The sequence below is a fragment of the Vipera berus genome, assembly GCF_964194415.1.
Source record: "Vipera berus genome assembly, chromosome: Z".
NCBI classification, from domain to species: domain Eukaryota; kingdom Metazoa; phylum Chordata; class Lepidosauria; order Squamata; family Viperidae; genus Vipera; species Vipera berus.
This window is the reverse complement of record NC_138205.1, coordinates 96,563,138-96,707,316: the sequence shown is the minus strand read 5'-3', so window position 1 is coordinate 96,707,316 and position 144,179 is coordinate 96,563,138. Positions and strand designations below refer to the sequence as shown.

General features: G+C 38.5%; 3 protein-coding genes across 5 annotated transcripts; 2 read left to right on the top strand and 1 right to left on the bottom strand.

The window, feature by feature from the left end:
* Nucleotides 1-42,713: 42,713 nt before the first annotated feature.
* LRRC72 (leucine rich repeat containing 72) lies at nucleotides 42,714-61,079 on the top strand (the record flags this gene model as incomplete). Its single annotated transcript, XM_081343601.1, has 9 exons — nucleotides 42,714-42,827; nucleotides 43,912-43,985; nucleotides 49,187-49,256; nucleotides 49,875-49,956; nucleotides 51,513-51,626; nucleotides 57,124-57,213; nucleotides 58,780-58,938; nucleotides 60,081-60,108; nucleotides 60,914-61,079. The coding sequence occupies 9 exons, from the start codon at nucleotides 42,714-42,716 to the stop codon at nucleotides 61,077-61,079; spliced, it is 897 nt and encodes a 298-aa protein (XP_081199727.1).
* Nucleotides 61,080-68,359: 7,280 nt separating this feature from the next.
* ANKMY2 (ankyrin repeat and MYND domain containing 2) lies at nucleotides 68,360-94,108 on the bottom strand. 3 transcript variants are annotated; one of them, XM_081346513.1, is made up of 10 exons: nucleotides 93,881-94,108; nucleotides 85,096-85,160; nucleotides 82,495-82,633; nucleotides 81,636-81,734; nucleotides 80,946-81,106; nucleotides 75,157-75,368; nucleotides 74,619-74,754; nucleotides 72,826-72,954; nucleotides 71,556-71,673; nucleotides 68,360-69,483 (listed from the first exon to the last, which is right to left on the bottom strand). In XM_081346513.1, exons 1-10 carry the CDS (start codon nucleotides 93,945-93,947, stop codon nucleotides 69,266-69,268), a joined length of 1,344 nt encoding a protein of 447 aa, XP_081202639.1. In that variant the 5' UTR covers nucleotides 93,948-94,108; the 3' UTR covers nucleotides 68,360-69,265. The 3 variants fall into 3 exon arrangements, with proteins under 3 accessions (XP_081202639.1, XP_081202641.1, XP_081202640.1); XM_081346515.1 differs by having other exon boundaries at nucleotides 69,273-70,634; XM_081346514.1 differs by having other exon boundaries at nucleotides 69,273-70,629.
* Nucleotides 94,109-94,415: 307 nt separating this feature from the next.
* On the top strand, nucleotides 94,416-132,577 carry BZW2 (basic leucine zipper and W2 domains 2). Its single transcript, XM_081345675.1, has 12 exons — nucleotides 94,416-94,467; nucleotides 105,970-106,034; nucleotides 107,265-107,441; nucleotides 107,884-107,987; nucleotides 108,605-108,670; nucleotides 111,042-111,177; nucleotides 113,581-113,690; nucleotides 115,130-115,300; nucleotides 119,665-119,811; nucleotides 121,107-121,245; nucleotides 128,797-128,919; nucleotides 131,568-132,577. The coding sequence occupies exons 2-12, from the start codon at nucleotides 105,977-105,979 to the stop codon at nucleotides 131,603-131,605; spliced, it is 1,269 nt and encodes a 422-aa protein (XP_081201801.1). The 5' UTR covers nucleotides 94,416-94,467; nucleotides 105,970-105,976; the 3' UTR covers nucleotides 131,606-132,577.
* Nucleotides 132,578-144,179: the final 11,602 nt, after the last annotated feature.

The window sequence follows — 144,179 nt, the reverse complement described above, 5'->3', positions numbered from 1 at the left end:
TCACATGACATTGCAAGTTTGACACCCCTGATCTACAATAATAAAATTCCCCAGATCTTTTTCTTATATATACTGTCATTTTAGCAATAAAGGATAAAGTTTCATATCTGAATATTAACAACAGAAGACCAGTAAACCAACCTGGATTTGTAGCTAGTTTTCAACAGGAATTCATATTTTAAAAAAGTGGACAAGTAACAACAACAAGAACACTGACATTGCTATTCACAATGTAACAATGGAATATGGGCTTCTCCCCCTCCTTCCACCAACTGTAAGATGTATAGTAATGTACTTCAAAACAGAATAAAATACAATCTGGACCATGATAAAAGAAATAGTCCAAACATAAAATCATTAATTTCTCCAGTACAAACAATTGTTACCAACAGGACAACCTAATTTAAAAACTTCATAAAAAATATACTAAAGCTGCAGAATAAAAAAATGGGAAATTTAGAAAACCATTTATCAGTGTAGGTTCAAGTTATTTGATGAATAAAATGATAAAAAGCAAGATAAAAAAGGGAGAAATATCTCTATCTAACTCACATTTGAAACTGAATGTATTTAAAAATTTGCTCTCTTGCAATGTTTGTTTTCTAAAAAATGTACATTAGAATCACAAAGTCTATGCTTTTTGAAAAATGCAAACCAAAATCATTAATGATTATATACTTAAATCATTATTGCAACATCATACGTAGATTTTTTTCTCCATGAAAATCTCTGTCCCTAACCTGTCCTTCAACTCTTCTAATGGTGCACTGATTGCCACCGTAACTAAGTCCATCCATTTTGCTTCTGGTCATCTTCTTCTGCTCTTTTCTTCTACTTTTGCCAGCACTAAAGTATTCTCTGGAAACTCTGTCTTCTAGTAGTGTGCCCAAAGTAGGATAATTTGAGACTGGTCATTTATGCCTAGAGTGAGAATTCTAGGCTGATTTGTTTGATGATCCACTGGTTTGTTTTCTTGGTTGTCCAGGTAATTCTCAAGAGTTTTCTGCAATACCAAAATCTAAGAGCATGAACACATCTCCTATCTTGTTTCTTCAGTGTCCAACTTTTGTTTCTATATATATCCTGGGCTTCAAAAAATGTTCCTGAGTTTTGCTTTTGAAAACGCTCACTAAGATACATTTATCCTTAAGTTCAAACTTTTAAAAATCTTAGTTTCAATGAACTAAGCAGATTTGTAAAACAAGAAATTGAAGCAGGAAAAAAAGGTTAGCATTTTTATCCACCACAAATAGGTTTGTTTTTTTAAAAAAAAAACCTTGAATGGCTTTGTGCCTAAGCTTTCCCTCTTTCTATCTTCCCCAGAAAATGCTTTTCCTTAATTACTTTACCTACCTCAAAGGACCATTAAAAGTAGCACTAGACAATTTTCCAGCTTTCATGTGGAAAAGGGTTTTGAGGGTAAGAGATTAATTTCCCCTTTCCACCTATGGTGTTCTTTCATTTATTCCCACATTTGGTGCTATCATAAATTGTTATGACATGAATCTGAATTTATCTTTATTTATTAAATTTATATGTTGTCCATTTTACAGTGTAACATAAAATATAAACAATTATAGTGTTAGAAACATTAAAAAATTGAGCATTAAAAGGTTAAAACTTTAAAATTAACAACAAACTGGATAAAAAGAACTAATACATTAAATGGGGAGGGACTTCATTATGACTTCACAATGATCAGACCTCAGAATAGTTTCAATATCCTGTTCAACAGAGATGGGTAATTCACTGCCCAAGATTAGGTTACCAAAATTCAGAAAGCAAATCTCTAAATAAAATTGCATGGTTTTCAGCCATTTTCGCTTTGTTTATTGAGTTCTTTAAGTCTCCAGTAGATTTAATTCATCCTTGTATTTTCTACAGTACCTGTAGAAAAAAGTAGATCCCTCATGCTATTCTACCTACTGTTGTTCTCCTCTGATCCCAAGTATCAATAAACAAGTTTGAAATTTGCATTAATATGATGGTATATTTTCAGCCGATAACAACAGCAAAAGTTGTTAAGTTGCGGCCATCAGGAATGATGGCTGAAGTGGGAATTTAAAAATGTTTACGAAAAAGATAGTGGCAAGGAGATTGATTAGCCCCATCTTAGGGCTTAGGGCTTCATTAGACTGTTATTCAGAAATACAATACAGAATGCTTAGTTCACTTTTCCATTTGGTAAAGAACTGAATGGACAGCTATCCATTCTATATCATCTAGTAGAGTTTTTGCAAAAATAGGAGAAAAGAGATAATAGGCTATCTTGACTCCGAGTAAGAAAGTAGTATACTAATGTAATTGCATCATACTTAAAAGCAGATTTCCAGTACTACAAAATATACAACATATTTCAAGAAAAAACATTTTCAATGAGCTTCACAAAATGTGTGAGTCTGTCCCAGATTGCAGTTTTATTTGTGGGAAACCTAATACACACTGAAACTTTTAAAACTTTCTCCTGTCTCTGCAATCACTCATTAAAGTCTGGTAAATCAAGTCCAAAGGGTACATCTTAACAAGTTAATTAACACTGAAGTAAACTGTGGATTAACTTTTTATATAGTATTGTGCTAATTGTGTTTAAATTTGCTACTTTGTTTCTAATTATTTAACTGCTCTGAAATGACTACAAAAGAGCCTTAGAAAAATATGTATTCCCCAGCAAATTCACCTATAAATCTGGCAGAGTTGCAGAATTGTCTAAATAAGTGCTTGCCAAACCTGTCCTTTGATCCAGCAAAACAGACATAATTTAAACAAGGCCTACAGGCTTTTAAAGGAACCAGGGAGGGATTTCATTCCTTTTTCCTTCTTTTACCCAAGGGGACCATTTCACTTTGCTCAAAATATATCTACACAATGCAGATCCTGCACAATCTGCATTAAAATGCAAAGTATCTTTCCCTCTCTATCTCACAAAAATAAAAACAACAGCAACAACAATAACAAATCAAAACCCATTGTTCCACAGCATTGAATAGAATGCAATACAGTCTTAAAGGCAGCAGCTTCATTTTTTTAAAAGAAAAACACATTCACAGTTTCTATGGATTCAAAGACTAGAGGGCATTAAACTTTTAAAACTTCTGAAAATTAAACACTGCTGAATAAAAATAGCCTAAAATAAAAATAAATGGTGGCTATTTCACTTTTGATTCTAAGGAACACGTTTTGTATTGGCTGTTTTGCTGTTTTGTGAGTGTGTGTCTACAAACACAAGTTCAACATGGATTTCAGTTAGATTGAAAGCCATGACTCTCATAGCAGAGATTATTGCCATTCAACATATTGCAAAATTCATGCAAGTTACTATATTTGAGATGAGTGAATTTAAAAATGAGAGACAGTTTGGTGTAATGTTTAAAGTAGCAGGCTAGAAACTGGGAGACTGTGAGCTCTAGTACCACTTTGGGCACAAAGCCAGCTGGGTTACTTTGGCCTAATCATTTTCTCTCAGCCTAGAATGGAAGGAATGTCCAACCACTTCTGAAAAATTTGTCAAGAAACTTCAGGGACTTTTCCAGGCAGTCTCCAAGAACCGGACATGATTGAATGCATGGAGAAAAAATGCAAAAACACTTTTATTTCATCAGGAATATATGAAAAGTAATGTACGTTAAAGCAGCTAGTTTTTATAAAAATCTACTGTATATACCAACTTGCACAGAAAAATACAAAAAGAAGGAATATTTGTACAGACAAAAGTAATGTGGAGCTAGTAGTTTAATTTATGTCTGCCCATCTCTGTACACACACACACACACACACACACACACAGAGAGAGAGAGAGAGAGAGAGAGAGAGAGAGAGAGAGAGAGAGAGAGAGAGAGAGAGAGAGAGAGAGATTGGTTTTAGGAAGATACTTTTCATAAGCATAGAACAATGGCTGTGAATTTATTACTGTTTAAAAATATTTAGTGTAATTTGATAAATGGAATGACATGAGTACACTTGACCCTCATCTAAAAATATTTGGACTGATCCAAATATATGTGTAGTACAAATTTTCTGAATTTTTTTTTTAAAAATATATCTCCAGTATTAACATTAACCAGGTTAGACTGAAATACAAATTAAAAGTGTATGTGTAAAATGACAGCTTTGTTTTTTTGAATATGTTTTCCACACTGTTCAGTTAGACTTATCAATGCCTTGTATGTGAAACAGTTTAGAAAATTCAATTAATTCATACTAGAACTATTAAACTACCAATTGCAAATGGGTGATAATTTTCTACACTAATGCTAATAATCTATTCCAGGGGACAGTTCAAAAATTTGGTGCCGAAACATGAAGTCTAGAATAGATTCATGACATCAGATCTAAATTAAAGAAACACCACTTTCAGTTCAGCCTCTTTGATTACCGGTATTTGGAGGGAGGGGTTGTTGTTTTTTCAGATGCTCACATAAAATTAAGTTAAAAGAGATGGTTATAATTGATAGAACCTTGTTAGAGGTGAAGCTCTGCTTATGAACTGCCTTCTCCGGAGGCACATCTACACGGCTCTTTTCAGAATAAAGCAATTTTCTTTTTTTGAGTTTCTACTTCAGTTTTAATTTTTAACTACCTATGCACTTGGAGATTATGATGTGTATGCATGCACACAATCATAATTTCACATTTACTCATTATTGGTATTTAAATAGCTTTATAATTCACCTTGAAAATTCAACTTTGAATAAATTAGAAATATTTAAGATAAAAGTTGAGCTGTATAAAAAGTTGGGCTGTATATTTTTTTATTAAGGTATGTTAAAAGGAAATTCTGGTTCATTCTGAGCTGGGATAAGAAAAAGAATGTATAACATAGGTAATTGCTTGAAGCAGAGAAGTTTTATTTCCAGGAGCACAATACAGACAAAGTATCAGCAAGTATCAGATCAGCAAGTTCCTTATATAGGAAAGTCTTGCTTTTGTTCTGTGAAAGTAGGTCAAAGGAGTCTGCCCTTTAGGAATCCTTAGCATGTGTAATTGACTGGTTCTCCAAAAGTGGGTACTCCAGGATCAGATACCCCACTGAGCTGTAGTTTTCCATTTACTTCCTGCTCAGTTAGCATTAGCAGTCTCATGGAGGAAAGGATCTTTTGTTTATTAGCGTGTGGAATCTGTGGCATCCTGAAAGGAATGTTTACCTGAATGGGCTACCACCTTCGGCCAATTCCAACTTCTTTGCCAAGTTTGTTACCTTTTGTTTTAGTGTAATTTCTCACCTTTTGCCTTGGAAATGGCTATGAGATTGAGACAGAAGAACAAGGAAAGATCGAATGGTAGGAAAGGTTTGATTTCCTTCCCACAGATATAATACTTACTTTCAAGAAAATATCAGCACAACAACACTGCCTTCATTATGTGATTTCTCATCTGCTTTTGTTCCTTTCATAGTCAGGTTTAAATGAAATGAGACTTTTGTTTTTGGCTCATTTATAAAGCTGAACATTATCACTAGCAATTGTATGTTGCTAATCACAAATCTTGCTCATGATGCACAACCTTTAATTATAGCATAACATCTAGTATCCATAAATAAATATTGCTTTTTCAAATGTTTTGGCTTTTCAATTTTTTTGCCTTCAATTTTAGCTTTGTCTAGTCTAGAGTCTAGACCATAAAAATAATGGATCTTTAGGGGGCTGATATAAGTATCTAACAATTTAAAAATTTGACTTTACACAATTATTTGAGTAAATAAAATGTAACAATCTTTATATATTTTTCTAGAAGGCATCCAAATACAATATCTAACATATATCTTTTTTTTCACCCCCAAAAAAACACCTCAAAGCAAACTCATTTATATGGAAACTATACAGCTATTAGTTCCTGTTTGTTGAAATTTAAATTCAAAACTATACAAAAGATTTATTTGTGTTTGTGGATTGATTTGGTCTTAGGTCACAAAGCAATATAGTAACAGGGATAAATACAAATGTAGGAATTATTATCACCTGAATAAAGATATTTATCTCATCAGCTAGTAGACTAGAGGTGACCAGGTAGGATGGCAGCACCTGAAGGAATTCCTCTCAGATCAGCATATACAAATACTGCTTAGTAGTTGGATAGAAGAACATAAATGAATAACATAAGTTGGAAAGGAAGATTAGAAAAATAATCTAGAAAGTGGTGTTTCTCAACTTCAGCAAATTTAATTTAGGTGGATTTCAATTCCTAGAATTCCTCAGCCATCCATGCCTGCCTTAGTTATAAAAGCCAGCTGGGTGACTTTGGACCAGCCACTCTCTTTCAGCCCAACCTACCTCACTGGGTAGTTGTTGTTAGGAAAAATAAGAGAAGGAAGGAGTGGTAAAATATGCTAGTTGCTTGAGTGACTTATAAAAAGATAATACAGATGGGATAAAATAAATAAATAAAATGAAATAAAATTCTGAAGGACAGTGAAGAAAATGCATTAAAACTGGTATAGGCTTATTGAATACTAAAGAGACCAAACTGGATAATAAGAAAGACCAAATTGATAGAAAAAAGACATGGGAAGGCAAAGTATTACATAGCCAGTACATTTTAAAAAAACAGCAGAGAAAGCAGGTAAGAACCCTAGTAATGGCTAAGAGCAGGAAAGTTGAAAAAAGAGACTGAGGGTCTAATTTTGACTGCAGAAGAACAAGATTTCAGAAGAAATGCATACACAGCCAAAATTAAGAAGACAGAAACAGACAGCTCTGCAGAGAAGTTGAAGAAATGGTGGATCACATAGTTCAGCTATCATGCTGCTTCCTTGGTCCTCTTCAGGTGAGTCTTTAAAGAGTATCATGATCTTTGCTGCCTTTCCCTGGTTAATGATTATGCCATGATTGTGGACCAGCCAACTGTTAAACAGGATTCTGATGAGAATGGGGTCTTGGGAAGATTCCAAGGATGTTGTTGGCTATAAGTTATATATGTTAAAAAAATTGAATTGTTGTTAGTGGTGAAGCATCAACATAAATCTATGAGCAGACTACACTTCTCCTGGACGCTTAGATATATAGAGTGCTTATTCTACCCTTTAAGAAGTAAGTGAGGGAAGTAGGTTGAGGAGTTCCACCTTGGTGACCATATTGTCACTATTTGTGAGAGAGGAAGATAGAGCAGGGGACACAGAGATGGCTACTGCAGGACTGGGAGGTACATATTGCTGCAGATTTTCACTTTTGGCATGGTGATACCTTCCCTGGGCCCTAATAAGCATATCATTGAATGACTTGGCTTCAGGCTTCTACTGGAAAATATCAGATCCTCATTCATTTATAGCCTGATGAACAACACAGATCTAGTACATATTACTAAAACATGACTGGTTGGCATTGGGGATATAATCCTATTGATACATCAACATTGTGGAAATTGGGATGAAGCAATAATCCTTTCTGAAAATTTAGCAAGAATCAGATATGCTGGTTCAATCAAGAGTGCCTCTCTTTGAAACTGACCTATAGGCACAAATTATGATTTATGCTAATGATATCCTTGTATTATTTGGCCTGCTATCCCTCAAGTGCTCTTTATAAGTCCTTGGACCTCATAGAAGGCTAGTGCTACACTATATGTTTATCCTGGGAAATTCCAATTTCATTCCCTTAGAATAGGAAAAGTATAACTTCCATGAGCATGTTCCGGGTGGTTTGAGTCCTAACTAAAGAGCTCAGCAAAGGCTAGACATGTTAAACCTGTTTTTCCTTGAAAGAAGATGGCATGTAAGCTGTAGATAGTAAGGTAAATGACATCGACAGATATAAGCAAGATTCATTCACAGAGTGCAACTCAAGTCCAAAACAATCTGAGGTAGGAAGGAAATAATTCAGACACCTCCTTAGTCTCTCAGGAGTGTGCATGTAAATGGTGGTGGTAAATAAAATACAATTAGCTTTGCAATATCCTGTTACAATAGTCCAACACACTAAAAGTAATTTTAGTCTTCTCTGGAGCGTATTTCATCATTTAATCTATATTGTAGGTTTAACATAATCTAAAGAGGGGAAAAATAATCATTGGTCTTTTACCATGGTCAATCACTTTCTGCTCAATTTGTGGATTATAAGCTCTTTAGACCACTGTGAGAACTGAGGACCTATTAAAATGTTTGTCCAAGTGCCTCATGGAAGTGGAAACTTAGGGAACTCCTGGTGAAATGATTCTCTTGCACTTAGTAGGCATATAGTAACAGGAAATAACAGAGTTTTGGATATTGTTGATGATGAAGAAGTAAAGAGACACTTGGACTGACACTGATGACCAGGAATGGATATGATTAAAACTTCAGTGTATGCATATGTAGGTCCAATCAGTAGCAAAAAGACCAAGGAAGCATATCTACTTCTCCACTCTTATTGCCTCTGTTGATTCTTTGTCCAGCTACCATGTTTAGGGTTACCCATATCCTATTGTGGAAAAAAGGACAGGACAATATCCCTGCTGGCAACTGCAATGTGCTTAAAAGCTTCTGTTTGAAGATAATTTTGCTGACATTTACTCAAGCCTTGATAACAGTTGAACAGACTGAAGTGAAGTATGGTAAAATGTGTTTGTAATGTGATGCAGTATTCTTTTGACCTTCTGGAACCTAAAGAAGTGGGTCAGATTCAAAAAGTAAATGTTGAAGAAGCATGAGTTGTCATCATCTTTGAAAGATGTACTCAACCCAATTGTATACAGTCATTGCAAAGCAACATTTATGACACAGTGTATGTCCTAAATAAGTCAGTTTGGGGTATACTCAGGAAACTATGGCCTAATAATATGATGTATGAACATATAAAATATCCTACCCTTCTGCTTGCAAGGAAACCCTTTTTTGTCTTGCTTTCTGATGTCTGATGAACCTGCTGATGCAGCTGGGCTGAGCGTCACTGGCAGAGTCGCCCGGGGCCAGAGCGGCTGGTGCTGTGGGAGCCGCAGGCCCTGCTCTACACGGGTCTACACAGGTCTACACAGGTCTGCACGAGGTGGGCCACGTCACTGGCGAGGCAGCTGTGGGTGGGGGTGTGAGGGGTGTTAGCAGTGGGCTGCCCTCCAGGGCCAGAGCTGGCGCTGGAGCGGCTGGTGCTGTGGGAGCCACAGGCCCCGCTCTACACAGCAGGGCTGCGTGGGGTGGGCGGCAGAGGCACCGGCAGGCATCGCGGGGCAGGCGCTCCAGGGTGGCCATGTAGGCATGCAAGGTGAGGCGGCAGTGGCGCAGGTCCAGCACAGGATAGACCACCAGCTGGCTGGCCCGTGAAAGGTCAGCTGCCCACTGCGCCCCATGTGCATCACCTCTGCACCCAGCACCCGTAGCCACCCCGCCATTCCTGCTGTGCAGTGGGCCCCGCAGATCCCACAGCAACAGCTGCTCCGGTGCTGACTCCAGCCTCAGGGGGCAGCCCACCACTGTCACCCCCTGTGCCCCCACCTGCAGCCGCCACACTAGCGCCACCCACCCTGCCATGTAGAGCAGGCCCTGCAGCTCCCACAGCACCAGATTCTCCTGCGCTGACTCCAGCCTTGGGGGCAGCCCACCGTCGCCACCCTGCACCCCCTCCCTCAGCTGCTCTGCCAGCGCTGCCTCCACCCTGCCACCCACCCTACACAGCCCCATGGTGTAGAGTGGGCCCAGGGGCTCCCACAGCACCAGCTGCTCTGGTGCTGACTCCAGCCTCAGGGGGCAGCCCACCGCCTCCACCCCACATGCGCCCTCCCAAAGCTACCCCGCCAGCACTACCTCCGCCCTACTGCCCGCCCCATACAGCCCCACCATGTAGAGCGGGCCCCGCGGCTCCCATAGTACCATGGCGTTGCTGCTCCCGTCTTCCAGGTATCTTCAGGAGTTAAAAAGAGGTAGAAATCATGTTGCTGCAGTGGTGCAGGTCCAGCACCAGGTAGACCACCAGCTGGCCTGGCCCATGGAAGGTCAGCCACCCACTGTGCCCCATGCATGCCACCTCCATGCCCAGTGCCCACAGCTGCCCTGCCAGCACTGCCTCTGCCCCACCACCCGCTCCACACAGCCCCATGTAGAGCGGGCCCCGCGGCTCCCACAGCACTGTGGCGTCACCGCTCCAGTCTCTTCCAGGTATCTTCAGGAGTGAAAAAGAGGTGGAGAGGGAAATCGTGTTCACCAGGCCTCACCTCCCCATTGGCCCACAGCTCTCGCAGAGGGTAGAGTGGACTTGACAAATGCAAGTTATTTGAGGAGGGGGTTTCTTTGCCACTGCATTTTCTCCTTCTGACTTGTGGTCAGCCTGGCTGACACGAGGTGAGCACAAGGCAGGCGCACACGTTTTCCGTGCTTTGATGCCAGGCTCTCCATGCTGCACTGCAGCATGGAGAGCCTGGCTGACATGGGTGAGCACAAGGCAAGAGTGCACATGGACTCTGCTTTTTTGGCAGAGCAGAATTAAGTGCTGTTCCCCACCTCCCACTCCTGGTCCTCTCTTACTTACAACTAGGAGATGGTGTAGTTGGGCAACAGGGAGGGGTGCAATGTTCCTGCCAACTCGCCTTCTCTGCAGACAACTTGCATGTGCAACGTTTGCTGGCCGGGTCTTTTGGTGTGCTCAGCAGCAATTTTTATTGGCTTTTGAAAGTGGCCAATAGAGGGAGTAGCACAACTTGTGCAAAAGTTGGAAAAAAATCCATCAAAAAAAGGTACTGGAACGCCGTTCTGAGAGTTCTATGAGAAAAAAAGCCCTGGTACTGAGCTATTGGAATGATACTCCTCCAGTTATAAAGGTAAGATTCTAGCTGAAAGAAACAGAATCAACAGAAAGGGTTTCTCCATTGTAGCTTCACTGTTCTGAAATACTTTGAGTCCAGAGATGCTGGTTATTCCCTTGTTGTTAGCTCTTTGCAAGGCCATCAAAATTATTTTGTGGTGGTGACTCGTGCTGATGTTTTCGGGAATTGTTTAGTTTGTGGTTGGATGTTTTATATTATCTTGATTTATGCTATACGCCACCCAGAGCTCAGTGATTGGGGAAATATGCAAACAGCTGAAATAAACATACAAGCAAACAAATATTTGGCATGTATCAAAGAAACAAAAAGCAGGATGTGAACATGTCACTAAGCTAGTAAACCAGAGGAAAAGGTGTGTGCAAATAAAAAAGTACATCAGTATTTCCTCACATCAACAGATCCTTGTAGGGAAATTCTTCTGAACATTTTTGACAATTTGGTGTTGAAATATTTAAAACAGACAATTGTTTCATAATGATAATGACAAGAGTCATCAGTGATTTCATTAAAATACTTATTGCATTGATACCTGAGGGCTTGAACCAAAGCCTGCTGACGTCAATGGAGATATTTTCACTGACTTCAAGGGTCTTGTATCCGGACATTAACTCTGCAAAATAAAAAGAAAAGAAACAATAATACAGTCTGCCCCAGGTAGAAACATTCTTGCTTCCTTCCCTATTCTTAACATGCATGTTTTAATGTTAATTGTACAGGAGACAGAAGAAATCTTGAAGGTAGGCTACTAGATGAAAAAGATTAAAAACATAAGTGAAGGAGTGGCTTTTAACCATTAACCGGAACTATTTTTTGCCAGTTGCAGCAAGAAAGATGACATTCATTGTCAATGTGAATGTATTTACAATGTGGCTTTGTTAACTTTTCAATTAGTGTTACTGGATTAAATGAATGTTCCATTTGGTAGATGCTATTCTTCTTGCATATTTCTTTTCAACAAAGACGTGTTTTGTGTGTGGTAGGCTCCCCTTTTAAAAATTTATTCATGTCATCCAAAATCTTACATATTTATTGGACTGGATGCAGGATTAATCATAATTAGAACAGATCTATAATAATCAGTAGAACTTGAGTTGAAGCAGTATTTCAACCAATGTTCTCAATCTTAGCAACTTTATGGTCCATAAAGACCAATATGTGGTCTTTAACTCCCAGAGTTGGATAAGGGATTATGACAGTTGAAGTCTATATATCCTAAAGTTGCCAAAGTTGCCTTTATTCATGAAGAAGTACAAATCAATACATCTCTGGAGAGATAGCTACCCTGCTCCACTTGAATACATCCAAGGAAAGGACAAGTTCATCACCACAGTGATTTATTCAGTTCTGTAATTAATTTGCTCTGATTGCTTGGCTCTTTCTCCTACTTTCCAAATGAAATCTATCTTCCTGTAATTGAAATCTGGTATTCCATGTTCTGCAATCTGGAGTGGCACACAAAACAGCTTGACCTTCTTTTGGGTGACATCCTTTCTCATATTTAAACAACCATCACTTAATCCCTCAGCATTTTATTGTTATTGTAAAATATCCATGTTGCATCATTCCCTGTTTACAAGTTTTTGGTTCTAGTCCATTAAAATATGGTGCCCATACTTCACAATTGCCTGGTGGAACACTTTCAGGTTTCTCAAAAAAAAATCCAATAAGTTTTTACAAGTACATTCCCTCGATTTCAATGGACTTACTCCAAATAAAGCTCCTTTTAGATGTAACTTCTAATATGACTTGATAGCATTTAGTCACAGTAGAGGTCAAACTTTGGTTGATTAAAAAAAAAGCTAATCAAGGTTAGAATTGGTTAATATAATGCAACTAATTTTACTTATTTATTTATTCAACTTAAATGCTGCCCATCTGACCTGGAGGTGATTCTAGGCAGCATACAATCATTAAAAACCAGTAAAAACATTAAAATATTAAAACAATAAATAGTGATATTAAATTAATTAAAACTGACAAACATGGGAAAGAAAGGAACAAGATGCACATGGGGGGATATGGAGTCCTATCTCAGCCCATTAACTAGTTCCAGAAAGATGCACCCCCACTGATTGTTGGATAAAGGTGGTCATAATACTATGTCTGGTATATGTGCTCATTTATTGAGACTCAATTTGGACAAACATTATTTTATATATAAATGTGTTCATTGCTTTTTGTCTCATTGCTTTTTAAAAATGTATGAATTTATTTGTACCTGCCAAACTTATACATTCTGGCAAGACCCCTAATGCGAGGTATAGCAATAAATGTCATCAAACAAGTGCAAGTTATATCAGTCAAAAAGTTAATAAAATGAAATTATATATAACAATTAAATTTCAATAAATCCAGATCAACGATCATAAAAAATCATGCAACTATAGAAGCAGGAAAGGAATGATTGATTGTTATACAAATACATCTTAGCTTCTTAAAAAATAATTGAACAGAAATACACACACATACAAAATGACATCAAACATGATGCTCAACAATATGTTAAAATGGGCAAAACCAATGACACACCATAAAATGGGGAAAAGGTTTAATATAATTAATGGATAACAGTAACAAAAGCAAGGCATCAAGGAACAGCCAGACCCATTCCTAAATTGCCTTATAAACTATAACTATATTCCTGTCAGGCATGAAAGATCAGGTGCACAAATGAAGATTGAATTAAACCTATACATAGGAATCTTCTCAACTAATGATTAACACCTGGTTATAATTAGAGAAGGATCAATGGCACTCAAGGGGAATTGGATTTAGTTTGCTAGTGGCTACATAGGGATTCTAGACTGATCATTCTTTTAATTCTGTCCCCAGGTTCTGCCAATCTTTCTTTTATAGTTCCAATACATGGTTGATGAAAATTTAATGGTCAAAGTCCAACACTTTTAGGTTCTAACATGAGACAAAAGTTAAGAAAATAAGTCATATACATGTGCATATAATGGAAAGATGTGTCATTTGCTACTTTCTGTTTTGCACTGGGGAGGCAAGACGTTACAAGGCAACTTGTGATAACTATCTGATTATTAGATAGTTTTACTTACATTAGTTGTGCTGAAAGATAAATGTAGTACTGTAAAGGAACAACTCAGTTCTAGCTGTGATTCAGTAAACCTATGCAATCATTGTAATATATACTTTTGCCATTTGTGGTGATTCCTCTTACTGACGCAAAAATCCAAAGGAGGGGAAAAAAAGTATTCTCTCTGGCTCTCCTCTGCCACCTCCCCACAAAATAATGGTGGAGAACGCAGGGAAATCATCAGCAAAGGATGCTATGGATAAAGAAACATTGCATAGACTGGGAAGTGGATTTTTTGCTTTTGGAACTAAACCATTCCAAATACATTGTGATATTTTGAATATATTTTGATGTTTGAAGATACTGAAGTGTACTTTGCTTTGGTACTATTTTAAGAATCTTCTGGAATTTTAAATATTTTTAATATATGATTCAGAGATTGTATATTTGTTATTATATTTGTTATTTAGTTGGGGAAAATATATAGATGCATCCATCTAGCATTTCAGAACAAATTATTTTTTTCCACACAAATCAGACTATCAACAGTAACCTGGACCATAACTTATAAGAGGAAGGTCTTATTCATTATCAGCTGACATTTAGCAAGAGAAGGAAGAAATGTGGGGCCTTTATAGTAATGGTTTGGAAACTAATAGGATGATAGTACAAATGGATATTGCATGCTTTTTTGTCACATATAAAAAATATTGTTAAAGATACAAAGATAAGAATATTTTCCTCTATATTTAAACATCCATTTTACTACCAAGAACTATTAAGAAATGTATATTAAATACTCTAATTTATATGCTTAATTTATTATTAAACTTTATAATGTATAAATAATTGAATTGTATAGGTATACACTGTGTGTGTTTGCACATGATAAATTCTGAAAGAGATGCTGCTTTTAACCACTCCCCCTTTTATGTATAATTGCAACAGGAAATAATTATGCAAATTATACATTGTGATTGCAAACAGCAGAAAACGAATATTCATATCTGTATGCAATTGAAAATACATTCAAGAGCCAACCTATTATTTTACCTAATTTCTGCTGACTCTCCACAATCATTCATTTAACAAACAGAAATATGAATACAGCTCTCCAATGCTTACTGCCTGCCCTCTTTATGTTAATGGAAGGATAGTAACATATATGTAAGTACTGTACAATATATATGTCATGGTTTCGATAGATGAAACCCTTCAAAAGAACTTTGAGGCATTGTTTTCCTTAAAGAATCTTTTACTCGGGAAATAAAGTATGGGCACTGCATAGTTCAGGGGTAGGCAACCTCGGCTCTTTTATGACTCATGGACTTCAACTCCCAGAATTCCTGAGTCAGCTAATTCTGGGAGCTGAAGTCCATGAGTCATAAAAGAGCCGAGGTTGCCTACCCCTGACATAGTTGAACCCAAAAACTAAATTCCCTTCCCCCTGATACAATTTAACAAAGTGCAATTCCCACCCCCAATAAACTGTCATAAATCATATTCCCCAATTAGCTTAAAGCATGGGCTTTCTCCTTAGCTCCACAGCCCGCCAAAACGTTATCAGCTTGTCCTTGGGTTCCCACCACAGCATTATGTTATGGCTAGCTAAGCTTACATTCCAACCTTCCCCTTCTCTGCTGCACCTAATTTCTAAAGCAAGAAAAAGCATTATAAAGGAATAGAGAAAATGGCTGCATTTTCATCAGTTGTCAAAGCAGGAACATCCAATGTTAGCAGCATTGAAATTCGCCCCCCCCCTTACAAAAAGGAGGTTGCCCCTTGGTTTATTAGGATATTTCTCATAGAATCTATTAATGAGTCTGTTGGCTTTTATGTCACTAGATTTTACCCATGTGGCTTCAGACAATGGATATCCTTTCCACTGCACTAGGTACTGTAACTTTCCCTGAAGAATTCTAGAATCAAGAATACGCTTCACTTCCTAATGAGTCTGTCCAGCTACTATGAGAGGCCCAGGTGCCTTCTTCGGGGAAGGTCGTAAGGTGGAACCCCGAAAAGGTTTCAACAGACTACAATGGAACACAGGGTGGACTTTCCCCAGGAGTCTGGGAAGTTTTAATTCTAGCATGACTGGGTTAATGATTCTCACTATGGGGAAGGGACTCAGGTACTTTGATCCTAACTTCTTATTAGGCAACTTAAGTCGTAACTATTTTGTGGATAAAAAGACTTTTTCCCCAACTTGGAATGATCTTTGGGGAGCTCTTTATTGGCTTGCTTTTTATACGTCTCAGAAGCCTTTTTCAGAGTGATTTTAGTGTTTTTTCCATACCTTCTCCTACCCCCTCACCCATTGGTCAAGCATTTGGGAAGTAGAGGGCCCCTGAATATATTCGGGTATTGGGTTGAACTCTTTTCCTGTGGCAACTTTAAAAGGTCTAAAACCAGTTCTGCTGTGAACAGTTATTGTAAGCCACCTCTGCAAAAGGGAGGAGGTCAATCCAGTTGGTTTGCTGATAGTCCACATAGCATCTGATATACTGCTCCACCAGTATATCAGATGCTATGCTGATTCAGCCACCCCATTTGTAGATAGGTGGAAAGCCAATGATAGACCTTGCGATGAGCCAATTAGCTTGAGGAAATCCCTCCAGAGGTTGGCTGTAAATTGCACCCCTCGGTCTGAGATTATTTGCTTTGGCGTGCCGTGTAGCCTGTAGATGTGTTTTTAAAACATCTTGGTTAATCTTTGGGATGACAGGAGTCCTTTGCAGGCGATGAACTGAACTTGTTTTGAAAATAGGTCTATCACAGTCCAAATCACCATATTCCCCCTAGTTTCAGGTAGTTCTACTTTAAAATCCCTAGCAATTTCTTCCCATGGTTGGGAAGGGTCCACAACTGGTTGTAATAGTCCAGGAGGCTTTCCAGGAAGTCTTTTCATGGTGGCACATACAGCACAGCTCTTGACATAGTTCTTTACGTCCCATTTTAAACCTTGCCACCAAAATTGCCAACAAACCATATGCAATTTCCAAAGTGTCCAGCTTGTTTCACATCATGACCGTGCTGAAGAGGAGAGTTTCAAGCAGATAGAACTTCCCCCCTTTGTAAGCCAAACCATCCCTGCACATCAAGGAGGTTTGATTTTCCTTGAACCATTGATCGTTGAGGAGTTCCTGTTTTATTTTCCTCACACCAGGGACATCAGGGTTTGGGACTTTTGAAGATGGGGCTCTTTGTGGCATTAGTTAAGAAGCAGCTTGCAGTGTAGATATAATAAACGCTGGCTCTTGTACTGAGGTAATCTACATAAAGCGTTACCTAAAAGCCTTGGTGGAGCAGTGGGCTAATGCCTCCTTAAGTAACACCAGCTGCCTGCAATTAGTGCAGGTTCGCATCCCACCAGGCTCAAGGTTGACTCAGCCTTCCATCCTTCCGAGGTAGGTAAAATGAGGACCCAGATTGTTGGGGGCAATAAGCTGACTTTGTAATAATGCCGCTTGGGGTGTGTGTGAAAGCCCTAATAATATAAGCAGGCATATACACAGAATGAAGCCTATTGCTAAGCACATTGGTTTGTGCTTAAATTGTAAGCCGCCCTGAGTCTTTGGAGAAGGGCGGGATATAAATGGGATTAAAATTAAAAATTAAATTAAATTAAAAAGTTTTTTACTTCAGGCTGAAGTTAAATCCGTTAAAGTATTGCACCCACCGTACTTGTTTCAGGAACAGTTTGTGGGGAGTTTTCAGTGGCTCTAGATTTTTGTGATCAGTCCATACTTCGAAAGGCACCTTGCTCCCCTCTAGGTAGTGTTGCCAGTTTAATAGAGTCCAGTGGATTGCAAAGGCTTCCTTCTCCCACAATGCCCACCTCTCGCAATCAGTGAACCTTTTTGAGATGTAGGCACAGGTCTGTAGGACTCTGTCATGGTTCTTTTGCAATAGTATAGCCACACTGCTGGCATCAGCTTGAATCACAAGGGGTTTCCCCAGACAATGATGCTTTAGGACTGGTTCAATCGCAAATAGTCTTTTTAAATTCTCAAAAGCAGTTTGACAGTTCATAGTCCATGCTAGCCTAAAGGAGATCAACCCTGTCTGCTCTTTAGAAGGCCAGATCCTGAAGTTGAAACTAAAATACTTTGGCCACCTAATGAGAAGGAAAGATCACTGGAGAAGAGCCTAATGCTTGGAAAGATTGAGGGCAATAGAAGAAGGGGACGACAGAGAATGAGGTGGCTAGATGGAGTCACTGAAGCAGTAGGCGTAAGCTTAAATGGACTCCAGAAGATGGTAGAGGACAGGAAGGCCTGGAGGAACGTTGTCCATAGGGCCGTGATGGGTCAGACACAACTTTGCAACTAACAACAACAAAAGTCCATGCTAGCGGCTGGCCAGTTGTGGCTTCCCCCTCTCTTTGCCTGTTTTCAGGAAGTCTGTGAGGGGTAAAGCAATTTCAGCAAAGGAGGGGATGAACTGTCAGTAAAGTTGGCAAATCCCAGAAAACTCTGAAGCTGCTTGCGAGTCTTTGGGGGTTGCCATTCGATTATGGCTTTCACTTTAGCCAGGTCCATTTCAATGCCCTCACTGGAAATTCTGTAGCTAAGATAATCTAGTCAGGTCTGATTATGTATTATGTATCTTATGTATTTGTGTCTCTGCTTTAAGAGCTATGGATGGGTCCTCGAACCTGGTTCTTAGTCCAAGAAGGAAGAGGTAGAGGTTTCCCCAACTCAGGCGCCTGCTCATTGTACAAATTTTTTAGCCACTCAGACGCGACTACCAAATTGGCTGCGACTACATTGACCATAGCAGCTGGATTTGGGTAGAGATTGGCATTGCTATTCATGTGGGAATGCACTTGATTTAGGAAGAAAATAAGCTTCTCTGGGACACCGTTAAACATCACTCTGAGGGGTGGCGCCATCATGGGTCGCTGTCCCCCCCATTGTGGCTTCATCCCCAGTGGAAGCTGACCTCCCATGGTGGCTGTGGCATCCCCAGTTGCTGCAGGCCTCCCAGCAGTTGCTGCACATTCAGGGGCTGTTGCCAACCCCATTGCTGCTGCATTCCCAACAGCTGCTGACTTCCTAGCAGTGGCGGCTGTTGCATCCCCAGCTGCTGCAGGGCTCCCATCAGTCCTGGTGGCAGTTGCTGTGGCATCCCCAGTTGCTGCAGGCCCCCCAGTGGTTGCTGTAGATTAAGTTGTTGGTTGCCAGTGGTTGCCAGCCCCACTGTTGCTGCGCTCTCGTCAGTGGCTGCGGCATCCCAGTTGATGCAGGCTTCCCAATGGTTGCTGCACATTTAGGGGCTGGTACCAGCCCCACTGCTGTGGTGCCCCCACCTGCTGCTGACCTCCCAGTGGTGGTGGCTGCGGCATCCCCAATGGTTGCAGGGCCCCCAACTGCTGCGGAACTCACCTGTTGCTGCCTGGCCAACAGATCGTGCAGCTGGTGCATTATGTCATGTTGAACGTTCACATCTGAGTCTTCCCCCTGCATAGGCTTCAGGCTTGGGTGGTGCTGACGGAGAAGCTCTGAGCTGTGTGACTGATAGTAGTGATGGTCAGTGCTTCTAGAGGAATGATGACATCTCAGTCTGCCGTGTTCAGAGTGGTGTCTGGGACTGTCCCTCCTTGCAGGGCTGGAGGTTAATGTAGATGGCTTCAAAGATGGGGAAGCTGTTTGTGCTCCATGGGCGAGGCTGGGGCTTCTTTTATGCAAGGATTTATGTCTGCTCCACCAATCGTCATCACTTGCATGGGAAGAGTGAAAGGGCTGCTTCCATTCTTCATCGCTAGCCCCTTGAATCTTTCCACCAACTTCTCCACCAATTGGCTATGGGCTGCAGACCAGTACTTCCATTCTCCAGAGTCCCCAGTAATCATTGATTTCCTGATTCTCCAGCGGCTCGGGGAACGCGATTCTCAAGAGGTTCCTTCTTGCAAAGCAACTTTGAATGCTTTCAAAGAACTTGCTTTTGGCAGGGTCGCCTCAAGGGGTTTGGAGTCTTCACTGGGCAGCATCCACTCCGAAGACCAGATCAGCTCCCACATTTTGGGTCTCGCTCCCAGCTGTAAGGCCTGGGAAGATTCCTTCTCCACCGGTACGCTGGCTTGCGCTCGCTCCACTGAGGTGGCAGCCACGGCCAGGGTGCTGGATCCAGGCACTACTTCCTTCTCCATGTTGAGATCTTCCCTTTGTCAGCTGGCCCCTCAACTTAGAAACGGTGACTGGAGCTCAGGACCCCAATGTGGTTAAGGTAGAAAATGTTAGTTTTGGGGTTAATGTCATGGTTCCAAAAGATGAAACCCTTCAAAAGAACTTCGAAGCATTGTTTTCCTTAAATAATATTTTATTCAGGAAACAAAGTATTGGCACTACATAGTTGAACCCAAAAACTAAATTCCCTTCCCCCTGATACAATTTAACAAAGTGCAATTCCCACCCCCAATAAACTGTCATAAATCACATTCCCCAATTAGCTTAAAACACGGGCTTTCTCCTTAGCTCCACAGCCCGCCAAAACATTATCAGCTTGTCCTTGGGTTCCCACCACAGAGTTATGTTATGGCTAGCTAAGCTTACATTCCAACCCCCCCACTGCTGCACCTAATTTCTAAACCAAGAAAAAGCATGTTAAAGGAAAAGAGAAAATGGCTGCATTTTCATTAGTTGTCAAAGTGGGAACATCCAACGTTAGCAATGTTATTCTTTTATTTGGTCAATCAATTATGAATATGTATGTATATATATATATATGTCAGCTGGCCCCGGAGCGGGGTGTGGGACTACCTATTACCACGACATTAGGGAATGGCAGCAGGTGTTCGAACAGAGGGCCGTATCAACCTTCAGGAGTGCGTCCCCGCTGTCTTCAAGCGGTGATGCGCTCCGACTCTCTGGTTTCATCCCGTGGGCCTGGGAACGGGGATGAGCAGCCACCAGAGCTCAGGCTTGTGTATTTTAACGCCAGGTCCGTAGTTAATAAGTCCCCTCTCATCCATGATTTGGTTGAGGAGGAGCGTGCGGACCTGGCTTGCATTATGGAGACCTGGTTGGGCCCAGAGGGAGGTGTCCCTCTGGTTGACATTTGCCCACCGGGTTTCCGGGTGCTTCACCGGCCTCGGGCTCAGGGTAGGGGCGGGGGTGTGGTGGTAGTTGTGAGGGAGACCTTATGTCCGCGGGAGGCCACCGTTGTCCAAATAGCCGGGTGTGAGTCTCTCCTCATGAGATGTGGCCCTAGGGCTCAGTTGGGCTTGCTGCTGGTGTACCTTTTGCCTAGTCGCATAGCAGCAGCCCTGCCTGAGCTTCTCGATATCCTCTCAGGGTTGGTGATTGAGTTCCCCAGATTTATGATTTTGGGTGACTTCAATCTACCGTCCCTGGGGGGATCATCTGAGTTAGCTCGGGAGTTCATGGCTTCCATGACAGCCATGGACCTGACGCAAGTAATTCAGGGCCCAACTCATGGGGGGGGGTCACACGCTCGATTTGATTTTCCTATCTGGCCGGTGGTTAGATGATCTGGGTGGGGGTTCCCCAACTGTTACGCCCCTGTCATGGACTGATCATCATCTCCTGTGGCTGGTCTTCCGTTTTGCCAATCCCCGTCGTGGGGTTGTTGAACCAATTAGATGGTTCTGCCCCAGGCGCTTAATGGACCCTGAGCGGTTCCAGGCGGCGCTTGGGTCCCCACCTGCCGCCCTACTTCACAGCTCGGCCGAGGCCTTAGTGGAGGCCTGGGAAAAGGCTTCCACGGAGGCACTCAACCAAGTTGTACCCATGCGGCCCCTGACCCGGTGCAGATCCCAGTGGGCTCCGTGGTTTTCCGCGGAGCTCCGGGAGATGAAGCGTCGGAGACGGGGCCTAGAGAGCTGTTGGAGGTCCAGCTGGTCTGAATCCAACCGATTGCGACTAAGGTCCTTTACAAGGTCTTATCTCGCGGCAATGAGGACGGGAAGGTCAAATTACTTTGCTACCCTCATCGCGTCCGCAGATAATCGCCCGGCCGCCCTGTTTAGGGTGACTCGCTCCCTCCTGAATCAGGAGGTGAGGGAGGAGCCCTTTCAGGGTCGTGCCGAGGAGTTTAGCCAGCATCTGTCAGACAAAATCACTCGGATCCGGACCAGTTTGGACTCCAACTGGGCAGAGTCTGACGGTGAGAACATGGGTGGTCTTGTCGATGTCATCTGGAAGGAGTTCGATCCTATGACTCCAGAAGATGTGGACAGGATTATGGGGAGGCTGAGCTCCACCACGTGTTTATTGGACCTGTGCCCCTCCTGGCTGATATATTCGGCTCGGGAGGGGACACGAGGCTGGCTCCAGGCAGTGATAATGGCTTCTTTGAGTGAGGGTAGTTTTCCCGCCACCTTGAAGGAGGCGGTGGTGAGACCCCTCCTCAAGAAGCCTGCCCTGGACCCAGCTGTGTTAAACAACTATCGTCCGGTCTCCAACCTTCGCTTTCTTGCGAAGGTTGTTGAGTGTGGTGGCGCAGCAGCTTCCTTTGTTCCTGGAGGAAGCTGATTATCTAGACCCATACCAATCGGGCTTCAGGCCCGGGTACAGCACGGAGACAGCATTGGTCGCGCTGGTGAATGATCTCTGGCAGGCTCGGGACTGGGGCTGCTCCTCTGTCCTAGTCCTATTAGACCTCTCAGCGGCTTTTGATACCATTGACCATGGTATCTTACTGCAGCGTCTTCGGGGGTTGGGAGTGGGAGGCACCTTCTTACGGTGGTTCTCCTCCTACCTCCTGGGACGTTCGCAGTCGGTGTTGGCAGGAGGGCAGAGGTCGGCCTCGAGGCCTCTCATTTGTGGAGTTCCTCAGGGGTCGGTCCTCTCGCCTCTCCTGTTCAACATCTATATGAAGTCACTGGGTGAGATCATTTGTGGTTTTGGGGTTGGGTATCATTAATATGCTGATGATACCCAGATTTTTATTTCTACCCCAAACCACCCCAGTGATGCCCTCGATGTGATGTCCCGTTGCCTGGAGGCGGTTCGGGTCTGGATGGGGAGCAACAGGCTTCGGCTCAACCCTGACAAGACTGAGTGGCTGTGTGTGCCAGCCTCTCGGGAAATTCAGATTATTCCATTGTTAACTATGGGGGATGAGATATTACCCCCCCCCGTAGATAGGGCTCGCAACTTGGGTGTCCTCCTAGACTCACAGCTCTCTTTGGAAGATCATATAGGAGCTGTGACTAGGGGGGCCTTCGCCCAGGTTTGCCTTGTGCACCAGTTGCGGCCCTATCTGGACTGGGATGCCTTGCGCACAGTCACTCATGCGCTCGTGACCTCCCGTTTGGACTACTGCAATGCTCTCTACATGGGGCTGCCCTTGAGGACTACTCGGACGCTCAAGCTGGTGCAGAATGCGGCCGCGCGAGTGGTGGTGGGGGTTTCCCGATACTCCCATGTAACACCTCTACTCCGCGAGCTGCATTTGCTTCCGGTTGTCCTCCGGGTAAGACTCAAGGTGCTGGTTATGGCCTATAAAGCCCTAAATGGCATGGGTCCGGGTTACTTACGGGAGCACCTGCGGCCGGCATCAACTTCCCTTCGTCCAGTGCACTCCCACAGAGAGGGCCTCCTTAGGGTGCCGTCGGTCAAAAAGTGTCGACTGGCGACCCCCAGGGGGAGGGTGTTCTCTGTGGGCGCGCCAGACCTTTGGAACCGTTTACCGGTTGAGCTCCGGATGGCTCCCGACCTTTGCTCCTTCTGACGTGACCTAAAAACATATTTATTTGAACAAGCCGGCCTGGTCTGATGGGTTTAGGGGTATTTTAATATTATTGTATTAACTTATTGAATTGGGCTGTAGTATTTAATATTTTGTTTAACTTTTGTATATTGTATTTTATTGTATTGCCCTGTACACCGCCCTGAGTCCTTCGGGAGAAGGGTGGTATAGAAATTAAATAATAATAATAATAATAATAATAATAATAATAATAATAATAATAATAATAATAATAATAATTATTATTATTATTATTATTATTATTATTATTATTATATGCATCTCTGCTACCAACTGAAAAGCCTATGGCCTTCCTTCCTTCCTCCTTCTCTTCCTTTCATTCTTCCTTTTTCTTTCCTTTCTTTCTAATATATATAACTGCCTACTGCACAAGAAATATTATTAGATACCTTATGCTGCCCACTACAGAAGAAATATTATTAAATACCTTATGCATAAGAGTAAATTATAAGTACTTTAGAAGAAAAAGATTATACCAGATTTTGATTAGATAAGATGAGATTTTAAAAAATGTCACTGTGAGCAGTTAGTAAATTATGTGCAAAGAATCTGAACTCCTGTTGAATGAAAGTTGTTCTTAGCCTGTTGAAATATCATTATATGCTATAAAGACCATAGCTTGCAAGATTGTTGAGCCACTCAAAAAGTCAAGGTGTTGGCTGTGACTGTGAGTTAACCTATTTTTTTAGGACTGTCATTTTAAAGTATTTAATCACATTTTGCAGCCACTAGACACTGGCTAGCTAGAATAGCTTCCAGAAAGAAAAATTTAGTTGTTTAGATCAGAGGTTATTTTTTCTGAGACTTGGTAGACTTAAGTAATCCCACTGAATGTTTTAGAAAGGGTATGTTTGTTTGCGTTGTTTTGAAGATTAACTTAGAAGGAAACAAATGGAAAGCTCATCTACTTTCTTCTTTTGATTTCTTTGCCTGCTAATTCTCTCCCTCTCCTCACTGTTGGTTTTCCAGTATTTTCTAATACTTTGTCATTCTTCCCAATCACTGAGAATGTGTTTTGTTTGTTCCACGCATTCATGTTTGGTGTTGATTTGCAGCAATATAATTTAATACAATCCTGATCCTCTTCTCCAAATATCTACGTTGGCACAGCATCAATCACATAATCTCCACAATTATAAGTTGGAACTAAAGTTACAACTTTACCTAAATTTACCTAGATTTTCTCTAAACAGGTTCTATTAGTAAAAGCCTTCTAATGAAGGCAGATGTTTTATGAATAAAGTTTATTTTGAAGTATCTGAGATACAACTATTATGAAGAAAGTGGCAGGAATACTGCAGTTAGATACATTGTAAACTAGAACAATCCTGTTTGTAGATCATATGTGGTTGTTCCTTTCTTTAGATCTAATTCAAGTCACAGGGTGAACATGTATATTATAAATTTACTAAAATGTGGTTTCAAGTTAGTACTTTCAGCATCTTCTCTGAATTTTATACATATAAACTTTTCTGTAATTAGAATACAAGGAATGTCATTAAGTTAGTAGAAAATATATTTTAAAATATTTTACAAACAAAATGATTCTAATCCATGAATTTTATTTCAAATGCATTTAACTATACAGCACTCAGAGTTCCTCTTTAAGGGAGATGGGATATAGAATTGTGAAAAATTAATAAAATAAAAAAATAAAAAAACAGTGAAAATAAAGGGATAAATTAGAATCTTCCTCTTTGCCAACAGTTTAAAGCAGATATTCTATCATTAGTTGCTTTCTACCATATAAGAAAACTTGAAGAAAGAAGCTACAAAGTCTTGCTTATAAGTCAATACTTTCCATCAAAATACTACTTATTTAGTTAAACATAGTGAATCTTTTGTTTGGGGTTCTTAAATTCAAAAGGATACATTAGACATAGTTTGGTCCTGCATAACTGCCTTTAAGACAATATTTCATCTGATTGCCAAGAAACAAGCCACACATGCTGAATAATTCGAAAGACACATATTTTGTAAATAGGAAATTCTGACTGTTATAAAATATTGCATGGGATGATCAAATTATTATGACCACAATTTGGCAAGTTATATAAGGACAATCCCCTTCATGGATTACTGCCTTGTCGTGGCGAAGGGGCTTGCGTAATTCAATGAAGCTATGAGCTATGCCATGCAGGGCCACCCAAGACGGACAGGTCATAGCAGAGAGTTCTGACAAAACATGATCCACTGGAGAAGGAAATGGCAACCCACTCCAGTATCTTTGCCATGAAAACCCTATGGACAGTACCAAAAGGCAAAACGATATGACGCTGGAAGATGAGCCCCTCAGGTCGGAAGGCGTCCAATATGCTACTGAGGAAGAGCAGAGGGCTAGTACTAGTAGCGCCAGAAAGAATGAAGCGACTGGGCCAAAGCCAAAAGGATGCTCAGCTGTGGATATGTCTGGCGGTGAAAGGAAAGTCCGATGCTGTAAAGATTTTTTCTCCATAGGAACCTGGAATGTAAGATCCATGAATCAAGGCAAGCTGGACGTGGTCAAACAAGAGATGACAAGACTGAACATCGACATCTTAGGTATCAGCGAACTAAAATGGACAGGAATGGGTGAATTTAATTCAGATGACCATCAGGTATACTACTGCGGGCAAGAATCCCTCAGAAGAAATGGAGTAGCCTTCATAGTCAATAAAAGAATAGGAAAAGCAATACTGGGATACAATCCTCAAAATGACAGAATGATCTCAGTTCGAATCCAAGGCAAACCATTCAATATCACAGTAGTCCAAGTCTATGCCCCAACCACCGGTGCTGAAGAGGATGAAATTGACTGGTTCTATGAAGCCCTACAGCACCTTATAGAACTAACACCAAAAAATGATGTCCTTATCATCATGGGGGATTGGAATGCTAAAGTAGGAAGCCAAAAGATAACCGGAATAACAGGCAAGTTTAGCCTTGGAGTACAAAATGAAGCAGGGCACAGGCTGATAGAATTTTGTCAAGAGAATACGATGGTCATAGCAAATACTCTTTTCCAGCAACCCAAGAGACGGCTCTACACATGGACATCACCAGACGGTCAACACAGAAATCAGATTCACTATGTGCTCTGCAGCCAAAGATGGAGAAGCTCTATACAGTCAGTAAAAACAAGACCAGGAGCTGACTGTGGCTCTGACCATGAGCTTCTTGTTGCAACGTTTAGGCTTAAACTGAAGAAAGTAGGGAAAAGCACTAGGCCAGTCAGGTATGAATTAAATCATATCCCTGTTGAATATACAGTAGAGGTGACAAATAGATTTAAGGAATTAGATCTGATAGACAGAGTGCCTGAAGAACTATGGACAGAGGTTCGCAACATTGTACAAGAGGTAGCAACCAAAACCATCCCAAAAAAAAAAAGAAATGCAAGAAAGCAAAATGGCTGTCTGAGGAAGCTTTGCAAATAGCTGAGGAAAGGAGGGAAGCGAAAGGCAAGGGAGAAAAAGAAAGATACGCCCAATTGAATGCAGAATTCCAGAGAATAGCTAGAAGAGATAAGAATGCCTTCTTAAATGAACAGTGCAAAGAAATAGAAGAAAACAATAGAATAGGGAGGACCAGAGATCTTTTCAAGAAAATTGGAGAGATGAAGGGAACGTTCAATGCAAAAATGGGCATGATAAAGGACCAAAATGGCAGGGACCTAACAGAGGCAGAAGAGATTAAGAAGAGATGGCAAAATTACACAGAAGAACTATACAAGAATGAGCTTAACGTCCCTGATAATCACAATGAGTTGGTCACTGACCTCGAGCCAGACATCCTAGAATGTGAAGTGAAGTGGGCCTTAGAAAAGCTGAGCAACAACAAAGCTAGTGGAGGTGACAGTATTCCAGCTGAGCTATTCAAAATCTTAAAAGACGATGCAGTAAAAGTGCTACACTCAATTTGCCAGCAAATTTGGAAAACTCAAGAGTGGCCACAGGATTGGAAAAGATCAGTTTACATTCCAATTCCAAAGAAAGGCAGTGCCAAAGAATGTTCAAACTATCGCACCATTGCACTCATTTCTCATGCTAGTAAAGTTATGCTTAAAATCCTACAAGCTAGACTCCTGCAGTATGTGGATCGAGAACTACCAGAAGTACAGGCAGGATTTCGAAGAGGCAGAGGAACTAGAGATCAAATTGCCAACATACGCTGGATCATGGAGAAAGCTAGAGAGTTCCAGAAAAACATCTACTTCTGCTTCATTGACTATGCTAAAGCCTTTGATTGTGTGGATCATAACAAACTGTGGCAAGTCCTTAAAGAGATGGGAGTACCAGACCATCTTATTTGTCTCTTGAGAAACCTATATGCGGGCCAAGAAGCAACAGTGAGAACTGGACACGGAACCACTGATTGGTTCAAAATTGGGAAAGGAGTCCGGCAAGGCTGTATACTGTCGCCTTGCCTATTTAACTTATATGCAGAGCACATCATGAGAAAGGCAGAGCTAGATGAATCAAAAGTTGGAATTAAGATTGCCGGAAGAAATATCAACAACCTAAGATATGCAGATGATACCACTCTAATGGCAGAAAGTGAAGAAGAACTAAAGAGCCTCTTGTTGCGGGTGAAGAAGGAGAGTGCAAAAGTTGGGTTGAAACTAAACATTAAGAAAACCAAGATCATGGCATCAGGCCCTCTCAATTCCTGGCAAATAGATGGAGAAGAAATGGAGGTAGTGACAGATTTTATTTTCCTGGGCTCCAAGATCACTGCAGATGGGGACTGTAGTCAAGAAATTAAAAGACGCTTGCTCCTCGGGAGGAAAGCCATGGCAAATCTAGACAGCACACTAAAAAGCAGAGACATCACCCTGTCAACAAAAGTGCGTATAGTCAAGGCTATGGTCTTCCCAGTTGCAATGTATGGCAGTGAAAGTTGGACCATAAGAAAGGCTGAGCGCCAAAGAATTGAGGCCTTTGAAATCTGGTGCTGGAGAAGACTCCTGCGAGTCCCTTGGACTGCAAGGCGATCAAACCGGTCAGTCCTAGAGGAGATCAACCCTGACTGCTCTTTAGAAGGCCAGATCCTGAAGCTAAAACTCAAATACTTTGGCCACCTAATGAGAAGGAAGGACTCACTGGAGAAGAGCCTAATGCTGGGAAAGATTGAGGGCAAGAGAAGAAGGGGACGACAGAGAATGAGGTGGCTGTATGGAGTTACTGAAGCAGTAGGCGTGAGCTTAAATGGACTCCAGAAGATGGTAGAGGACAGGAAAGCCTGGAGGAACGTTGTCCATAGGGTCGCGATGGGTCGGACACGACTTCGCAACTAACAACAACAACATAAGGACAATGATCGAAGGTGAGTGAAATAATGGAAATGGCTAAGTCATTCATACAAATTTTAATGGATTATCTAATAGTAAAAGAAAAGTCATAACCATTAGTCAAATGGATCTAGATGTCATCCTTCAGTATTAATAATGGTCCTTTATGTATCTACAGATTTTGGTATACATTATTTATCCTTAAATAATGCTACTTAAATTTACTACTTTCCTTAAATTTATTACTATTAAATTTAAGGTACTACTTTGTTCCTTAAATAAAGCAAAAGTGGTATCATTTCTTTTGAAAACAGTTAATAATATCTTAGACTTTGAGTTTCATCTCAAGCATTATCTTCCTAGAATTGTTTGAAGACTGCCATCTAATGGTTAAGACTGGAGACAAAAGTATTTTATTAGCTACAAACTATATCCTGGATAAATTTGCTCAATATTTTCAGCCTATTTTTTTGTTCATCAAAAATTATTAATTCCAGTGATTATAATAGATTTGAATGTCCAATCATGATGCTGTCATTTTTCTGAAAATTCAGGATATTTCATTATCTTTCCTGTAGAATTTGTTTCCAAAAATATTTCATCAGAATATCATTAATAACAAAATGATAAAGGTGGATGTGTTTAACCAAGCTTTTTGTCTTTCCCAGAAAATTATTCAGAGAAAATATCAATTCTATTCGGTTCAGATGAATGGAATTTGTAAACTTGAAACTGAGCTTCTGATAGAGAATCAATGCTCCATGCCCTTTTGCAATCTTTAAGAAACTGGGTGACATTTTTATTATTTTGGTTGGAAGAAACAAAATTACTACGTAGCCTTGGGGTACTGAGATTCATGTAAATAATGTGAAAATATCAATAACATCTCGCTTTCTAAACCTACAGTGCTACCCATTTATTAGAGCCCAAATCTCATTGTGTCCGAGTTCACACATACTGTCAGAATCAAACAAACCATATTGTTCCCATATGTATTCAAATTAAATTATACAAATCCTTGTGTGTATAACAGAATCTAAACAATGTTTGAACATTATTTAATAAAAAGCACAGGAAGATAATTTTCACTCAGATTAGAGTATACTAAAAAGATATATTTAATTCCTTCCACTCATGTAAACTTGATGAAAATTGAATTTCCTCAAATGCCTTGATTATCTTTAACCTAATAAATAAATTTTCTCCAAAACAATCTGTTCCCAACCTGGTTCTTCCAAGTTTTTTTTTCCAAGATAGAGCCTATGGAGTTTTAAGGACCTTCAATGGAAATGAATGCTTTCAAACATTGTGACCCATTCATTTTATTCATTTTTGTTTATTTTCATTTCACCTATATTGTTGATACAGAAATTCATTTATAATCCACTGTGTTTTACAACTTCCCCATTATTACATCCATCAATTTCTCAATGATCTCCTAAAAAACAAAATCTCATTTGCACATCCAGACTGGAATAAACCTGACTGCACTTTCCAAATTCTGTTCATGTTACCTCTTGAATTTTCCAATCAGAGGTTTGCCAAAAACATTCTCAGGCACACCTAATATCCAAATCATCCCCAGTATTGACTTTACAAATTTTTTTAATCAAGGAACAATAATGACATTCTTCTAATTCTATATAACAGGGATGCAATTTACAACTGTACATAGGCATTAAACAAGCGCAAAGCTTTTCCATAAGGAAACCACACCTATATTTTTATATTTCTTCACTTATTTTTTTCAATATTCTCACAGCATTCATTACTTTTCATCAGTTTTTTTCTTCTGGGACACTGAATTTATAGTTGCAATTCCACTCTTTATATATCGTTATCATTTCCAAGCAAAATTTCCAGAATTGTCCGTACATTTTCTCACTTCAGTTTCACCCCAATTATCTCTTTACTTTCATTTTGAAAACCATTTCTGCTACTGGAGGTCCATTTAGCTCTTTTCACATCCTTCCAAAACACTTTTTTTAAAAAACTTCAATCAGTATTGCTTTGCATTTTTTTCTCTGTCTTTTAATCTGAATTGTTGCCTGTTCTCTTTTATTTTTTTCAACAATCTCTTTTTCTTTGTAAATAGTATAACATATCTTTCTGTCATTCTCATTTCATATTGTAATCATTCTCTTATGTACATTTTTTTTCTCATTTCAGGCTCTTTCACTATTATTCTACCAGACATCTTATTTAAATAAATAAATAAATAAACCTTTATTGTCAAAGTACAACATGTGTACATTGAGATTAGCTGAGCCTCCCCCTGTGCTCTCTCCCCCCAACACACAGTGACAACAAACCCTCCATCCCACCACACTATGTGAACCAACTACACCACACACCAGCCTCCCAAGTCAATTATGCATAAGATTATGTCCCATTTAAAAGCCTAACAGCCCACGGATAAAAGCTATTTTTCAGCCTGTTGGTACGGCTGGCTATATTCCTATATCTCCTACCGGATGGTAGGAAAGTAAAGAGATACCGTCCAGGGTGTGAGTCATCCCTGAGAATCTTCCTCACTCTTCCAAGGCAACGAGCCCTGGCGATGTCATCCAGTGGTGTCAGGGAACAGCCCACAATGTCTTGTGCTGTGCTCACTACCCTCTGTAATACTTTCCTATCCGTGGCTGTCGGATAGTAAATAGTAAATTTAATATTTACTATTAATGATACATCACACTTTTGTATGCGGTCTGCAAACAATTATCACCTGGTGAAAAAAAGGGAATGAAAATGCATTTATTTATGACAACTGATGGAAATTGTAGCCATTTTTACTTTGCTTTTAACATGCTTTTTCTTCTGTTTAGAGAGCAGTGTTGAAGGGGAGATGGGGTGAATGCTTGAGCTCAGCTATCCATAATAATAATGCAGCTCCGTGGGAACTCAAGGACACAAACCGATAACATTTTGGCAGGCTGAGGAGCTGGGGAGAGAGCCCTTGCTCCGGGCTAATTGGAGGATGTGAATTATGACTGCTTAATGGGGGTAGGACTTGCAACTTGTTACTTTGTATATGGGGGAAGGGAATCTAGTTTTGGGTTCAACTATGTAGTGCCGATACTTTGTTTTCTGAATAAAATATTCTCTAAGGAAGAATTCTTGCCTTAAAGTTCTTTAAGGGGTTTCATCTATTGGAACCATGACAGTAGAACTTTTTGGCCAGTATCCCAAAAGGGAAACTAAGCTGCTTATCATATTCTATGCAAGCTAGGATCTGTAATCTAGAGATTATATAACTATAAAGCTTTAGCCAATATCCCATCAACTTGGAGATACATGAATGTATTGACAACAATCAGCCAAATCCAGGTAGCAAAAGTTTTGATTAATAATTTGAGATACTTGAGTCCAATGGTGATAGGATAAGTAACTTTCCCTTTGGTAGGAATTCTTACCCCCTCTGTCATCCCTTTAGGTCAGAAAAAACCTCCATCTATTTCTTTAGATTGGCTAAGTAACATAATATTTAAAATTTAATTAATGCTTCCCTCTTGCCTCTAACATAAATATGAATTAGGGGACTGTCTATTTGACACATCACTCTTTGGATTCTAGCAGTGTTTTCCTTTTGCTTGCATTAGTACTCAAACTTCCCTTTGTCCACCAAGATCATCCTATGTACTCTTTACAATTTCTATGGATTTTTTTCTCTCATTCTCTCATGTGCCTTTGTACTATTCCATGATTTATTGTAGTTTTTTTTCCTTTCCTAATAGAGTTTTCTTCTCTCATGTCTTGCAACAAACATCTCCTGGCAACATTTATTTCCAAGATACAGATTTCATTTTGTCTCCAAGAAATGAGTTCCTTAGCTATTCCAGTGTTGTAGCATGTACCCCTTATTCTAACTCCCATCTAAGATCAACTTTAAAAGTTGTAGAATATATTAGGCTTTTCCATCCTTAACCTTGAAGGAAAATCAGCTCTACATTAGAACCACTTTAGTAATTAATACTGCAGTTGCAAATATTATTGATGACATAGGGAAAATGCCAAGATGTAAAATATACTTCCTCTAGAGTTGCACTGCCACAGCCTTACGCAAACTACAGCCTGTAACATATTAAAGGTAATGCTCATATTACTGAATTAGTATATGTTTTAGATTATAAATAGCCAGACAGCCCAAAGGTCAACAAATAAGTTGACAATAATGTAATATATTAAAATTAAGCAATGATAGCAAAAGCAGTATAACAATATAAATGGCACTACTCCCTGTTCAAGATAATAAATTATATATGAATTATACATTAATGACATTATTGCAATGTAAAGAGGGAAAAAAGCATACATCTGGCCTCTCTCACAACTAAAGTCACAAGGATCATGGAAACACAAAGCCCAGTAATTTAATGTGAGAGGAGTGTTTCAAAAGCAAACTTGCCAGGCCATTTGCAGCTAAGCAAATTGTTGTTCCCAATCATATCATCCTCAAGACTGCCCTTGTTAGATACTGGGTTCGTTGCGTAATCGACAAGACGAGGCGAGTGAGTTGAGCAAAGAACATTGTTTATTGTTTTCAGGAACTGAACTGAGAAACAGGGCTGCAAATACAGCAATTTATACCCTAGCCTCTAGGCGGCGGCCAATATGTTTAAAGCAACCTATTGCCGCCCTAGCGGCGCTGGAGACGGGTTGTCTGAGGAGCTGGGAGCTGTTAGCCAGCTTCCCCACTTGAGCAACCTTCCAGCAATTAATCCACGTGATATTCCCTGAGCAAGACAAAGCCCAATACATTACACCCCTCTCCCCTAGAATGTACATATATTATGACAACAAAAGGAAAATGATCACAGCAATACAAGTTTTACAGAGGTACAACAGTAACATACAATGTCCACATTTTTCCATACTGACTAATACAGAAAGTCTCCTGGCTAGTAGCATGTTAATAATACAAAATTTTAGCTCAGTTATTTCAGAACAAAATCTTGTAGATAGGCAGGAGGCTTGCGAACCCTCATGGAACGCCTGGGAGAGCCAGGTACTCCCTGGCCTACCAGCTTGCCCCCCGGGCTGGGTAGATCAGGGTCCATAAGTTCAAGCGAGTCTGGCTGACTCGGAATTCTCTGGCTGGCCCTCTCTGGTCGGCCCACCCAAGAGTCCAATCGCTCCGCAGAGTTAGCACAGCAGCTGTAGTGTTCTGGTTGGCTTTCTCTGTCAGGGGCCCCATGTTGCTCTGCTCCCCTACGGACACCTCCCAGTTGTTCTGACTGCTCGGGACCTCAAAGTCTATGGATTGTCCGGCCTGGTTGCTGGTTTGTGGTCCGTGAATGGGACCTGGGACGAAGTCCTTGTTTTGTGGCCGTTCTGGAAAACGCTTCCTAAGCTGACGGATATGGCGGTCACTTAGGCTCACTTTGTATGAGAGAGGGTCTGATGTTTTGGTAATTTTCCCTGGCACCCACAAGTTCCCATCCCCATAGTTCCTGGCCCACACCCCTACGCCCACTTGCAGCCCCCTTGGGGGTTTTGGGTGAGAGGGCTCAGCTGCCACCCAGTCTGGGTTTAACCTGTCCAGTTTCGTGATTAGTCGCCTCCCCCAGCGCAGCTCTGCTGGGCTTTTACCCATTGCCGTGCATGGCGTGGAATGTTGGCAGAGCAAAAAGTCGGCCAGTCTGTGGTGCCAGTCCCCAATCACTATATGCTTCAATGATTCTTTTATGGTACGCACCATTCATTCGGCTAGACCATTAGTAGATGGCTGAAATGGAGCTGATGTCGCATGCCTAATGAGGTTTGCCCTCAGGAAGGCCTGAAATTCTGCCGCAGTAAATTGGGCGTTATCGGACACTATGAGGTCCGGCAGCCCATGCATTGCAACAGTGGCGTAGCGTGGGTTGTCAGCACCCGGGGCAAGGCAAGTAATTTGCGCCCCCTAACCCTTGGATTTTAGCACTCGAGTCTCTTCCACTAGCTCAGGAATTCTGGGAGTTGAAGTCCGTGAGTCATAAAAGAGCCAAGGTTGCCTACCCCTGAGTTAGGTTCAAGGCAAAAAAGGGTCTCTGGAGAAGAGGGAAAATGCTAGTTTAAAACTGAAACAAGGCAACTTTAAGGTGCCTCAGCTGTGATTTAGGATGAGACAAAGAGAGGACATGGCGTTGAAAATGGTTAATGGGGCATGTTTGTTCCACTCTTAGTGGACGTCAGGATAAACCCCACGAGAGAATGACCTTACAACAGATGTGAATAGGCTTGGACTACGTTTGTAGATTGAGTGCATACATCGCATGGAGCGATGATGGGCTTCATCAAGATTTATGATCCCACAATTGGCTAGTTTTCTCCATCTTGTCCTAAACCCTGGATACCAACCACGGTTTATGGCTTAGCATGTGGCGTGGGGTTGACCCAACATGTTAGGCGACAAACAATGACTTCCAACTTACAATGCCTCAGCTTCCCAAGGTTATTCCAAAGCCGGAAAAGCCAACCAACCCACCCTGCAGCTTTGCCTGCTTAGGCTGAACCCCAGGAATTCATACTTAAAGTTGGGAACTTTAACTGAGTTTCCGAGTGAGGTACTATCATTCCTTCTCTTTGTACCTTTATCCACATCCATAACAATAAGAGAGTTGGAAGGGACCTTGGAGGTCTTCTAGTCCAACCCCCTGCTCAAGCAGGAGACCCTATACAATTTGAGTAGTCTCCTCTTAAAAACTTCCAGTGATGGAGCAGCCACGATTTCTGGTGGCAAGCTGTTCCACTGGTTAATTAATTGTCCTCACTGTCAGGAAGTTTCTCCTTAATTCCAGGATGTTTCTCTCCTTGATTAGTTTCCATCTATTGTTTCTTGTCCTGCCTTCTGGTGCTTTGGATGTATAAGTTCACACACACACACACACCATTCTTTGCTGTCATGTCACCCCAATGATACGTTTGGTTTGCCATTAGGGTGCTGTGTGAATGTGGTCTTTAAATAAACCGCTGTTTATTAAATAAAACAGTTTTTTAAAAAAAACAACAAACCCCCTTTAAATAAAAGGGAAAGTCTGTAGCTTGGGAGTTTGGAGAGAGAAATGTTTTGACACAGTTAATGTGTGTTTCTGTGACGTTCACGAAGCCCCAGTTGAATGACATGAAACGAATCCCAGTTTATGGCCAATTTGGGGAAGGCGGCATCTGAGCGCTCGTTTTCCCCGCACCGGGTCCGGTCAAATTCACACACTCTTGAGCCAATCGAACGCATCCTTGTCTTTTAATCCTGTTCGCGCTCCAGAAACTGAGATTGAAGGCAGAAGAAGAGTTCAAGCTTTTAATGGGGGGGGGGCGAGGGCTGCTTTTCTGCATTCCAGCAGGACAGGATTTATTTATTTTTTTATTTTTTATTTTTTTAAAAAGCGCCTTTTGCAGAACAGAGACAGCACGGGCACGCCCACAAACACACACACACACGCACACGCACCCGACCACGTCCTCTCGCCCCCAAAGTCTGCATGCACGGTTGGATCGGCAACCTGCCGACGCAGCTTTCGTTCCAGAGCAGGGACCCCCGGAGAGACGCTGCAGCGATCCTCCCCCCGCGGGAAATCCACCCTCTTTCAAGCCCCGCTGCGCCCCCCCCCGCCTTTGGCAACCCCGGGAGCGCCTTGGGAGAGCCTCCGCAGCGGAGCCCCGGGCTTGCAGGAGGGCCGCGCTCTGTGCACGCTCAGGAGCCGCCTTCTCCTTTGTGGGGGGGGAGGAGGGAGAGAAGGCTTCCGTCCAGCGCCGGAGCGAAGGCGGAGCGGCCCGAAGGAGGAGTCACGCTGTGTGGTTGTGTGTTTGTGTGTGTGTGTGTGTGTGTGTGGCGCGCCGTGGGGCGTCAGGCCCTTCCCAGCTGGGGCTCCGGTGCCTCCGCCCTGCCGGATCCTGGCGCCGTCGAGCGCGCCCCCCCAGATGTTGCGCCCGGTGCGGCCGGCCCCCCCTGCACCCCCCACGCTACGCCACTGCATTGCAAAGTGTTTCCTAAGCACCTGGATGGTCCTAGCAGTAGTCATATTTGCGACTGGTATAACTTCTAGCCATTTAGAGTGGCTGTTGACCACTATAAGAAAGAGCTGTCCCTGAAAGGGGCCAGCAAAGTCTATATGAATTCTTTACCAGGGGGCGTGTGTCTCCTCCCACCTGTGAACAGGAGCGTGCGGCATTTCAGGCCTAGCTTACTGGCATGTATAACACCCATGCACCTGAGCCTCAATGGCTTTATCTAATCCTGGCCACCATAAATAGCTTCTTGCCAAAGCTTTCATGCGAACAATACCCAGATGACCTACATGAAGCGATTGCAATACCCTGTCCCTTAATGAGGTGGGAACAATGACCCTGTTCCCCCAAAGAATACAACCCTTGTGAGCTGAGAGCTCATGTCTCCTTGTGAAATAGCTCTGAAATTCAGGACCTGGGCTTTTATCTAGCCACCCCGTGTGTACCCAAGAGAGCACTCTGCTTAGAGTCTTATCTGCTGCCATTTCTGCAGCTATGTCCCCCGTGTGGAGGGGAAACTCTGGCAAGTCCTGAATGGACAAAATGTGGGCCTCTGGGACCGGATCTGGTTTGATTTGAGGCAGTGGAAGCCTGCTCAGGCCATCTGCATGGCCCATATCCTTGCCGGGTTTGTGAATTAGCTTAAAGCTGTAAGCCGATAAAAAAATGGACCATTTTAGCATCCTAGGGGATAAGATGTGGGGAGTCTGTCTGTCTGTCTGTAGTGAATAACCCCAATAGCGGTTTATGGTCTGTAAAGACCGTGAAGTCCCTTCCGTATAAGTAGTCGTAGAATTTTTTTACTCCAGCTACTATAGCCAGTGCCTCCTTGTCAATCTGAGCATAGTTACATTTGGCGGAGGACAGTGTCCTCGAGTAAAAAGCAATTGGAACCAGAGTTCCATCGCTCTCTAAGTGACTTAGGACTGCCCCCACCCCACACAGAGACGTGTCACATGCTAGGCATACTGGCATTGATTCCTTGAAATGAGTGATTGTGGAAATGACTGACAGAAGAGACTTCAATTCCTGAAAACTTTTTTCGTGAACACTAGTCCACTTCCATGCAGCATTTTTGTCCAAGAGCCAGTGTAACGGCCTTGTTAGGAAGGTATGCATGGTAAAAATTTAGGAGGCCTAGGAATGCTTGCAGCTCTTCCTTCGTTTTGGGGCTGGGTGCCACCTGAATGGCTTTTACTTTAGACTCAGCAGGGTGGATGCAGTCAGCATCTATGTGGAAACCCAAGAATTCAGTTGAAGGGACTCCAATACTGCACTTATTCTTTTTAAGCTTGAGGCCTGCTTCGTGCAGCCTTTGAAGGACGGCTCTGAGACTCCTTGCTAGCACCTCAGTGGACTCACCGGCGATGAACATGTCATCAAAATAAGGGCAAATCCCCAGAATGCCCTTGAGCGTCCATTCCATAATGCCCTGAAAAATGCCGGGGGCTACACTGACCCCGAATTGCAGGCATTTTACTTTAAACGCCCCCCTGTGGGTTACAATTGTCTGTGCCGCGGCTGTGGCCTCATCAACAGGAAGCTGTTGGTAGGCCTGAGCCAAGTCCAATTTTGCAAAAATTGTACCACCTTGCAAAGATGCCAGGATGTGGCTTACTACTGGCACTAGGTATGCATGCTGTTTGAGTACATGGTTAATTGTGCATTTATAATCAGCACAGATTCTGACCTCCCCGTTGGCTTTTAGTGGCGTTACAATTGGGGTCTCCCATTCACCCCCATCTACTGGCTGCAGTACACCCTGTTCAACAAGTTTATCTAACTCAGCATCTATCTTGTGCTTGAGAGCAAATGGCACCCTACGAGGTTTAATCCTGACCGGCACTATAGTAGGGTCTAGTTTAAATGTTATTGGCGGGTCCGTGTAAGTCCCCAGGGCTGAATCAAACACATCTGCGAATTCCTCGCATACTGTTGCTAGACTTGCGACTTGCGTCCAGTTAATTCCGATTACTTGAATGCCTAGTGTATCAAACCAATTGAGCCCGATCAGGCTCATTCGCTGACCCCTACTACGACAATGTCCAGGTGCCCAGAAAACCCCTTAAATTTAACGGCTAGTGTGGCCTCACCCTTGACTGCAACTCTGGCATTCTGGAAATCAGTTAGTATAATGTCAGAAGGCCTCAGCTTGGCCTATCTCTTACTGTGATTGCAGACAAAATTAAATGTTTCAAGTGAAATGATAGATACGGCGGAGCCCGTGTCCAACTCCATCTTGCAGGGTACCCCTTGCAACTCCACCCTTGCAACTTTGGCTTAATGGGGCGGTGAGCTCCTGTACTGCAAATGTTTCTGTGGCTGGAGCAAAATCCCACGCTATACTGTCCCGGGGCCCCGGTACCTCTCCTGGTTGGAATGTCCAACTGGCGATTCAATAGCCGATCCCTCTGGCAACCTCTGCAGATGGATGTGATGTGGCCAGTCTTTCCGCAGGCCTGGCATGTGGCTGTCCAGAACCTACAGTCCAAACATTGGTGGCAGCTGCCACACCCTGGGCACCTAAGGAAGGGATCTGTCTTGTAAGTTGCCCCTTGTTGTCTGTCACTGTGACACTGTTGGTCACTGTGTCTTTGTAGCTTGTTGATCTCTGTGTCATCTTTGGGGTCTTCTGTGTGTTCGGCGTCCTCGTGGTGGATGGCTTCCTCATGCTGTGCTGTTTTGGCAGGCCACATGGCTCGTACAGCCCCGCCGGCAGCTTCATCCACCATGATTTCTTTCAGCGCATCTGGAAACAACAGTCTCTTTGGCGAAGAGTTTTTTCTGTAACTCTCGATTCCAGAGACTGCAGACAAGCCGGTCTTGTAGCCTCTCCTCGACATCAGAGAACTGGCACAAGTGCGCGGCCTGCCTCAAGGCTGTGATGAACTCAGATGCTGTTTCACCTGGTTGCTGAACTCTCAGTTTGAATGCATGGTGCCAAGCGATTACCGACAGCTTGGGCTGGAGGGGATATCCGAGCCTCTTCTTCAAGTCTGTGAACGTTACGGACTCTAATGGCGTGGGCATGAACAAATTCTCTGCGATGTCGAACCTGGCTGGGCCGCACACACACAGGAGCATAGCGGCCTTCAGGCCGTCCTCTGCAACTTGATTCGTGCGCAGATACTTCTCGACCCTGGATAGATACAAAGACCATCTTTCTGGGTTAGGTATGTCAAATTCTTCCAGCTTTCCGACTTTGGCCATTTTTGCTGGTCTTCGCAGCTGGGGCTCGATGTCTTCTTGTCCTGCTCCACCGTTGCCCAGGGACTGGTCTTCTGGGCGCGTGGTCGCTAGCGTGGCTGTGCTAGGCTGACCGTAGGGGGCGGGAATTGCTTTCCCACCAGGCATGTTTGGCCTCTCCGCTAGTGACTCTTCAGCTCAGTTGGAGGAGCAGGATCCCACCTTCATCGCCAGTGTTAGATACTGGGTTCATTGCGTAATCAACGAGACGAGGCGTGTGAGTTCAACAAAGAACATTGTTTATTGCTTTCAGGAACTGAACTGAGAAACAGGGCTGCGAATGCAGCAATTTACACCCTGGCCTCTAGGTGGTGGCCAATAGGTTTAAAGCAATCTATTGCCACCCTAGAGGCAGCCAATAGCGGTGCTGGAGATGGGTTGTCTGAGGAGCTGGGAACCGTTAGCCAGCTTCCCTGCTTGAGCAACCTTCCAGTATTTAACCCACGTGATATTCCCTGAGCAAGTCAAAGCCCAATACATTACAGTCCCTACAGTGTCCTAAATTGTCTACATGGGTATTTTGTTCCCAGAGAAGCAAAGCACCACTTTCAAAATGTAACAACTAGGTTGGGTATGAGACGGAGGACATATATGTCAAGCACAGTGACATGTTTTTGTGCCATGGCAAGCAGGATATGATAATGAGCCCAATATGTACTATATATCCATTTGTGTTCAGTAGGGCTATTCTGTAACAGCTCATTTGGATTCCTATAGTCATAAGCATGCTTATGAGAAAATAAATCTCCCTACAGAAAATAACAAAAGTCGGTATCCTGGTAATGCCTAGCAACAAATTTCATTCATTTCATTTCATTTTATTAAATTTATATGCCGCCCTTCTCCCTGAGGACTCAGGGCGGCTCACAACAATAAAAATTAAAAAACATAGAGTAAAAAATTTAAAAGAGAATTAAACAATAAATGCAAAATTACAAAACAATTTAACTCAATAAAAAGCCTAATTAAAAATCCTAGTCAGTCCAGGCCCGCTTGTTGGAACAACCACGTCTTCAGGTCACGGCGGAAGGACTGAAGGTCAGGGGCCATCCGCAGCTCCGGAGGCAACTCATTCCAGAGGGTCAGCGCACCCACAGAGAAGGCTCTCCCCCTGGGGGTCACCAGCTGGCATTGCCTGGCCGACGGAACCCTGAGGAGGCTGACTCTGTGGGAGCAAACCGGGCGATGGGAGGTTGACAATGGCAGCAGGTGGTCTCGCAAGTACCCCGGTCCTGAGCCATGTAGGGCTTTAAAGATTATTACCAGCACCTTGAATCACACTTGGAAGGTAACCGGAAGCCAATGCAGCTCACGCAGGAGTGGTGTAACATGGGAATACCGAGATACTCCCATAAGCACCCGCGTGGCCATATTTTACACCAGTTGAAGCCTCCGGGTGCTCTTCAAGGGCAGCCCCATGTAAAGAGCATTGCAGTAATCCAGGCGAGAAGTGACGAGGGAGTGGGTAAGCATGCATAGGGCACCTCGGTCCAAAAAGGGGCGCAACTGGCACACTAGGCGAACCTGTGCGAAGGCCCCCCTGGTTGCGGCCGTTAGATGATCTTCCAAATTAAGCTGTGAATCCAGGACGACACCCAAGTTGCGAGCCCTTTCTGAGGGGGGCAATACCTCCCTCCCCATCAAAAGAGATGGAACTTGTTGGACAATACGAGATATTATTATTAAAAGAATGTTTTAATGTATAACACTTCATCAGACAAGCAATGAATGTTCTTTTGAACATGTATAAATGTTGTGCCATAGGGCTGCAATAATTTTATGCATATATTATAAAAATCTGTCATACCCATCTTACCAGGAATGTATTAATAATCAATAATACAATTTCCACTTTCAAATCACAAAATTCTTTGCCAGTTTACAGACAGACCTATACTAGTTCCACAGTCCAAAAGGCATTCCTTTCCTCCCTGAAGATTTTTTCTGGTAAGAAAAAAAAGAGTAATTATAGCAGAGTAGACAAAAATGTTCCAAAAAATTGGTATCTGACATCTTTACTTTGTTGTCCTACTTTATGTATAGAACATAACATATTGCGTTTGCATAACATATTGAACCATAAATTTATAAATTTTAGCCTACTGTGAAGGGCAGATTCAACCCCAGTCGTGCATTTATGAAATCATAGCAGGGGACTTTGTAAGCATTCAGTTCAATCCCCTGCTCAGTGCAATAATTCATATTAAAGCCTCCAGATAGATGGCCATAAGGAGATCAGTAGCCTGCGGACATGTATGGTGAACCCATCCCAGTTTTTACATTTTGGTTGGGTGGTTTTTTTTTCTACATGAACCACGGGCTTCGTAAAAAATCAGTGGTTTTATAAGCCAGACCGAAGTTATGTCTAGAAGGAAAGATGTTCAAAAGGCATCCCTGCATTGCTGCTCAGTAGGAGGAACTGCCTACCTCTGCCTGATTTTGTGAGCCATCGATTAGAGATGGGCTCTTGGGCGTTTCCTACGCGCCGAGTTCAGCGCGCTTCAGAACAACCGTTTACAGCGCGGGCTGCTTGCCCGTCGCCATAGCGACCGTTCCAGGCACGTGGCACGTTTGACCCCTTTGCTCTGTGCACGAGCCGTGGACGGGAGCGACGGACAGAGCCTGGAGCAGCGGGAAAGGGACCCCAGTGCTGCCCCCAGGACGTCTTGTGTATCCCTCTTTCACCGGGCTGGGAAGCCACGCGCCCACTCCCAGATAAAAATGTCGAAAAAGTCCGTTGATGCCCGACAGACTTCAAAAGCCTTTCAGTGTGGTTCAGGAGGGGACAAAGAAGGATCTAGTATCAGTTTGGATGAGCACCAAATTGTTAACGAGGTGAGTCTCATCACCATCCCACTCCTTCTAGGGCAGTTTTGCAGGGGGTCTGTCTTTAAGCCCTTTTCTCCTAGAAGGTCCTTCCCCCCCTTTCCTAAAAAATAAACCGTTTTCGAATCGGAGAGAGCCTTCCAAGTCCATATATATGCCCTAAAGGTTTTGAGGAAGGAGGTGTCCCTTTTTAGCCTCCCTTTTAGTTTGAGTACAATCTTATTCTTGTATTGGCGATTGGCACATAATGTGTTGTGTTTGGCTTGGGTTTAGATTATTGTGGGAATTGTGGATGACTTCCTGCAATGTGTACACCCAGCCAACTGCAGTTTATTCAACAGTTATGATTAAAAATATGCCTTTGAGTTCATTCAAACTCCTTTTTGAAAGTGTGCTCTTTATTTTCAGCCAGCTGTTAACCTAGGCAGCAAATCAGGTAAAGCAGAATTAAGGTGATACATGAACCCAAGAGGTTCTATAAGATGCCAATCTAGGGAGCAATAGGAAAAAGGTGTTGCTTTGATTCTCAAAGCAGAACTTTAACTTGGGGAAAGGGGATGCTCTTTCTATTCTTCTGCAGGAGAAAAGTATATAAAAAAGAAGAAATATCAGCTACAGAGCTTAAATTTGTCCTAGGAAAAGCAAATTTATTCCCTCCAGGTGTCTATGGAGAGTCTCAGTCATCCAGGTCATAGTTATTCCAAAGGTGCCTTTTTCAAGAGGCAACTGGACTCTTGTTTTTTCTTGGGGATATTTCGCTTCTTATCCAAGAAGTTCTTCAGAACAGTTTCTTGATGAAGAGCAAAACATCTTCAAGGAAAAACTATGAAAGTCCTATTACCTCAAGCTGTTGTCACCTCTGTTACTTGCATGCTTTAACTATCAAACTTGGAACAAAAGATAATGGATTCTCACAAAATGGTTGTTTTAAAGAGCATGGCCATGTAACTGCCCCTTGTATAATTTGGAATATTTTTGTAGTGCTTATCTTTATTCTATTTATTTATTTTTCACATTTTTGAACCGCTGATGTGTCTTGAGGAGGGACTCTGGTTGATGTATAATAAATTTTTCTGATACAATCTATTTTCAGATTTTAAACAAACAATTAAAAATTTGTGGCTATAGGAATGATAAAGAAGTCACAGATCTGTACCTTGGAGAAAAGTAAGTTGTTTGCACCTGTTACTATAATTAAGCTATACTATGTAAGACCAATGAATATTTCAGTAGCAGACAGAATATTTTTGGGGCTGTTTCTTAATTTATGTTTTCCATTATTTTAAATTGAAGTATGGTATCAGCTTTACTGTTTAGTCTTTATTTTATTAGACCAGTAATTTAGCATGGTCTAAGTACCAGAATTTAGAAAATTTTCCAAGTTGAAGTCATAGAAATAATTGTAAATAAGAATCATTTTGCTTGCTCATCAGCAATTTTTATTACAAACTTTGTTCCATGTTAGTGATTGCCTAACTAAAATGTTCTCTCCCCCTCTCTTTCTCCCCCTCCCCCCTCCATCTCTACCCCTCTCTATTTGGAAAGAGAGGTGGAATAATAAAGATGCCTTGGGGTTGAAGCAGCCCTCTTTGAGGTATTTTGGTTCTGAGGTTATCCATGCCAGGAGACTAGAAAATTAAATCTTGTTGTTGCCACCACCCCTTCTTTATTCTGAAATTCTGAACCAATTTCCATCAGGCCTCTGGGGCAACCGGAAGAGGACTAAATGGATAATCCTCATCCCTGCCTTGGATCTGACTGAACTGCAGGAAGAGAAACCAAATAACTGTGGGAGTTGGTAGCTCAGCCAAGCTGAGGTGGATGCTAGAAGCCATCAGTCAACTCCACAATTTGCTTTAAAAAACAACTTTATTAAAGATAACAAAGAAAGATAAGATTCTATATACATGTACAACACTCCGTTAAAAAGAGACAAAATATAACCCCCGTCTCACAATTCTAGTCACAACAAAACAATCTGGAATTCCAGCCAACTCCCAAAGCCCCCCCCCTAAAAAACGGTGCCAGCTATCAAACCTGCAGCTGCTTCCCTCCAGAACAAGTTTTAGAAAATGAAAGGGTAATGAATACAGACAAAGGGTATATTTCATTTACCTGAAATATAACAGCTATGCCAAAATACATGTTTCTAAAGGTCATTGATTTCAATTGTTTTAGGGAAATTGTGTCTAATAAGTTTGAATTTGCTTTTCATAATTTGATACATCAGCAAACTGTGATTTCTTTTTTTCTTATCTGTATTTAATCCTGATTTTCAGAAAGGAAAGGAAGAGCAGAGATATCCATTATTTCAATTAATAGTTTGTTGGATTAGAAATAATACCTCTGTATTATCTGACCTGAAGTTCTGTTTATTGGAAATAAAATTGAAAGTAGGCTTAAAAATGGCAATATTAAAAAATCAGTGGGAATAAGGAATATCATCTTAAAATATTGTGACAAATCATCCATCTTTAAAGAATTATAAAGACTAATTTCATTTTAAAATCACTGAGCTAAAATGTATAGATTTAAAATCATTTATCAGAGATTAAACTGCCCAGGATTGTTATTATATTACATATGTTGATTGGCTAATTAAATGTCTCTTTTATGTTTTGATTTTGATTTTTTTTCCTTTGCCTTACTTTAAATGGATATGCATGTATAGAATACTTCCTTATTAGGACTGCATTTATTTAATGAAAGTTTATTGGGATGATCAATTTTTAAGTTTTTAAGATTTGATAAGATTCTTAGTTTTATAGTAAAGTACTATAAAATTTAATCACAAGCAAATTGATATCCTTACCTCTACATCTGGATACTCAAGGCCCAAAGAACTTAGTTTTATTAAAATAAAGGATAAATTTAGACATTTGTGATAATGAGCATTTTTTAAAAAAAGATTGAAATGAAATTCTGCTGGGGAAAAAATAGATCCCTTGGGTTCAAGTCTTCAGATGTATTTCTTCAGATTTTTTGCCAATGATTTCAGTGAAATGTATCAAGAGTAAGTAGTTTGAGATTTGCAACCAGATTATCTAAGGAATAAGAACAGGTTGGAAGATAAATGAAAACATTTAGAAGTAAATTCATGATTTTAGAAAACAAATAAAAAGAAGAAATATTTGTATGCTTGTGTAATTTTGTATTCTGTAAATAAAATGACAGCATGAGATATTTAAAAGAAAGCGGTATTATCAATACAAAATTAGGTATCTTAGAACCAAAATGCAGTATAAAAATTGTCTCTCTTTTAGATTGGTTTGTTGAGAAGAATTAAGAATAGAATAGAATAATAGAATAATAACCTTATTGTCACTTTGAATGTACACTAATCAGCATACATTAAAATGAAATTTTGTTGTATACAGCTCTCAAAGGGATCCCACCTCCAATATATACTACATAAATCAAATGCATAGGTATAGTATAGGTGGTACCTTGCTCAATAGTAGTAACTGTGAGAGGGATCTCGGACTCTTAGTAGACAATCACTTCAATATGAGCCAGCAGTGTGCTGCAGCTGCCAAAAAAGCCAACACAGTGCTAGGCTGCATTTACAGGGATAGAATCAAGATCAAGTGAAGTACTAATACCACTTTACAATGCTTTGGTAAGGCCACACCTGGAATACTGCATCCAGTTTTGGTCACCATGATGTAAAAAAGATGTTGAGACTCTAGAAAGGGTACAGAGAAGAGCAACAAAGATGATTAGGGGGCTGGAGGCTAAAACATATAGGGAACGGTTGCTGGAATTGGGTATGTGTAGTTTAATGAAGAGAAGGGTGAGGGGTGACATGATAGCAGTGTTTCAATATCTCAGGGGCTACCACAAAGAAGAGGGAGTCAAGCTATTCTCCAAAGCACCTGAAAGCAGGACAAGAAGCAACGGATGGAAACTAGTCAAGGAGAGAAGCAACCTAGAACTAAGGAGAAACTTCCTGACAGTTAGAACAATTAAACAGTGGAACAACCTGCCTCCAGAGGTGGTGAATGCTCCAACACTGGAGGTTTTTAAGAAGAGACTGGACAGCCATTTGCCTGAAATGGTATAAGGTTTCCTGCCTGAGCAGGGGGTTGGACTAGATGACCTCCAAGGTCCCTTCCAACTTTATTATTATTATAATATGACATAAATAAATATGCATATACCCACATATATGACACTAAGAAACAACAGTCTAGTTCGGGTTACATACATGTGCATGGCAAGAAAAACTAATCTTGTGAGTTTATCAGATGGATGGCATAGGGAAGAAAGCTATTACAGAATCAGGTAGTCCTGCTAGAAATACTTAGAAACCTCCTCCCACAGAGGAACAATAGAAACAGACTATAAAGTGGGTGTGTAGGTTCTCTAATAATGCTTTGAGCTCTACGAACATAGCACTTATAAGCAGCATCCTGAATATCAGGGAGCGAGCTTCCTATGATCTTCTCGGGTGTCCTTACCATTCTCTGTATGGACTTTCTATTTGAAGCACTGCTGCCACCAAACCATATAGTGATGCAGTTTGTTAAAATGCTTTCAATCATGCCTCTGAAAGGACAGGAGAAAGATGTGCTGTCCTCATCCAACGCAGGAAATGCAGACGCTGGTTTTCACGCTTCACTAAGGATGATGTGTGGAGAGACCAATTCAGATTGTTAGTTATCTGCCCCCTCCAGATACTTAATACTGTTGACCACCTCTACAGCTGCATCCTTGATACTGAGTGGAGTATGACTATGCCGTCTCTTTCTAAAATCTACAATTATCTCCTTTGTTTTATCAGTATTTAGAACCAGGTTACTTTTATTGCACCAGTCCACCAGAGCCTTCACCTCTTCCCTATAAGCATCTTCACTGTCATCCTGGATAAACCCACCACTGCTGTGTCATCTGCATACTGCACAATATGATTCGTAGCAGATTTGGCACAGCAGTCGTGGGTCATCAGGATGAACAGTAGCGGACTCAGGACACAGCCCTGTGGGGGAACTGTACTCGAGATGGAATCGGAAACTTTCTTTCCAACTCACACAACCTGGGGCCTATCAAGGAAATCAAGTATCCAATTACATAAATGAGTATTAAAACCTAATAGGCCCAATTTGTTCACCAGATGCTGAGGGATGATTGTGTTGAATGTTCAACTAAAATCCACAAGCAGCATTCGCACATGAGTATTCTTCCCCTCCAGGTGTGCCAAGCTAAGTTGAAGCACACAAGAAAGTGCATCTTCTACAGAGTGGTTCTTCCGATAGGTAAACTGTAATGAGTCAAATGTAGGGGGAAGGCATGAAACCATGTAGTCCTTTACCAATCTCTCAAAACACTTCATCACAATTGAAGTGAATGAAGTAAGTGAAGCCCATTAAGCGTATTTGCCATTTTTATGGACAAAGTCTCACAGTAATGTTAAGCTTTAAGCTTATCTTGCAAAATCATAATCTGTAGGCTAAACCATAACTGGTTAATCTTACAATGCTCCAACCTATAGCTGCACTCATGAAAGAAAAAATAAAGAAAATAAATTATTATTTAGGGGCATTGTGACACCAATGTATGAAGGACACATTTGTTACCATATATTCTAGATACTATTTATTTTATTTATTTTAATTCCATTTATATCCCGCCCTTCTCCGAAGACTCAGGGCGGCTTACAAGCTTGCCGACAAAGCTTTTCCTTTTCTACCACAGAGTTGTTTTAGTTTATGACAAAATATAAGTCATATTTGAAACTGCATATGGTGTAGTTTTTGGTTTTAGTTTCATTTTTTAAAAATAAATCTGAAGTCATGTGTTTTGTTTCCATTAAAATAAGTTAAAGGGATTCAAGATGGATATGGAAAAGCTGATGTGAATCCAAATCAGGCTAGTGATGAATTTTCTAGTGTCTTCTCTGTATCCTTTGCATCATATCTACTATCTGTAGTTGTTAATATAGGTGGTCCTTAGTTAACAACCATTCAATCAGCAATCATTCAAATGTTTGGTAGAGTTGAATGACCAGTACTTACAACCAGTCCTTGAAGTTCTGGCTGCTGCAGAACTCCTGCAATCACATGGTCACATTTGTGATCTACCCTGCTACCTTTCCACAACCAAAGTTAAGAGGTGTGTCAGCAGGAAGTTGTTATTATGTGTTCAATGAGAGTAACTTAGGGCTGTTCGAAGTGCTGTCGTTAAATGGCACAATCACATGATATTGTGCTTTATGACCGCATCAGCAATGGAAATTCTAGTCCCAATTATTGTAATATGAATGAGTAAGAATATTTCTGTATGTTTAATAATCAGTCATGAGTATTGTGTTACTGTGGTATACTATTTCACTAGTCACTTCCTAATAAAGTTATTAATTTCTCTTTCAGTGGATTAAAAGATGTTCCTCATTTATCAAGGTTCCGGAAATTGAGAACTTTGTGGCTAAACCATAATAAGGTATTAAAATACAAGAATTTTTATAACTGCAATTATTTCTTATCTCTGATTATCTCAGATTATTCTTTCAAGGGGAGCACCATTGGCTGTATTTACAAATAAGCCAAAATTTCAGAATTATAATGAAAATTATAAAAGCTACAGGGACCTCCCTGAAACATAACTGTATGTATAGTGGACTATTAATTTATCATATTAAGCTAAATAAATATGCATGTTTAAGAGTCTTCATAAAACTACAATATTCCATAGAATCTAGCTGTGTATAAATTCAATGGGATATTTTCTGGAATATCACAGCAATTTTCTGGCATATCACAAAATGTTTCCATGTTTGCAGATTACCTTTTGGAAAATGTCCAGACTGCAAGAATAGTGACAGAAAAGACAAATGAAATGTTCTGGATTTATCCAAAAGCGTTCAGTTCCAGAAATATAATTGTGTACATTTCTAATCTCTTTTAATTCAGCAAACTCATTAGAATAAATTTCCCAAAATACCCTATGTATGTACATTATTAAGGAATTTTTTTAAAAAATCAACAAAGCCATTGTAAAAGTGACTATGCTATACCAATAAAATAATAATAATAATGCTATTCTAATTTCTTTTTTTAGATTCAGTATATAACATTCGTGAAATATAACTGTTGCTTGACAGAATTATATCTTCATAATAATGATATCAGAACTATAACAGGTACTGTTTAAACATTTCATTTTATCTGATTTTTCTGAGTAAGAAATAAGTTTAATATATGGACAGTAAAAATGTTCTCTTAAAATATGTAATGGCCATTCTTGCACTAGATAAGGACTTTTGTTCTTCTATTTATTTTCTTTTGAAAATACATATATTGTGTTGATTTTTATGCGGCAATGGTCCTTTTTATCTAATTTTCCTTACCTGTAATTGAAATGCCACAAAAACAATTATTTTTTGCTTTAAAAGTATTAATTGTAATTTTAATGTATTACAATTCCAAAGTTTCTTTTAGAATGGCATATATATATTTAAAACAAAGAAAATATTTTCATAGTATGTCTCAGTAAGCTCCCCAGAGATAGATGGAATATTTAACTCAACAATAAATCTTAAATTCCAATTGTTACTTTTATATGATTGAGATTAATTTATTCATATTTTAGTTGAATTCTTATATTGACTTGGTTATATGATACTGGTACTTGTACTGCCTGAGTTTAAGTAATGTTCTCATGTAGTGAAATCTCTTTATGTGGATATTAATAAAAGAAGTTTTACATACAATAGACTATATTTCAACAGTGATTTGTATCACTTCTGTGAATGATGAAATTGCATCAACTATGTCACTTGCATAATTGCATAATCATAAATGTTGTAAATGAACACAAACATATGTCAAATTTAATTGATAGTTGCTAATAACAGGCATGTTGGTCTACTATAATTTTATTAAGATTTCTGTTAAATAGCAATAACACTTATAACTACACTTATAACTGCTTCGTAGTGCTTTACAGCCCTTTCTAAGCGGTTTACAGAGTCAGCATATTGCCCCCAACAATCTTAGTCCTCATTTTACTGACCTCTGAAGGATGGAAGGCTGAGTCAACCTTAAGCCAGTCAGGTTCAAACTCCTGGCAGTGGGCAGAGTTAGCCTGCAATAATGTGTTCTAACCATTGTGCTACCATAGCTCTCAAAATAACTGTTTTCAATAATAGTAGGCCAGCTGTTTTCCTCTTGGCATGATTTCACTTGATGGTCATAGTCAAAACATGGTCTAGGCCAGAGTCCCCCAAAATCCTATATCGCCAAAGATTGCTGGTATTATCCCAGGGGTGGATAAATGACTGGGAATAAAAAGTGGATCAGTAAATGACTGGGAATCAGTCAACTAATGATAGAAGGTCAATTGGGGTCAATTAATCTTTTGGGGTCTTTGCCAGTTCTTCATCCTAAAGGTGAGATGGAATTTAGCAAGATTGATATCTAGAATATGATGATCAGTTCCAGATGATTACCACTATTTTCATGTAATAAATGTTTGGAGGTGGATGAGCAATCTGAAACTTCATGAAAAAGGTGATGAAGAGTTTGGACATTCCTTATCTAGATTATTGGTCCATCAAGCTTTTGCCATCCAATCAAATGCTTTCAAGAATCTTATAAAGAAAGCATGAATGTTTTAATTGTTTTATTGCCTTTCTTGCAATAGGAATTAAAGTACAAGTTGTTCCTATAGTGCCTTATTTTTTATTATCATTTTTAGGTGCCCTGAAAAATTTACACTCACTGCAGATCTTGCTGCTTCACAACAATCAGCTAAAAAAATTGGATATGACTATGAAAGAACTACAAGGACTGCGAACTTTACATACCTTAAGTAATAATATGTGTGTGTGTGTGTGTGTGTGTGTGTGTGTGTGTGTGTGTGCGTGTGTGTATTTCTCACATAGAATAACAGTACCAACATAAATACATTTGTTTCATAGAAGCAGCTTTGGAAAAGGGAATGGGATACTATACTTCAATGTTTTTTAAATAGGTTCTTTTGTTGAGAAACATTTTTTGTAATTCAGCACACCTGTGTACTTTTTAATTAATGTGTGTGTGTGTGTTCTTTTACTATATTGGGCAGAGCAAGGGACAGATGAAAATGCCTGAGTCTGAAACTTCATATTAAGATAACAAGACAGTACTGGCGCCACTAAATTCTGCTGTATGAAATTGCCTGCAGGGAAGTAGGATTATAAACTGTTAACCTTAAAGTGAGTGTGTAGGCAATCTTTCTCCCCCCCCCCCAAGGAATGCACTCATGCATCCTGCTAGGCTTTTAGAATTCTAAGAAGTAAGTATTCCTTGGTAAAGTAATTATTAAAGGTGTTTAATAAAATCCAAATGATTACTAGCATACCGAACATTTCACAGGAACATATCTGAATCACTCTAAAGTTAAAAAGATGATTAATGATTGTCATATTATCCCAGCTACTATGGAAGATATAGCCACCACGTTTTGAAAATACCAGCTATTGAAAGGGGAGAAAGTTTATGATGGTTATGGACATTTCCAAAATAACTGTGTTGAGATTGGTTTAGAAGCATGAACACTTTTCTTAGATAAGAATATTTATTTAAGATAATTTAAGTAGATCAATAAGAGTCAGTTCATTATAGTGGTAAAAGGCACTAGGCTATAAACCAGGGAACTGAAGAGTTCTACTGCTGCAGGACACTATTGGATGACTTTTGGCCAGTTGCTCTCCTAGCCCTAAGAAAGTAGCAATGACAACCTGCTTGTGAAAATCATGCCAAGAAAGCTATATAAATTCAGGCAATTGCCAGGAGTTAAGACTGACTTGAAGAACAATACATAAAAGGCCATTATGCCATCTATTTTAAAAACAAACAAACAGACAAACCCAGAATACTACACAATTTTAAAGACATTATTTATAATTCTTTCAAATTGACAGTCCAGTAACCAATGTTATCCAGTGAATATAGACGGAATTATTTTTATTTTGCAAAAAAGTATTAATTATAATGTTCAGCAAAACTACTCATTTATTACATTAAATCTTGATATATTTGTGTAATTTATTAAATTACACAAAAGATTACACACGATAGCATACTCTACAAGTAATTAAAATGAAAATCCATACTATGATAGGAAAAATGTTTTGGTTAATATTGACATAATTTCTAAGTTACAAAAATAGTGTAAATATGTGTTCTTTCCACTGCTGCCATCTAGTGGTTCTTTAAGTGCAATTAATTAGATTTCCTTTTTATGAAAAAGAAATCATGTCTAAAACAGACTTTAGAATTCCTTGGAAAAAACAAACCTCATTATCCATTATATGTTGTTTGTTGTTGTTAGCTGTGAAGTCGTGACCAACCCATCGCAGCCCTATGGACAATGTTCCTCCAGGCCTTCCTGTCCTCTACCACCTTCTGGAGTCCATTTAAGCTCACGTCTACTGCTTCAGTGACTCCATCCAGCCACCTCATTCTCTGTCGTCCCATTCTTCTCTTGCCCTCAATCTTTCCCAGCATTAAGCTCTTCTCCAGTGAGTCCTTCCTTCTCATTAGGTGGCCAAAGTTTTTGAGTTTTAGCTTCAGGATCTGGCCTTCTAAAGAGCAGTCAGGGTTGATCTCCTCTAGGACTGACCAGTTTGATCGCCTTGCAGTCCAAGGGACTCGCAGGACTCTTCTCCAGCACCATAGTTCAAAGGCCTCAATTCTTTGGCGCTCAGCCTTTTTTATGGTCCAGCTTTCACTGCCATACATTGCAACTGGGAAGACCATAGGCTTGACTATACGCACTTTTGTTGACAGGGTGATGTCTCTGCTTTTTAGTGTGCTGTCTAGATTTGCCATGGCTTTCCTCCCGAAGAGCAAGCGTCTTTTAATTTCTTGACTACAGTCCCCATCTGCAGTGATCTTGGAGCCCAGGAAAATAAAATCTGTCACTACCTCCATTTCTTCCCCAACTATTTGCCAGGAATTGAGAGGGCCAGATGCCATGATCTTGGTTTTTTTAATGTTAAGTTTCAACCCAAGTTTTGCACTCTCCTTCTTCACCCGCAACAAGAGGCTCTTTAGTTCTTCTTCACTTTCTGCCATTAGAGTGGTATCATCTGCATATCTTAGGTTGTTGATATTTCTTCCGGCAATCTTAATTCCAACTTTTGATTCATCTAGCCCTGCCTTTCTCATGATGTGCTCTGCATATAAGTTAAATAGGCAGGGTGACAGAATACAGCCTTGCCGGACTCCTTTCCCAATTTTGAACCAATCAGTGGTTCTGTGTCCAGTTCTCACTGTTGCTTCTTGGCCCGCATATAGGTTTCTCAAGAGACAAATAAGATGGTCTGGTACACCCATCTCTTTAAGAACTTGCCACAGTTTTTTATGATCCACACAATCAAAGGCTTTAGCATAGTCAATGAAGCAGAAGTAGATGTTTTTCAGGAACTCTCTAGCTTTCTCCATGATCCAGCGTATGTTGGCAATTTGATCTCTAGTTCCTCTGCCTCTTCGAAGTCCTGCCTGTACTTCTGGTAGTTCTCGATCCACATATTGCTGGAGTCTAGCTTGTAGGATTTTAAGCATAACTTTACTAGCATGAGAAATGAGTGCAATGGTGCGATAGTTTGAACATTCTTTCGCACTGCCTTTCTAGATGTACTAAACCAAAATGCTTTCCAAAGTAATGTATCTTCAAATCCTAAAATTTTAATGTAACGTGGCTTATTATAGAGTTAGGAGATGGAAATAGGCAAAAACTGTTATATAAACAAAGAGATCTAAAACTTAACTTAATTCTTGGGAAGCAAGATTGTATTTAGAAGACACAAATGTAGCTCCTATCCGATACACTACGATATAAAAGGGAGGGTGGTAATACACAATCAGGATATAGAGATTCTCTTGAGCTTGTCTACTTCATCAACTTTGTAAACCTGGATGTAACATGTATTGAATACATGTTATTTTACTGAAATATGATGATGATCTTAATAAGTCATCTTTCAAATAAGTCATTTTTTAGGCTTTTAAACTGCCAGAGGCGGCTGGGAAAAGCTACAATACTGTGAGTTAAAGTGGGTAAGGAGCATAGTAGCTAAGCCCTTGCTGATTGGACCCTCTTTGCTTTTAAAATGCCAGAGGCTGCTGGGAAAAGCTACAATACTATGAGTTAAGGTGAGTGAGGAGCATAGTAGCGGCCCGCACGCCTAACGGCGCGCGAATCACATAACTAAAAATAAAAAATAGTGGTGGTACATTCAGGGCAAGTGTATCTGAGATTCCTTTCATCTCAGCATGTCTGGCTTAGTTCAGTGCAACACTTATTTTGCAGCTGTCTTTCGCAGCACTCTTTTCAAACTAGGAAAATGTCCTATCTGTACTATTATGTCGTAGCCGCCGTGTGGACACAATGAAGAGACTAGGTACATGACTGTTCCGTTTATTGATTACATAATGGAAGCCGTGGTCCTTCCCTTGTCAACCCCTTATATACTACTGATGCCCCACCAGCTAACCAACCCGATTACTCCATTTTCCCACCAGTCAGGTAACACCCAACCTGGTGTCGAATATTTCCCGCCAGACAGGTTTACCTATCACATCACCTGGGTGATGTCAGTGATGTTAGGTTGGCTCTGCCAGTCAAGCATCCTACATACACAACACCCCTTCCCCCCACGAGAACAATTATTATCCAGTCACAACACCAACAATCACCTCCAGTTATGGTCTCACGTAATCCTTAAGATAGGCCGGAGTTTTGTGAGTTCTGACAGGGTACCTTCCTGACGGCTTTCCGGCCTCTGTATTAGCTGGCTTACTGTCCACAACATTCTTTTCATGCGAGGACTCTTTTCCCACTGACTATTCTACAGTCCCTGTGTGGTCTGTGGCAGATTCCTGATTAGGCCGTCCGGCTGTGACTGCTTTGCTGCCAACTTCAGTTGTTTCTTGCCTAAAACGAGGTGCAGTTACGTTTGGTACAGAGAAGGCCGCCGTCGGTACTGGTGGTTGTAGACCCGCCGCCAAGTCCATTTGTGGTTCACTGATTGGCCTTTCTTCCATCTCTGAGCGAACCACTTGTTGAGATTGTTGAAGTTGCAGACTCTCAGGTACCCGCTTCCTAAGTTGATCAATATGTCTTCTGATCTGCCTTCCCCCTTCCCCCTCAACAACATAAGACAATGGTCTTGTTTTGTCAACCACCACCCCTTGCATCCACTTGTCACCCAGTCCATAGTTCCTGTACCAAACTAATTCCTCCACAGACAGTTCCCTAGCTGCGTTGGGTTGTTCCGCCTCTGCGGCCACCCTGTCTGGGTGAAGTCTGTCTAATCTAGTGATAAGTCTTCTACCCCAACGCAGCTCAGCTGGGGTCTTACCCGTGGCTGTACATGGAGTTGTGTGTTGAGCCAATAAAAATTGTGCCAGTCTCTGATGCCAGTCACCCGCTATCACTTGTCACAGTGCGTCTTTCGTTGATCTTACCATTCTCTCTGCCAATCCGTTACTGGAGGGGTGAAAGGGTGCCGATGTTGCGTGTCTAATCGAGTTGGCCCTGATAAATTCCTGAAATTCAGTAGACGTGAATTGAGGGCCATTATCAGAAACAATTAGGTTGGGTAACCCATGTGTGGCAAAGAGCCCCCTCAGCACCTGTATGGTGTTTGCAGACGTCATACTTTTTACAGGCACCACCTCTAACCATCTAGAATAACTGTCCACTATTACTAAGAATGTTTGTCCCTGGAATGGTCCCACATAATCTATATGTACCCTAGACCATGGGTTGTGCGTTGTCTCCCACCTATGTACAGGAGCACATGGTTGTTCAGGTCTGGATCTTTGGCACTGGTAGCAACTTGCCACTTGTTCCTCAATAGCTGGACAGCCATTTGCCTGAAATGGTATAGGATTTTCTGCCTGACCAGGGGGTTGGACTAGATGACCTCCAAGGTCTCTTCCAAGTTACGTATTATTATTATCTAGGAAAGAGGCAGATCTATTGCAGTTGCAATTTGTCTCTGAAATGCATTAACAAGTCTATTTGCAAGGGGCAGGAAAAAAAAAGAATAGCACATGATGTGGAACCTGTAGATTCTTGCTTAAAGTGGTAACTTTTCCCAGTTAATCACAAGGTACATTTAAAAGATAATGAACAAAGGATGACAAAAAGCAAGGGTGGTCATATTTTCACAATGCATTTCACAGTGGGTGAGAAGGTTCAGGAAAAATATACTTTCTGAATTCAAAATAGCATATTATATTTGCAAAGTCGAAATTAGCGTGAATATTGTCAAGTTTTTGCTGAATAATTTTCTTCTGTGTTTCAACTTCTGCAGACCTGTTTAACAATCCTCTGTCACAAGAATGCAGATATCGCCTATATGTAATATATCACATTCCCTCAGTAACTTTGCTTGACAGAAAAGGTAGAATTCTCTTTTTTTCAAGAGAAGTGTTTTGTAAAGAATAAAAGTATTATTCTTATGGTTAAAATAATTGTATAAGGTTTAATATGCATGGATTTTATAGTTGTATGTTTTATTGATGGAGCTAGCATTGGATAGTTGATGGATAAATGAGTTTTATTGACTTACAGTAGAAATTGGGACCAGAATTTTCATTGCTAAGTGATGCAATTGTAATGAACTACCATATTGTTTAGCAAAAGCAATCTCAGTAGTCCTAGCTGCTGTTGTTAACCGAATCCCATGGTTGCTTGGTGAAGTGTGTTCCTGCCAGGTTTCCTGAACAAAATCACAAACTGTCAGGCACTGCTGCTGGGTGGAGGAAGTAGCAAGAGGTACATGGGAAGGAATGGAGAGGATGAGGCAGGATGTGAAAGAGTATGAGGGCTGTGCTAGAGGCACACTGCAGGCCAAGAAGCGGAGCTAAGGAGGTGCTTGAGAGGTGCAAGTCTGAGTAGGTGCAAGGGGGTGCATGAGGTGACATGCAAGAGGAGTGTGCAAAGTGGTGTGGAAGAAGGATGTGAGGGTGTATGAGAATGTGGATTGGAGATTGAAGATGCTATGCAAATGGGAAGGGTATATGCAAGTGTATGTGAGAGGTCCACCAAGGGTTGAGGAAGGAGTGTGCAAGGGGTGCAGTTCATAGAAGGTACTAGGTAGGAGGTGCATGAGAATGATAGCTAACGGGTTCAAGAGACATGGGTCATGGAGGTTGTATAGTAGTTCAAGGGTCACATGAGTGTTAGGGAGAGTACACTAGGGAAACTAGTGACCTTCCCTGATGGCTTCCCCTTTTAATTTCTGAAGAAGCCAATAAAGAAGATAGCAAATGGCAATCACATTATTGCAGAATGCTGCAACTGGTTGCAAACCAATCACCAAGCACCCAGATTGCAAACAAATGACCAAGAAGGTACTATAATGACTGGCATTTCAAGGATTGGTCCTAACCACCTTAATGTTCAGGATTTTTGTAACAAACAGTCACTGAACAAATGACAGTAGGTTGCAAACTACATGTAGTCACTATTCATACCCATGATTCCTATGAATTAATCTAACTTTTTTTGCAGCCAGTCAAGCTTGCAGCCATCAAAACATCATATTGTAGCAAATTCTGAAGTTTAATTATGTGTTATAAAAATGATCTTTTTTGTTCTGATTTTTCCAATTTCATTTATTCAGTTTCATTGATTGACATCTGGCTATAATATTTTGAAAGGGAAAATAGCTATTATCCATTTTATTCACACCATAAATTTCAAAACTTCTCAATTTTATGGATCAACCACCAATAATACCTTTGGAAGCAAGGTTTCAAAATGCCTCTAAAAGGGCAATTGGCACTGAAATTTTCAGTGAATATTCTAAAGAAAGAATGGAAGGACATAAAGGAGTCTCTGGAATATTTTGTGGAATGTGATAAGTCTCTTAAAAAAATAAATAAAAGCCAAAGAGACTTGAGCATGTAATGAAAAGTATTTAAATAGTTTAATGATCTGACAAAACTTTTTTTATTTTCCCCAGAAATAACTAGAAAAGAAAGAGAATCAGCTCTGCATATCTACAATCATGAGAAGACTCTTGTCCTTCAGTCCATAGGATTTGGGAAGAGAGTAGATATACCTTTGTTGCCAAAGGCAGCATTCAGGCTGGCACCCACAAAAGCATTGCGCTTGCCTCCAGGTATTTCAACAATAATTTACTAAAATAGAATAGATTTTGCACTCTTGTTGGAGGCACCAAGGTTTGAAAGGATTAGCTAGTGACATCACTGTTGCCTGGTGTACACCCAGTTGGGGGCTTCTTTAATATCTCCGGGAGGAGCTGGAGCAAATAACAGGAGCTCACGCAGCCCCATGGCAGCACTTATTTATTTTATTTATTTATTTTAATTCCATTTATATCCCGCCCTTCTCCGAAGACTCAGGGCGGCTTACAAGTTTAGCAGTAGCCTTCATTCTATGTATATGCCTGCTTATTAGGGCTTTCACACACACCCCAGCGGCATTATTACAAAGTCAGCTTAATTGCCCCCAACAATCTGGGTCCTCATTTTACCTACCTCGGAAGAATGGAAGGCTGAGTCAACCTTGCCTTGAACATGAGTTTGCTGCTTGTCAGGCCAGTGTCCTAATCACACGAACTACCAGGTTTCTTAACAACATAGATTATCAATCAACATTCTTTTCCTAACATGTTTAACAATTTCCAACATTATCTAAACTTTTATAATTATTATTATTTTACCTCTTCACCTCAAAAGATCTTTATTTGTAATTATATTGTACATATCAATAAAAATTATTCATAAAACATAATTGAATTATTTGATCTATTTTTAGCTTTTCTGGTTCAAAAATTAAACTATTTGAGATTTTGAACTTTGGTAAATGAAACAAAAATGTTTATTGTATGTATATATTGCATGAATATAAAGCACCTATTAAAATTAATTGTTTTGCTTCTAGAAGTTGAAAATGATTCTTGAGCAGAATAATGATTAAGTGGCAAAGGCTTTGGACTATATAAATCTCCAAATTATATAAAAAGCATGACATATAGAAATTAATCTGAATAGAAAAAAGCAATATTTCTTATGCCAGATTTACAAATTGTAAATTTGTAAAGATTTACAAATTATAAGAGTCTATCCATAACCATTTGAAATTAAAATTCAATACATTTTACTGAATAAATATTTTAGATTGATAATTTTATGTATTTATTTTTTAAAATGAATGTAATTTAAATTGATTAGTTGTTTAGTAGTATATGTCAGTTGACAAAAGGTATATACAACATTCATTTTTTAATAATTATTTTAGGTTGCAAGTTTGGAAATCACTTAGTTAAGTAAGTAGCTGAAACAATTTCTCCATATTTTAAGATTATATTGTAAATAAAAAGTTCTATTTAAGTAAAAGGACAAGTCAAGCCATAGCTCCTTAAATTGAACAGATAATTGTGCTTATATAAACATTAATGCTCATTTTATAAACTTCATGAAGAGTTATGCTACATTAGAAGTTTAAACATTTCTAGATTCACCCATCTTGAATTTTAAATGATTTGCAAAAGAACATTTCAATGGAAGATATAATTGGTATGAATATATTTAGACTATTTAACTTGTATATCATGTATATTTCCCTTTTTAATTTGTATACCATTTGCATAATTATATGGTACAAAGTATACTGAGAACCAGTTTGATTTAGTGGTCAGAGCAGTAACTAGAAGTGGGGAAACTTGAGTTCTCACTCTTCCTAGATCAAGGACAAAAGCAATGGAAAACCACTTCTAAAAATCTTGCCAAGGAAAGCTCCTGGACTTGTCCAGGCAGTCAGCAGGGTCAGAGTTAGCTTAAAGACAAAAACAAACAAAATACACTGAGGGAAAAACTAATTTTGGGCAGAGCAGAGTTCAGTTTTGGGTTTGGAGCAGGTCTTGAGATTTGAGCAGAATTTGGTTGTGAGTTTGGAGCAATTTTTGAGATTACAGAGGAAGAAATAAGGGAGCCTCATTTTAGAAATGGTAGTCCATTTTTGTGATTATTTTTAGAATATGCTTAAATTCCAATACAAGTGCCTATTTAATCATTGGTTGAATAAGAATATTGTCATTTACTAACTTTTGGGGGGTGGGGTTACTCTTAAAGAATACCATTTGCAAATCCAGAAGATGCTGTCTTTGTGCGGGCAATGAAGCGTGGCATGACGGAATTTTCAACTGTCGATTGGGGGAAAATGCCCACCTGTGAAGAAAAACGCCTTGGCAGCAATCCAGAGAAAAGACCAGAAAAACTGACTATTAGATTCAGATAAGAGCCTGTTTCCTACAGAAAATTATCTCTAAGAGCTTCTTTTGAATTGTATTCCTATTAAATGTTCTAAGTGTTAATTGAAGATATTTTAAGGGGGAAATATTATTTATTGTTTTAATATTGTATGAGGAACACTTTTTAAAATAAGTGTGATTCAAGAATTCAGTGGTCAGGGCAATAACATTACATTACTGAAATAGGTCAGCCTTGGAGTTTCAAGGTTTTTTTTTTAAGAATTGGTATATTTTGAAATAATAGCAATTTAAATACCAATTTTTGCCACCCAACAATAACACATAAGGATTATATTACAATATATTACTTGAAATATCTTCAAATATATGCAATGACTATTGAAAATTCTCAGTCATTATTGCCTTCTATGTAAAGAAGTACTGTGAGCGGGTAGGGAAAACGGTCTGTATGAGATTAGTTATTTTATCCCATAAGGTCTATCTTAGTATTTAAAATAAGTGTCAATATCTTTATAGGACCATTGAAGTGAGACTAAGTATAGTAGTCAAATTTCATTTGCATCCACAAGTTGTAAATAATGCAATAAGCTAAAAAAAATTATCTGGCATTAATTTTTAAAGTCTGCATATATAGCTCTCTGAACATTACTGAAACCCAGGGCCAGCTGTCCCAGCTAATATATCCACCAGTGAGACAACTTAGCAACTTAGCAACTTCTGGATAGCCTTGAATATCTGCTATAAATTAGTCACAGCCACCCAACCTAACCAGTATTCATATTCTTTTCTTTGTAACAAGCCCTAACTAAATTTTATTTTACAGATTAAACTATGGTTTTCTTTTACAAAGATTTTATATGCTGTCTTTACCATAGATACTTTTATTTTGCTAATCATAGATACTTTTATTTTGCTAATCAGATACTTTTATTTTGCTAATTTAGAATGCATCTATTATACATTCCAATTGGGCAGCAAATAAGCAGTCTATCAAATTAAAACATACTGGAATGTCTTACATAACATTTCTCCTGTTATAATATTAACTTTTGGAAGCAAATATTCAATGTGACAATGTTTTGCATGGATTTAAAAAAATATGGAAATTAGTTAGAATACTGAACTGTTTAAGGGATTGCCCTACTTATTGCATAAAAATAGCAAGTCCAAAACAATTCAGCTTGTCTTGATTTTGGATTGCTTATAAAATACTTTGTTTTATGTATATTCCTAGTACATCTTCCCAAGTTCAATATTTTGCATTTCATACATAAATGAGAGAAAAAGTATTATTTGCTATTTTGGAAATTAGCTGCAAATTAATATAGATAATAAAAGTAGATGCAACAGTGTTCTGAGCTCTCTAATTTTTTCCTCATAAGAAATCTTAAAAGTTGTGTGATTTATCCTTAAAAAGGTACAGGAGGTGGGAAGAAAGTATTGTTAATGAAATTTTCCTATGGTTTGTAGAGGTAGTTCGTCAAGACAGAAAGGTCACTTGACAGCTGTTGAATATTACACCAGAATCCCCAAAACCTACATATGACCCTTTTTCAAAGTTACAGCTGCTGCAGTGCTTCCCCTCCTTTCCCCTCCTTTCATCCCACTGTCCTCACACCACTTGGGCCTGCTCTTTACATGCCTGTCACATATCCCACATTTATCTTTTGAAGATTTCTGGACATATTACAAAAGGACACGCTACATGTCCTTGGGCCATGCAGCGGTGATCCATATGCAACCATTTTGTTCCACCCACTTGTGGCAGGGCAAAATGGCAGCTAAGGGACAAATCGGTTTTGTTGCCTTAAAACTGCTTTCTGCATCGCTATGCAGACCTCATTAGGTAGCAAAGCAGAGTGCTTTGTCCTGTGGCTGCATAGTGCATTTCCAAAAGCGGTAGCTAATTCTGTCTCAGAGGTTTCTGAATGGTGGTGCAAACTACATTGTCCCTCACGCATATGGCACTATTCTAAAAGTGGCTGCCAAATACCCAGCGGCTGAACTGCATTCTGATGGCTATAAATATCTCTGCCACTGTTCCAGCACTTTAGGAGGCCTTGAAGTTTCAAACAGCAAGTGAAGAGGGTGTTTAGTTCAGTGGCATGGGAATCAGGCCTAAGGCCCAGGGGGTCACAATGGGAGTCAAGAGCAGGGGCAGGAAGTATAGCATAGGATATCTTGGAGAACAGGGAGGCCTTGGGAAGGCCAGGGCAGACAGACCAGGGCCTATTCTAGGTCACCAAGGGTCTTCCCCACCTGAGGCACCCCATGTCTCACTTAACAACCTGACTGCATTGGGGAGAGTAGGCATGGGATATTGTTATGTGAGATGCCAATGCAACATGCGACCATAATAGACAGGCTCCATTACAATTGTATCTTGAGGACCATATGTATATGTTATCAATCAGTGGTATGGACAGTGTATAACACTGCTAATTTGTTTAACTAAGATTTTAAAGGAAATTAGCAGTATTATATGCCCTGTATGACAGTGCCCAACAGAAATATTTTGAAACCTGTTTCTGGTCCTTTGCAGTGTTTTGGAGTGATATACAGAAATGGTAATTCAGTATTTACCAGGTCAGTGTTGGATTACTAATTAATACATTTGCTTTAAAACTGGATGTTATTAAAGTATTTTATCTATATTTATATAGATATTTTAAAAGGAATTACAATTATCAGTTCATATATTTTATAAATTACTAGAAAATTTATAGCAGCCAAAACCCCTAAAATATTTTTTTAGCAAAACTGAGATTTAATATATCAAATTTTCAGCTTACCTGGTTTTCATTTCATATATTCTTGTGGAATAATTTTTTTTCTGATTATTGCCCTGTTTTGGCTCAATTACATTGTATTACCCCTTTGAAATCTCAGCAAATTTTACAATGAAAGTATAACAACAAGGATAGCCTTAAAAGTAGCATATTTTGTTACTAAATAGGTAAAGGGTGAAAATTAGACCCAGAACCATAAAGAAACTAACTTGAACAATCCATATTTGAAGACAGTAGGCAATATGTCTATATGGACCAGATGCCTAGCAGCTTCAGAGGTACCTGGAATCTTATGATCCTTAAAAGAAACTGTGCTTAAAGTGAAATTAACAATTCAATTTTACATGGAATTTTCAAAAATAAAATGAAGTAGAAATTAAATGAAAACTACTATTATATACTTGAAATGTGGAATGAAGAATTGAAATACCCAATCTTGAAAATCATTAGAGCCAAGTCCAGATATTGATTTAAGAAAGAAGCGAATACATCAGAAAGTATGTTTCATGTTTATGGAATCCTCAAAGAATGTTTTTAAGAGACTGGGTATCAAATTGTTTCCTTTTTAAATTTTTTTTTATTGAATATACAGTTAAAAACACAGAAAACAGAGTGGACATGATACAGCTTTCCTGGCTTAAACAATACTATTAGTATTACCTTGTGAAAAGAAAAAGAAAAAGGTCTCTACAATATAACAAAATTTACGTATAGAATCTGTGAACTCTCTAGTAAATATTCTTTAGATCGTATACAGTTATAGTTAAATAACTTTCTATTCTATCTTATAGAGAATACTGGTATAAAGATTTCTATGCTATCGACTTACCAATCAACATTTGTCCCAGCCTTCCTCCTTAACTCTAGCCATTTATACACTTCATTCCAAATTTCGCAATAGTCTGTTTCAGTTTTGTTCTTAAGCTCTAATGTTAACCTATCCATTTTGGCGCAGGATAAGATTTTATTTATTACTTCTTCGGTGGGGGTTTCTTTTCCATTCCATTTCTGAGCATAGGCTAGTCTTGCTGCATTTAAAAAGTGCAGTACTAAATATAAAGATCCTTTACTGACTTTATCTTTAGTAATTCCTAATAAAAAAGTTTCTGATTTTAATTTGATATTTTGGGATTTGTGATATCTCTTCCAGCCAATTTTTTATCAGATGCCAAAATTCTTGAGCTTTTGGGCACTTCCACCACATGTGATAGTAGGTCCCTGGCAATGATTTTCTACATTTCCAACATATTGAAGAAGTTTTTTTATCCATTTTTGCTAGTCTTGGGGGGGGGAATGCTATCTGTTAAACATCTTATATAGATTTTCTTTATAGGTGATGGCTAACGTTAGCCTCTTGTTCCTATCCCATAATAATTGCCAATTATCTAGATCGATACTATAGCCAAAATTTTTGCTCCAAATTAGCATTGTGTTTTATTTGTTCTTCTAGCATGTCTTGCTCTAATAAATATTGATATATCGTTTTATCTTCTGTTTCTAATAGAATTTTATCTAATTCTGTGCGTTCTAATTTTATCCCGGGTTCTTTTTTCTCTTTTCTGTATCGTGATTGTATTTGCAGATATGCCCACCATTCCAGCTCTATGTGATCTAATAATTTTTCCCTTGTTTTCAACTCTCCACTTTCATCTAAAATGTCTTTATATGTAATTACCTTTCCTAAATTCATAAATTTTGGGTGCATAAATATCTCCAATGTTGATATCCAATTGGGAATTTTTATGTAATTATTTTTTTTATTTTAGTCCACACATCTAATAGTGCCTGTCTAATATAATGCTTCTGAAAATACTGGTGTGCCTTATGTTTCCCATCCCACAGTATTGCATGCCACCCTGTCTGCATGTCATGGCCTTCTAATGCTAACAGTCTCCTATTCCTTAGGTATATCCATTCCTTTATCCAAGCAGATGTTGCCGCCTGATAGTATCTTTCTCAATTTGGGAGGCCGAATCCTCCTCTTTCCTTTGCATCTTGTAATAATTTGAATTTAATTCTCGGTTCCCTCCCTTGCCAAATAAATTTGTAATTTTATTTAAATTTTCAAAGAAGTTTTTGCCTAATTTAATCGGTATGCATTGAAATAGAAAAAGTAATTTAGGGAGTACATTCATCTTAATTGTCGCCTTTCTCCCCATAAAAGAGAGCTGCAGGTTTTTCCATCTATCTAAATCCACTGTAATTTGATCTATTAGTTTATCGTAGTTTTCTCTTTTAAGTGTGATGCATCTTGCCATCAGTTGAATCCCCAGATACCTTACTTTTTTAGTTATTTGGATACTATTTTTTTCTGCAAGCTCGTTTTCTTGTGATTTGGTCATGTTCTTAACTAGCATTTTAGTTTTTTCTTTGTTAATCTTCAACCCTGCTACACCTCCATAGTTTTCCAAAACCTTTAATAGTCTTGTTCCGGACTCTTCCAAAATAAAGACTAAGTCATCTGCATAGGCCTGTAATTTAAATATCTCTTTTTTAGTTTCTAGGCCTTTAATCAATTTATCTTTTTGGATTATTCTTGTTAAGACTTCTAGAGAGAGTACAAATAATAATGCTGATAGTGGGCAGCCTTGTCTCGTACCTTTTTGTATTTGGAAACTTTTTGTTAATTCTCCATTTATAATTACTTTTGCTTCTTGTTTAGAATAAATTGGTTTGAACACGTTTATGAATCTTTCCCCAAATTCCATATGTTTGAGTTGGGTAAGCATGAAATCCCATTTGACGTTGTCAAATGCTTTCTACGCGTCATCAAAAATCAATGCCATTTGTTTTTCATTATGCGATTCGTAGTATTCAAATGTGTCTAATATGATCCTAACATTATGTCTTATTTGCCTTTTGGGCAGGAAACCGTTTTGGTCACTATGGATAAATTCAAGCAAGTATCTTTTCAATCTTTCTGCCATTATTGTTATGAAAATCTTATAATCCGTATTTAATAAAGAAATAGGCCTATAGTTTTTAATGACAGTCAAATCGGAGTTTTCTTTAGGGATTAACGTAATGGTTGCTTCATTCCATGAATTTGGGATCTTTGCTACTTTTAATACTTCATTAAATGTATCCAGTAAAATTGGGCTCAAAAGTTCTTGGAGATTTTTATATATTTCAGACAATAATCCATCAGGGCCGGGTGTTTTATTACTGTTTTTTAATTGTGTCTATAATTTCCTGAAGTGTTATGTCCTTATTTAATATATTTTGGAATTCTTCCAGGACCTTCGGTAGATTGGCATTTATGAGGTATTGTCAGATTCTTCCCTCACTAATCTTTTCATCGTCTATATAGAGGTTTTTATAGAATTCGTATGTCATGTGTTTTTTTCCCCTTCAGTCTGGTATATCCTCTCTCCCACTTCATTACATAGTTTATTAATCCACCTTTTATCTTTTTGTTTTTTCAATCTATAAGCCAACCATCTCCCGGGTTTATTTGCCTGTTCGAAAATTTTTTATCTGATATTTATTTTTGTGCCAATTCTTCTTCCTGAAACTGCAAGCAGCCTTTCTGGAGCCTCAGAAAGCCTTCCCAAGGATTTGGAAAGAAGGCTTCACTGACCTGCAGCCACCTTATGGAAGATTGGTGTAGGCATGCCTTGTCAACAGCACTAGGAGAAAGAAGACAGTGAAGGTCAGCTGGGGACAGCAGAACGCAGATGGCAGGGTCCATGGGGGTGCAGGATGGCTCAAAGGGCAGAGATGGTGGGATATAGGCAGGTGGAAGCTGAAGTGGTCCTAAATGTGAACAGGCTGCCAATGTTTCTATGAGGGCACTGCAATGGCTGCAAATATCATTTGTTCAGTATCATGGTAACTTTGAGCAGTCACTGAATGAATGGTCGTTGAATGAGAATTACCTATAATTTATTGCACAGGTAAAAATACTTATTTATATGCTTATATATGAATTTATTAGTCACAGTTGTAGTAAATGAGTAATTCTTCCCCCCACAAAGCCTGTATCTCTTTGAAAACATAAGCACTGCAGCCAACAGATAAATGTAGATAGCTTCTACTATATTTAAATTTGGTTATTTCTAAATAAAAAGCTGTCCTGTATAATTTGTACTTCCATTCCAATCTCAAAGAGAGAAATTGACATTGCTATTTCTGAATACTGTTAATACCAGTCTGTGCTTCTACATTTACTAAAGTATAATCTGAGTGTCTGGGATATAATGAAAGTCAGGTATAGTTAAAGAAAATTTGTGGAATTCAGCTGTTTTAGCCTATCTTTCCTCCGTCCCCCAATAAATCTGGCTTCAAGGTGTTACAGACCTCTCTACTCCAGATTATGAGTGATTAACATATTATTCAAAGATTAATTTGATTACTAAAGCATCCCTAATATTTATATATAGCCATGCTGTTAGTCAATTTTTCAGCAAACATTATGCTTAATTTGGTTTGAAAAAGGTTCTATAACTGAAAATTTGTAATTAAAGTCAAATCAATATAGATTAGCAATATTGTTTAACAGAAACAGGCAAGTAGCATACTAGATGAAAACTAGGAATTTTAATGTACAAGTAATCTTCGACTGATGACCATAATAGAGACTGTCCATTATGGTCAGAGGTCATTTTTGTATATATTTTGTTTTGTTTAAGACAAAGTTAAAATACAAAAAAAACCCTAAAAAATCCAAAATCCTTACAAGCCTTGGGCTTGTTTCTATCCCAGTAGAACCTACACCCTCATATTGCTTCACTCATTGTGCATTTACTTTTCAAACTGGAACTAGGATTAGAGAACAACAGGTGTCCTCGTTCCTGGGCTGTGAAATCCTGGAAGAGGATGCCATTTTCTGAGTGGCCACAATTCAATAGTGGCCAGTGATGGGATTGCAGCGATAACTGGCCATGAAGTCCAGGAACATAGAGACCTATCCTTTCTTAACCAGAGATCTTTTAAAGGTGAGGAGGAGGTTGTAGGGCCCTGTGGGTTGGAAGCAGGTCCAAAGCATGTGGGAAATAGGCAGGGATATTGCTGCAGTTGGTCATAAGAACAAATGACCACAGAAGTGCTGCAACAGGTGTAACTTTGAAATAGATATTTAAGTAGCTTTGGAGGAGGGTCCATCATAACTTCAGTCGCTAAGCAACCAGTCCTAAGTCAAGGACTATGTTTATATTTCAGATATCATTATAGTAGTAACTTGATATTTGAATTAAATAAAAAGCTTTTTTATACTAAACTGGTTTTTAAAACATACCTAAGGTATAGGACCAAAAACAGATGGGTTTATGTTATTCTGATTTCAACCATCTGTTTAAACTTTATCACAATTATTTGATCGAAAAACTGATATAAGCTAAAATCCAATATGTCATTGAGCACTTATCACGTTATGAAATCCAGTCTATAGACTGTAGTCCAGATGACATTCTTTCAAAAGTACTTTATTCTTCAGATTCTTGAACTTTTTTACTAACAATGTTTTTTGAAGTAGTTTCCTCTTCAAGACAGTTACAAACTGCTGGAGATGACACAATCATTTTTATGTTGGGAATCATTTCACTTTGGTCTCCAGTACTTTTTATTTCCATATCTTTATGAGTTTCAGGTTCAGAGCACTGTTCTTCACTTGTTAAAATAGATTCTGAAGTTTGTGCTGCTTCTAGAGTGAAAACAAGCATGTGTCAAGTGAAATATACAACCATGTACATTTTGGTAAGTAATACAGAAAACTGACACCCCCCTGCCTGAATTACAACTAATAAAGAAAGCTACTTGTAATATTTTTGTCAATTTGAAAGTAAATTAAAAGGACAAATTTAACTAAAATGTGATGCTATATGAGTTAATATTTTTAACAGTAGAAGTATCATGTCTGCACAAAAGAATATTTAGGTTGTTCAGTCTGAGCAGGTTGGTTAGGGAAAAACCATGTATGTCCTCCAGGATATTTTTTTACCTAATGTGAATAGGCTAACTAACTTGGTGAGACTGAAGAAGTTACTTGGATTAGCAACAAAAAAATTCCAACAAACAGTTGCCATGACTCAACTTCCAGACATTTGGATAGAAGAGGATCCACAAGAGGGAAAAAAAGGTCTTCCTGTTATGGGGTGGGCATAACTAGTCCAATATGGGTACTGGAAGGAAGAAGTGGTAAAGGACGGTGTCAACAAGGTTCCTCTTGCCTGAGGTGCTTGTGTGGAGTGCTAAAACAGTTCCCTTATCCTCTGTTCCTGTCCAAGATGTTTGTTTTACCACAGGTATGACTGTGTGTCTGCCATGGAAAGATCCCTGACATCTCTTGTATATCTACTCCCAACTGTCCTTCAATCTGAAGCAACTCAAAGGGGAGCCTTCTTGGCTCCATTTGACATTCTGAATTGTGCATTGCTGGAGTCTCTGCCCTGGAGTGCTTGCAAAAAAAGGTGTCCATGGGCAGCTTGACTTGCTGGCTTGGATCACATCAACCTGGGACTCCAGCTGATTTTTTTCTGTTTAATGGGGCAGGATCTGTGGGGAAAAATTAACTGGTCTTGAGAAAAAGATGGTGCTTTGTGGTGGCAGCTGCTTTGTTGTGAAGAAAAATTTGATCAAAAGAAGGGGACTGCGAAGAGGTCAGGATTTGGTGAGCAGCCATGGAGCTATCTCTCTGCCTGATTTGGCAAAGTGCGGGAGATGTTGTCGGATGGCCATCAATCCCCCAAAGGGCACTGAGCTGCAAGGAAGCCTGGCCGGCCGGCCCAGGAGATGGATCCCTGGCTGGAAGGCATTGCCTTACTTTTGTATCATCTCCCTAGTGAGTTTTCTGCTCTGCGAGAGGGAGAGAAAAGAAGAAAACAAATTTCTATCGGCAATGTCTCCTGTACCTGATGTACCCCACACTGCAGGAGAGATTGGAGAGGACTTACAAGAGAGTAAAGAGGAACACAATGAAGAATACTCTGTCTGTTCACCATGCACTCTTGCAATGCCAATTCCCCATTGTGTGCCTGCTTACTCTCTTCTTGTATTCCCTTCAGCAAAAACATCATAAATCCCAGTCATATGACTGCAGGATGCTAGAAATAGCCATAAATGCAGGTTGATTTCCAAACAGCCAAAATGTAATCATGTGAACATGGAGAGGAGGGGTTGGAATTCAGAATCAGGTCATAAGAATATTTTGGTCTGCTATAATTTTGAACCATCACAAGTCAAGGACTATTTATACTAACTCTAATGGTAATCATGTGACCAAGGAACACTGTGAAGGTCATAAATAATTGTACATTGGTTATAAATTCATTTTTCCAGTGATGTTGAAACTATATGGTCACTAAATAAATTGGTTGTAACTTGCAGACTACTTGTACCAACCAATATTAACACTTGACAAAAATAAAATTTTCAGGTGAAAATTAACTGCTAAGAAATAGATTTTAAGATTGAGAAAGATTATTAGCTCAAGGTTGCAAAAGGTCTGTCTGAAAAAAAATCATCAAAAAACTCCTATCACATAATCCCAGCATAAAATGTTGTCTCAATATAATGTCTTTGAAGAAGCTTATGACAGGGAAGGGGATGAATTCTGACAAAAATAAAAATATAGTAGTACACTAGTGTAAAGATTGTCATATCCTGTTATTTTGGAATACAACCAGCATCTGTTTTAGTTATTAGTTTGTTTTGAAGATACTTCCCACCATAAAGGACATATTCTTAAATGCTCTTGAAATAATAAGGCATCTCAACCTTTATTTTCTTTGGCTGCGTCTTCCATCTGTTTCTCATAAATCTTCTTTAGCATGCTGCACGATTTCTTATGCGTAAACCAGTGCATTTTCTGGCAAGTCTGATCACAGTAAATAACCTGAAAATCCACAAAAGTATTTCACCATTTTGATTTTTAAAACAATTTGAATTACCTAAGGATCAGAGATATCCATTTACAATTAAAAAATACAACTGAGAATTTTCAAATAAATGAGCAACCAGTTACATTCTGTTTGCTCCCACAGTTAGAATTTCAATAATGAGAAGTTATTTTCTTGTTTTCATTTTAAAAGGTAAAAATAGTTTTGAAGATTGAGATACAATACCATTAAATGTTATGGGTTGTCACTCAGTTGTTGGTAATTTTATTTGATAAATACAAAGGATGGGAAAATGAAAAGAAAGAACATACAAGTGATAGAAGAAAGATAATGTATAAAAAAACCTTAGCTGAAAATAGCAAAAAAACTTTGTGAGAATGGGCTTCTGGCCATTGATACATGGAAGTGGAAATTGGGTATGTCAAGAAAAATGAAAGTTGAATGCAATGTGGAAGATTATAAAGTGTGTGTGATAATTGAAGGAAGGCAAGAATGACTTAATGAGTGACCAGTATGAAGTTGTTAAGACTGCAGACAGATTGAATGATGACTAAATTATAAAACATACGTGAAGGAAAGTGAATGGCTCACGAAGACTAAGTAATACACAGTTGTGAAAATCTTGAAGAGAAATAAAAAGTGTGAGGAAAAGGCAGTATGGATATGGCAGAAATACGAATTGTTTATAAGGATTACAAAGTATGGAGCAGTGATCTCTTTTCCACATGTGATGCATGCTGTGCCTTTGTGATTTGGTGGAGCAGTGGGCTAATGCCTCCTTAAGTAACACCAGCTGCCTGCAATTAGTGCAGGTTCGCATCCCACCAGGCTCAAGGTTGACTCAGCCTTCCATCCTTCCGAGGTAGGTAAAATGAGGACCCAGATTGTTGGGGGCAATTAAGCTGACTTTGTAATAATGCTGCTTGGGAGGGGTGTGAAAGCCCTAATAAGCAGGCATATACATAGAATGAAGGCTACTGCTAAGCTTGTAAGCCGCCCTGAGTCTTTGGAGAAGGGCGGGATATAAATGGAATTAAAATAAAATTAAATAAAAATTTGCATGATGTTTAACCTAAGGGGGAATGGAGTGTTGGTTATATATAGTATGTGATGAGGATAGTTTTGTTTATTTATCTGCATACTCTTACCATTTTGCACGTGGAACATCTTTTGTCCGCTCCCTTTTCCCCACATGTTGTACAAAATTCAGCATCTATAAAGCCTATATGGCCAGTAATAGCTTGTGTAAGTACAGAAAATGCTGTAGGATCAGAACCCTGGAGAGGCAAAGGGAGATGAAAGAGCAGTTTTTCTTAACAAGAATTCTAAGTCCAAGACCAAAGGGGAAAAAAAATCCTCTATGCTCTGGTTGTTTTTTGTTTGTTTGTTTTAAAAAGTACCTGACATGCATCTACCTTAATACCAGGTATCCTGAAAAGAATGAAATGATTTCAGACAAAATTTCTAAATACTGTTCTCGCTGAAAGGACTAGAGTTTCCATTTAAGGAATCTACACAATCGAGTATTTTTACTCATGAGAAAATATTTAAAAAGAGAATGGAGAAGAATCTACATTTCCCTGTAGATTTCCAAATACTATTTAAAATGGATATATGTCACTTAATGGTACACATTGATTCTCAGGCCTTTAATCTAACTTGCCAAAACAAAAGGCAGGAAAATGAAGAACTTGCCTGACAAATTTTGATTCTTGTTGGCACATCAAGCCAAAACCCCTTTCAAGCACTGTTATAAATCTATTAATGGAAGTGTTCTAAGAAAAGGTTGTTCAAGAAAGTAGACCCACTGGTGAATAACTTGCATTCTACTGTTAAAGTAGGTTTGGCTGAGATCATATAACTTGTCCCTAAATCAACACTATTTACTCTGCATTGTTTGCCAATTCCACACTGCTTAATCTAGATCAGGGGTGTCAAACTGCCGGCCCGCAGGCCGGAGCATCACAGAGAAACCATGCCCATCCCATTTTCGGCAATGGGAAAAAGTTCCGTTACGTTGCGCGACGTCACGTGACCTCGTGAGTTTGACATGCCTGATCTAGATGAATTGGAAACCAAGGGCAATCAGGTATCACCAGAATAACTATGATCTCTGTTTGTGAGGACTTCTATGTTATTTGGAAATTATCTTAAGGAAAAAGCTATAAAGAAGACCTATCAGCCAGTCAGTCCCAAAAGCATCCAGTTTTACGTTTTTGGCAGTGAATATCGACATGAATTGGAACATTATGTTTTATCCTAAAGATGTCTAAATGAGGAAACAATCTGTTGGAAGGACTGAAGGTTTGGTACCCATGCTAATTCCTGGATTATGTCACTGCTGAATGCCTTCTATTAGACCTTTAAGGATTCGTAAAACATGATTCCATATTTCTTCCCTGTACTAGTTAGAAAAGAAAGACAAGGACAAAGCAGCATAAGATTGGAAGCTTATGTATCCTTGTTCCCCGATTGTGTTCAGGTCAGTTATCTAGCTGGATTAGATAACTTTTAACAGATGCACTGAAGCATCTGCTTTGATTGCTTTTTCCCCCTGCAGCCAGAGCCAGATTGATTCATGTTTGTGCTAAGTGCTAGTTGTTTTGCCTCCAAATATTTAGTAAGATGACACTAAAAGAATCCGTAATATCTGGTACCTTTGGTTTTCATGGCTGCTATGCAAGTCTTAGAAACTCAAAAGGTTAGCAAGAGCTGAACTAAGGCAAAAGACAATTTTGGAAAACAACATGAAGTAGGTAGAGAACACTTTGAGATAATCACCTGAAGAACCAAATTTGTCTCCTCTCCCCTTTCCTTACATTAATTAGAATTTGGTTACAGTGAACAGGTGTAAATAATACATACTTAAAACTATCTTGTAGATTCTAAATGTTCAGTCAGTACAAAACAACAGACATACTGCTCATCAAGATACACTCACAATTTCAACAGGAGCAATGTTTCTCACAAGCTGCTGAAGCAAGGTAGTTTCACAGTAAGGAAATTTCCGAATAGATTCCCTGATGATCTTCTCTTGATAAACTGGAAATCCATCTCTCTCTCTGCCTTTTAATAGGCTGAAATTAAAGGTAAATATAGCTGAAGTTACATAAGTTGGCCACATTTTTTCTTCCTACTCATGATGCAAATGTATGTGTAGCATAAGATCAGACCATTAAGAAAAACTACAATGCAAATACTTAATATAGGAGTTTTGTGAGTGCAGTATATTCATTCACCTCAAACAACAGCATTGGATTCTAATTTCTAAAGAATGTAGTATGTATTACCAACTTTAGCTAACCTATACAAAACTGAAAAGTAAGCCAGTTACTCTACCTCTCAAATCATGCATACAACCCAATAACGTAATGGGAAGCCCCAGTTTCATACTTAAGAGTACGAAAAGTGCAAGAATCTGTAATTGTGGAGAGATAATATATTGTATGGAAAAGCCATCTACTGAAAAAGTAACATACCTTTTGATTAATCCATCCAATTTGTCATCTTGTTCAAGGAAAAGGATACATTTTTTGAAAACGCAGCTAATGTAGTGCATTTTAATTGCAAGGACTTCATTCATCTCTCTCTGTTTCATGCACTTCTCACAGATAAGATCTAATACTTTGTAACATTTCTGCATTGCTTCAGCTTCTGCCAAAAGAGGATTTTCTTTCACCAGCAACACAACCTATAGAAAACGTTTATATACCCAGTAAGTTGTACTTCCTAAAACATAGCCAGTGCACAATTGGATATGCTTCTACACTAATGGCTCAAAGTCAAGTTAGGAAGGCCTTTGCACTGCTTTGTGTACCATTCCTGAAAGAGGAGGTTCTACACACAGGTCACTCATGCTCTAGTCATCTCATATAAATTATGCATTTAATATGGGGTCACCCTTAAAGATTATTTGGAACTTATATTGGTGTAAAATGCAGTAGCGTGGGGCAGTTGTGTATGAATCTACACTTATATATGTTATCTTTGTTCAATGAGATGCACTGGTTACCAATTTGCTTCTAGGCCAATTCAAATTGCATGTGATAACCTTTAAAGCTGGTGATAACCTCTAAAATCCCTCAGGTGGCTTATTTGAGGGACCCCTCCCCCCAGTGCCATGTACCGATACCATTGGGTCTGGCAGAAGAGACTTGTTGCAGTCCATCCACTACAAAGTGTCACCAAGAGAAGAGCTTTTTTTGCTGCTGAATGTGACCTGTGAAAGAGCATTCCCCCAATATTAGGCTGATCCCAGTTTTAATGGTCTTGTGATCAGAGTGATGTGGAACCCATAAAATGACTGTTCATAATCTACTGTTTTTCAAGTGACTGTTATCTATAATTTTTAATTGATTTATTTGTTGTGTGATTGCTTTATCTTACATTTATGAGTGTAAGGCTGCTGTATAAATTGAATTTAAAAAAGGAAATAAAGTTAATTCTTTTTTGAATTAAGACTTTATAATAAGCATTAACAAGTGCAGTTTAACAGGACTGCACATGCGCTCTGTCTGTCTGTCTCTCCCTCTCTCCCTCTCTCTCTCTGGTGTGTATTAGTATGTACATAAAAGGGTTAAACCCTTAATTATGAAAGACTACTCAATACTGATTTACCCTCAGTATTGTTCTGCCTTTTGAAACATAAAAGATAAAAATAATATAAAATGTTGTTTTTAATCATCTCTTTCTTGCTGTTTTTCTCTGCCTTTGTTGCCAGTGAAATGTTTTTGTTTACTGATGTTTAGTCAATAAACATCAAGCTATAATTTTGCTAGTGCAACTAAGTGATACATGGAGGCCATGGCCATGCTCACCTATGGTGGTGCACAGTTGTGGCCATACCTGGGGTAAATGGACGTAGTTACAGCAACCCCTGCCCTCATTATCATATATATTAAGTATTTCAATACACTTGGGGCTGTCCTTACAGTCTACTTGGAAACTATATCCCATGTGCTTACTGGCACTTATTCAATTTTGCAGGCTGCAATAGTTACTAGTAAGTTTCCAAGTAGAATTTAAGATGTTAGGGTTGACCTATAAAGCCCTTTAGGATTGGACACCTTCCAGATTGTCTGCTCTAATCAGTATCAGTGCAATCAGTTAGAATTATTAGGGAAAAGCTTTTATGTAGTTTTACACTTCTCAAAGTTTAAGATGTTAAGGCTGGATGACGTTTCTCCGGCAATTCCATTAAAATATATAACTTAGACCAGGGCTTTTCAACCCATGGTACGCGTATCACTGATGGTAAATCAGCACCTGGCAGGTAGTATGCGTACGGCAGGTTGAAAAGCACTAAAAAAAAAGTGTAAAAGTGTAGGCCTGTGGCAGAGTCAGCTGGAGCTGCAGTGTTGCCAGGGCTCTGCTGAGCGCCCAGGATCAGCTTGGGGCTCCAGCTGATTGACGCACAGCTTCGTTCTGCAAAGCGGGACTCATCCTGCACTCTTGCCTGATGTCATGCCGATAGTCCTGGTGGGATCAGGAAGGCTCCGAAGGAGGTAGCTGCAGGGGGGAGGGGGAAGCAGGATCCAGTCCCGTTGGGATCAGGAAGGCTCCGAAGCAGGTAGCTGCAGGGGGGAGGGGGAAGCAGGATACAGCCATGTTGGGATCAGAAGGCTAGGAAGCAGGTAGCTGGAGGGGGGAGGGGGAAGGCTCCGAAGGAGGTAGCTGGAGGGGGGAGGGGGAAGCAGGATCCAGCCCCGTTGGGATCAGGAAGACTCCAAAGCAGGTAGCTGGAGGGGGAAGCAGGATCCAGCCCCATTATTATTATTATTATTATTATTATTATTATTATTATTAATTATTATTATTATTTAGATTTCTATACCGCCCTATTCCTGAAGGACTCAGGGCGGTTTACAGGGCAAGGTTAAAAACAGTTAAAACAGTACAAAAATTAAGATAAAACCAAGATTAAAATAGGATTAAATAACAATAGCCCAAATATAAAATTTAAATTTAAAAATTTAAAACCCCTCAGTCCAGGCCAGATAAATCAAACAACCAGGTTTTTAGGTCCTGGCGAAATGAACGAAGGTCGGGGGCGGTCCGGAGTTCCACAGGCAGGTCGTTCCACAGGGCAGGCGTGCCCACAGAACGCCCTACCCCTAGGGATCACCCGCCAGCACTCAGTGACCAGCGGCACCCTAAGGAGGCCCTCCCTGTGGGAGCGCACAGGACGATGGGAGATTGATGCTGGCAGCAGGTGCTCCCTAAGATAACCCGGACCCATGCCATTTAGGGCTTTATAGGTCATCACCAGCACCTTGAATCTCACCCGGAGGGCAACCAGAAGCCAATGCAGCTCGCGGAGGAGAGGTGTTACATGGGAGTATCGGGAAACTCCCATCACAACTTGCGCGGCCGCATTCTGCACCAGCTGAAGCCTCCGAGTGGTCCTCAAGGGCAGCCCCATGTAGAGAGCATTGCAGTAGTCTAACCGGGAGGTCATGAGCGCATTGGGATCAGGAAGGCTCTGAAGGAGGTAGCTGGAGGGGGAAGGCTCCGAAGGAGGTAGCTGCAGGGGGAAGGGGGAAGCAGGATCCAGCCCCGTCCCAAGGTTCTGAAGGAGGTAGTTCTAAAATTGATGGGCTGCTGCTAGGGAGAAGAATCAAAGAAGGGCAAAACAAGTGTAACCCATCATGGTTTATTTATTCCTTGGGTTTGTTTTCCTGTCCCTTCCTGGGCTATTAAAATCACATAGGCAAGGTCTGTACCGAACATCTGGCTGCAAACTAGTCAACTGGATTTTAGCCTAGCCCCTTGTGCAATACTAAGCCACATTCTGGAGGTAAAAGGATGTACTAACAGGAGAGAGCTGCAAAATTGATTTATTATTTATTCTTGCCTTTAGTAGAAATAACTACATTCTTTGATGACTTTGCTAGCAACCTGCAGGTTGTGAACTTTCCTTTCCCCCTTGGAGAAAGAATTCAGAAATGCTAGATTTATTTTTCCTGCTAATTACAGTATACTTTGTGGGGGGTTTTAAGGAGCAGTGAGAAAAAGATGTGTCTGAAAAATTAAAGGATGTATGGATTGAGTTATGGAGCAGGAAAGGAAAGTACATGGACTTATGCACTTCCAGTTGCTGACAGATATGCCACTAATATTCTGACTTGACACCTGCATGCTCTCAGGGTCCAAAGATTATTTTCAGTCTTTATAGGGCAGTATTGCGAATTAACTAAGTTTTTCTGGGTTCTGATTTTAAGGTGAGTATCCTGAGCTATGGAGGCCTTTGATATTCTTAAATACATAATAATAAAATAATGAGAATTAAAGGCTCAAAGGGAAGGCAGATTAGAAAGAACAAGACCTTTTGGAGTCTTCAATTCCCTTCCTGTTAAGAGTTCCTTAATAAGGTTTGCTCTTCCTTCCTAACATCAATAAAGGTGGTTTTTCCAGAAAATATGTGAAGAGCTGAAATTAGTGGTTTAACTAGGTTTTCTTTTTGGCTGTGTTTTAATTTATATAATGTATGTTTAATCGAGGAGGGCTTGGAGAGGTAGAAGTGGCCAATATGGAGGCTGCGCCTTGCCCTCCAGATCTGCCTCCTGAAGATCTATGGAGAGAAGGAGGGGATGGCAGGGGAGATGTGCAATGGAAGGCTGCCCCAACAAACCAGCACCCTTATCACATACAATTGGAAATGGGAATTCCATTTTGAGAAGACCCAGCCTCCCTTGTGCAGGACCTGGGAGTACTGCTCCCCTGCCACCTCCTCTTGCTCTCCAGAGATCTGTCAAGGCAGAAGTTGGACTTGGAGGCAATGGCTTCCTGCAAACTTTTTCCTCCGCGCTTCCACATGTAGCACATTGTCCTACACCTCCTGCTTTGCCAGAAGAGGAAACCAATGATGTCTGGGATTGGGAGAATAACGTCTCCTTTGGAATGCTATGCGTGCACGCGCGCGCGCACACACACACACACACACACACACACACACTCCAAGCTTGGACACTTTTATGCACATCTGAGCTAGCAAACTGCCAATCATACCTGGGCTTGAGGAGAAGGCCCTCTCCTTCCTTTGTGGATAAAAGTCCCCAAACCTGGAATGTGTGTGTACGCGTGTGCATGTGCTTGCTGCTAGCAGTTTGGGGAAATTAGGAATTTGTGGGGAACCGAGTTGTCCCCACATCGAGTTAGTTGGTGCAACTTGTTCCATTCCGACCCAGCTGTCTTGACTCAGCTGTATCCAGTGAGTGGCGCCCACCTGCTAGACGACTGGTGGTACTTAGACACATACTGTTTCATAGTGCTTTACATCGCTCTCTGAGCAGTTTACAATGTCAGCATATTGCCCCCAATGGGTCCTCATTTTACCAATCTTAGAAGGATGGAGGACTGTCTGTAATACTGCAGTTTAACCACAGTGCCACCAGGGCTCCTTTATATTTTGGACATCACACTTATCTTGTCCATGTTGATTTTCTGAAATCTTTTAAAAATTGTGTTTCCTCTGTGGGCCTGTCATTGAGTAATAGCCAAACTGCTTTCCATTTCTGGAAAACAGTTTATTTTCTGTTTCTTGTCATTTTTTATATCCTTAGTGTTGCATGTCAGGGCTGATATCCTAATCGTTATAACTGGTTGGAAATTTACCCTTGATCTTTTAACTTAAAGTGTATCATGATTGAAGCAAAGTAGAAATATAATAAAATAAACAATCATATTAAATGAATCTTTCATCTGCTACCTAAAAGCAATGTTCTAGAAGGCAAATAGATACCTCTTGCTGATAACAGAATTTCACAAAAACTGTTCCATAACTAAAGTAAACTTTATACTGGCATGTACTTTGTTTTAATGTGACTTTGTTAAGCAGACGAACATGAGTCTACCTAATCTAGTAACTTCCAGATGTGTTCTGCATACAACTGTAAAAATTCCAACTCAGCATGGGTATTAAATAAGTTTTGAGAATTGTACCACTGAATTGTAACACTGAATGCTGAACTCCAACACTGAATTAATTCCACACAACATAAAGTTGCCAAATTTGAAAAACACTGGTCTGTACATTCAAAAATCTGGGACACTATAGCAGAGAAAACATGAGTTTCAAGTGGACATTAGGTGAAAATTACACTCTAAAGGTACTGCAAAGATGATTGCACTATACAGTAATAAAAATTCTTATATATGAAATCAGCCTTAAGATACAAATTAGGTATGTCATGGGATTCATTTCATTTGTGCAGGACCAATTAGCTGGCAACATGTTAAGAAAACATATCCAAATAAGAATATATTGTACCTTAACAGGATGCAAATTAGTAGTTGTAATAATTTTATGTAGAGGTCCAGCTAACTTAATTGGAAGCTTGGGTTCTTTATCCAGTCCTTGTGGTTTTGTGTAGTAGTTTAGCTTTTCACGCGGAAAGAAATTGTTGATAACTGTTACACAATCATGTTGACCTAAAGAGAGCAATGATTTCCTTTTATGAAGTGGAAGAAATCACAGTTAAAACTGGTCATTTGGTGATGAAGCATAGTTCACTGCATAAGACAGTGAAAATAATTTATTTGCTAATAATTGATAGCTTCAAATCAACTCTTCTGTACAGAAAACTCTGGATCTAAAATAGATTCATTTTTGATATATAATTTTAAACTCATTCCCATTTTTCAGGCCAGTAATTCTTTAGTTAAATGCGCTGTATCAATCCAACCTAAAAAGTATAGTTAGACAAAGATTTAATACTTCTAGAAATATTTCACAACTTTATATAAAGTACCACATACTCAGAAGCAAAATAATGTATGGGTATGTTAGCTAAAAGGGAGAGTTCTCTTCCTACCAAAATATTTTACATTTTTTCACGATTTAACATATGATGCAAATCAAGTTCCATTCTTTAACAGAAAATGCAGAAGGTATCTTAAATATTTAGACAGCAGAAGAATGGATTATAAATCAAATAAATAAATAGAATTAGATCTTTACCCACAAAGGCAGCCATCTGAGCTGCAGTTCTTCCCACAGAATTGACGACATCAATCTCTGCTCCAGCCTCTAACACCATCCGGGTTATTTCTTTGTTGCCTAAAATGAAGAAACTTTATTTAGACTTTTTAAAGACGTTTTCTCAAACTATAAATGAAATATGTTTCCCTCTGATAGATATTAAAACTAATGCTTCTACTAACAAGAAAGAAATCAAATGATTGGTTTTCTAACAGAATCAATTACACAGGTTCAAATTTTTTTCTTTCCCTTACTGTGCCTTCAATTAAAAGTATCTGGAGTCACAGAACATTTCTCTTTGCAAAGATGAAACAATTATCAACAAGATATCTTGAACTCTTGCTTTCTAGAACTTTAATTGGCTGCTATTCACCCTCCAGTCCACCATTACTGTGATCAACTGATGCCAAAGATTCTGCATGTTCTCCAATTAGGAGAAAAAGAAAGAGCATGAACCAAATAATTCTAATATATGGGTGAGAAAGCAGTTCTGTGGACATGATCCATCACTCAATTATTTTATATTAAATCAAGCTACAAAATCTTATACCAAATTAAAATGCCCATCCCATTGATTTCCTCAAATTCTGTTACCATTTGCTTTTTTCTATCAGTACAACTCAAATAAAAATAAAATAAAATATAACTTTAAAAATATATACATCATTAAGAGATTCTTATGCCATCAGATCAAAGTGGATATTATCATTTTTATACATTTGGTAGAAAGCGAAATCTTCCTAACACTTCTGTAGTCCCTGAGAAAAGAACTAACAGGTTTTTTTTCTTTGCCTAAATAAGAAACTATATTTAAGAGAAAAAGGAAAGCACTATTTACCTGAAAGTCCAGCAAACATTAAGGCAGTATATCCGTATTCATGATTATTGCAGTTTACATCAGCTCCATGTTGCATCAATAGCCTGCATATATCAGTTTTACCTTTATATGCTGCATGCATTAGAGGGGTCATTCCATGCTAATGGAAAAATATATAAATGAAAGTTCCATTTGTTTTCTACTTAACAGTACCATAGCAAGACTCATAATATTGATGTTAGGTGGACTGACAAAAAATATTAATTGTTAGAATCTTAAAGATAAAAATAGAAAATGCAGGGAAGCCCTAAGGCCCAGTAACAATGCAGCTGAACAGTATAAGAGTGTAATATTTCTACTGTTACATAGCTTAACAGAAATATTTTAACTCCATTGCCTTAATATAACCAAGTTGTTATTTTTTTTAAATTTATGATTGCTACTTTTATTTGCTTTTAGAAATTTTCTGTTTATTGTGGATATTTTATATAACACTTAGTGTCTGTTTTATGTCCATTTGCTTTAGTATGTTGTCTCATTATTTTGAATTTTACTTTAAATCTGTTTGAGATTTCTAATTGGAAGCAGCAGTATGGATAAAGAAATAAAACATAGGGTTAAGATTTTAGACAAAGTTGACTGATCATCCCAGGAAAGACTTCAAACCAGTAAATACTGATAAGAAAATGTGTACCTAAAATTACATCAACATTTGAATCAAAAGGCAGATGTGGTTTACTAGAATGAATTGCCTTTAGTAGAACATGGCCTCTGGATGGATTAAATCAGTGTTTTTCAACCACTGTTCCGCGGCACACTAGTGTGCCGCGAGATGTTGCCTGGTGTGCCGTGGGAAAAATTGAAAAGTAATTATAAAATACTTTCTTTGTGTTTATTTGATTCCTATTCAAGAGAATTACTTTATATATAGTCAATATAGGCACAGAGTTAAATTTTTTAACATTTTCTAATGGTGGAGTGCCTCGTGATTTTTTTCATGAAACAAGTGTGCCTTTGCCCAAAAAAGGTTGAAAAACACTGGATTAAATCATATTCTCTGGAGCACTGGAGCATTAAATATAGGGGAATGTGATAATTTCATTTTCAAGTCATCTAAAATATGAATTGAAAATAAATATTCTTAGCTTTATTTGAGTATACAGATTTGTAATTAAAGCTAGTTGAAGGGCTATTTGGACTTGATATAGCTTGGAAAGATAGAAGCTTTAAAATGATTTCAGAATATGATTAACATTAACAAAAGATAGAAAATCTTTGAAAAAATGAATGCATTTGGAAGTTATGTTGTAATCATTTTTATGGTTACAAATCCAGAGACATATTTTGAATAAACATGAATAGGATTGCATTTGAAAGGTATTATTTCCAACAAAATATATCTCTTTAGGCACTTCATATTTCTTTTTCTTTTTTACAGCAAACAATGAAAAAAAAGTAATGGCAAATACAGAATAATTTAACTAATGTTAAAACAAAAAGGTAAGACTTGCTCCATTATAAAATATTCAAAATCCATAGGTGGATAATAATGGTATTAGAAGCAACTAAAACAATATAAAGATTTATAAACTTCCAAGTTTTCCACTACTAAACTATGATAAATTCTAGAGTCTAAAGCAGAGTTCCCCAACCTTTTTGGGTTGGTGGCCTGGAACGGGAGGGAAGAGGGGATTGTTTTGTGGAAGCGGCAAGTGCACCCATGATGTCCATGGCCCTGAGCACTCTTGCAAGTGGGGCTGCAAGCACCCACAGTGCTCGTGCAAATAAGGCCCTGAACACTCATGCAAGTGAGGCCACAAGCACCCATAATGCTCACCAAATGGGGCCGTTGATGCCTGCAATGCTCATACAAATAAGGCCCTAAGTGCCTGCAATGCTCACACAAATTGGGCCGCAAGCACATGCAACGCTCACACGAGGCCCTGAGCACTTGCGCAAGCCCCGAGCACCCATGACACTTGCGCAAGTGGGCCCCAAATGTTTGTGCAAGTGAGGCCCTAAACACCCACGATGCTCACATAAATGGGGCTATGATGCCTGCGACACTCGCATGAATGGGGTCACAAGAACCTATGACACATGAGGGGGCTGTGCATACACAGTCAGCTACTCACACGGTCCAGTTGCAAATAGGCCATGGACTGGTAGTGAGCAATGGCCCAGAGGTTGGGGACCCCTGGTCTAAAGCATATTTCTTTTTTTATTGATCACATTTCTACCCTGCCCACCTCACCTAAGTGCTTTTCTATCATCTGTATTGCTTAATGCCACTACTTATCTAAAAGCGATGATTCTTAAAGGTAAAGGTTCCCCCGCACATGCGTGCTAGTCGTTTCCGACTCTAGGGGCCGGTGCTCATCTCCGTTTCAAAGCCGAAGAGCCAGCGCTTGTCCGAGGACGTCTCCGTGGTCATGTGGCCGGCATGACTAGACGCCAAAGGCACACAGAACGCTGTTACTTGATTCTTACTCAAAGTTAAATGCACTTCAGATATTGCTACTTCCTGGATCTTAAATTTGTGGCAAAATGTCTTGTTAGGTTTTATTTGGCTTAAGAAACCTATTAGATTCAGATAAAAAATATAATTTTGTCAAATGTTACCTCATCTAAACAATTCACACGGACGGTCTTGCTGCCAAGAAGTCTTGAAGCTTCTTCGGTGTTTCCTAAAAGTAAAAAAAGTTTATGAGAAGGAATCATAAAAAAATGTTTATTACATTATATAGTTCAATGTATTTAAACTGTATTTTTTCCAAATATCCATAAATCTTATAAAATATTTACATTCACAGTTCATGACTGAATCTTGAGTCTTTTCCAATTCCAATTCAATATTTTAATCATTATTCTACACTTTTAAACTTTAATAAAAATCTTTAAAACTATAAATTAAAGTTACTGTACCTTATTATCCAAATATGTTATTATTAAGAAATAATAAACTACAAAATTATTTTGGATAAATTTTTTCCAAGGTTTTTGGTCTTAGATCTGTCCTCCTCCTTTTTAACATATACTGAAACCATAATGATGGCCACCACCTGCATCATTTTACTGTTGGAAGAACACAATTAGGCCAAGGGCCAACCTTTGGGGAATTTAGCCCTTGCCTAACTTTAGTTCTTATTAGTGACAACTGGTTTGATATGCTTCAGGCAATCAAAACTTGGAAAGTATATTCTGTGACTAACAAATATTGATAGTAAACTTTACAATCAAGAGCTTTGTATTTTCAGTCAGCCTGTTTCTCCTATTTACTTCTTTTGAGGAGTAACTGGGAAATCATAACCATTACTTCATGTTTCTGATTTCACACAAACAAAATGTTCTCATTGGACAATGATGCTTGGATGATTCGTACATGGTTTTGGGTTAAATGGTCCGATTCTGATAACACTGACTACTTTCTAGGTTCAGGGGAAATACTACAAATTATATTAAAATACCGGTAGGTTACCAGAACATAGTGAAAGCATAAAATGGGCAGATACATATTTTTTTGCCTGCTACCTCTGGTCTTAAAGGATACAATCTTAATCACATTTAACACTATTTGGCATATTCCTTGTTCACCAGGATTAACTTCAGTATTTAATTAGAAATATAGCAGATTCTGATGCTATTGAGAAACAAAGCAACTGACTATTGCTTTGGTCAGTCTGCTAATATATATATAATTTTTGATGCATTTGGTATGCAAACAATTTATTAAGGGCTAGGTTTCTTTATGTGCAGAAGTATAAAGTATAAAAAACCTGTATGTCTGAAAGTAATTAATGCATAACAATTATCTAACAATGGTTACTAAGAATTCCCTAGTGAAGTTCATGCATTAATTTTGAATAATTTTAATTTTCCATTGTTTCTATAAGCAGAAAAATATAAGCATATAATCTAAAAAAAGATAGCATTTAAAAACTCTACCATTCATATTACTATTTTAAAAAATCAAGATAAAAAGAAACTACTAGATTTTGTGGGAAGGATTTTTTCATTTCATTAATATTTCTTAATTCTACTTATTATACAAATAAAAATAATAGCTGGATTAGTGCCACTTCTCAATTTTATGTATTACTGTTAATTTTATTACCCTGAGCTACACAAAGGAAAACAATTGAACAGGGTAATAAATCAACAGAATAGCTGAATACAGGTAGTCCTCAAATTACAACAGTTCATTTAATGACAATCTGAAGTTACAATGGCACTGAAAAAATGACTTTTCAACGCTTACGACTGTTGCAGCATTTCCAAAATTCAGATCAAAATTCAGATGCTGGGCACAACTGACTCATTTTTATGAGAGTTGCAGTGTCCCAAGTTCATGTTATCACTTTTTTGTAACTTTCTGGCAAGCAAAGTCAATGCGGAAGCCAGATTCACTTAGCAACCATGTTACTAACTTAACAACTGCAGTGATTCACTTAACAAATTGTGGCAGGAAAGGTCGTAAAATGTGGCAAAATTCACTTAACAACTGTCTCACCTAGCAACAGAAATTTTGGGCTCTATTGTGGTCGTAAGCCAACAACTACCTGTAGTTGATTATTGAAGTAATTGAAAGCAAAGACATCAAGTCAAACATTTAAAATGAGTTCCCAAAGTTAGGCTGACACTTGGAGCTAAAAATACTGTAATTCTGGCAACAAGTTTTTTCCCCCCTTGGAAACATATTCTATTTTTTACCATTACTTAAAAATGCCTTCTGTTATAGCAACTTCATTGCCATATCTGACAAGAATATTGAAATATTCTTGCGTACAGTCACTCATGCGCTCGTGACCTCTCGGTTAGAATATTGAGTACAGTCACTCATGCGCTCGTGACCTCTTGGTTAGACTACTGCAACGCTCTCTACATGGGGCTGCCCTTGAGGACCACTCGGAGGCTCCAACTGGTGCAGAATGCAGCCGCGAGAGTCGTGTTGGGGGTCTCCTGATACTCCCATGTTACACCTCTGCTCCGTGAGCTGCATTGGCTTCCAGTTGCCTTCCGGGTGAGATTCAAAGTGCTGGTAATGACCTTTAAAGCCCTACGTGGCATGGGTCTGGAGTACCTTAGGGAGCACCTGCGGCCGGCATCAACTTCCCTCCACCCAGTGCGCTAACACAGAGGGGGCCTCCTCAGGGTGCCACCGGTCAGAGAGTGCCGACTGGTGACCCCCAGGGGGAGGGCGTTCTCTGTGGGTCCGCCTGATCTGTGGAACCGTTTACCGGTTGAGCTCCGGATGGCTCCCGACCTTCGCTCCTTCCGACGTGATCTAAAGACCTATTTGTTTGAACAAGCCGGCCTGGTCAGATGGATTTGGGTTTTATTACTGTTTTTATGTAATTTATTTGTTGTATTTGGGCATTATGGTTTAATCTCTTCGTAATTTTTGTATTTCGGTATTTTAGTATTTATTGCCCTGTTCACCGCCCTGAGTCCTTCGGGAGAAGGGCGGTATACAAATAAAATAAAATAAAATAAATAAATAAATAAATAAATAAATAAATAAATAAATAAATACGAGCTTCAGATTATTTTTTTCAGTGTGAAGATAGAATAATATAATCATGCTATCTAATGTCAGGGAATCTTCTGGCTGAAGTTTCTGAACCATTTTTGAAGGCAGGTACCTGTAGATTTCAATATTCCAAATGATATGTTTCCATTTGAGTGCATAATACAGTTATCGCTGAAGCATCAATCTAAGCTGATAGAAGCTACACCATTTTAATGAATTTAGAAGACTCACAATGTGAATCTAAGCCTTAGAAGCATTAAGGAAAATATAGTCCAATGTATCTGGAGCAAACCTGAATAGAAAGACTGAAGTGTTCTACAAAGCAGTCACCTGTTCAGCTTAATGCAATTTTGAGCATACAGTTAGCAAAGCACATTGTCTGAATCTCATCATGTGAATGAACTGAAGGGAGCATGAACTGGTTGTCATATAGTCAGGGCTTTTTTTTCCTCATAGAACACTCAGAATGGCGTTCCGGCACCTTTTTTTGGAAAAAAAAAAGCTGCCTCTATTGGCTTTGGAAAGCCTATTGCAGTCTTAGCTCTTTTTTATGACTCATGGACTTCAACTCCCAGAAATCCTGAGCCAGCCACGCTGAGGGGAAAGAGAGTGTTTCCAAGCTGAGCCATCCTGGCTCAGGAATTCTGGGAGTTGAAGTCCTTGAGTCATAAAAGAGCCAGGTTTGCTTACCCTGCACTAGATGACATTAAAATTATTTACAAGGTTACTTCTTTAGGAACTAAACTTTTAGAATCTAAAATAGCTAATTCAAAAAAGCCAACAGAGAAGAACCTCACATTTTTCATCTGCTTCTGTCTTTTGGAAGGTAAAACTAGATAACAAAATAATCTATTTCCTATGTTAACATCTCTTCAATGAAATCAATAAATCAATAAGAAAAGAAATGAGAAACATTTTTCTCAATGTAATATGTCTAATTTAGCTGATGCTAGAAAAAAATAGTATCTTTTGTAAATACTCGAAAACTATTTTGAATCTACAAACATCTATTACAACTAAACTACTTTAAATTAAACAATTCTTAAGAATGAAATATTCTTAATTTGGACTTTACTTTTACTGTTTGGACTGTTGTGTGTTTTGAAAAATAGATTATTTAGAATCTAGTTATGTTGCACTTCAGTCTTTAAATAATTAACCTAGTAGATACATAACAATATATGATGTTTTCCATGGTGAGCTTAACATCAATAACAACATTTATTAAAAAGGCTAAAATAATTTCTGGTGGTATTATCTGTACATTAAAATTTTGTTTATTCACAATCTTTCACTTTTCACATTCTGGGCAAGCAGTAGTCATGTATCCTAGGAAAAAATGTTACATATGTGCATAAGCATGGTCAGTAGCATATGCCTTTTTAAAAATATCAAACATGCAAAGAAACAAAAATAAGTCCAAAATATCTGTATTACATCCAGAAATGCTAACTTTGCAACCAATATTTCTCATCCATAACTATGGCACCCTAAGGATACCTGCATACATGCAAATGCTTCTGTGGGATCAGTAACGCAGCAGGGATTGCTTTTTCCTTCCAATAACATATACCTAAAACCAGTTTATTGCATTTGGCAATTGTACTAAAAAAAACCTCATTGTCAACCAATATAATTCATTTAATTTGAAATCAAGTGAAAAATTGACTTAAATTGTTTTATTAAAACAAATTAATGGCATTTCTTTTATAAGAAGTTGCCTCAAACAAAATGAGTTTGACATGCCTGCTCTAGATAGCTGAATGCTCCAAAATAAATTCTAGACCAGGCCTGTACATGCAGCCTACCAAGCACCCTTGGATAGAGCACAGACTTTTTAAAAAATAATAATAATAAAATCACCACCACTGCCCTGAAAGTCATGTTGCCTAGTGCCTCCATAGCTTACCATGACCACGAGCTCCAACACTGTAGATGCTCCTCTAGTCACCAAATCATTGATTAGCCCACCAGCATTCTTTTGCAGACCACAAAGATTTTTAATTTATCAGTGTGGGCCTTTCCCTTCTACAAGTTGCACAGATCTCTTCTAGATTTTCCTCTTGCCTTTCAGAGTTAACTCCTTGGTCTGTCATTGAGCAAGAATTGACTTTGTTGGGAAGCATATTATTTATTTATTTATTATTTATTTATTTATTTATTTATTTATTTATTTATTTATTTAATTTATATACCGCCCTTCTCTCGAAGGACTCAGGGCGGTGAACAGGGCAATACATAAGAACAAAATACAAAAATTAAAAATTATTAAAAAGTAATTAAACAATGCCCATAATAAATTAGTACAGATTAAAAATTGAAGTCCATTTATAAAATCCCACCCCGTCCCATCAGGCCAGGCCAGCTTGTTTAAAGAAATGGGTTTTAAGATCGCGCCGGAAGGAGCGGAGATCGGGCGCCATCCGGAGCTCGACCGGAAGATGGTTCCATAAATCCGGTGCACCCACAGAGAACGCCCTCCCCCTGGGGGCCACCAGTCGGCATTCTTTGACCGGTGGCACCGAGGAGGCCCTCTCTGTGGGAGCGTACTGGGCGGAGGGAAGTTGACGCCGGCCGCAGGTGCTCCCCAAGGTATTCCGGACCCATGCCATGTAGGGCTTTGTAGGTCATTACTAACACCTTGAACCTCACTCGGAAGACAACATCATTTCATTAAATGTTCTTTACTAAAAGTCCAGTAAGGACAACCACATATATTCATGTTCTCTCTCTCCCTCTCCCTCTCTCTCCCTCCCTCTCTTTCTGCCCTTGGTCTGCCAGTCCTCTTCCCCCACTCTGTATTTGTGTTGTGGTTTTATGACTTTTAGGTGTCATAAAAAATAAACTTTATTGAATACACATCTTGGTACTGAAGAAGCAAAATCAACTCTAAGTGGTTTGTAAGTGTATGCAGATAGGAATATGGACCACCTGAGCATCCTAGGTGACAGAATTTGAGGGCGCCAGACCTTTGGAACCGCTTACCAGTTGAGCTCCGGATGGCCCCCGACCTTTGCTCCTTCCGGCGTGATCTCAAAACATTCTTTTTCGAACAAGCTGGCCTGGTCTGACGGGATGGGGTTGGGTTTTTAAAACTAGTTTTAACTTGAATATGTATTGATTTTATGGGCATGATGTTTAATGGCTTTTTAATTTTTGTATTCGACTTTTATTGTGTATTGCCCTGTTCACCGCCCTGAGTCCTTCGGGAGAAGGGCGGTATAGAAATTAAATTATTAAATTAAATTAAATTAAATTTAATTTGATGTATATTTAACATATGTTCTACCTTTATTTACCGATTATATAATATTTGTATGCAATCCACATGCGAGGTTTGGGCCAACTTACAATAAAAAAATATATATTTAAAATCATAAGATTAAAACATAAAAGCAGGGCTTTTTTTCTCATAGAACGCTCAGAATGGCGTTCCGGCACCTTTTTTAGCACACACACAAAAAAGCTTTTGCACAAGCTATGCTATACCCTCTATTGGCTTTCCGTTTCCGAATCCAATTCAATTAAAACATTATATATCTTTATATGTGCACAATTTAAATCTCTAATTTGTTTTACTAAATTTTCATCTGTAATTGTGATGCCAACCTTCTGATCCAACCTCCACCTAGCTTTCAATTGGGTATATTGAAACCAAGAGTAACTTATGTTTTCTTGTCTTAACTCATCTAATGATTTAAGTTGCCAATCATTCCCTTCCAATCTAAGTAATTGCTTATAGGAAAACATATCCAAACTCACTCCCATAGATACACCTTCTATCGCGTGTCCAGGAATTCCCCAAATCGGTATTATATAATTTAACTTATAATAATACTTTTTCCAGACATGTAACAAGGCACTTCTAAGAATATGAGATTTAAAAGCCCTATCCACCTTTTTATCATAAAGCAAATATGCATGCCATCCATATACCAAATCCCAACCCTCAAGGTGAAGTATTCTCTTATTAGTTAAATTAAGCCAATCGCTAACCCATGTCAAGACCACTGCATCATAATACAGTTTCAAATTTGGCGCCTTGAGTCCCCCTCTTTCCCTAGCATCTTGTAAAATGTTAAATTTAACTCTTGGTTTTTTCCCCGCCCAAATAAATTTATTAATACCCTTCTGCCATTCATCAAGGTTGGCATCCTTTTTCAATATAGGTATCATTTGAAACAAAAAGAGAAACTTCGGCAGAACATTAATTTTAACAACTGCGATTCTTCCCAGTAAAGATAATTGTAATTTTTTCCAATTATTTAAATCCCTTTGTATTTTCAACCATAATGTTTCATAGTTATTCTTATATAAGTTTACATTTGAAGCTGCAATATACACTCCCAAATACTTAACCTTTTTTACTATTTCAAAACCTGTTAATTTAATTAACATTTCCCTTTCACTCATAGATATATTCTTAGATAATATCTTAGTCTTATTACTATTCACCTTAAACCCAGAAACCTTACCATACTGAGTTATAATTTCCATCAAATCTATAACCGATTGTATCGGTTGAGATACTGTCAGAACCAAGTCATCAGCAAAAGCTCTCAATCTATAATCATTTTTTTATTTTAATTCCCTTTATCATAGAGGACTCTCGAATTTTAATTAATAAAATCTCTAACGTTAAAACAAACAATAATGGTGATAGGGGGCATCCCTGTCTTGTACCTTTTTCAATTTTAATTTTCAATTTCAATTTTTTTTGCTCATAAGAGTGACAAAACATAACTATTTTTCTGTTCTTATATCTGCAAATAGGAAGTCAACAGCCCTATTCAAAGTAACCCACTCCCTCCTAAATAAAAACGGTCAGTGGAACATATGTAAGGACTATTTAAGGCATCTTCTGGATACACCTGCTCGGATCCCCTCAAACTGCATAAGTCGGAGATAACTAAGATAACTGGAGATAACTAAGGCATATCTGGCTTAGTTTTCTGAAAACTGTTTCAGTCTTTTGGTCTTCAGGAATTGGAGACAGCCCAAGAAGCTGTGGATGTGGTTACTTTGTGTATTATACCTATATTTCTCCTTGTAGATCAAGGCTTTCTGGAAGACCAACGTGAGATTGGATCTAGGCAATGGTAATCCCACTACTTTCTAAACAGGCAGTGTTTCAACCCCATTTTAAGAAACATGTTGGATCTGATCGTGTGTCACAATTTTTGTTCTATCTCTAAAGTTTCCCTTTTTTAGGGAAGGCTATTGAGAAGGTGATCAAATTGTAGATTCAGAAGATTCTGGAAGAAAGACTATCTGGAACTTTTTTATCTGTGTTTCAGACAAGGATATAATACCGAGATCATCTTTGGCAGGACTGGAATAGTAAAGGTTGGGAAAATTAAAATAAGAATAAAACTTGGCCCTTTTATGACTTGTGGACTTCAACTCCCAGAATTCTTCAGCCAGGCATGCTGGCTGAAGAATTCTAGGAGTTGAAGTCCACAAGTCATAAAAGGGCCAAGTTTGAAGACCCCTGCTATAAGTAGTTAAATGTCCTATAACACCAGGAAGACCACTACAGGTCATACACGAGCAGGCCTAGATTTAATGGCACCTGAGTAGCGGTCAAGCATTACTCAACTTCATTATCTGAACTAGCAACTTCTCCACTGATTTCCTTATCTTGTATTTGAACAAGCTGCACCTTGTTAAATCTTACACTCACTGTCGGAAAACAACCCGCTTTAAAAACCATCAGGCCTAACCATGAGATTTGCATAACGATTCGCCGCAGCCACCAAAAATAGCTGCCTCCAACCATTCCAACTGCGAGAAACAAAACCTTCACCGTCTGGGCCTGAACAAGGAAGCAAACCAGCGAATGCAAACTGAGACAGTAGCGCGTTGCAAACCACTCACCGCTGCTAATGACTTCAAGCAATGCTTTCTCCTCCACATTCAAGTCTCCTCTCTTTGGAAGCGCCATAGCCTATTTTATGTGTATTCTTCCTTTTTGTTTTTCCCCTCCCTGCCAACAGTAATAAAATGGAGCTTGTTAGCCCTGGAAGGCAGAAAAAAGAAACCACAGCCGATCAGCTGGGGCAACTCTGTTGCGTTTTACGAGAGCCTTTCCGCGCGCGCTCCAACCTCATGGCCGGTTTCACCTTCTCACCGGGGAGAGGGAGGGTTTAAAGCCAGGCTGACATGTATAGGGCAATAATGCATCGCTTTAGGACACCTGAGCGGCTTAGTCGGTCACACATATATGTGCGAGGAAAAAACTAAAAGTAGCAATTTAGGAATATGCTAAACTGGCCATCCCGCTCCTGACTATGATTAATCTCCCCCTCTTTGGTTATAATGGTGCGACCTAGCAGTGAAGTAGGCGGAGCTCAGACTGCTTTTAGGTGTTGGCGCGCGCGCCCTTCACTTCTCCATTGTGTGCAGACTCTGGTCTCGTGTGTCTTCCTGCTTCTCCTTAGATCAGAGCCTCATCCCAGGCAGAGGTAAGCGAATGTTGGGTTGTGGAGAAACGGCGCTTTGAGCAAAAAACGGTCGGAAACCTAAGAGGAGAAAAGCTGAACAAAAGAAGTTTGTTGCTGCCGCAAGGCACAAAGAAAGGGGGCAGGAGGCATAATTACTCTGACTTTAAAGGGCATAGAAAAAGAAAAGACTCTTGTGTTTTCCGACAGGTTTGACTCCTTAGCTTATCAATTAGTAAGGCTTTGGGCTAAATGCTTTCAAGTGACTGCAGCAGCAGCGGCGGAATATCTTTGGAGGCGAGAGGAACTTTGTAGTGGAAGAGGTGTACGTGCGTGACTTTAGCAAGGTGACACGAGACAAGAACATCATGCTGGGTTGGAAACAGCACTGAGAGTTTTTAAAGCTTTCATTTGTGCAGCTGCCTTTTGTGGGAGGGCGGGCCAGAAACTGTCTTTGCGTGGGGATTTAAAGGCCTCGTAATAGAGATTTGGAGGAGGGGAAAAGCACAATTCGCGGTCCCAAGACTTGCTTCCAACTGCTTGATAAAATAGGATGCTAAGAAACGTGTTGGGCACTGAAGTAGTACCGGAGGGAAATCATAGGACGTTTCATCTTTTTCTGATCTCTTTTGGGAGGCACTGTGCTTGATGAAACGGTTGTAAACGAAGAAGACGTTTTGATATTTTGTAATATCCCAAAAGCAGGTACGGGTTGCTACAGGCAGTGAAAGCTGGCTGGTCTGCAGTGCTATGGTCCGATGGTTATTTATTTATTTATTTAGTTATATTTATATACCGCCCTATTCCCTGAGGACTCAGGGCGGTTTACAGGGAATTAAAAATACAAAATACAAAAATTAAGAACCAAATTATCTGGTTATCTGGTTTGGGAATCTTTAAAATCAAACTGGCTCTCTGTGGGGCAGCTGGGCACGCAGTTTTATTGCAGAAGCTCCCTTGGCATCCAAGAAACCTCAGCCAGAGAAGTATAACTTTCATGTGTGGCATTTTATGATAACTTCAAATATTATTATTTATCTGACAGTAAATTCCATTTTGGCTCAATTCGGAATTGTCATGTGGGTTACATCTATCAGAAGGAACCAGTGTATGGTTGGAGTGTAATTCATTAATTTTACATGTGTGTTTTTTAAAAAAAATATATCAAAGTGATTGAGATTTGTGGTAAAAGGTAAGTTGGGGGATAACAAATGTCTTGAAAAATCCTTGTATCAAACTGAAACTTTATCTCGGTCACTCTGAATGCTTTTTTAAATAAAGTTGCATCCTCTCTGTTTAGATTTCTGTGGATTTGTTTGAGGGCATTCAAGTTTATTATGCTTTCTTATACTTTAACTGGGTAGGGAAGACAAACAGCTTAAAAATAACATTTATTAAAATTGTTCACAAGGTTTGCTATTCCATTGGAAGATACTGTAGCAATAAACCAGTAATGTAAAGTCACGGATTTCAGATTTTAAGATTATTTGAGGAGATTGAACAGATGTAGGATGAAGTCTAGATGAAATCTAGATGATTTATAAAATTAGAGTTTCTTCTTTTATTTTTTGCTATGGGTTAGTAGAAATTCAATTTTGCAATTGTGGTTTATTTAGTGGAATACCTTCTGAATATGACTTCGAGCGCCTTACTCTATCTAAACTACTGCAGAGAAGAGATTTGAACATAGAAGTATTTCTGTGAAATCCAATTCAATCCTCAATAGGGTTGTAGAGAAATCTCATTATGGAGACCCTAATTCCTGCTAAGGGATCTAGTCTATAGTAAGTGTTTTTTCATTTAGATATTTATTAGATTCTAATAAAATATTAACCAGAGAGTTTTGAGTAAGGAACCTAGAATTATGATCAGCTGGTTTACAGGTGTAGCAGTATAAAATGCTGCACAATAAGAATAAAAACATAGAGAAAGAGGGATTTTGTTCTTTGACCTATATAAATATTAAATACTTAAAAGTTTCACAAATGCAATATTAAAACTATAATTTAACATTGGTTTTATTTAAGCAATATAGTAAAACGTACAACTACTTTTTAATATATTTTAACTTTCAGTTGTAATTCTTGCTTGGCTATTAGAGATTTTTCTATAGCTTGCAAATAACTCTGAGAAGCATTTTATACTATTGATTGTATTAGGCTAATTACACAAGATTAGTATTTTCAAGTAGATGCACTTCTGCATTCAAGTTGCTCCACATCCAATATCATGTGCCTGGCATTTTCATGGAGAGCTGCAAAAGTGGGTAGAGATGAGGGAAAGAACTACCACCCTAACCTGTGTAAAGCCTTCTGAATCAGATAAGATCCAGTTTGTATAGTGGACCAGAAACCAGGAAACTGAGTTCTAGTCTTAGAAGTCAACACTAATTCAAATGGACACACACACACACACACACACACACACACACACACACACACACAAAAACCCGGAACTTCTAGTTTGTTTTTCTTTGTTTTTTATTCTTTGTTCATACTACCAACCAGCTTTTAGCAACTATGATCAAAGGTGATTATCAGATCCAAACGAAAAGAGCTAGACCATCTTGGTATTCTCCCTGAAAGTTACCAATCCCCTGTAATAAGGGATTATACTCTTTTCCACTTTGCAGCTATGTTTATCTGGAAACGATAAGATCTGTAATCCACCACAAGTAAGGTCTATATTATTAGATGAATTTGTCACTCGTGATAATTTGTTCCATTTTGTACAATATTTCTTGGTACTTTATCATTTTTGGACCATTATTTAAGAAAAAACATGTGCAGTGAAGTCAAGATTATTCATAGGTGAATTGATAAACATGTTTAATTTGGAACAAATAGACTCAAGTTTTCAACTATTGCTTTCTTCCTAATAATATTCTGAAATGGCAATACATCATCCTGTCCTTATGTTGTATATTAAGCTACACAGTGTAGTGCAACTTCTGTTATTGTTTTAATCTTTCTCCATTGTGTAACATTGCACAAACATAAGATTATCTTTTTTAGTACTGCTTCCTTTCCATTGTGCTTTCTTTTCAAAAGATACAAAATCTTATGCCACTGAAGATTGAAAGATAAAATTATACAAAGCATTATAGGTGCCTCTACACGAAAACATTATTTTAGGTATCTAGAAAAGGCAAATCCATGTAGAATGAGGTTATCATTATTCTAAAGAGCAATATCCTGGGTGAAGAGATAAGCATTTAGTTTTAGATAATAATTCCTTCTTTCTTTGGAATATACTTCCAAGCAAGCTTCTCTGTTCTGGGATGTTGCATAATAAAATAATACATTTCTATAAACTTCTTTCCTTTGCTTAAAATTTAGGCTTAGGCTTATGTTTAGAGCTGTATTAGATAGAGCACAATTAAGACTTGTGTGTAATGCTTTAAAAAAAATTGCAGTGACTGGGCTCCTCCATAATTTCAGGAACACTGGATTTTGGATTTATATTGTTTATACTGGGAAAATTGTTATAAGAGATACATTTCAGAAAGGGAAAAATCAAGCTCTTTAGGAGTAATTTATATCTGCCATGTGAAGACTAAGCAATTATTTTCATCATGAAATTCTATTAACGAAAGGATTTTAAGCATAATTATTTTATTACTGTATTTTTTTCAGAACAAAAGAAATCCAGCTTAAAATCTAAAATTTACTCAAACCTGTCCATGTTGAAATCAATAATTCTTTTATCCTTAAATATTGTTGTTGTTACTTGCGAAGTCGTGTCCAACCCATTGTGACCTCATGGACAACGTTCCTCCAGGCCTTCCTGTCCTCTACCATCTTCTGGAGTCCATTTAGGCTCACGCCTACTGCTTCAGTGACTCCATCCAGCCACCTCATTCTCTGTCGTCCCATTCTTCTCTTGCCCTCAACCTTTCCCAGCATTAGGCTCTTCTCCAGTGACTCCTTTCTTCTCGTTAGGTGACCAAAGTATTTGAGTTTTAGCTTCAGGATCTGGCCTTCTAAAGAACAGTCAGGGTTGATCTCCTCTAGGACTGACTGGTTTGATCGCCTTGCAGTCCAAGGGACTCGCAGGAGTCTTCTCCAGCACCATAGTTCAAAGGCTTCAATTCTTTGGCGCTCAGCCTTTCTTATGGTCCAACTTTGGAATTCGAATGTAAACTGATCTTTCCCAATCCTGTGGCCACTGTTGAGTTTTCCAAATTTGCTGGCAAATTGAGTGTAGCACTTTTATTGCATCGTCTTTTAACATTTTAAATAGCTCAGCTGGAATACTGTCACCTCCACTAGCTTTGTTATTGCTCAGCTTTCCTAAGGCCCACTTCACTTCACATTCTAGGATGTCTGGCTTGAGGACAGTGACCACTTCATCTTGGTTATCAGGATGTTAATCTCGTTTTTGTATAGTTCTTCTGTGTAATTTTGCCACCTCTTTTTAATCTCTTCTGCCTCTATTAGGTCCCTGCCATTTTGGTCCTTTATCATGCCCATTTTTGCATGAAACATTCCCTTCATCTCTCCAATTTTCTTGAAGAGATCTCTGGTCCTCCCTATTCTATTGTTTTCTTCTATTTCTTTGCACTGTTCATTTAAGAAGGCATTCTTCTAGCTATTCTCTGGAATTCTGCATTCAATTGGGTGTATCCTTCTTTTTCTCCCTTGCCTTTTAGCTTCCCTCCTTTCCTCAGCTATTTGCAAAGCTTCCTCAGACAGCCATTTTGCTTTCTTGCATTTCCTTTTCTTTGGGATGGTTTTAGTTGCTACTTCTTGTACAATGTTGCGAACCTCTGTCCATAGTTCTTCAGGCACTCTTGTCTATCGGATCTAATTCCTTAAATCTATTTGTCACCTCTACTGTATATTCGTCAGGGAATATACAAGGCTACTGCTAAGCTTGTAAGCCGCCCTGAGTCTTCAGAGAAGGGCGGGATATAAATGGAATTAAAATAAAAAATAAAAATAAATAAATATGATTTAGTTCGTACCTGAGTGGCCTAGTGCTTTTCTCTACTTTCCTCAGTATAAGCCTAAATTTTGCAACGAGAAGCTCATGGTCTGAGCCACGGTCAGCTCCTGGTCTTGTTTTTACTGACTGTATGGAGCTTCTCCATCTTTGGCTGCAGAGCACATAGTCAATCTATGCTTAAATATATGTAATAGTAATTCTGTGGCACTTGAGGATTATTAAAATTGTATAAAGAAAAAGAAAATCAAAAGCAGGCAACTACTTTTAAAATATAGAATGTGCTATCTATTGTGCCATCAAATGTTATGAGTTAAAATAACTTCATTATATTACATGGATGGAAAGTTTCCAGTCACATTTTGTCTTCTGCAGGACCTCCCAGGATTATTGGAACCTTTCTAAGCCATGTGGAAACTGGACAAAGGAGGAGATATAATTTTTTCTTTCTATCACTATTGTTATGTTAATTTGCCTTTGAATAGAATCCAGAGGATTTTGAATATCTAAAAATCCAGGCTAAGCCACTTTCGTGCTAGAAAGTTTTATGGTTCTATACCTATATAGTCATCAGCAATTGAGCTTGCCTCATGTGGGTCTTTCTCTTAATAAAAATACAATAAAATTAAATGCATTTTAATTATTATGGGTCCAAATCTGTTATCAGGTAAGAATCCAGTTAAGTTCCTTGTAGGCTTCCACAAATTTATCATGAATGTGCAGGAAAGTATCCATGTTGCCTCTAGACGTTTCATAGACTCATCCTTCAGAATGAAAGTTGGAAGCAGTCTTGGAATCATGAATTTGGCTAAGCATGTAGATCCAGTGGGAGAGATTCCAGTAGTGAAATGTGGTGTATCCAGAGAATTCATATGATGCATGCTCTGGGTTAGAGACTATCTAAATATTGTCCCAAAAATAGTGGTCATGTGAAAAGTATTTTCAGACTGAGGGATATCTCTTTTCCCTAATAAAGAAGAAATAAAGGATTCAACTATGCTTCTAACTCAACTTGCTACTGTAATTTGGAGAGTGAACTTGGGCTAAAGCTAAAGATATACATAAAAAAATTATATACGCATGAAATTTGCAGAATGCATAGATATGAGGACTTATATCTTGTTACCATAGAATTCCTATACATGAAGTGAAATATGTGTATTAAATTGATGCTCAAACTAACAACTTACTGCGGGATATAGTCTTTTTTATATATAACACTTAAAATGTTAAAACAAGACTTATATTTGGAAATAGTTTTTTAACAGTAAATGGTGCACTCCTTCTACCAGAGTGACACAACCCTGTAGCAGACAAATGCATTTACTGTTCAATTTCTATAATTATTACAGATTGGAGAGGTAACAAGCATTCAGCTTGAAAAGGCTAAGCAAGGTCAGAATAATAAACACATGTTACACTTGTGGCATGGAATTAAGAAAAAAACATATCCCTACTTAAATAAAATTATTCTTCATCCTCATATTTAGAATTGAATTTCAATCCAATCATAGTCATATTTTAACTCATATGCAAGGCTTATTCAATTGACCACAGTTTATTGAATAAAACAAGATTTTATATGGATTAATTGAAGATATATTTTTGAATATTAGTTTATGTCTCAATCTGTACTGACATATATGGAACACAGATCTCCCTGAGATCTAAAATTGCATTGGGAGAAAGTATATATATGTTCTGGCTTTGTATTGTGTAATTGTTTTTCTGACTGTAGAAGGGATGGCACAGAGATTGGATTCATCCACCATATTAAACCATAATTTAGTTCATTGATTTTTGCTTATTCTGCTGTATGAGCCCAGCTCCTAGTAGTTTACTTAATAATCCATAGTGCATATAATATCTTAGCACAATGTATGGCTGTCTGATTAAAAAAAATCAGATAAATTCTAGTGTTAGTATATCAAGGTATGATCTAAAGCAAAAAAAAAATGTCATCCTGATTCATCCTATCAGATTTCAGTAGTTTTTCTTAAACCATGTGATACATGTCTTAGTTTTTCCACATTCTTTAGTTATTGGGAATTTATTTTTATGGGCAGGCAAGCAGAAACCTTTTATATTCCATCTTTTCTTTTCTAGTACCTTTCAGATGCTTGGGCTTCTTCTTCCCTTAGGCCAGGGGTCAGCAACCTGAAACAGTGAAAGAGCCACTCGGAACCGGTTCCCTCACAAAAGGAAAAACTGGGAGCCGCAAAAATTGTGTGCGCATGCGCGTACATGCACAAATGTGCAGAACAGGGTTTGACTGAAGAGTGGAGCCAAGGCGAGATATGCACCTACCCTGCATATTTGAATTGATTGGTTGAACTTTTTTAGTCCCGCTTTTTTTTTTGGACTACACATAGCAGAAGACTGGGAGCCGCAGGAGATGGCTGAAAGACCCGCATGTGGCTCTGGAGCCGCGGGTTGCAGACCTTAGGCTATGACTTTTAAGAAAGTAAGTGTTGCATGTCAAATATGTTTAAAAAACTAAATGAGATTTTTCGTTTTCTCCTACTTATTTTTGTCTTCCTTCCATCCTATGAAAAGGTTACTTTTTCCATCTCTTTTCAAATAAGAAAATTAACTCACTATGGCTAGCAATGGCTAAGTATGCTATGACATATTTGACATACCAGGTTAGCTGTAGTCACTGCATTTGATAGCTGTTGTGTTAATTTGAGGTCTGCAAATAAGCATTGTTGCTTTGGGGTCATCTTCTCAGCCTCTTGGATTTCAAAGTAGAGGTCAGCTTTTCTGTCATCGTGTTTAGTCGTCTCATACGTATTATTTGTCATGTTTATCAGCTTTCTAAATTCTTACTGATTTTTCTACAATCTCACAGTCCTCATGGGACAGCATCTGTGAGCTTTGCTAGTTTGGCACAATCAAACATTCTGTTTGTAATGTATCGGGTTCTTCGTGCAGGAAAGAAGAGGCAAGTGATTTCAGCAGAACTCATGGTTTATTGCTTGCAGGATCTGAACTAAGAATAGTGCTGCAGCTTGCAGCAATTTATAGCCTGGCCCCTAGGCGGCAGCCAATAGATTTAAAGTAACCCATTGCCGCCTAGGGGCAGCCAATAGCAGGACTGGAGACCTGGAGTCTAGGTTGCTGGAGAGCCGTTAGCTGCTCCAGCTAACCACATGGTACTACAATTGAGCCTAATACATAACACTGTTCTTCCATGATTTCTCTTAACTGTATTGTGTGATTGTAACTGGTCTTCAGTGCAGTGTATTAACAGCTTCCTTTGTCCTGGGAGTCTTAAATCAGGCCTTTAAGAGTTACAAATATGGCTGATCTTAAAGTTTCTATAAAAAACCATGTTTGGAAGCAAAGAATAATACAACTAGGGACTAGCTAATTTATTTGTCTTTTTAATTAGGAGATATTGCAATTGTGCCCAATATTAGTTGTAGGTTAGGTACTATATTTTATGTGAATGCATTGATAGAACTTTGAGTCCTTCGGGAAAGGGCGGTATATAAATGTAATAAAATAAATAATAAATAAATAAATAAAATGGAGCAAAACTCACTTAATAAATTTTTCATTTAGCAACACACATTTGAGGCTCAATTGTGGTTGTAAGTCGAGGACTATCTGTAAAGTCTAAAACCTAGGCTTCCCCACTCTGAACCATCACCATCACCACCATTAGCTGGATCAAATTAGCTTGAAAATGAGTATGAACGTACAAGGGAGCATTTACTCCGTTCTGTAAAAGGGAGAAAATAAATTATGCATTCCTATTTTTTAAAATAAAAGTAACTCTAAATACATTTAATCCCTTCACCAGTGATGCTCCCTTTAATTCTTACTTGCAGAGCTATAGTTTATTTGTTTTGCTGCCCATCTCACTGATAACGGCAACTCTGGACAGCATACATTAGAACAAAAAATTAAACATAATTCAAAGTGATTTAAATTAGGAAAATTAAATAGCTAGAAATTAAGAGGGTGGGTAACAAGAGGATGTGGATCTTCTCTACCTCATCAGCCACCCACAGTGTAATGCACCCCTATCAGGGACCCAAGCCAATTGGCAAGGCCACGTAGTTTGAAAGAAGGCTTCGCAAGTCTAGTTAGACAAAGAATGCTGCCAAAATATAATTTTTCATTTATTAACAGAAGAATAAAGTTTTAAGCAATCGTATTGTATTGGAGATACTTGTATTAAAATACTGCTCCCTGATGTTCATGACATTATATGCCACTTTGAGACATTTAAAAATGCAATTCAGAAACATCCTGTTTAGTGCTTCCTATTGTCTTTGTTTTCTCCAGTTTTTAACCACTTATTTCATTCATGTGTCTCTGATTAAATCATATTCCAGCATGTAAATAAAAACATTTTTCTGTTTCTTTTCCTTCCCTATGCTTTGTTCGTGTTCTGCTTCTGTACTTCACTGTACTTCTGATTGACTTTGAACATTTATTGCTGTTTTGCAGTATATTGGGTATACTTTGAACTTTTTAATTTTTTTCATATCATCTTGACTGCTATTTGGTTGTTATTTCACATTTTGAGCAATGTGCTAAGGAAGTTTGTATTACACACTGCAATAATCCTATTAAAGGCCAGTGTCTGTTCATTCTGAATTCACAATGTAATCCTAAATGTGTTTACTAAGAACTCTTAGCCACAATGTGCTTTTATTTGATTTGGTTTGGTTTATATATTATAGTGTTTTATTCAATAAGCTGCTGTATGATTAAATCGTATTTTAGGCAATATACAAATCCAGTCTCTGAGGCTCAGTATTTAGAATAATAATCAAAGTGTATAATTCCATAGTTCATTATTTCCAAGTTTTATTTTACACCAGTGGCTTTTAAATGTGAGTTCCAGAAGATTTAGCATATTTCACCAACTAAAAGATTAGCAAATGAAGATAACCTTATTGAAAAAAAATCAAATAATCTTCCTTTTTGTAAATTAAGGACACCATCCATTCACCTGAAGCAAGAACGAGGTATTCAGCTTCATTGTTTGAAGTACTGATGTACCTTCAAATGAAGACGAAGATGCTTTGCAATACGTTGATTGCTCCCAGCAAATATTTAAAATGTTATGGCAAGTCAGTTAATTGTAGACAGTAATCCCTGAAACCAAAAAAAATCATGCTAAATTTTCTAAAGGCTAAAGGTAACTTGCCTTCCATAGAAGATCTGTAATTGCACCTGCCAGAAGGAGGGTTGAGACGATATCTATAGATGCCTCACATCCTGGACATAAACTGTTTCAACTCCTCCTTGTGGGACAGTGCTACAGGGCAGTTGTAGGCCAAATCAACACAGGGATAGGTTTTAACCCTTGGACCATCACTCTGCTGAAGAGCTACGGTAATTCTCAGTGTTGTCTAGTGTTTATTTGTGTGTATATGTATATGTGTACGGCTATATTATTATTGTATTTCTTATTCCCCCCACTTACTGGTTTTATTATTATTAACATTATCATTATTCTGTTGCTTTGCATGTATGCCCAGAGCTTCTGCACCAGAGACAAATTCCTTGTGTGTCTAATCACACTTGGCCAAAGAAAATATTCAATTCAGTTCAGTTTTGAGTCCCTTTTTCTGTTCCTACTTGTCTTGGAATTACTTTAGTACATCAATAATGGTTACAAAATACACTTTTCTTTATCCTGCCTTGACTTTCCAAATCTTTAAGATAGACGAATATGATTTATTAATACTCTTCATTTTATTCCTGCAATAAACTGAATGTGTCTTTATTGTAATGTGATCTTCACAGCTAAGTGAGGCTCCATTAATCCAGCAATGCCTTCCCCGCTTGCGTTGTACTATTCCTTTGATTTCTGGTTATAATCAAATTCATTTGGCTGCTCTGGCTGCTCTTTCAGCAGGATTGGTTTTAGTGTTTTAGTGACTATCTCATAGAGCCTGGTTTAAAGCAGATTATAGTGTGATGCATTTTACAGCTAAATATAGATATTAAATAAAAATAATCTCTGGAATGACACTTCTGCTTTGCAATAAAACTGTTAAGTCCACTACAGGTGATAAGTTTGGCTTCTTCTGCTTATTTTTTAACGTGTTTCTATTTCACTTTTAGGATTTGTTTCTAATGATTATTTTTAGTGCTTTCTTTTATCCTGACTCAGAAAGAATAACATGTATTAAGACATGAGAATGATGAACATAATGAAGAAAACAGCGTATGTATGTGGAATGCAAAATTGGACTTAGGATGATCCCCATTAAACTGCATGTAAAATCAGTGTGGCCATCCACAAAAAATGTGAAAGCATTAAATCAAAGTAATTTAGTCTCTCTACTGCAATAGAGATACTGGCCTTTTGTCGGTTTGTAAACCAAGGTTTATTTAGTTTGTTTGTTTGTATCCTGTTTTATTTTTACAAATAACCCAAGACAGAAATATATCCAATACATCATCTTCCTCCTATTTTCCCCACAACAACCCTGTGAAGTGGGCTGAGTTGAGAGATGCAGTGATATAATCATTTGTACTTTAAGTGTAGTATTTAATAATCTTTTGATTTAAAATATTTCTATTTTAAAATTATATTTAAAATTTGTATTTCAGAAATTTTATGAATAAGCACCAGAAGCCGGTTCTAACAGGCCAGCGGTTCAAAACAAGAAAGAGGGGTAGGCTTAACAACTTATTGTAGTAGTACTGAAATAGTACTTTACTACTTTATACAGTAGTAGTTTATACAGTATTTTATGTTTTATTAAACAAAACACAAAATAATGAAGTAATGATTTGCTTTAATGGTATATATTGAAACAACTGCTGGGATCACACAGCATTGAGTCAGTTGGAAACCATAAAAGTTGCTTATGTATTATGTTTGGTTAAAACAAAGTACATTATGATTTACTGTAGTATATTTATTGATTTATTTAAAACATTTATATAGCTGTCCATTCTATGCCAAACTATATCAATTATCACACATTAAAATTAGCTAATTTCAAATTTTAGTAATATTGTCCTGTTTCAATAAATGTAATGTTAAATTTAATTCCTTTGAAACATAAGAGGCTATATGTCTCTTATATAGAAACAGAAGGGTATGTTCCTAATCTGATATGTACTTGATATGAAGAAAGAAAACTGCAGATATAAAATTGGTATGATTAACCATCTGAGAGATTTTATAGTAATTTTATAGTTTATTTATTGCTACTATTAGCATATAAAGAATGCTGTCATCTAAAATTTTAATTGCCCTTCCAGTCAATCTTAAGAAGTTGATTCAGTAAAAAAATAAAATCACAGTTTCTGTTTGTGTCATTAATTTGAAAGTATGAAAAATCAGTATTATGCTTTGGAATTCTATAATAAGATAAATTTAAAAGCATTTGAGTTAAAACTAATGGTAATAGAGCCTGGGTGGAGCAGTGGGCTAATGCCTCCTTAAGTAACACCAGCTGCCTGCAATTAGTGCAGGTTCGCATCCCACCAGGCTCAAGGTTGACTCAGCCTTCCATCCTTCCAAGGTAGGTAAAATGAGGACCCAGATTGTTGGGGGCAATTAAGCTGACTTTGTAATAATGCCGCTTGGGTGTGTGTGTGTGAAAGCCCTAATAAGCAGGCATATACATAGAATGAAGGCTACTGCTAAGCTTGTAAGCCGCCCTGAGTCTTTGGAGAAGGGCGGGATATAAATGGAATTAAAATAAATAAATAAATAAATAGCAGGAAAATGGAACACAATGTATATAGCATTCTCAGTGGTATAGTGGTATAGAGACTAGTGCATTAATAAGCATATGCTTAGAATGGGAAAAGAATACTTTATGGTAAATAGCTGAAAAATATAGGTAAGCAATAAATTGCGTAAACTGATTAGTACTACTTTTCTATTACAGATGAAAAGGAGAAATTTGAACCCACTGTCTTCCGGGATACAATTGTCCAAGGTCTTAATGAAGCTGGTGATGACTTGGAAGCAGTAGCCAAATTTCTGGATGCTACGGGCTCAAGGCTAGATTACCGACGCTATGCTGACACTCTGTTTGATATTTTGATAGCTGGCAGTATGCTAGGTTTGTATGTCACATAGAAAACTTCAACACTTTCATCAAAACTAGTTCTAGTCACATGTCTTCTTGATTCTGTTAGCCATAGAGTTAAAGAACTGTTCCTAACTCAGTTCTTTTGTGGTGTACATCTTAAGTTTGTTTTAGAAATTTTGGTTTTCCATGATTACTGTAAATATATGAAGTAGTATTGAGTATAGAAGATAAAACTATAGTCTGCATTATAGGCAGTGTCATTATAACTTTTGATATTCATATCATGTAGTTACATGGTTGAAAACTTTTTGTAATAATTCATATGGCAGATGTCTGTGTTCTGAACACATATACTAGATATTATATATGTGTGTATATTTGTATATGTATATATAAAATGAATACTATCTCTTTTTCCCATGTGGATAACATAAGATTTAGTTGTGTGATTATTTTGAATTTGCCTTTTCAGCTCCAGGTGGGACAAGAATAGATGATCACGATAAGACCAAGATGACAAACCAGTGTGTGTTTTCTGCAGATGAAGATCATGATGCTCTCCGACACTATGCTCAGGTTCAGTCAGAAACATGACTAGATGCCAAAGGCGCACAGAACGCTGTTACCTCCCCACCGTAGTGGTCCCTATTTTTCTACTTGCATTTTTACGTGCTTTCAAACTGCTAGGTTGGCAGAAGCTGGGACGAGTAACAGGTGCTCAGTCTGCTACACGGCACTCGGGATTCGACCCGCCAAACTGCCGACCTTCTGATCGACAAGCTCAGTGTCCTAACCCACTGAGCCACCGCGTCCCTTTCAGCTTGAGTTAATAAATGACTATAAATGAATTTAACTACTAATTTAGTGGTTTATTTTTGATAATATCTGATAAAGTGTATTTTATTAGGATAAATCATAATCAGTGGAGTAATAAATTGCTTAATAATTTAAGGATGGCAAATATTGATTTATGTTCCTGCTTTCTGTTTTACTCACTGTATTACATATTATATCCACCATCATGTTAGTTTGCTATCACAAAAGTGAATTGACTATAAAAAATAAATAAACTGCAGAACAGCAAGGATAGCATTATACATCTGCCTTTAGATGATTTAATAAATAAGTAAATTAATGAATATATATTTAATCTACATTTTAGTATTTGTGAAATGTTTATTTTTTATGTTTAGGTCTTCAATAAGTTGATCAGGAGATATAAATATTTGGAAAAGGCATTTGAAGATGAAATCAAAAAGGTAATTTTATTCTAACATGTAGGAACTTTTTAATATGCTTCAAATAGAATAAAACTATTGGCTGCTGAGATCTAATGTAATGAAACTTATTACAATACTTCATATTTGCATAGATTTTTCAGGGTTTCATAGTTAAGATAAAATATTTTTTTGCTTACATCTATAAACTGAACTTCCTTAAATTTATTCCCTCCTTGTGCATCAAGTCCAAAAATTTCTATTCAAAGATTATGCTAAGAAACACAGCTGGCAAGCACTAGGATTTGAGAATGCATTTTAGCTTGAATTAGGCAAAAATACAAATAGGTTTTGATGAGTGCGGTTAATAAATCCCACAAAATAGTCTCATTGTTCAAATTTATTCATAATCCATGTTTATTATTTTTATAAATAATAAAGTGGCAAACACGCTTAATATTGTTTCCTCCTACTACTTTCCTCACAACAATAACTCTGTTAGGGGTGGGCTGGGCTAAGAGAAAGTGACTATCTCAAAGTCACTCAGTGATCTTTCATACTTAAGGCAGGAGTAGAATTCAGTCTCCTAGATTCCAGCTAGATTCTAGTCTTAACCACTAGAACAAACTAGCTCTCACTTGCACTATTTGAAGTGATGTTGCTATGGAAAATAGGATAATTGTTTTCAGCTCATAAAATAGGCAACCAATAGGTAATAAATACAATAAAGTGGATAATAAAACATAATCTTTATATATACATTCATGAAATATTACAGTAAAGTAAAATAGTACAGTAAAGAATATAGTTAAAATTTAAATTTATGTTTAACAAAGTCACGGAATAGATATAGAAAGCATTTTTTTAAAAAAATTCTAAATATAACCTTTATATTATATTTATATTGTTAGATAGAACACTGGGCACTATCTAACAAAATGAAATTCAATGGTGAAAAAAGTAAGGTTCTACATTTAGGCAGGAAAAATCAAATGCATAGGTATAGTATAGGTGGTACCTTGCTCAATAGTAGTAACTGTGAGAGGGATCTCGGAGTCTTAGTAGACAATCACTTCAATATGAGCCAACAGTGTGCTGCAGCTGCCAAAAAAGCCAACACAGTGCTAGGCTGCATTAACAGAGGGATAGAATCAAGATCAAGTGAAGTACTAATACCACTTTACAATGCTTTGGTAAGGCCACACTTGGAATACTGCATCCAGTTTTGGTCACCACGATGTAAAAAAGATGTCAAGACTCTAGAAAGGGTACAGAGAAGAGCAACCAAGATGATTAGGGGGCTGGAGGCTAAAACATATAGGGAACGGTTGGTGGAATTGGGTATGTGTAGTTTAATGAAGAGAAGGGTGAGGGGTGACATGATAGCAGTGTTCCAATATCTCAGGGGCTACCACAAAGAAGAGGGAGTCAAGCTATTCTCCAAAGCACCTGAAAGCAGGACAAGAAGCAACGGATGGAAACTAGTCAAGGAGAGAAGCAACCTAGAACTAAGGAGAAACTTCCTGACAGTTAGAACAATTAACCAGTGGAACAACCTGCCTCCAGAGGTGGTGAATGCTCCAACACTGGAGGTTTTTAAGAAGAGACTGGACAGCCATTTGCCTGAAATGGTATAGGGTTTCCTGCCTGAGCAGGGGGTTGGACTAGATGACCTCCAAGGTCCCTTCCAACTTTATTATTATTATTATTATTATTATTATTATTATTATTATTATTATTATTATTATTATTATTTAGAAGAAAACATTGACCATCAAGGTCATTTTATATATGTTCAAAAAGCTTATCTAATTTTACCTTTACTACCTTATTTTACAAGCACAGCCAATGATTATTGAAAGTTCTACGTGTACCATAGCTCTGTGATAAAAAGCAAATATTTTAAATCATAGAGCCTACATATTGATTTGGCAAAAGGTCAGGAATGCATGTTAAAATTAAAGGGCAGTTAAATAGGTTTTTCCAGGAATTAAGACAAATTATTCATTTTCTCTTTTCTCATTACGTCCATATATTGCATTTTGTTGTCAGCAACGTATAACTATGCAGTTTTGAACTTTTATTCAAAGTTGTGGATCAAAGTGTAACTAAATATTCTACCTTGTATCCCTGTTCTGAAATAAAATAAATATATCTATCTTGATTGTTCTTATTATTGTATGCTAAATTCCTTCCACAGCAGAGATTAATTAGATTGACTTTAAGTTACATTCAGTTGATTTAATATAAATGCTGTTATTTCTCATAAACTGATGAACACTTTAATTTTTAGTTTTGATGATCCCAAAGTTGGAATTATTGCATTAGCTATTTTGGCAGGCCTGGGCACTTCAGATTGTTATCTGTATTTATATGCTTCCAAAAAGATGTGCCTTTTTTTTTTACTTCACAGCTCCTGTTATTTCTTAAAGCTTTTTCTGAAACTGAGCAGGCAAAATTGGCAATCCTCACTGGAATCTTGCTAGCTAATGGAACACTACCTGCTACCATTTTAACAAGCCTTTTCACTGACAACATTGTTAAAGAAGGTAATTAGAAATTCTACCTACCCCAAAGGATATACATTATCTTCTCCCACAGGATAGCTTTGTTATCTTTATTTGGAAAAGGCAGGAACTTTGACATTGTGGCTTTAGAATTAGGGATCACCACTCTCTTGAGGTCCTTTGTATTTTCCATTTCTCTTAGACTTTAATAAAAACTTTAAACTCTACATACTGTGCATGGATAAATTGTTTATAATTTTGTTATTTCATCTTATTTATTTATTTATTTATTTATTTATTTATTTATTTATTTATTTATTTATTTATTTATTTATTTATTTATTTATTTATTTATGGGACTTATATGCCGCCCTATCTCCCGAAGGACTCAGGGCGGCTCACACCAATAAAACAGCTATAAAAAACAGTAATACAAATATTAAAAAAGAATTAAATTACAAAGCCCCATAATTAATTACTAAATCCAATAAAATTAAAACAATATTAAAAAACCCCATCCTCAGTCCAGGTCGGCCAGTTGGAAAAGATACGTCTTTAGGTCGCGACGAAAGGACCGGAGATCTGGGGACATCCGAAGTTCTTGGGGGAGCTGATTCCAAAGGGCAGGTGCCCCAACAGAGAAGGCCCTCCCCCTGGAGGTCGCCAGCCGACATTGTCTAGCCGACGGCACCCTGAGGAGACCCTCTCTGTTAATATTGAGTGACTATGATTTAATTTTAGAATCTTGGATGCCATCTTGTTTAATGGGTAATATCTTTGCAGGGCTTAGTACATTAAAATGAATAATTACCTTCCCAGAAAAAGGCTGAAGAACTTGAAGGAAACCAGGAAATCGGTATTTCCAAGAAGTGACCTTGAATCTAATGGCCAAGTAATAACTTAGGGCAATTGTATTTATAAAACTGAGTGTGCTTAAGAGTTGCTGGCACTTCTCTCTTGCCAAAAAACAAACAAACCAGCCACTGGAACTTATTGGAAAGAAAAGAGACAATCCTGTTTTCTCCTGCTATTTTCCTTTAAAAATTTCTTTTTTTCTAAATATGCTTAGGATAGAGATAATATTTTAAGCAAGAAATTATGAGATTAAAATTCACTATCTTCTGATATTGAAGTTCCAGATTGAAGATTTTGCAGGCTTCTTTTTGTTAATAGAGTGTTATTTATATGTGTTTCAACTTCCAAGTATAATTTATCTTTGAGAGAAGGTTAAGTAGCAGAACAGATTTTAACAGCAGGTGACACAATGCCAGAGGTCTGCTCCCTAAAATTGGTGACTCTTCATTATGGGATTAAGAAGATTTAAATGATTCCTCAATAAATCTCTGAAAATTGATTTTTTTAAATAACACAAGTGAAAGCCTGGATTGAGGAAGAGATTCCAAGGCCATTTCTGTTCTCTTCCACTTGGTTACATTTTTGGGATGCCTGCAATACTTTCATCTATATGTTTCAAGATGAATGTGACTTGTATCAGGGACAAAAGGGAGGATTCTACTATGATTGTCTATTAAGGGAATTCTCCTATGGCAGTGTTTCACAATCTCAGCAACTTCAGGATGTATGGACTTCAACTCCCAGAATTCTCTCAGCCACATGCTGGCTCGAGGAATTCTGGAAGTTGAAGTCCACTCATCTTCAAGTTGCTGAATGTCAGAAACACTGTTCCATGGACAGTCATAGTTGAATAACCTGCTTTGAATTCAGATGAGTTTTTCTTATGTTTAAAAAATGTTAGAAGCGTGGTACGGCTAGGTGTATTTCTAGTTGTTCTCAACAGATAACTATGGTAACTAAGCTGCTTTGATTCTGTGTTTGCCCAAATAACACAGGCAGTTCATTTGTCTTTCCTCCCATTTTCTTTCTCTTTTACTTTCTTGTGAAACAAGGAGTATTAAACATGCAAATATTTAGTAACTTCTGAAAATGTATCCTTTTCTGGCTTACTCAATTGTTTTGCATATGTATAATCTGAATATGTATAAATGTATAACTAGATTTTGTATTACTGCAGATAGTTTAAACTTCACAGTTTTAGAAAGACCATAGTATGGCTTCCAATGAAAGCTATTATAGTATGTGAGAGACCACCAGCGATACATCAATTCTGAATCTTAGAGATCAATTCAGACCTCCCTAATTTGTTATCCTATAGAGATTTTGGATTGCAGTTCCCCTCAAAGCCAGAGATAGTTAAGCCAGGAAAATCTAATGAGAATAGTAGTTTAATACAGAGATTTTTAACCTCAGCAACTTTAAGATATATGGACTTCAACTCCTAGAGTTCTCCAGCCAGTTTACTCATCTTAACATTGCTGAAGTTAAGAAACACTGGTCTAAACACGTTTAGAGAATATTAGATTGTAAAAGACTGAATTAAATAAAGACCACAGCTTCTTTGCTTAGGATATTATTTATTTTCTGTAGGTATAGCAGCTTCTTTTGCTGTCAAGCTTTTTAAAGCATGGATGCTTGAGAGAGATGCCACCTCTGTTACCTCTTCTTTAAGAAAGACTAACTTAGACAAGAGACTGCTTGTAAGTATTCCTATTCTTATACTTGATGTGACCAATAAGCAAGCTTCTGTAGGAATCTTGAAGTAAAAATATAAATTAAAAAAATAAAAAAATATGAATATGAAGTTTAAAATGGCAAAAGCATAAAGTCTGAAGAAAATCATCAGTCAGGAACTAACATCAATACTGTAAAAAAAAAAGTACCAGAAGGGAAAAATAGAAAATAGGGCATTTAAATCTTCAAGTAAATCTAGTATGGCCACTATGAAAAAAGGTTCTTTCTTCTGTTGATTATTCACTCTATGACCTATTTAAGGAGTTAATTACTTAATTGCCACTTAAGACTAACCATACAAAGAAATACAAAAACTACAGTAAATAAAAGAATTCTTTATGGAAAAAAAATCTGGATTGGGCTCTCGTCAGGGAATTTCAGGTTTCAGGAGAAGAATAAAAAGTTTAAAAGTCAAATAGTTCATTCCAGTTATTCAAAATCTCATATAAGAAAAGATTCACATAGATAGTAATGCAAACTGATCTGATTAATGCTTATTTCAAAATAAATAGCCTCTCAGATTTATTCCAAAATAAACATGCAGATAGTCCTTGACTTATGACCAGTCACTTAGTGACCATTCAAAGTTAGACTGGATCTCCCAAGGGTACTTACAATCTGTTCTGATGTTTTCATGCTTTATCCGCAGTCATGTGGTCACATGTTAGGCGATCAGCAAACGGGCCTGCATTACTGGCTGTACAGGATTCTACAATCACATGACCATGTTTTATATTTTTGGCAGAAAACTGGCATTTAGTTCCAATTTTTGGCAAAACCAGCGTATAGAGAGCCATTGGTATTCATTTAATAACCATGGTAGTTGCTTTACAACTGTAGTATTTGCCTATTGATCACCACAAAAGATTGGCCACATAGATAACCCATTATATGATTAAGTAGCAAACATATACATGGAGAACCATTACGGAAGGTTGTCTTCACCTCTTTCTCTAACTCTGGACTGAGCTGTGTGTTACTGGAAAGCTCTTCCTTCTCATGAGAATTCAGCCTACTACAATCCATCAGAATAATTTGGAAAACAGTTAGGATTACTCAAATGGTTCCTGGACAGAACTGTGTGCTGGCCCATGTCAGTCTCCTTTTCTTTAATCCCTGCTGCTGTTTAAAGTGCTTTAATCCTCCAGATAAACTATCTATAGTTACCTAAATAGCTAGCAGTTATGCTTAGCCATTTAACTCTCTAGATTAAGTGACCCTCCATGTGCTGTTTTTGAACTATGGCAACTTGTGTAAGCCAACTAGGTTTTTTGTGATTAATGTGTACTCTCTTGCCTCTTTCTGCAACTTAACGAAGGATTTGACTCAGAATATTTATGATTCTTTACAGGATTTAAAATTACTTTAAAAAATAAATAATATTCTTTTTATTATTCTATTCTAGGAACTGTTTCCAGCCAATCGGCAGAATGTGGATCATTTTGCCAAATATTTCACAGATGCTGGCCTAAAAGAGCTTTCAGATTTCCTTAGAGTCCAGCAGTCATTGGGGACCCGAAAAGAACTACAAAGAGAACTCCAGGAACGTCTTTCTCAAGAATGTCCAATTAAAGAGGTGTAAAAATAGTTTTTCTTTTATTTAAGCTACAGAAAGAGTAGCTTAAGTGTATGTGTAGCTTAAATGTGTACGTCACAGGAGAAAGGTAAAATTTAGCTCTTAAGAACATAATACTTCCATGTAATGCTTGTTCCATAGACAATTGATGTTACTGCTTTGATTTTCATAAAGGTTTGCAAGCATAATGTAAAAATTGGGCATGAGAAATTGTAGGGTCAATTTTAAGTGAATTTTGACACATTTTTGCTGTGTTGTTGTTGTTAGCTGCGAAGTCGTGTCCGACCCATCGCGACCCTATGGACAACGTTCCTCCAGGCCTTCCTGTCCTCTACCATCTTCTGGAGTCCATTTAAGCTCACGCCTACTGCTTCAGTGACTCCATCCAGCCACCTCATTCTCTGTCGTCCCTTTCTTCTCTTGCCCTCAATCTTTCCCAGCATTAGGCTCTTCTCCAGTGAGTCCTTCCTTCTTATTAGGTGGCCAAAGTATTTGAGTTTTAGCTTCAGGATCTGGCCTTCTAAAGAGCAGTCAGGGTTGATCTCCTCTAGGACTGACCGATTTGATCGCTTTGCAGTCCAAGGGACTCGCAGGAGTCTTCTCCAGCACCATAGTTCAAAGGCCTCAATTCTTCGGAGCTCAGCCTTTTTTATGGTCCAGCTTTCACTGCTATACTTTGCAACTAGGAAGACCATAGCCTTGACTGTATGCACTTTTGTTGACAGGGTGATGTCTCTGCTTTTTAGTGTGCTGTCTAGATTTGTCATGGCTTTCCTCCCGAGGAGCAAGCATCTTTTAATTTCTTGGATACAGTCCCCATCTGCAGTGATCTTGGAGCCCAGGAAAATAAAATCTGTCACTACCTCCATTTCTTCGCCATCTATTTGCCAGGAATTGAGAGGGCCAGATGCCATGATCTTGGTTTTCTTAATGTTAAGTTTCAACCCAACTTTTGCACTCTCCTTCTTCACCCGCAACAAGAGGCTCTTTAGTTCGTCTTCACTTTCTGCCATTAGAGTGGTATCATCTGCATATCTTAGGTTGTTGATATTTCTTCCGGCAATCTTAATTCCAACTTTTGATTCATCTAGCTCTGCCTTTCTCATGATGTGCTCTGCATATAAGTTAAATAAGCAGGGCAACAGTATACAGCCTTGCCGGACTCCTGTCCCAATTTTGAACCAATCAGTGGTTCCGTGTCCAGTTCTCACTGTTGCTTCTTGGCCCACATATAGGTTTCTCAAGAGACAAATAAGATGGTCTGGTATGTCCATCTCTTGCCACATCAAAGGCTTTAGCATAGTCAATGAAGCAGAAGTAGATGTTTTTCTGGAACTCTCTAGCTTTCTCCATGATCCAGCGTATGTTGGCAATTTGATCTCTAGTTCCTCTGCCTCTTCGAAATCCTGCCTGTACTTCTGGTAGTTGAGTTTTCCAAATTTGCTGGCAAATTGAGTGTAGCACTTTTACTGCATCATCTTTTAAGATTTTGAATAGCTCAGCTGGAATACTGTCACCTCCACTAGCTTTGTTGTTGCTCAGCTTTTCTAAGGCCCATTTTACTTCACATTCTAGGATGTCTGGCTCGAGGTCAGTGACCACCTCATTGTGATTATCAGGGATAATCACATTATCAAGCTCATTCTTGTATAGTTCTTCTGTGTAACTTTTCCACCTCTTCTTAATCTCTTCTGCCTCTGTTAGGTCCCTGCCATTTTGGTCCTTTATCATGCCCATTTTTGCATTAAACGTTCCCTTCATCTCTCCAATTTTCTTGAAAAGATCTCTGGTCCTCCCTATTCTATTGTTTTCTTCTATTTCTTTGCACTGTTCATTTAAGAAGGCATTCTTATCTCTTCTAGCTATTCTCTGGAATTCTGCGTTCAATTGGGTGTATCTTTCTTTTTCTCCCTTGCCTTTCGCTTCCCTCCTTTCCTCAGCTATTTGCAAAGCTTCCTCAGACAGCCATTTTGCTTTCTTGCATTTCTTTTTCTTTGGGATGGTTTTGGTTACTACCTGTTGTACAATGTTGCGAACCTCTGTCCATAGTTCTTCAGGCACTCTTTCTATCAGATCTAATTCCTTAAATCTATTTGTCACCTCTACTGTATATTCAACAGGGATATGATTTATTCATACCTGAGTGGCCTAGTGCTTTTCCCTACTTTTTTCAGTTTAAGCCTAAACTTTGCAACAAGAAGCTCATGGTCTGAGCCACAGTCAGCTGGTCTTGTTTTTACTGACTGCATAGAGCTTCTCCATCTTTGGCTGCAGAGTACATAGTCAATCTGATTTCTGTGTTGACCGTCTGGTGATGTCCATGTGTAGAGCCGTCTCTTGGGTTGTTGGAAAAGAGTGTTTGCTATGACCATCATATTCTCTTGACAAAATTCTATCAGCCTGTGCCCTGCTTCATTTTGTACTCCAAGGCCAAACTTGCCTGTTATTCCAGTTATCTTTTGGCTTCCTACTTTAGCATTCCAATCCCCCATGATGATAAGGACATCATTTTTTGGTGTTAGTTCTATAAGGTGCTGTAGGGCTTCATAGAACCGGTCAATTTCATCCTCTTCAGCACTGGTGGTTGGGGCATAGACTTGGACTACTGTGATATTGAATGGTTTGCCTTGGATTCGAACTGAGATCATTCTGTCATTTTGAGGATTGTATTCTAGTATTGCTTTTCCTACTCTTTTATTGACTATGAAGGCTACTCCATTTCTTCTGAGGGATTCTTGCCCGCAGTAGTATACTTGATGGTCATCTGAATTAAATTCACCCATTCCTGTCCATTTTAGTTCGCTGATACCTAAGATGTCGATGTTCATCCTTGTCATCTCTTGTTTGACCACGTCCAGCTTTCCCTGATTCATGGATCTTACATTCCAGGTTCCTATGGAGAAAAAATCTTTACAGCATCAGATTTTCCTTTCACCACCAGACACATCCACAGCTGAGCGTCTTTTTGGCTTTGGCCCAGTCGCTTCATTCTTTCTGGTGCTACTACTACTAGCCCTCTGCTCTTCCCCAGTAGCATATTTTTTATTTATTTATTATTTTAATTCCATTTATATCCCGCCCTTCTCCGAAGAATCAGGGCGGCTTACAAGCTTAGCAGTAGCCTTCATTCTATGTATATGCCTGCTTATTAGGGCTTTCACACACACCCCAAGCGGCATTATTACAAAGTCAGCTTAATTGCCCCCAACAATCTGGGTCCTCATTTTACCTACCTCAGAAGGATGGAAGGCTGAGTCAACCTTGAGCCTGGTGGGACTCGAACCTGCACTAATTGCAGGCAGCTGGTGTTACTTAAGGAGGCATTAGCCCACTGCTCCACCAAGGCTATTGGACGCCTTCCGACCTGAGGGGCTCATCTTCCAGCGTCATATCGTTTTGCCTTTTGGTATTGTCCATAGGGTTTTCATGGCAAAGATACTGGAGTGGGTTGCCATTTCCTTCTCCAGTGGATCACATTTTGTCAGAACTCTCTGCTATGACCTTTCCGTCTTGGGTGGCCCTGCACGGCATAGCTCATAGCTTCATTGAATTACGCAAGCCCCTTCGCCACGACAAGGCAGTAATCCATGAAGGGGATTTTTTGCTGTAGCCAATAAAAAGCAAACCCTGAGACATATAGTCTCAAGTAAATGAAAAAACAATCCAGGAAAAGAAATCCTTAAATGTATCTCTGTGGAGAGGCAACTGGGCAGATCTCAGAATACTCTTATGTTGCTCCATACTTAGCTGTCCCTCCCAGTCTTGGAAGCCAGAGCAGAGGTCCTGTAAGATATTACGAATGCTATCTATTGCTGCATCTGTTGACTTGTGACATTAACAAGATTGAGTCACTGCTTGCAGTGCAAGAGAGTAGGCATAATAGGTGTTGAATGGGAATGGGTGAAAAAGTGATGTTTCTGCTCTTGAACTGACTGCAATCCAGGGATAATATTTATCAAAGACATGGAATAGCTTAGTGTATCATATGAAGAAAATCCATTTAGTGATTATCAAGGAAACAAAGCTGCCCCCCATATGGAATTTTACAGCTGCAGGAATTCTCTCTCACTCTGTGGTGATAAAAGTGCAATCAATTTTCTTTTAATTTATACAGTTAAACATTTCCTGTAAATTGAGTTTGGTGTATGAACACAATCCTACAAAATGAAATAAAAAGCACATAGGAATATGACATGCTTCCTTCTTTTCTCTATTTTTCTCTTGATTTCTCTATTTTCTCCATACACCACTGAGAATTGGATCAAAAGCAAATTGCCTTATTGAAAGACATTGGTGGCAGATAGGGCAGTGTTATTTAAGGTAATGGCTTGAAAAATGATGGTTTAAAAAAAATCCCATTCCAGATGGTGCTTTATGTAAAAGAAGAAATGAAAAGAAATGATCTGCCGGAACCAGCAGTGATTGGACTCCTGTGGACTTGTATAATGAATGCTGTTGAATGGAACAAGAAAGAAGAGCTGGTTGCAGAACAAGCACTTAAGCATTTGAAGGTATGCATGTGGGAAATGTTAGTGCATTGAGAACACAGATTTGAATCCTAAAACTAGCTATGTAAACAGCTGTTTGAAAAGATGTATGACTGTTAATAAAGAGGTGCAGTGACCTAGCAATTAAGATGTTGGGCTTGTCAACAGGAAGGCTGGCAGTTTGACACCCAAGTAGTACTGTGGGGTGAGGTGACCTCCTGTTTTTACCCCAGTTCCTGCCCACCTAACAGTTTGAAAGTATGCAAATGCAAGTAGATAAATAGGTACCACTTTGGTGGGAAGGTAACATCATTCTGTGTGCCATCGGCATATAGTTGCATGACCATGGAAACATCTCCAGACAACGCTGGCTCCTTCAGCTAGAAAACAGATATTAGCACCAGTCCTAGAATCTGTGACTGGACAGGGTAAACTGTTACCTTTTTATTTATGATTGCTAAGGGTATGGGATATATTTCCCAACAAAACACCTTCATAGGCCAGCATTATGTGTCTGTGATGATAAATTGCACCTGCCTCTTTCAAAAATTTATCAGGCTCTTCAAACTTACAATAAAGCTTATAACATAATTTCACAGTTCTATTACCTGGAGGCTTTGGGGATGATTTGAGCACCATTCAAACTAAATAGTTATTGCAGCTTAATTAATTTTACTATACGATTTCAATTTCAGTGGCATTCTTATGCTGTACAGGAGACCGAGAATAAACAAAATCAGTGTGTTCACATGTATGTGTACAGATAGCCACTTAGTGTCCCGCCTTTTGGGTTTACATATTGTAAAATTATCTAATAGCCACTTAAATCCAACATAAAATGCAGTAAAAAAATTTTTTTAAAACAATACAGGTATTCCTCGACCACAATTGTGCCCAAAATTTCTGTTGTTCAGTGAGACAGTTGTTAAGTGAGTTTTGCCCCATTTTACAAACTTTTTTGTCGCAGTTGATAAGTTAGTAACATGGTTGTTAAACGAATCTGGCTTCCCCATTGGTTTTGCTTGTCAAAAGGTTGCAAAGGGGGAAATCACATGACCTTGGGATACACTAATGGTCATAAGTTTTGAACCAGCTGCCAAGCATCTGAATTTTGGTCACGTGATTGTGGGACTGTTACAAACATCCTAACTATGAAAAATAGTCATGTCACTTTTTTCAGTGCTGTTGTAACTTTGAACAGTCACTGTTTTGAAAATATTGCATGATCAACTTCTGTAGCCTTTGAAACATTTGGATAATATTCTACTTGGTATTTCTCTGTAAATAACTAATCCAATTTCTCCTTTGATTGTTTTAAGCAATACGCACCTTTACTGGCGGTGTTCAGCACCCAAGGCCAGTCAGAATTGATCCTTATTCAGAAAGTTCAGGAATATTGTTATGATAACATCCACTTTATGAAAGCCTTTCAGAAGATTGTGGTGCTCTTTTATAAAGGTACTTCTTTTTATCTATCTTTTTTATTTCAAAGTTATCTTGTATTAGATTTTTTTTATCCCATCTTTATAAATAACTCAAGGCAGCCAGTGTACCTAATACTTCCTCCTATTTTCCCCACAACAACAACATTATGAGGTGGGTTGGGGCTAATAGAGAGTGATTGGCCCAAAGTCACCCAGTTGGCTTTCATGCCTAAAGTGGGACTAGAACTTCCATTCTCTTGGTTTCTAGTCTGGTGCCTTAAACATTGAAACAAACTCTCAAATTGCAAGACGCTTACAATGAAGTATAGAATTTTTTAAAAAATCTATTAGCATGGAAATAAGAAAACAGTTATCATGCATATGAAAATTTATCATCAATAAGGAATATATCAAATTATGATCCATTGCTAGTAAAGTAAATCAACCAAGTTTGATAAAATCTTGTTTCCTTTTTTATGATCAACTGTGGATGACTTTTTGAGTAGGTCTCAATACAATCTCTCTTTACAATCTCTTTCTTATTTCAGTATATGAAAAAATAATAAAAATATGACAGCTGTGTTTATATTTTTATATTCCAATCATATTTATTTATTTTTCACATTTTTGAACAACTCATCTCCCTAAAAAAGGGACTCTGGGCAATAAAGTATAAAAATATAAAAAGAGCATTTAAGAATTATAATTTTTTAAAAAATGAATTTAAAAGGAGACGAGGATGGACGACCCCAGTTAAAAATTAGTTAAAAAGTTGAAGGGTACCAACCAGCCCCACAGCTATGAGACCCTCTGGGCTCCCCACACAATGGACAGAGCCATTTTTTAATTCCTTTTCAGAAGAGTGATGGAGTATTAATATTTTCCATAGAAAATTCAAGTTAGTCAAGAAATTTCAAGTTAGCATCAATCCTCCTTGTTAACTATTTCTATGGATTTATATATCTATATCTATATATCTATATCTATATCTATATCTATCTATATCTATCTATCTATCTATCTATCTATCTATCTATCTATCTATCTATCTATCTGTCTGTCTATCTATCTATCTATCTATCTATCTGATTTATATACCAACCGCCCTTCTCCCAAAGGACTCGGGGCGGTGTACAGGGCAGTTAAAACACAATATACAAAGTTAAAAATAAATTAAATTAAATTAGCCCCAACAAATAAATCACATTCTAAAAATTTAAAATTCCAATCCCTCAGTCCAGGCCGGCAAGCTCAAATAACCAAGTTTTCAGGTCGCGGCGAAAGGAGCGAAGGTCGGGAGCCGTCCGGAGCTCAACAGGGAGCTGGTTCCAGAGGGCAAGCGTGCCCACAGAGAATGCCCTCCCCTTGGGGACCACCAGTCGGCATTCCCTGGCCAACGGCACCCTGAGGAGGCCCTCTGGGAGCGCACAGGACAATGGGAAGTTAACGCTGGCAGACGGTGCTCCCGTAAATAATCCGGACCCATGCCATTTAGGCACCTTGAATCTCACCCGGAGGGCAACTGGAAGCCAATGCAGCTCGCGGAGCAGAGGTGTTATGGGAGTATCGGGAGACCCCGATCACCACTCGCGCGGCCGCATTCTGCACCAGTTGGAGCCTCCGAGTGGTCCTCAAGGGCAGCCCCATGTAGAGAGCATTGCAGTAGTCAATCCGAGAGGTCACGAACACATGAGTGACTGTACGTAGGGCATCTCGGTCCAAATAGGGCTGCAACTGGTGCACCAGGCGAACCTGGGCAAAAGCCCTCCTGGACACAGCTCCTATATGATCTTCTAAGCTGAGCTGTGAATCAAGGAGGACACCCAAGTTGCGAGCCCTATCTATGGGGGGTAACACCTCACCCCCCCTTAGTTAAAGATGGAATAAACTGGGTAACCCGAGATGCCGGTATGTACAGCCACTCAGTCTTGTCAGGATTAAGACGAAGCCTGTTCCTCCCCATCCAGACCCTCACCGCCTCCAGGCACCGGGACGTCACGGCGAGGGCATCACTGGGTTGATTTGGGGTGGAAATAAAAAGTTGGGTATCATCAGTATGCTGATGATACCCCACCCCAAAACCACAAATGATCTCACCCAGCGGCTTCATATAGTGTTGAACAGGAGGGGGGAGAGGACTGACCCCTGAGGGACTCCACAAATGAGAGTCCTCGAGGCCGACCTCTGCCCCCCTGCCCACACCAACTGTGAATGACCCAGGAGGTAGGAGAACCACTGTAAAACAGTGCCACCCACTCCCAACCCCCTGAGGCGCCGCAGTAAGATACCATGGTCGATGGTATCAAAAGCCGCTGAGGGGTCTAATAGGACTAGGACAGAGGAACGACCCCTGTCCCAAGCCCGCCAGAGATCATTCACCAGTGCGACCAATGCCATCTCCATGCTGTACCCGGGCCTAAAACCCGATTGGTAGGGGTCCAGATAATCCGCTTCCTCCAGGAACAGAGGGAGCTGATGTGCCACTACACTTTCAACAACCTTCGCTAGAAAGCGAAGGTTGGAGACTGGACGATAGTTGTTCAAAATAGGGCAGGCTTCTTGAGGAGGGGCCTCACCATCGCCTCCTTCAAGGCAGCAGGGAAGCTACCCTCCCTCAAAGAAGCAGTTATTACTGCCTGGAGCCAGCCTCGTGTCCCCTCCCGAGCTGCATATACCAGCCAGGAGGGGCACGGGTCCAATAAACACGTGGTAGAACTCAGCCTCCCCATGATCCTGTCCACCTCTTCTGGAGTCACAGGGTCGAATTCTTTCCAGATAACGTTCCCAAGACTGCTCGTCTCCCCCCTCCGTCAGACTCCGCCCAGTCGGAGTCCAGACCGGCCCGAATCTGAGTGATTTTGTCAGCCATATGTTGAGTAAACTCCTCGGCACGAGCCTGCAAGGGTTCCTCCCTCACCTCCTGATTAAGGAGGGAGCGAGTCACCCTAAACAGGGCGGCTGGGCGATTGTCTGCGGACGCGATGAGGGCAGCGAAGTAGTTGGACTTCGCTGCCTCCATCGCTATGAGATAAGACCTTGTAAAGGTTCTTAACCGCAATCGGTCAGATTCAGACCGGCTGGATCTCCAACAGCTATCTAGGCTCCGTCTCTGGAGCATTATACAATGTTTGCAGTTTTGCAGGTGTTAACAAAAAAGTAGAAACTTAAGCGTTTATCAGAGTAGCTTTCAAAAGCCCAGCATGTTGCTCAGGATATTTCTTGCCACAATGTCAAGGGTTTTTCTAAACTGGAATGGAACTTTACTTTCAGCTGCAGACTATGTTTAGCAAAAGGTGTTTGAATTCAGTAGCAGTTCTGTTTGTTGTTACATATACATCACACAATTACACCTAAGAGACCAAAGTTCTCTCGTTTTCTGTAATCATTTGCATGGCTATTATTACCAACCTGGGTTTAAATGCATTATAGAAAAAATAGGTTTCAGATAAAAAATCAAAACATTACCAGATGTTTCTGTTTTGACTAGTGACTTGATCAGCCTAGTCAACTAAATTATGTGTCAGCTAATTTAAATAACTCTCACTATAAAAAAAAGATTTTTAAGGTCAGAGGGAAGATAAGACAATATAGAGAGACAGATATATTAGATAGAGTCTTACATTTTGATGGTCTTTTAATATAAAGGAGATGGAAAATATATTCTAACACAAAACTGAAATGACAAAAAGAGTGATAAATGAAGTAAGGAGAATGAAAATATCAATTTGAGAAGAGTTCATTGTCTGGCTTTGAATGCCAAAGAACTTGCTGGAAGTTAACAGACTCTGTTTCTAGCTTGTTTATTAAAAAGATTTGCACAGGTGGACTAATATGTTCATCATGACAGCATGTCTGATAGTTCCTATTTTATTTGCTATACAGCTAGTAAACGTAATTTTATCTTGAAATTCATGTAGCGTATACTAATCTGATTCAGGAATGGAGTCCTGTGAACTCTGCATAAACCATCAATATTTCAAGATTGCACTGCTGAATTTTGGCAGCACAAAGGCATAGTGCAATTTTGGGTAATTTGAGAGTGGGGAGGGGGACCTCCAAGAAACTTTTTAGTTCCAACCTACTCTTTAAAAATATCAAAATGCGATGAAAATCATAGCTGCTATCACTGCATCGCTAGTGTTCTACTGCACTCTCCAGAAGAATATGAGGCAGAATTATATTTGCTATCATAGATTCATGTATTTGTTGCTTGTATGTACACTGAGAGTTTATGCATCAGAGACAAATACCTTGGGTGTTCAATCACACTTGGCCAATAAAGAATATTCCTGTTCCTATATTATAGTCCTTATTCCTTGGATTTATTCTGACTGCTCTGTAGAAAAGATCAACTGCTGACAAGTCCTCTCTAAGAAGGTTAGAGATGCCGAGACCAACCTAACAAAGAATCATGGTTAATAATGCAAGGCCATAAAAGCCTACTGGCTTTTTAAATTTTTGTTTTCTTTCCATTTTTTAAATATTGCTATACCTTCTTCTACCAATGTATCTATTCAGAGTGGTGGGGGAACAGCAGTGAGATAGGATTTATCTTCATATTGCTTCAAATTCTTGGAAGCATCTTGCTGGAGTTTGCTATTTTCTTGGGTCAGAGGTCATACCAGGCTTTTAAATGGTTGTGGGCCATTCATCAAATTAAAAAAATAAAAGGGACTGCAATTGACATCTTTTGGGGCCTCAAGTAGTATAACTATGTCTTATAAAATTTAATGAACTGAAGTACCCGGAACATGATCATCTTCCACAAGATGATCTCTTTACAAATTTCATGAAAAGTAACTGTATGCTAGATATCAAGTCATGTTTTCCATCATTTGTTTCTGGCAATAAAAGGCACAGAACTGAAATCAAGACAGTTTTTTGGGTTGTTTCTCTGCTGGCTGAGCTGAACTTGCATTGGGGCACAGTGACAAAGATTTGAAAGTTGAACATGAGTGTTAGAAATATTAAACAGCCTATAATTCAGGGAAAGAGGTTTCCAAAAGGAACAAGCCATTTTTTTGTTCAAAAGGCTTACATGAAAGCAGTCAATTCTTTGGCTAAATTATTGGGTTACTTCCTTTCTCCGTTTTCAGTTTTATTTAAGGATTGTGTTCACATCAAGCTTAGATTAGTTGTCATGGAAACCAAAATTCTTTGGCTGGGTCTTATTGGGATTGCTGCTATAAATACTTGAAGGGGGAAAACAGCTTCAGTAGAACTATTTCATAATAGTTTTGTTTGTATTGTTTTGAATGCTAAGCACATTTGATTTGTGCTTAGATTGTAAGCCACCCTGAGTCTTCGGAGAAGGGCGGGATATAAATGGGATTAAAAAAAAATGGTGTAATGGCCACTGAACAGTAAATGGAAGGATTTTTTTGTTTGCTATCAATGAGCCTATTCTTCCTTCACTGGAAAAATATATTTTAATAAGCCACCATATAACTCAATGTGAAATCCATCTCTTGTAATATATGTTCCTTACCCATTTTCACCTGAATCTCTTTAAGTATGAAAGAAGTTCAGAATATAAGAATAGCTCTTCTGGGCCAGGTCAAGATCCATCTTATTCTGTGTTCATGATGACCAACTGGATATCTCAGAGGTGCTTATTAGCTGGAAATTGAGAAATGCATTTCTTTCCCTGTTTTTCTGTGTAATTCATATTTGAAATTCTGCTAATTGAAAAACTGTTGGACTTTCATAGATCTCCATGTAATAGATTCAGTCTTTTTTCAAACCCATTAATAGATTTTAACATGTCTTGTACTGATGAGTTCTACAGATAAGTTATGGTGCTATGTGAAGATATGATTTCTAAATCTCTTTCCAATTAATTTAATTGGAAACATTTATTTGTGGAATATAGTAAACTGTAATTTAATTAAACATTATTTTTATTGATTCCCATTCTTCGTAAATAAGATCCTTGCCTATTTGTTCACTGAAAGTCTGGCTTCAATAATTTCATTGAATCCCTAATTTCTGTATGATTATAATTTGGCCAGAATATATTCTGTACTGCCCTTCATTCACAACTATTGTATATTCAGTTTTAAAGGATAAACCCCACCTACTAATTTGGTATTCTTGGCTCTTGTCTCCAGCAAGAGCAAACATGGAAGCAAACATAATTTATGTGTCAGCATCCGGCTGAAAAGCCCAACTAAGAAAAACCCCAGAGCCATTAAGTCCTCTAATGTAATTTTATTGAGCAGAATCATTTCAGTAAGTTCAAAGTGAAAGCCAGCTTGAAGAACAAGCGGGAAACAAGTAATTAAAAGAATGAATCTCTCCTTCTCTCCTCTGACAGTTCAAGTCACATTGTCCAATACATCTCCCAGTAATTGTTATGAGAAGAAACTTTGGTTCACTAGAACCAACTCTTCTATAGCTCCGGCTTTCACATGATGAAAAGAACACCTGTGCATCCCAAAGTCTTTCCTGTCTCCCTCCCCCTCTGTTGGCACACAGCAGTCCTAAAGGCAGTAGAGTTCATAGCTTGACATGATGTTGACTTGCACGTTAATTTTGCAAATCAGAAAGCATGCCGATATTTCACAGCTTATTTTGTGATATGTCTTTTCTTACATGTCTATTGCTCTTCCTTGGAGATATAGAAGATGGCAATCTCTAAAATTTCATTCTGCAACGGTTCATGTGCTTTGTTCCAAGTGATAATTCTCTAGCATTGGGGGAACACCATGTCCCATAAAAGTTCATCAAAAATTGTATTAGCATTTAAAATATCTATCTAATCTTTAAATTACTACTCCAAAATTATAGATGTTCAAAGATGATTATTCAGACAAAATCTTTATCTTGCAAAAAGGTATATATGGAAAGCATACAAAAGTTAAACTCAAGACTTTTCCAAATAAAAAGAAAAATCAATTGGCCTTTGAATTCCTCTAGATGGCATGTTTCACTTTTGTGCTCCTAAATGGTTGCATTAAGATCTCTCCATTCTCTCTCTTTCTAAGCAAATAATAGAAATATACTGTGAGCAGATCTTCTCCACTGTTCTTTTAATTAGACTTTTTTTTCCTCTGGAGGACTGTACATCTTAACCTTTGTTTGCTTCATATCTTAATATCCAACTGAAGCCTTGTTGTTTGTTTCTGTCACAGTAGTAAATTATTTCAGGATGTATTTTTTAAAGCAGCAATAGTATTTACAGGTGGTCCATATCTTAACATCCATTTGTCTAGTCACCATTTGATGTTATAATGGCACAAAAAAGTAACTCATAACTATTTCACATTATGATTGTTGCAACGTTCCCATGATCACATGATCAAAATTTGGGTGAATAATTATGACAGTTGCACTGACCCAGAGTCACGTTATCACCATTTGTAACCTTTCCATCCAGATTCACTTAACAAATACATGATTCACTTAAAGGCAGTGTTTCTTTTAAGAACTGGGGCAAAAAAGGTTGTAAAATAGGGTGCAATTCACTTGCTTAGCAACGGAACTTTTGAGGTCAATTTTTATCGTAAGTTGAGGATTACTTGTATAGTTCAATCTTTTACCCAGAACATTTACTAGTGGTTATTTTTCTGAATTTGAATTTCAGCTGATGTTCTAAGTGAAGAAGCCATTTTGAAATGGTTCAAAGAGGCGCATCTTGCTAAAGGCAAAAGTGTGTTTCTTGATCAAATGAAGAAGTTTGTGGAATGGCTGCAAAATGCTGAAGAAGGTATTTTTTTAATTGAAGTTTTAATTTAATTAAATTTTGAATTACATGAGCTGTTCTTTGCTTATCTGGAGCTCTGAGATTCTTTGATCCACAGAACAGAATCTTTTGGAGTATCCATTGCCCAAACTGAATAAGCTTAAATAGGCTATGCATTAGCTAGTCAGGTAGTGCATTGGCTAGTCCCTGGATGACACTTGAATCAGTGTCAGCAATGGAGAATCTTGCTTTGCACATAGGAATATTCAGGTTCAGTCTCTATCACTGCTAGGTAGGGTTAGTAATATCAGCAAGTCAGGTTAGTAATTTGATTCATAAGAGTTGAGCCTTCCTATGACATTATTGGTCTATTCTCACCCCCAAAATGTTTAAATAACTCCTGTCGCTTCATATAATATGTTTGCAAATATTTGGTTGGTCTTCAATTTAGGTGTTTACATTGTTGTTATAGATGAACTGCATGTTATTGTTTTTTTCTACAGGAGGTGTTTTACTCTTTTCTTTCTTCCCATTGTCATATTGCCTTGCCTTGCCTCAATAGTTACTTCCCACTTTCCTCATTTCCATACTTTATTTTTTCCTTTCTGATTTCTGGAGGCAGGAAGAAGAAATGTCTGCACCTATATGTGACAATTGTGAATGCGAAAATGACTCTCTGCAATGTCTTATCATTTTATAGATTCTCTTTATTGGAATTTCTAGTGCATATATTAGAATTCTGCAAATTTTTCACAGAAAGTGCTTTGAAATGCAGAAAAAAGTATACGAAACAACTATGTCTTTTTATAGGTTCATATTTTCTTTCTAAAGCTGTTCCTGTGTATCTCAATATGATGTATAGCCAGGCATACACATGCCATTTTACTGAGCAAAATGCACCCATATGGAGACACCTCGGATCATTTTCCAAAGCAGCCCTATAAGCTGAAATTTTTTTTTTGGCTGTTTTAAAAAATGTTAGAAGAGGTATTTCGTATGTGCTGCCTATATATGCACGTTATTCTTTTGGAAAATTGACAGCTTAAATTTGACATCATCCTTCTTTATTTCACTATCACTTCCCTGAAACTGAGAGTTCATCACCTTATTTTCTGGGTATTATTTAAGCTGAAATGCTGAATATTTTGAAGTAAAAATTGCAAGATTGCCTACTTCTGCTTTTAAATCAAAAGCTATGGCTAGTTCCATTGTGCATAGAACCATAAATGAAAGAACAGATGTTTGATACCTCAGCTCTCACATTATTTCTACCAATAGTTAGTATGAGATTTTTTAAAAAATTTGTGGTTGATTTCATTCTACATCTCCACATGGTGACCTCTATGGAGAAGTGTTTTTTGTATCCTGTTGCAATGTCTCAAAACAAATCCCCTTGAAGTCTAATATACTCTACACTTGGGTGGCCGGCTGTAATCATAAATTTGTACTTGGCCTTTAGAATTAAAATTTGCTTTATTCAATTCTTATAAATTCTTCAGTTTAGTAGTTCTTCCTGCTTGTTTTTAAAAAGTTGATTGAAGTAACATCCCCCCAAAAGAGACAGAATCACACTTTCCTTAAAATAGACAAAGTCACACATAATACAATAAACTGTAGTAAGAAGCAGTAATTGAGCCACAGGAAGAGTTATTAAAGTAAAACTGTCTAAACCTAACATGTTGGGACTTTTCACAAATGAACAGCAGCATTCCTGGTTTTTTGTTGTTGTTGCCTTGTTTGTATGTCTTTAATTGTACCGTCCTAGGTAGTATTTTAATTGAAAATCAAGGAAAATGATGTTGCAAAATAAGAATACTGTAAGTATGATGAAAAAAGGAAAGGCATAGCGACGTTTCATGACAGTCTTGTTTCATTGCAACAACTCAGGCAACTTGTCCCAAGAAAGAAGCAGCATAGTTGGAACCTGTCCATGTCATTCACATTGGGGAAACCTTGACTTGTTTTGTTGTTAATATAGCTCAGAGCCCTTTTCTTCGAGAAAGCTTTGTGGAGTGGCCAGATATTGGCGCTATGTGGTGGATGGTGGGAGATATGGTCTTGTCGGTTGTGTTTTTCAGTGAGCAGGGAGATTTTGTGGCCTTCACAAAAGATGTTTAGTGGAAATAGTGGTACTTAGTAATGTCATATTCAGGTTTGTTACTATTTTTATTTGGGAAGTACTGGCAGTTGACAGAAAAGTAATTGATACATTTCATAATACAATTATAAAACATTTTTAATAGGAAAAATAGGGAAGGCAAGACTACAACTGCTACATTTTGTGTGTCATGAAATGTAGTAATCGTAGTCTTGTCTTTCACAATTTTTCTTATTAAAAATGTGTTATAATTTGAAGGTTCTCAACTTAAGAAAGTCCCCATACTGAGATTTATTTTTAATCTTTACAATCCCACCACATATTTTGGATGTTAAATTCAACATATCCAATAGCACATCTTAATGAGGAACATACAAAATATCTAGGGTGGAGAAGCTTATTATTGACAATAGATGGCATTTACACCATTGATTAAAATAAATACTTCTCACTTTAAATCTCCTCCTTTTGGCTTGTGGCTTATTTATTTGTGGAGTTGTTTGTGTGTGTGTGTGTGTGTGTGTGTAGTATTTTTAAAGCTATAATAAACTTAGTATTTTTCTCTGTTTTTTAGAATCTGCATCTGAAGGGGATGAAAATCAAGATGGCTGAACAAAGCACAAACCAGACATGATTACAGCTGGCTGCTCTTTCATAATTTTGTACTATCCAAGCAAGATTCTTCCTTGGGTGTCATACTGAAACTTTAGGCTAGATTTTTTTTCTTTGTTAGTTTATTTAGAAAAATAAAATATTGGAGCCCTGAAGGATTAGTTGCTATACATGCGTCTCTTTTGGCAAGCTGTATGCTAACAGACAATGGCATTCAGCAAGGAGACAATTAGGGAAATTGAAATTAAAAGCTTAAGAACTTTTTGTTGGCATATTTTCAGGTACTAGTCTCTGCCCATAAGGGGTTTTTTGTTTTGTTTTTTTGATCTGTGTACGCAGTTCAGTATTTATATGTGAGTCAACATCATTACGTTTTTTTAAAAAATTAAATGGCTTTTATATATTCATGTTTCCAGACTTTTTGTTTCAGAAGTCGTTAGTATGGAAACAAACTATTGCTGAATTCTCTACAGGAGAATTATTCAAAGACTAGTCAGTAACATTACCTTATCCATATAGCCAGCTTCCTTAGTATAACTTTCTCACCAACGTGAAATGTTTCCAAATTTAAGGTTGATGCCCCCAGGAGTATTTGATACTGGGGCAGAAACCTCCTGGCTTAATTAGATATTTCACAGAAAAACCAGCAATAAACTCAAGAAGAGCCAGTGCGCCATGTGCACAGGTAACATATAGCCAGCCCTAAGATACCAACATTAAACTGGAGCCTGCTTTCATTTTTTTAAAACTTATGTGGCTATTCTCACACACAAGAAACAGTGATAAATCTCATCAAAATAAGATTTAAACCTGTTTAATTGACTTGGTGGTTATATTAATTAAAATAATTTTCAATCAATTAAAGAGATCCTGTGTTTAATAATTGGGTAGATTTTTTAAAAAAATCTTGAATGCAAATACAAGCAGTCCTTGACTTACAGTCATTTATTTAGTGACTGTTCGAACTTACAATGGTACTGGAAAAAAGTTACTTATGTCCATTTTTCACATGACCCCATGGTCACGTGATCAAAATTTGGATACTTGGCAACTGGCAAGTTTTTATGACAATTGCAGTATGCTAGGGTCATGTGAACATCTTTTGTGACCTTCTGCAAGCAAAGTCAATAGGGAAGTCAGATTCACTTAATAGCCATCTTAGCAATTTGACAACTGCAGTGATTCACTTAACAGCTGTGGCAAGAAAGTTCATAAAATGGGGCAAAATGTACTTAACTGTCTTGCTTAGCAATAGAAATTTTGCATTCCAGTAGAGGAAATCATCTATACTTGAATGCAAAAAAACTTTTAAAAGGTAATCCTTTTTTATTTCTTGTAAGGAAGAATTACTTTCTAAGATAGAAATGAAAAACCTGACTCTCCATATACCGTAGTTTCTAGCGTATAAGACGACTTTTTAACCCATGAAAATCTTCTCAAAAGTCAGGGGTCGTCTTATATGCCAGGTGCTGAAACTTTAGGGACAGGGCTGGCTGGAAAACCTGGAGCGGATCTTCCATTTAGTCTGCGCAGGGAAAGCGGGACCAATTGGAGTAGAAGCTGCAGTCTGTGATTTTTTACAGGCTGGGGTCTGGGCTTCTTTCCTTCTAAAGTTGAAGACCAGCTGTAGGCAGGTGGGGAATGCAAGAGCAACTTGAAAGGCAGGTGGGGAATGCCGTAGCCAGAGCAGCTGCTTAGCTCTAAGGACACATTTGACTCAGGAACTGGGCGGGCTGGCTGGAAAAACTGAAGCGGATCTCCCATTTGGTCTTTTTTTTTTAATCCCATTTATATCCCGCCCTTCTCCGAAGACTCAGGGTGGCTTACAATTTAAAGCACAAATCAATGTGCTTAGCAATAGCCTTCATTCTATGTATATGCCTGCTTATTAGAGCTTTCACACACACACCCCACAAGCAGCATTATTACAAAGTCAGCTTATTGCTCCCAACAATCTGAGTCCTCATTTTACCTACCTCGGAAGGATGGAAGGCTGACTCAACCTTGAGCCTGGTGGGATGGCAACCTGCACTAATTGCAGACAGCTGGTGTTACTTAAGGCTCTGCGCAGGGAAAGCTTTAGAGTGAATTAGGAAAAGTGAAAAAGTGAATTAGGAAAATAGGGAACAGTTGCTGGAATTGGGTATGTGTAGTTTAACGAAGAGAAGGGTGAGGGGTGACATGATAGCAGTGATCCAATATCAGGGGCTGCCACAAAGAAGAGGGAGCCAAGCTATTCTCCAAAGCACCTGAAAGCAGGACAAGAAGCAATGGATGGAAACTAGTCAAGGAGAGAAGCAACCTAGAACTAAGGAGAAACTTCCTGACAGTTAGAACAATTAACCAGTGGAACAACCTGCCTCCAGAAGTGGTGAATGCTCCAACACTGGAAGTTTTTAAGAAGAGACTGGACAGCCATTTGTCTGAAATGGTATAGGGTTTCTTGCCTTAGGGGGTTGGACTAGATGACCTCCAAGGTCCCTTCCAACTTATTATTATTATTATTATTATTATTATTATTATTATTATTATTATTATTATTATTATTATTATTAAGTTTAATCCACTTGCACTGTTTTATGTTTACATGTTTGATGACAAACAGCCTTATGTTTATAAGTGACAGTTTTCCTACTACGTACCTGCATGTCCTAAGCATTTGAATTAAAATTACCATATTAAAATCAAATCTGATGTTTTTTAATTTTTATTTGGTGTGCGTTGGAAGAGGGGTAGTCTTATACGGTGAGTATAGCCCAAACCCTATAATTTAACAGGAAATGTAGGGGGTCGTCTTATACGCCGGAAAATACGGTACAGTTGCAAGAAAAAGTATGTGAACCCTTTGGGATTACGTGGAGTTTTGCATGAATTGGCCATAAAACGCGCTCTAAACGTCATGTAAGTCACAACAATAGAAAAACACAGTCTGCTTAAAATAATACTACACAAACATTAGCTGTTGTTATGTTTTAATTGAACATAAGGTGGAAACATTCACAGTGCAGGGTGGAAAAAGTATGTGAACCTTTGGACTTAATAACTGGTTGACCCTCCTTTGGCAGCAATAACCTCAACCAAACGTTTCCTGTAGTTGCAGATCAGACCTGCACAACGATCTGGAGTAATTTTGGACCACTCCTCTTCACAAAACTGTTTCAGTGTAGCAATATTCTTGGGATGTCTGGTGTGAATCGCTCTCTTAAGGTCATGCCACAGCATTTCAATCGGGTTGAGGTCAGGACTCTGACTGGGCCACTCCAGAAGGCGTATTCTGTTCTGTTGAAGGCATTGTTTTGTTGAATTACTTGTATGCTTTGGGTCATTGTCCTGTTGCATCACCCATCCTCTGCAGAGCTTCAGTTGGCAGACAGATGGTCGTACGTTTTCCTGCAAAATGTCCTGTTAAACTCTGGAATTCATTTTTCCATCAATGACAACAATCCGTCCAGGCCCTGAGGCAGCAAAGCAGCCCCAAACCATGTTGCTCCCTCCGCCATGTTTTACAGTGGGGATGAGGTTTTGATGTTGGTGTGCTGTGCCTTTTTTTCTCCACACATAGTGTTGTGTGTTTTTCCCAAACAACTCAATTTTGGTTTCATCTGTTCACAGTATATTTTGCCAGTAGTGCTGTGGAACATCCAGGTGCTCTTTTGCAAACTTCAAACGTGCTGCAATATTTTTTTTGGACAGCAATGGCTTCCACCGTGGTGTCCTCCCATGTACTCCATTCTTGTTTAATGTTTTCCTTATTGTAGATGTGTCAACAAAAATGTTAGCATGTGCCAGAGATTTCTGTAGGTCTTTAGCTGACACTCTAGGATTCTTCTTTACCTCATTAAGCATTATGCGCTGTGCTCTTGCAGTCATTTTTACAGGACAACCACGCCTAGGGAGAGTAGCAACAGTGCTAAACTTTCTCCATTTGTAGACAGTCTGTCTTACCGTGGACATATGAACATCAAGGCTTTTGGAGATACTTTTGTAACCCTTTCCAGCTTCATGCAAGTCAACAATTCTTGATCGTAGGTCTTCTGAGAGCTCTTTTCTGCGAGGCATGGTTCACATCAGACAGTGCTTCTTGAGACCAGTAAACCCCAAACTGGTGTGTGTTTTTAAAGGGCAGGACAGCTGTCAGCAACACATCCAATATCATCACACTGATTGGAGTCAAGGTTGGCTCACTCCTGGCTCCAATTAGCTCTTGGAGAAGTCATTAGGCTAGGGGTTCACATACTTTTTCCACCCTGCACTGTGAATGTTTACATGTCATGTTCAATTAAAACATGACAACAGCTAATGTTTGTGTAGTATTATTTTAAGCAGACTGTGTTTTTCTATTGTTGTGACTTACATGACATTTAGAGCGCATTTTATGGCCAATTCATACAAAACTCCACGTAATCCCAAAGGGTTCACATACTTTTTCTTGCAACTGTATTGCTGGATTCTAATCCTATCATCTCTGTTAATCATGCTGCCTAGTTTGATATAAATTGAACAAAGACTGGAGGATATAAGTTTGCTATCTCAATCATTTAACATTACGCTGTTACCTGCATAAAACCAGATTTGTTTTAGAAATATGGTGTCTACCCTTCGGTAATTATAACTGAATAGTGAAATTGTCTTATACCTCAAAAGTACCGGTAAGAAGGATAGACATTAGTTTTACATTTGCTGCTGAACTTTGAGATCTAAATTAGCAAGGTAATGGTAAATACGTGTGATAAATTAATTTTTAAAAATAACTTGAAATACAAATTAAAAAACCAAGAATATTGACTAAATTGCTTGAAAATCATGTTGATGTATAAGTCTGTTCTTGGACACAAAGAATATGTATCAATAATCCATTGCTATAAGATAAATGGAGATCTGTCCCTCATATTTATATTAAATAGAGGTTGTAGAGCTACTATAGCAATCTAAGAAGGAGAATAGGATACTTGAATGAAGTTTCTAGATTTAATACATTAAGGTGCATAGATCTAAATTAGATCATAAAATCATGATTTTAATGATTTTGTCTTGAGTTCCTTGATCCACTAATGACTGTTATCAACTACCAACATAGTTCTAATACTGAGTGAATAGATGAGTTAAGTTGCAAAATACCGAGCAAAGAAGCAGTAGCAGTCTAAGGAAGATCTTTCTGCTCATCACATTCCAAGCAGGTTGTGTTTTGCCTTAAACCATACTACTGGATAAATTAGAATGCTTCGCCATTTTTATCAGCACTGATAGGGCTTACTGTTGGCTTGTACCATGTCTAATCATGCTCCTTGTCTTTTGACTTGCTATCACATTAGATGTCTCTTTTGCTTCTTCATTCCCTTAAACTCTTAGTCTTGCCCCAGTATCTCCATCAAAGCGAGGCCTTTCAGGACCAATTGCATGCAGTCATCTCTGTATCATTCTTGCCAAATCAGTACAAATCAACCAAAGGAATAGTGTCAATTTTGCCATCACTTCTATATTAGGTTGCATTAATTTCTACTCCCTATTATTATTATTATTATTATTATTATTATTATTATTATTATTATTATTATTATTATTAATTTGTATACCGCCCTTCTCCCGAAGGACTCAGGGCGGTGAACAGGGCAATACATAATAAAAACAAGATACAAAAATTAAAAATTATTAAAAAGTAATTAAACAGCAATGCCCGTAATAAATTAGTACAGATTAAAAGTTAAGACCAATTTATAAAACCCAACCCCATCCCATCAGGCCAGGCCAGCTTGTTCAAAAAGGTGGGTTTTAAGATCGCGCCGGAAGGAGCAGAGATCAGGCGCCATCCGGAGCTCGACCGGAAGATGGTTCCATAAATCCGGCACGCCCACAGAGAACGCCCTCCCCCTGGGGGCCACCAGTCGGCATTCTTTGACCGGTGGCACCCTGAGGAGGCCCTCTCTGTGGGAGCATACTGGGCGGAGGGAAGTTATACACTTGAACATTTACAAACCTCCAAATCTATTTTATACGAAGAAAATCTGGTAGTTAAGGTTTTCCATCAGAAGTGCTAGAGTTTGCTTGTGAAAGCCTTTAATATAAATGTAAGTCCTAGTGCCCTCTAGTGTGGATTAACAGAAATTGCACTCAATTTCTATTTCAATTTATTTCAATGCCTGGACTCTAAACACATCATAAATATCAGGTAGGTTGTATTCTTGGTTTTCAAATTTAAATTAAGTCTTTTACTGTCCTTACAATCCCTAAAGGTTTACTGCTGTCTCCATCTTAGGCCCAGTAGTCTCAATATCTTCATAAATTACTTAGATGAGGGACTAGAAGAGGAACTCATAAAATTTGCAGAAGACACTAAGCTGGCAGGAATAGTCAACACCCCAGAAGACAAGCTCAGTATCCAAAAAGATCTTGACAGACTTGAACAATGGGCCCTATCCAACAACATGAAATTTACAGTAATGTGGCGAAAAGCAAGGCTTTAGGCAAACTAAAGGTGCAAGTACAGATTAGGGGAAATCTAGCTCAAAAACAGTAACCGTCAGAGGGACCTTGGAGTCCAAGTGGATCATCTGTTAAATATGAGACAGCAGTGCTTGGCAGCAGCCAAAAAAGCTAATACAGTCCTTGGCTGTATAAACAGAGGCATAGAATCAAAATCATGTGAAGTATTAATACCGCTCTATAGAGCCTTAGTAAGGCCACACCTGGAATACTGCATCCAGTTTTGGTCACCACATTACAAAGAAGATGTTGAGACTTTGGGAAAAGTGCAAAGAAGAGCAACTAGGCCTGAAGACTAATGGCTGTAATTTTGAGAGTTGGGTGTAAGTACCAGTTGTTCAGCACCACTGTAATTTCAAATAGGGGCTGAACAAATGGTCCTTAAGTGAGGACTACCTCACTGCCTACACTTTTCAGGCAGCGCTATATGCAGTCATTTAAAATTTCTGCTCATTTGAGCATCTCATCCTTCTTTGCCGTCATCAAACATGGTTTTCAGTTCATAGGCAATTATTTATGGGCAGGAGAGACACCCTCAACTTCAAAATGTAAGCAGCTGGGCTACATTAAGAAGCCTCTCCTGACAGGAGACATCACCTGGCTGTTTTTGTCTGACCTCTGAAGATAATCAGGGTTAGGTCCAGGGTGTATTCAGTCAGGAGATCTCCAGGGAATTACAAGGATTACAGGTTTATAGGCCACAGTGGGAACTAAAAAAAACCCAAAATCCTAAAAGAGTGAGGTGGCAAACTATTTCCATATTGCTGACTAGAAAACTACAAAAGTGTCTTCAAGAAATCAGCATGAATTGAGTTTGATTTGAAAAAAAACTTTCTTTAGCTATGGAATGAGACTTACTAAATGTCCTGAAATACTGCCTTGCCAGCACTACAATCACAAATCTGCACAGATTTCCTTGCAAAACAATGAACAAGTGAGCAACCATTTACAATTATGCCAGCAATAAAAAAGTAACTTCTTGTGTTTTCAATCTTCACAGGTCTATAATGCAAAGCAAAGTTGAAGTAAGATCATAAGCACAAACACCATTTCACTTAGCAACCTCCTCATTTAATGACCAAGTTGCTAGCTAGGCCCGATTATGTGGCTAAACAAGGAATACCTTAATTATAAATTCAGAAAAATTCATAATTTGACCAGGGGTGCTAAACATTTGCATACAACTATAATTCTATACTCTCCTAATGCTTATATATTGTAGCATTTTTTCCTTGAGTTGGCAGAGACACTGAGTTCTTGTAAAACATATGATAGCACAGCAGGTGGCTGGTTGGGCTGTTAAGCAGCTCCTCAGTTTATTTAACAGACCTTTGTTTTCAATTTGTGATGTTTCATTTAAAACTGGGCATGTTTCATTTTCTCTCATCTGTTGCTATATTTATAGATAATGTCAGCCTGTTACCACTCAAAAAGGCTGAGTTTGTGAATTATGGTTGCAGTTATCTTAATCAATTAGCCAATGCAATTGGCTATGATAGTGAGATTTGGTATCTGCAAAATTAGTAAAAATGATGAATTTAACAGGCAATTTATGATTGCCAAAATAACAGTAGCTCAGCCAATGGAGAAATAATGAAGAAAAGGAAGAGAAAAACAATGTTCGAGGCACTGCACCAATACACCCTGTGCTAAAAGTAGGAAAAAACACATTACTATAAAATCCTTCATCTTTTAATTTAACTTTTGCTGTTGTGTTTCTTATCACTTAGTATTAGAATATGTTGCCATTTTGATTTGATTTCTAATGTTATGTCTTCCCAAACTGTTTTATAGTCCCATTTGGTTTAGTGCAATAAGGAGCAGGTCAGAAAGGCTAGTAAAAAGCTTGCAATTTCTAAATCTGAAAAAAAATAAAATGTACTGGCTGTTATTATTTGCAGATCTAATTTGGCATTTTGCCTTCAATAGTCACTAGGTCACCGTTCCCAGCCAAGTAGGTAGGCATGACCAAAGAAAATTCTAAGCATTGCAGATCAAACACATCAATACTGCATTTTCCAGAAACTAGCTGAAGAGTGTGTGGCTCCCTTACAAGGTTCCAACCAATAGATTTTGTATTTTGCTAATCAAAACTACTAAAAATCTGAAACATACTAGTTGTAATGTCAAGATGCTGTCCATTTAATGGGACTATGCTACTGAAATGGCAAAGCCTGGAGTGGTTATACAATGGACAAATCCCTTTTCACCATTTCATTTATTATGCAATGTATTCAGTGATATGTACAAAAACTCCAGAGTGGAAAAAGAAAGGCTTCTGCCCTTTCCCATGGAAGAAACAATCCATGGTCTTCCAACACGAGCCACTTACTAGCAAGGCTATTGAAAGAGAATAAAATGGTCTGAAAGAAACAATGGAAACACAGAGTACAGAGTGAAGTCTCTAACAAAAAAAGCAGCAGAAGCACCACACATGCTGCAAGGACCTAGTTGTATTAACAATGTTACACTGGTATAATAGATGTATGCCAGGTTTAACAATGTCAAATAGCAGATGGTAAGCAATAGACCATCTCTGGTGCACAACATCATCCGACTGAAAACATCACTTTTGTCTAAAAAGTATTGAAACTATTGGAGTCTGCATCTCTAAAATTATGTATAAAACTACATTACTTGGAATAGTTCAGAGGCATCGGAGCCACTCTGTTACTTTTTGTAACTGCAACTTGGAGAAAAAACACTGAATTTTGTATAGTTGCTGTCATTGTAATTAGAGCAGGATTTACAAAGTTTCACTTGGCCTTCTCCAACAGGGTGCCATCAGATTTTTTTAAAGAGTTGTTCACAGTGCTTTTTTTGTAAAAGAAAAAGGTGCCGGAACTCACACATGTCATACAACCTGCCTTGCCTACCCTACAAGGTTCCATCCAAAAATGGTGCCGGAACTCCATTCTGAGCGTTCTATGAGAAAAAAAACCCTGGTTTTTCAGCATCTACCAGTAGTGATGATGACCAGGAATTGTAGTTTCAGTGTATCTTAAGATGATTGGAAAGGTTTCCTACACTTTGAGGCTACTTTGCCTTCAATATACTACTTCAACTTTTCACAGCCTTACTTTCAGACTTGCCTGATAAATAAATAATTGACAATTCTAGAAATGCCCAACAGAATTATTTATAACATTTCCTATCTATATTTTATCATAATTATAATTGTAGACAAATCTGAAGACCATTGGAGGGAATGTATCCCAGGCGAAACTACCCCAGCTGGCTTCTCTTGACCATTTTTATGATAAATAATTTTCATTTTTGCTAGCAATTGTCTCTATTCTTGTTCTTGAAAAGCATGTAGTGGATAGATAACATCTCCAATTAAAGCTGATCCAGATTAGCAGTGGATTTAAATTAATAAATGGGCAATGGGATTTATTGCATTTGTTTTCTCTCAGTAGCTTCCATCCTTCATTTGATCTTTATGAGATTTATAGTGTTTAAAACTATTGTACTAGCTTGTTTTGTTCTGGTGGCAGAGAAAAAAATATTGCTATTCACTGGTGAAAAAAAGATTCCTCTAAATAATGCACGATGAAAAAGTATCAGGACAACTAATGGCAGATGCTGAAAAATTCAGAGTGGTGACAAAGAGGATATTCCCCTAGTTATTTGACCCTTGCTTTGGCAATGGCTCCACCAACACATAAGGTTTTGGGAAAGAAATCATAAATTGTGCTACTATCTTTAGATTACAATCCTTTCCATTAACTGATGAAGCTGTTTCCCCTATATTTATTTGCTGAGGCCATAGAGGATGGACTTGTAATACATGAAACATGGTTTTTGTAGTACTGTTGCATTGGCTGACTAACATGGGGTTTTTTGTGTTTTAAATTTGCTTTTTCATTTGTATTGCTAATAATTTCCCATAAGACTTAACCTTCAAGAAAAGTTTCTCTTTCTAAAACCAGGATTGGCAGGAGAGTGTTCGATACATTGTTGATAACATTTTCCTTTTTAGCTATTCTCAAGCTTCCATGATCAAAGAAAAAAATCAAGCTCAATCTTCAGAAGCACTCTTAATATATCCTACATATATCTAATTTTTGTTTTTCCTTTGCAAATATTTTTTTTTATTTTTACTCAAAAGTAAGTGGCTATGCTCATATATTATTGGATGGTTTAATTCTGTTGGTGTAACTGAACAGATGAGTACTTCTAAACCAATCAACTTTTGCTTTGAAGTTCTATGTTGTGCATCTATAACATTAAATGCAATCCATTTTTCCTGTTTCTCTCTTTTTCATAGGGAGACTCCACTTTATCAGAGAACTTTACTAAATTACTCTGAAATGATCTTCTGAATGAGTTCCTTATTGGAAAAGGTAAAGCAAGGCAGACCTATAAACAGATTTGGGCAACACTGCAGACAAAAAGTTGTCCTGTTTGATAAACTGCATGCAAAAATGTGCTTTGCACACACAAAATATATGTTCTGTCAGTGGATTTTACATTAGATTATACTTTGCTTTAAACAAAGAACTCATCCAAATGCAAAATGTCATATCATATAGCCTAGCAGAAAACACATGTGAATCAGAGAACTAAAACAAGCAACTGCTTTTGAAGTCATACAAAAACTAAAGTCTTTACATGTCAGGAGTATGGCAGCCACATCTAGTTGCCAATAGACCCCTGCCTGTAGGAAATTGTAATACCTGAAGTAGTTCCTTTGATGACTCCTTATATGCACAAGCAAGAGGGAAGATTGGGCAAATGTTCAATTTTTCCAATTTGATCACTGAGACCTAGTTAAAATTGTGACAGAAATAGCAAAGGAAACACGCCTAAGGTAATGTTTCCAGAAGCATTCCTTTAATTAGTCAGAATAATAGGCATGTATTCTGGGAAACCTTGAAGATAACGCTTTTCCATAGAGCTTTGGGGAATCTGGTATCAAATATTGCTTTGGGGCAGTAAGGGTAGCAATCATATTAAGGTGCGGTTATTTTGTTTGCATATTTTTATAAGTTGCTGGAGTTTTTCTGATTGACATAAATTTGATAAATAAATATTTTAGTAACTCGTTGATTGTATTTTAAATAAAAAAATGGGTCTGGAAACAAATCAGATTGTTTACTTGATAGTAAACTATAGTATTAGTAACTATTGTTATAAGCACAGAATGGTGGTAAAAAATCAAAGAACAGACACCAAAGGCAGAGTGAATACAGCCTTTAGAGCTCAATGAAGGAAAAAACCACTGCACTTAGCAAGTTTATAATAGGCCCATAGATATCCATGATAACATAATCTGACTGGCATTGTCTGGAGTAGTCCAGTCTAGGATTTTAACCACTGGAGATAGTGTTTTTGTCTCTTAATGTTTTATATGTCAGACAAAATCACTATGTCTTTCCCAGCAAACCAAATCAATTTTATATATTTACAAGAAGTATAAGGATATAGGATCACATTTCCAATACAAATTAATTTTCTTTCCTTGCAGTTCAGTCCCAACTATGCTGAATTCAAAACTCTGAGCAATTGCCTGTGGAATTTATTTCCACATTAAGCAGAAATCTTCATCAAAGTCAAGCAAATTTAGACACTATGTATTTTTTTATGCTTAGATATACTCAGTGGCATACAATTAAGTTAAAAGTATGCTCAGAATTAAATCTATGTCCTGAGAGGCCAAGAGGATGAAACATTGGAATATATCCACATTTTAAACTTCTTTTAAAAATAATGGCACGTGAGAAATCTACAAATTGTTTGAGGAGCTCTGTAATGTGTATTTGTGTTGAAGGGTACCTTTTTTCTGAACTGTTTCAACAGACAACAAATGCACAGAGCTGTTATTCATCTATTGAAGGAAAATGTTGCATCTCAAGATGCAAAGATAAGAAACTGCATCTACATGATATATGACTTAGTGCTATAGTAGAACACTGAGAATGCTTCCCCACCTCTCTGGATTCACACATTACACTTCCACCACAAAAATTTCAGGCTAGTTTAAAAGCATTCTTTGCTTTGCATTTGATCAACCTATTTATCTTTTCATAATTACTGCATTTTTATTTTTACATTTACGTAAAACACATGACTTGCGCCGGACATATCACGG

What these genes read in the sequence shown, in the direction of transcription:
- ANKMY2 (XM_081346513.1), bottom strand. Translation starts at nt 93,947, where the DNA reads ATGGCGCTTCCAAAGAGAGGAGACTTGAATGTGGAGGAGAAAGCATTG. An exon ending in ACATTGCTCCTGTTGAAATT is followed by an intron (nt 72,955 to 74,618) that starts GTGAGTGTATCT and finishes TTGCCTCTCCAG; the next exon opens with GGTTCTGATCCTACAGCATT. An exon ending in CGCAGCCAAAGAAAATAAAG is followed by an intron (nt 69,484 to 71,555) that starts GTTGAGATGCCT and finishes TTTTCACTCTAG; the next exon opens with AAGCAGCACAAACTTCAGAA.
- BZW2 (XM_081345675.1), top strand. Translation starts at nt 105,977, where the DNA reads ATGAATAAGCACCAGAAGCCGGTTCTAACAGGCCAGCGGTTCAAAACA. An exon ending in TTGAAGATGAAATCAAAAAG is followed by an intron (nt 108,671 to 111,041) that starts GTAATTTTATTC and finishes TTTACTTCACAG; the next exon opens with CTCCTGTTATTTCTTAAAGC. An exon ending in AAGCACTTAAGCATTTGAAG is followed by an intron (nt 119,812 to 121,106) that starts GTATGCATGTGG and finishes GATTGTTTTAAG; the next exon opens with CAATACGCACCTTTACTGGC.